The 103,680-nt window shown below is 37.6% G+C and overlaps 1 protein-coding gene across 5 annotated transcripts; it reads right to left on the reverse strand.

Annotated features, from left to right (window-relative positions):
* Positions 1-22,220: 22,220 nt before the first annotated feature.
* DICER1 (dicer 1, ribonuclease III) lies at positions 22,221-91,396 on the reverse strand. Of its 5 annotated transcripts, none has more exons than XM_084287530.1 (29): positions 91,261-91,396; positions 73,659-73,724; positions 72,659-72,759; positions 65,128-65,320; positions 64,096-64,258; positions 63,531-63,661; positions 61,725-61,859; positions 60,695-60,855; positions 59,259-59,427; positions 56,747-57,219; positions 52,568-52,700; positions 50,775-51,017; positions 50,523-50,677; positions 49,038-49,170; positions 48,438-48,513; positions 47,283-47,422; positions 44,740-44,919; positions 42,169-42,382; positions 41,623-41,776; positions 40,059-40,241; positions 39,643-39,748; positions 39,376-39,551; positions 38,322-39,105; positions 36,794-36,949; positions 32,083-32,965; positions 29,872-30,140; positions 27,487-27,649; positions 27,321-27,396; positions 22,221-27,035 (listed from the first exon to the last, which is right to left on the reverse strand). In XM_084287530.1, exons 4-29 carry the CDS (start codon positions 65,269-65,271, stop codon positions 26,870-26,872), a joined length of 5,766 nt encoding a protein of 1,921 aa, XP_084143656.1. In that variant the 5' UTR covers positions 65,272-65,320; positions 72,659-72,759; positions 73,659-73,724; positions 91,261-91,396; the 3' UTR covers positions 22,221-26,869. The 5 variants fall into 5 exon arrangements, with proteins under 5 accessions (XP_084143656.1, XP_084143657.1, XP_084143658.1 ...); XM_084287531.1 differs by lacking the exon at positions 91,261-91,396 and adding an exon at positions 77,483-77,688; XM_084287532.1 differs by lacking the exons at positions 72,659-72,759; positions 73,659-73,724 and having other exon boundaries at positions 91,261-91,376.
* Positions 91,397-103,680: the final 12,284 nt, after the last annotated feature.

Here is a 103,680-nt window from a genome sequence, read left to right on the forward strand (position 1 = left end):
TTTTCCTGGACACTCCAAGTATGAAACTTATCCAGCAGGCAAATAGCTCTTTAGGAGAGCAGTAGATCATTTCTCACACATGATGTTTACCACTCCAGTATGCTACACAGGATGGTGCTGACCCCTCTGCAGGTGAGAACCCACCCAGACCGCATGGCACTGGCCATTGGCCACCCAGGGGGCATCTTTTGGCTGCAGACTCAAGCTGCCTTCCTCCCTTTCTCACAGTTGTTATGTTGCATTAAAAGAAATAAACAAAAAGCAAAACATCACTTTTCTCACATCAAAGTGTTTGATGGAAAACCACAGGGAGGCAATGTGATTCCAGAAAGAGGGCAACAGTCAGTGGGATTCATCCTCTCTGCACAAGATCAGCAGTGCAGCCCTTCTAAATCAGGAGAATGACTTAAAAATTACCTGTAAGATTGATTTACTTAAAAGTGCAGGGCAACTGCTGCCTGTTCTCCTGCTCTTCAATCCTGAATAGTGAGCTTGCTTCCAGTTTTTAAGCTTTCTTTGTCACCATGACAGCTAAAAATGTATGTTTCTTGATTCGGAGAAGAAGGAATATTGTTTGTTTAGCTTTACTTTTTTTTTTTTCCTGCCCACAAAGTGGGGTATTATGCAATGTAGTGAATATCACGATACTGGGTAATTTTTGGCACAGTGTCTCCACTAATGTGCAGCCACAGTTAGAAAAAAAAATTGAGAAATCGTAGGTACACCTCATAATCTGACAGACCTATCCCATTTATCATTTCTATGGGCCAAATCTTGAAGATATTTATTAGCTATGGATACAATCCTTGTTTATTTTTCAGCGCAGATAAAAGACCTTGTCACAGAGCAGGACATTCTGCTGGATGCTGTACAAACCTCCCTTTTAATTCAGGGGAAAGAACATTTACACAGTGTTCTCCAGGCAAACTCCAGCTCACTCTGCACATGCTTAGAGCAGGCTAAAGCCAATGGGGTTGTATTAGCACAGTATTGTATCTGTGCTAATCTACTTCTCCAATAATTTTTAGAGTTGCGCTAACCATAACTTCAGGTCAAGACAGGCCAAAGCAGAGAAAGCTTGCATTTGTTCACAGCAAAGTTAAATACTTCAGAGAACAAATAGACCAGGCTGAAGTTAGGAAAGTCTCTGGTGAAATCCATAGAAGTCTGTAGAAGTTTTGGCTAAGCTTTCTGTAATTGTTCTTTGACAACGAAGGGAATACCACAATACTGTCTAGTGTGGATTTTAACATGAGTCCTTACAACTCCTGGGAGTTCCTCCCACCCCCCAAACTCCATGGTTTCTACAAAAAAAAAAAAAAAAATAATAATAATAATAATTAAAAAAAACCTATCTCATATTCCCCTTCCCACTTTTCTCTTGAGCTGATTTACCTCTGAAAAGGAACTTGCTTGGAGAGCTGGTAGTTGGAGACTGACGCTATGACCATGCTTTAGGCCCAGCCAGAAGTCTTAGTTTTTGATTTTCTGCACTGTGTGACACAGAAAGTAGATTAAACTCCCATGCTTGCATTTTTGAGGCCAAGAGGATCCATGGTGAGTGTAGCGTGCAGGGCCAGGGGCTTTCCTCTAATTCTCATTATTTGTGACAAGCTCTGGTTGCATGTAAATAACTCCTGCACACCATAACGCTATTATCCAGTAGTGTCTTTTTCTTGCCTTTCTATATCGTTGTCAAGTTCAGTTACACGCTCCCTTGCTCCTCAGTTAACACCCTTCCAGACATACTATTTTCCTGCTCTATAATTATCAAGCCATTGTAAAGCTAAATTGGCAGACACTATATTGTAATTCTGGCACTTTTAGCCTAATTGGGGATAACCACATCAAGAGAAGATGGTCAGTGACAAATGAACATTTTTTTTTCTCTGAAAGATAATAGGTAGCTGCTTCAATCACTTTTTTGGCAGCTCAACATTTCTCTATCTTTCTGAATATACATTTCTACAAGGAGAAAGCTATTATGAACACACCACACAAGCATCCCCTATCCATAAATCTGTCTTTATTATGAGCAAGCTTTACAACTCAAGACAGTGCAGGCATCTTTGATATCAGTAGCACATCGGGCAGGGCCTGAAGCCTTTGCACCCCATGAAGCAGGACTAAGCCCTCCTAGACAGCCTGTGGGATGCTAATGGGCTCACCAAAGAGCGTAATGGACAAACCAGAGAAACCAAAGATGACTCCTGGGATCAGGAGGAACATTTGATAGAAGCAGTGGAAAAATCCAGAGCTGCTGTGCCTACCTTTAAATGGCTTTTTCACACTTTGAAAGATATTTCCTCTCACTCATAACTTGCTAGTCCTGAAAGTCATACAAGGCTAGTGAGGTACTAAATGTGTGTGAATGCCCCACACCAGGACTGCCCTGACACTGTGTGATCTGGGTGGCATCCCAGGAAGGGCTGTCCCCATACAGCCTGCCCTCATCATACTTCCCCACCAACAGTGGGGCTTCCTGGGAGTGCTGGGAGATGCTGATGCACATCTAATGTGACCTATACAGCAGACAAGCCACCAGAGATCCCCCCAGGCCTGTCAGGAGAGAATTCAGATCTTCCAGAAACTGCCCCTGACACCACAATGGCCAACAGCAACTATGGGATCATCTGCTCCTCCCAGGCTTCCCTTTTTCCTCAGGCCAGCTTAGAAACCTTTCTTCACTGTGAGAAGTTTCTCCAGGAGCCCAAAGTGCTCTTGATGAGCTCGTTATTTTTATTTCACTGTTGTGTTGGTATCGAGGGCAGGACAGCAATGAAAGGGCTCAAATCTTTCGTAAACTTTTAAACCAAGGACTTCAATCTACAAATTTGTACCTCTCTTAAATATATTGCTTACTCCACCTCCAAATTTCTGCATAATCCATCTGTCCATTACACCCAATACCAAATGTTTTGCCTTGTCATCTCCTTGTAAATAGAGGGTGTCAAATACATGGCTAGCTCATTGGATACAGCTAGGGAAATAGTTTAATCTTCCCAGTGGAGTAATTAAAGAAATCATCCCAACTAGCCAGTTGACTCTAGCCACACACCTAATCAGCACAGCTGGAAGCAGGACCCTCATGATACACATGCACTGGGAAGGGGAAGGACATGCAGGACACGTGGTCTTACATGGAGAATTCATGTCTGTAGCAGCTGTGTTCCCAAGGATCCAACTGTGGACTTGGTCTGAGAAAAGTGGTCCTAAATACTGGAAAGATGTAAAAAAGCTTGTGATGGGCTCTCCTGGTAAGTGCCTCAGGAAAAGAAAATCCTTGAGTTCAGCTGGAGTTGTGTTCCTTTTGTCCTCAGCTGACAGAACTGCAAGTGTTTTTGGGGCAGTAATCCTACAGCTACCATCAAAAGCAAGGAGCCTTGCCTACCTAAATGAAACAAAACAAAACAAAACATGAAAGCATGAACTACATTTTTATATATTTGTTTTTCTAGTATTGTTCAAGAAATACAATACTTCACTATATCCTACCATGTGCCTGTTACAAACACTAAACAAAAGGGATCCAACAACCCAGAGACAGGAGATTCTTCTTTTCCCAACTTTCTTGGAGAAGTCTCATTTTGGTCTAATTAGTTTTGTGGTGTATATTATCACTTTAATCATTCCTAAAGTAAAGTATCTCCAAAGCAAAATTGTCTGTTGTGACAATACACTAACTAGATAACAAGTCTGGAATTTAATTAAAAACTCTGTTCTAGTCCTTCAGTGCAATACTTGAACTTTTCATGAACTAAAAGCTTTTTTTGAGAAGCCTGGTAATTTGGTAGTGGAAAGAATGGAGATCAGTAAAGCTGAGAAGTGCACTGGTATTGCAATTCTTGTTGCTGTCTTCAGTCCTTTAAGGGGAGACAGAAAAATGAATTTTACCAAAGTTAGAGACAATATAATTTTTTCCTGTGTCCCTGATGACAAAGCAGGAATTGTTTATTTTCTGGTCTTTTTTTTTTTTTTAGTCCTAGGATTTTAATGGCCTTCCCTATTTTTCTTGTTCATCTCTATAGGGAGGAGTATTTCTTTTCCTTACTGTTTTATTGCCACTTGCCTCACAAAAGCAACCCTTCTTAGAAATGGAAACTACAAACAAAACTGTTCTTCGAGCATGTTTCCAGATATACAGATGAGACTTTACAGTGTTTCTGTTCCGTGCTTTATTTGAGCCAAAACGCAAAGCCCCACCATATCCAATAGACAACTTTGGCTTGGAAGCATGACAGAAGCCATCAAGGAAAACAAGGAATTCAGCACAACTGGGCACTTATTTCACTAATTAGTGTCCAACAGCTCAAGGAACAGCATCAGGGGTTCAAAAGGTTAATGAGCATGCAGCTGAAATTACATGAGATGTGTCTTCCCTCATCAGACACGTGTACCTGTGTTCACAGCAGTACTTGAGAGGCTGAGGTCAATTGGACGAGGGAGTTGATCTGGCTGACAACTAATCCTAAGGGAAGGCCAGAAAAATCCAACACAAGGAGCAGGTCTCTGCGATGATGATGAGTAGCTGGCTGGTTGTAAAACTACACCTAGGTATATGGAAAATAACATTTAATACATTTGATCTATGATTATTTAATGCCATGCATCAGCAGAATATCCTGTTAGCAGAGAATAAATTAACTCCAGAGTTCTTCTGTCTCAGTCCACCAGAAATTTTGTATTTTTAAGTTCCCGAAGACCTAACATAAATGTGTTTCTTCGAAGGGTGAAGTCTGCCTGGAATTCATAATACATGTTCTTGTATTCTGTGTTCTGATATTTATTTTAACTTTCTGGAGCACCGGAAGAAGAAGGTTCATTTATCAAATGATTTGGTGCATTTCAGCAGGAGAAAGCTGCTTCCATAGGCGTGTCTGTCTGCTGCTGTTAGGAGGAGAAGGGCAACAGGTCTCAAAACCCAGGGAGTTTTGTCTGTTTATATTAGAGGTCTCAATTAGGTCAGTGTACCTCATTTGCCGAAACAGGCTGCAATGAGATTTCCAAGCTGACATTACTAAAATGCTGTAACAGAAAGAAAAATTATCTGACTTGTGAACTGAAATGAGGCTTTTGATAGCTGCAGAACTAGAATACATCCTATTCATCAGTGACGTTCAGATAGGCCACGTGATGGGCCACTGTGTAAAACACATGTCAACATCACTGATTAGACATCTGCCAGAGAAAGGCCAGCAAACCTCATAGGAGAAGACATTCTTCAATCAGCAGGGCTCATAACACTCCCCATGGAAGCTGCTCCATTACAAACAGCACTGTTTCCTATACCAAAGGTGTGGTAGAAACATCTCATTTCTATTTAGCTAATCAGACAATCATTTCTTTGCGAACTGGAGTGTCGTATAAAATATTCAGAATAAGGTCTCTAAGAAGTTATAAGTTTTCTTGGACAGTTTTTAATTTTAGACCTCTGAGTCTTGTTACTGTCCAGCCAGAGCTTACTAGCACTTTGGGAGTGCCAGTTTTCTTAGTGTTTGAAGTGACAGCTACATGAACTGTGACATTTTAAAAGCATGATGTCTGCTAGACATGTCTCAAAAGTTGTGTGTGTTTGTTAAGCCCATAAATCCTGCATGTTCACTTGTTGCATTACAGTTTTAAATTCAGATTCCAACTTTTGCTTCTTTTCGCCAAAAAAATTGTATACGCCAGTGTTTAATATTTCACTGTAAATTTATCATAACTGGAAGAACTCATGTGGCGTAACACCCTCAGACACAGGGGGTGTCTATACTGCAGCCTAAAAGTGTGACTGCAACTTGAGCAGACAGCTGAACTAGCTTTCATCTGGCTTGCTGGGTACTGATAACAGTGCAGCCATGGCAGCAGAAGGCTGAATAACCCCAACAAGAGCCGTGCACCTTGCCATGGTCTCCAGGTGCTCTGAGGCAGCTAGCTTCAAACCAGGTTGGAGGGCTTTCAAAAGCTGCAGTACTCTTGGGGTTCTGACATGGACAGACAAATGGAGAAGGAGAGCATATAAGAAAAAGATATTTTTCAGTGAAATCATGCCAATAGCTATCTTGACTATCATATGAATGAGTCAGAATTTTCCATAGAGGATCAGAAACCAGGAGCTCCAGACCTAGGCTCTTCCAGGATAACAGTACGTTCCTCTCATAGGTTAATAAATGGCTGAAATAAAAGACTTTCAAAATTTCATGAGAAAATGAGGAGAGGAAAGGTCCCTCAAGGACCGAAAATAGAGATGCAGCTTCCTGGACAAGAAATTTCCAAGCCACAGGTTGGCATAATGTTGAAAGTATATACAGAAAATATCACAGTGTATAACCTGGTTCCTTCCATTAGCATCCAAGACAAGCCGCTCTCAGAGAGACTTGAATTTGGGCAAGATACAATTCTGGTCTGATTCAATGTGGCCTTAGTTTCATTCTTGTGAAAACAATAGAACCATTTTTCATTTCTCAATTGGAAAGAAAGTGCCCACAATGAGTTGTCCTGGAGCTGTTTCCTTTTCCTAAACAAAAACTATTTAGGAAAGAGATTCTGGTCTCATTGCAGTTTGTTCTCTGAAAGTATCAGTTCTGGGATTCACAGTGGTCCAAGAGACATGGTTTTAGAGTTACAAGAACACCACCACAGCACTTGATGCACTACTGTGTAAATGCATGGTGACCACTCCTTGTGAATCCCTGTGCTGTTCTTGCTGCCCAGTTTCTAACATGATGTGGCAGAACTACAGAAAGGAAAGACAATGAGGGTATTGGAGGAAAGTCCACAGAGAGCAATAAAAAACAAGGATGTATTGAACTCTCGTATGTGGAAGCAGTTAGTGGGAAAGGTGCCTTGACTGAAAAGAAATGACAAGGTGTACTAGGTATGAAGACAGCAAGGAAATGTGGTAGAAGTGTTTAAAATTACAAATGCTGCAGAGAAAGTAAAGAGTAAAAGCTCAGATCTTTAGCAAGGCCAAGGAGAAAAGGGAGTCAAACCTACTGCTTTGGAGGACAGGGTGCAAAGCAGAGAGAAATATTCCCCAGCACAAATGTCTCTAGCTGAGCCCATGGGGGACGAGGTGCCTCTTCTTTGGAAAGGAGCACCCTAAGGCTCTGAGATGTCTCAGGATCTGCTGGCTATTAAGCTGGGAGGAGGCAGAAGATATACGTGAGAAGCCCCTGTCCATAGCAGCTTGTAGGAATGGCCATTCACTCTTGCCCATCCCATGGCAGCTGAGGGAGCAGACAGACTATGCTCAGGAAACCAAAAGGAGACACCTTCCCACTCAGGGAGCAAATACAACGCTGGAAGTCACTGCCACAGCACACGGTGGAGGCCAAAATGTAAAGAGGGATCAAAAAGGAATTAAACTCTTCAGTGACTATTAAGTCCTGTGTTTGGGATGCAGCCTAAAGCTCCAGGAGACCACAGACCAGCAAGTGCCAGAATCAGATGGTTTACAAAGAAGGATAACTCCATGCTTACTCCATTGCTTATACTCCTACCTCAGACTTCATCAGACCATGTAAATATGCAGTTTGGCTTTCAGTCTGACCTGTTCTGACAGTTTAATGTCACACCCGTACAAAGTTCACTCCTAGCAGACTAGCTACCTTCGTACAAACTTCATTTCTAACAAACAACTTCCCACTGAGACGAAGCGACAGTGAATCAGTCAAACAATGACAATCTACAAGAGTGACAGATCTGGAATCAAATAACATCTTTTGTTTAATCAGTTGAACAAGCAATTATTTCCTGGAACACAGTAGGAACCAGGGTGAGCACAGCTCTATTAGCTTTAGAGCACATCTGCAAGACTGAATATTTAATAGGAAACACGTTTGCCAGAGCGGATCAGACCAGTGCTCTATCCCTGCCTAGTATCCTGTCTTCATCAGTAGCTATTCCCAGAGGCTTCAGCGGAAGGCGCAAGATATCCCGTAATAGACCACTAGGAAATAATTTATCCATAAGAAAACCATCTCCTTAACTCATTTTGGTTAATGATGTCCACCCTGCTTTGAAGGCTGATACCTTTTCCACTTTGGACCTCTTATTATTCATATAAATTCCTAACCCTGCAGAGCGGTTGGCCTCAGTAATACTTCCTGGCAGAAAGTTCCACAGGTTAATTATGTGTTAATTATTTCCCAAGTTCCCCTTAAAAAAACCTGCATCCAAGTAAAAGAAAATCCTTGCCTCCCTTTGGTTTCAGTAGACTCAGGGGCTCTCCGACCTTGGCAGTTGGGGGTGGCATTGACAAGGTGGTAAAGAATCCAGCTACGCATGTAGTTTGTGTTAAATGGACCATACTCCAGCTGCCCCTGTGTTCGATAGAGATCTGAGAGCTGCAGAGATTTAAAGTTCCCCGCAGTGATCCATCACGATTCGAGACGCAAACAGAGCTGCTTTCTGGGATGTGCAGCTCCCCGTGGAGCATTTTTCCACGGCAACAAAGAAGTCATTGTGCCTGTGGGTGGGTGGGTGTAATGGATGGGGAATGAGGTGAGCAGGAGCGAACCGCAGCACAGGGTTATATTCTCCAGAAATATTAAGTAAACTTCTATCTCACCACCAAAGTAAATCGCTAAATGCTTTCTGTATCTGACGTGAACGCTCTGAGACAGTGCTTTGATCCGTGCCTCTGCACGGGCTAGGTTTCACACCACACTTAGGCTGATCCAGCCACCAACTGCTCCTGAGATCTGCCGCTGGCTCTCTGTCTCCGGCCCATCACCATCCCTTTCTGCCATTTTGATTGTGCTGGGACCACGTGGCTGCACACGGGCACATCAGCTCATTGAGCAATCAGAGCATCAGGACAGGAGCTGACCCTGTCTCACACAGCTGACACGACAGGAGACATGGGGTGTGAGCACAGGGGTGATGCTCTTGCAGCAGCTCACTGCCAGGGGAAGCAGAGACCAGGGTCAGCCTGTGCTTGCCCTGTCTCCAGCAGCCCTGCCTTCCCCCACGGGCTGATGCTGGTGCTCCTGAAGCTATGCAGCAGGTCAGAGCAACCTGATCCAGCAGAAATCTAACATGACCACAAAACAGAAAACAAAACAAAAAAAAACTATACACTCTGATGGGAATGGTTCTCTCACTGGTCTCAGTATGCAGTCTGCAAACACCACTGCTGGTGCCAGGGAACATGCAGGAACACAGTGCTGGAGAAGCAAAGGGGAGAGCAGGAAAGCAAAGTATGGTGTCAGATTTTATCCTATAGGGATTGAAAAATCAACATTTTTTTTCAACTTTTGGTCCTTACGTTTGGAAAACTGTAAACATTCCTCCAGCATAGCCAGCAGCCTTGGGTTTGCACAGCACACTGCTCACAGATGCCAGTCCATAGGAAAAGCTCAGCGCTCCCTGAGTTGCTCCCGTAGGCGCTCTCTGGCTGGATGTTAGGGGGAAAGTGAGTTCCAGCAGCAGTCCAGATAAAGGGAGCCTTACAAAGAAAATGAAAACAGCACAAGGGGTTTCAGAGACATGAAATCATAAGAGCGCAAGACAAAGTAGAAGCAGGTCTGCCTTCCAGGGTACACAGGCTTTATCTCAAGAGCTCTGAAACATCACAGGTTTGCTGGGTACCTCTCTCAGGGGGCAGTAGTTTCAAGTACATGGGGGGAGGTGGCACTTTAAGGACTAGAGTCTCTCACATGGGTCTGAGAGACCAGACAGACATATTGTCCCTGCTAGACAGGATGGACATTGTTTTGCAACCCAGAACGCCAAAGCTATTAGCAGTGCTTAATGTTGCCAGCATTTCAGTCTTATCTTAATGGATAGAAGGGCTCTATTTTTAGAAGGAATCAAGAATCTCGGAAGATCAGCTCATACAACAGTCTCTTGTAACATTCAGATTACGTTGTTCTGGTTTTGAGGAAAGAGAATAAATCCGGTGAACATCCGGATTTCTATTTCAAAATAGAAACAAAGAGGGATGTTTTAGGATATAATTTTCACAGGTCATGGCATGTTTGATAGATGTGGCTGAACAAGTGCTAGCATCAGAACCACTGGTTTCTGACCCAGTAGCCATTTCCTTCCATAGTTCCAGATGCAGAATCTTTTTTCCATAGTCTTAGTGCTAAAGTAAGGAGAGCAGCACAAGCACAAGGACAGCTGGCTGTGCACCTACCAGAGATATCTAAAGGAGAGAAGCAAAGACCAATTCACCCATTCCAGCTCCAAAGACAATGGGACAAAGTCTGAAAACCTGTCTTTTGTTCTTGCTCTCTGTACATGTGGAAATGTGGGAGAGAATAGTCATGAAATATATTGTAATCACTTCTCTTACACCTTGGTATTAGTGGTGACCGCATTTCTATCTTCAGAAACTTCTGAGTGACAGAAAAATTGATATAAAAATGAAGAAATAGCCAGAAATTGTATTCAAGCAGACTGTAATAAAATTAAATACCATTTTAAAGCCCCTAAACTACTTTAAAACAACAAAAAAGGGACTGATTTACAACCTGCTTCACAGTTGAAGGGTGGAGTCCAGTAGGAGTATTTGCCTTTGGATATGCTAGTAAAATAACAAACCTATATTAATCCAGCCTTTAACATAACTGCCAACATCTTGAGTGTATCTGTCTGTTAACAGTATAGCAAAGCAGTCAAAACAGACTTTGTTTTAAAAAGGAATAAAAAGATGAAGGCACCACTGTGACAGAAGTCAGTTACTCATTGTAATGCTTTTTGCAGCAGTACATTGCATCAGAAGCTGAGGAGCTGGTTGTTTTCTGTGCTTGTCATCAGATGGCTCGACGTGTAAATCATAGATGGACAGCCACACTTAAGATTAAATCGGTAAACCCTTTTACTTTGAGAGAGGAGAATGAGGTATAGATGCATATTCCAATCCACAGAAAAATATATTTTGGTCTCAATTCATGGGCACATTGGTAGAAAAAGGTAAATTCAAAACTGTATTTGAACAGCTTGCACCCACATCATTAGCTAATGTGTATTAAGCAGGGAAGCAACTATCTTCGAAGTCATTAAAATTAGTAAGCCTGTTTGAATTGAAATACCACATGCTGGAGCACAATTGTCACTGGGCAGCAAGATGAAAAGGGTGAAGAGTTACCTCATGTCAGCAGCTCCCGAGTTTTGCTGCCCCGCAGGAAGACGTGAAGTGCAAGAGCAATGCAGCTGTGAGTGACAGAGCAGCTCAGTGAAGTCTCTCTGCAAAACTCAGATGATCAGACCATGGTGCTAACAGGCTTGCTCAAAATTGCTAACAGCTTGGCAGACTATTCACACCCAACAGACTATTATAGGGGCTGAGCTGAGCTATCTCTTATGGAAACCATTATAGAGCAAACTGTTGGGTTCAACAGACAGCAGAGGTTCCCCTTTTTACAAGAGTGAAGAATATGCCCCCTCTGCTTTGAACCCTTAAACTGTGCCAAAACTGTCACCTTTGAGGGCTGAATATTCAAGGCTTAGTCTTTGCATCCAGAATGACTCTTTCTGCAAGTCCTTGAGCACAGGTAAGGTAAAATATAATAATGGAAACATTCCAATCCATACTTAAAGGAAAAATAAATAAGAATAATAAAACAAAAAGACAGACTTAAGGCAAGAAAAAGGATTGGACTTGATTCTTGGTGCCAAAATCTTCCTCAATGAGAAGTTCAACTTTTTCTGGTTTGACACATTAGCTGCAGACAGTGTGGTTGAGACTCAGGTCTGCCCCAGCACCAACCCATTCCAGCTCACACAAAACATGAGATAGGAGGGAAACAGCCCTCCACCACAGCACCATTCTTCCACTCAGATTTCAGCTGGTACATCCACATGCAAACCAGTGTGATGTGGGCACCCCCACTAACTAGCTCAGACAGCAGTGACAAAAGTCTCAGCGTGGAGGCTTCAAGGAAGTCTGTGAGCTGCATGCTTGACTTTTCTGTCCTTGCCTCCATGGGTTTTTAGAGACCCAGACCAGGTTTAGACTCAGCATCACTGCTCCCTCCTTGGGAGGGAGGGTATTTTTACAGAGCGCAATAGGTCCCACAGAACTCAGACGGATTATAAGATAGCTCCTGTATCCAAAGCTCAGATATATGCCCCTAGACATGTTAGTTTCCTCCCTATTTGCCATGTTTTTTAATGAGCTCTTTGGTTTCCTGAAATGTGACAAGAGTTTCTATTGCAAAGCCTCCCCCAGTTCTGAATGTCCCAGAATGGGACCCACATGCAGGTGAGCAAGGACATCACACTCCAGCCAAATCCTACATCAGCAGAGCCAGTCCACAAAGTGTGCTAAAGCTCTGAACTTTTTTGAGAAAAAGTGTGCTTCGGTAGATGCTTACACCATTTTCTGAATGAGGGCCTGGATAAGCTCCAACTTCTCTCATCTTAATGAGGAAATCTTACAATTATGTGGTAACTCATCTGTGACTTGGCTGCTGAGTGCTATTCTCACGTAAACCAAAAAACATGCCAGTGAGCTCCCAACAAGTTTGAAGTCCACGGAAATCTCACCATCAGCATGAAAGAATCATGATTTCAGTCATGCTCATAGAAGTCTATATCCCTGTCTAGGCAAAACATTTGATGAACATTTGACACGGCATCAATTAACAACTTACTGTTCTTGGTAGAGGTTCTTATCTCTCTCTGCCTTTGTTTTCTCCTTTGACAGGGGTAACAATCAGAGCTTGATAGCATAATTAGCAAGTTTCAAAGTTATTTGAGATCCTGAGATAACAGCACACAGCAGGTGCACAGGGTATTATTTATTTTTAATACTTCGGGTCAGTGGTCCCTGACCTAGGCACTGTGAAACCAAACCTTACAGAGATGGGTTGTGAGTCGAGAGGAAATAAATGGCAAATTAGTGCCCACAAGTAGAAACCATGACAGGAGCCCAGCAGCGTTACTGGAAGTGAGGTCATGAACCTGGTAGTGAAACCAGAAGACAGGTCCATCAGCATTTCTAGTTCCAGAATGGTTTGAAAAGCATATTTTATACTGATAAATATGTTTCCACTCAAGGCTAAAATGCAGTCTTCCAGACCTGCTTTTCTTTTGAGGTCTCCCTCAAGAACAACAACAGAAAGTTCCGCCTACGCCAGCAATCTACTCAATTAGGTTTTACTTCAAGATGTGTTAAGAGATTGGAACATGATTTTAAACAAATGTTTACCCGCCAAAAAAAGCCTTAACAGACACAAACCTATATTCAAGATAGGTATACATAATCTGAATAATAATAATAATAAACCTCTGGGACATACTGCGAACATCAGATTGGCTACAAACTTTGCTGAGTGGAAAATTTCCCAGCAGGTGGTTGTAATCTTTCTAGAAAGGATCAGAGCTGGATCAGAAGTGCCTTGGGAAGTTGGGTGCCCATCACTTATTGGATTTACACTGTGATAATCTAAACACAAAACTGTTGCTTTTTGGGTCACTTCATTAAAAAGACAGACTTTTGGTTTGGGACACTTTGTCTACCTAAGTACTTTTCCTGCAGTCCGTTTGTTTTCTGGTTTTATCAATAGTAAAAACTATTGCCTTCAACGTTTGTAAAACTTACTATTTCTTCCTGGGCACAGGACCCTTTCTTTGCCTGAAGAACTGTATTTAATTTTTCAGGAACATTATGTGTTCTGGAAAATGTTTTTCATAGTACTGTATCAAAAAAAAAAAAAAGAAAAAAAAGAAAAAAAGAAAAAAAAGAAATCCACCCCCAGAAGGGTTTTTTATTTGTCAAATATAATTTATGCCCACATAAGATTCATTCCTTAAAATAAATACTGAAACTTCAGAGAAAGCCCCTGTGTAGGATTCGTGAGGGGAAAAAGTGCCCTGTGAATGGGAGCGGTGGTTTGCTTCAGCCCCGGCCCCGCCGGTATCCTCAGCGAGTAGAGGAACAGACCAGGGTTTTTACTGGCCTCTATTGTGTCTGTTGAACTGTTGCTCTGTCTTTAGCAAAATCTCAAGCAACAGAAATCTTCTATTAAAACCACCTGTGCGGCTTTGTCAGCTGAGCACCGTGCTGTCAAGCGGCTGAGCTTCTTAAGCCAATACAAGTCATTAAGGAGAAGGTGAATTAGAGATTTAGACGTTGCCGATAGTAACTATCCATGATCAATTGATATCTTCCTCTGGTAAAGCGGCGCTCGGCGGCCGCCCCCTCCTCTGCCTCGTCCGCCCAGACCGCGACCACTGGATCTAATTACGGGTGAGGAACACCAGGCCCTCGTCAGCGCTGAAAGGCCATCAGTAGGCCTATCCATTAATAACTCTCCTGTGCGCTGTACATTGTAATTGTCAGACTGCAATTTACAGTAATCCTCCAATGCAAAAACTTAAATAGCTGCAGCTGATTTGAAATTCATACAACCAGTTGAAAGAGAGAAAAACAAGATGCACGGGTTAAAAGGCCAAATTGTGCAAGTGTGTGCGCTGAGTGACAGACATTTTAGTACTAGCCTGGGACCATATTTTAAAAGGTCACTGAAAACTTTTGGCTTGGGCCCTCTGACAAACAATGAACTTTCCATATATTTATTTGCCATCTCTTTGTTTTTACAGCAAGCAGAATAAATGAGTTAAATGACGTTGTGCGGGTCTGCACATTGTCAGCACAGGTTATAAGTCATTATTAAACTCCATCAAATCAGACCAAACCCGGTCTAGGCAATGAGACTAAAAGTTATTTGCATTCCTTCTGTCATAAAAAATCATATCCCCTTACCCAAGACTTTCGTTTCTTTATTAAATGCAGCCACAAGAGTATTTCAGGTCTGGCAATGTGAGCTCAGGAAAACCTACTCTGTATAACTCAGTGTAACAGCTTAGAACCGATTCCACTAAAATGTCCCAGTTGAGTGTATCTGGGCACTCAATCAAGACACACATATTACTTTTAAATAAGATTAGCCTTTATATTTTGCTGCTTAAGTTAAAACTTTTCATGTCATTCTCTCATTTTATGTAAACTCCAACATAATTCTGTTTTAGAGAATACTTCAAACAAATTAAAACCCTCGACTCGAACGTGTCTAGCAAAACTTGCCTAATGGCATAGCAAGCTGTTTGGTGACACTAAAACACTTTTAAATAAGATGAATTTTCCCTGCGTTGCCCTGGCTTTGTAATTACTGCTGCCGAATAGCATACGCCTTTGGTTACAATGGCAAAAGCAGCGGCTTGCGCTCTGAAACTTATTTGACAAATAACTTACAAGTGACCTGCAACATCTGTTTAAAAAATCGTCCTTCGGTATCTGCCTCGAGTCGAGTTCAGCATTAATTATGAAATGTAAACATATCATCTGGGGCCAAGGGCGGCTTTTGCACATATGCAAGTCACGGTGCTGGGACTGTGAGTGTGCCACTTGCACGAGCCAGCAGGGAACAGAACGCGCCAGTGAGCCCCCAGCCCAGCTACCAGCTCGGCAGAGAGGGGCGGTGATGCCCAGTGCCTCCAGACACCCCAAGGACATCTGCAGCAGCGGTGGGACTGCAGCACCTCCAAAACCCAGCCCTGAACCTCATTCATCTGGAAGGTGCCAGCAGCAGGCAGGGAAGTGTGTAAGTGACCCCAGGAGCTGTGAGCACCTACGCTAGTGTGAGAAGGTCTCCCCCCCCGCCCAAGAAAACCCAGCGATGAGCATTAATAAATCTAGCTGTGACCGAACTCACGCCCACAAAATCCTATAATGATTGAGAAGACATGTTCTTCACCCACTAGGCTTTAAAACCTCCACCCGGCCGTACCTCTAGTTAGTTTAGTGCAGTGAAGTCTGCTTGGTGTAAAGTCAGCTCAGGATGAGATTCAGGTTGTAGCACAAAAGCAGATGGAACGGTGAATTGGAGCGCTTCTCTCTTCCGCAGAAAAGGGGAACATTTTTTCAAGGTCTTGTAAGTCTTTTTTATGTGCAAGTCAGTAAAAAATAAAAATAAGAAATTCCAACCCTATGTAATCCTGAATTACATTATTTTGGATCTGATTTAAAAGCTATCCAGGAAGGTTTGATTCAAATAACATGTGCAGTACAGATATCCCTTCACATCGATAAATATTAATAGTATAACTATCGAACATAAACTTTTAGAGAACTATTCCATTATTGCAACTGCTTTTAACCAATATGGAAGGACATGTAAAATGCAGTTGGATGAAACTGAAACTATTGATTTCTTCAGCTCTAAAAGATATTTGCTCATAAGAGATCAAAGTCAGATCTAAAAGTTTACTTCTGCAGATCTCCATTCTCTGCACTGCTTTTTCATTTACCTTGTTATATATGGACTTAATCAACAACCAAGCTAGGGCATTCAGTGATAACATTTCTGCAGCTAATTGTAGCATATTGGAATCCAGCAAGGAATATTATTAAACTGTCCTATAATTCACATTTTGTGTGAAAACCTGGGACTTGAAAAACACCTGCCCAAACAATTCATAAACACACTGCACAGCAAATGCCTATGGTAATTCACTGGATTTACAACCGTCATATTATATTAAACATACAGTATCAAAATTTATCACCCATTATACAGATTCCTGTTTTAATAATATCTTGTACTCGTACAATAGCACCTTCTCTCCCCCAGGATCCTGAAGCACTTTAAAACCCTGCGTACAGGAATTGCTTCATGCGCTGTGGAAATACAGCTGGCTCTGGGGTGGAGCAGGGCTTAGCAGAGGACAGACCTTGTACACAGCAGTTATAAACACTGACAGCCTAGAGGGATGGTTGGGGACGGGGAGTGGAGAAAATTATACCTAGGTCTCAGGAGTCTAATATAAAAAGCCAAAGCAGGTGAGCGAGGTGCGTAGGCAGCTGTGCAGGGATGTATGCTGAAGCAGGGCATCCTTGCCATGGCCATGCAAGGCCCATGCTCCAGCCTTTGTCTCAAAGACAGCTTCAGCTCTCACACTGCCTTTGCCCCCAGGTCTCTCGTACCCATCCTAGCTCATGGGCTACTCACCTCCAGTATCACCACGCTGAATCCCCTTATTCCCAAAAGATAACCCCAGACTCACTTCCAGGAAAGGAAGGAGTCCTCTGTGGTGGGCAGCTGAGTGAAACTGTCCAAAAGTAATGCAACCTTAGGGAAAAATCAGGCAGATGCATGTATGTATGGCTAGGCCATTGGCACAGTTAGAATACAGCCATCAAAGACTGCTGTTATCTGTACTGCTGAAAAATGTTTATGTTCTTCAGTTGATTATATTTGCAGCTTCATCTGCTTCTTCACACTTGCTATCATTGCCAAAGTAATCTCTCGTGGCTTCAAGTCAGCCCCAGATCCCTCTGGCCTGATCTCACTCAGGATCTCCTCAGAATCTCTTTGATCACAGTGAGGAATCAACTTCTGAGCATTAGCTTAGGTTTAGCTTTACAAGACAATCGGTCACCGATTAAAATGCTTAAAGCTGTCCCCTGAAAGTCACCATCGAAGGACATAGTCATAGCTGCAGGACTTTAGCCAGACAACTAAAACCCTAAGCTCCAATCGCTTCTCTCTAGTTTGAGACATATTATCTTGGGGAAGGCTCAGGGCAGAGGTTCTCCTTCAAAAAATGCAGATTGTGCCAAAGCAGGGGATCAGGAAATGAAGCTCCCCATGTGAGCAGTCACAAGGTGAAGAACAGCAGGGGATTTTATGCTGAGTGGTGCCAGAAGGCTGCAACCAGACTACCTCTAACAGCAAAAATAGTTTCCCGCCCTTCAAACACATACCTGCTGACCATGCTGGGGCTGGCACTTCTCAGAGGTAGAAACAGCCAGTCAAACTGTCCCTCTGCTCCTAACACAGCAGATTGACCACAGTTCTTCTCACCCCAAGGCTGTTTTGGCTGCAGGGTATTTTCACTCCTGTAGTTAAGACATGGGGTCTGCACAGGGGTGAGGTGCAAACCCGCACAAACTCTGAATTGCTTCAGGAAGAGGCAACATTCATGGCAAGATGGCCCCTGGCCACAGAACTTCTCTTGTACCCCAGAGGACTAAGTTCAGGGATACTTGAGACTTAAAAATGTTAGAAGTGGCCAAAACTAAGTGACTTCTGGAGTTCCTGGTGGCTGAGCCACTGTGTTTTGCAAGGCTCTACTTCACTCAGCCTACTTTATTTGGCCTACTTCTACTTCACTCCTTTTCCAGTCCCTCTTGTATATCCTGCTCTCACCTGAAAATTCCATCCTGGAATAAGCAAACTCTGCCCATTTCCACCACTCTCCAGTCCCCTTCTGCTATGCTTACCCCTTTCTGGGGAGCTGATTTATGAGCCAAGTTACCCAGGCCTGTTCCCTTTCCTCTGTGTATTTAAGCTCTCTGAATTGTGGCATTTCTTCCATATCATCTCTAGCCCACAGCTTTCTCCACTTGTTAACACACCTCAGGCTTTTCTGCAGGTCCCCACCACTCCTTGTCTCAGTTATTGCAGTTTCTGGGATTCCCTGATGTGCATCAATGTGCCATATCCTACACAAAATGCAGCTGTTATATATATAGCACAGATTACACACTAACATTTAGTTCCCGCAGCCATGTGCCATGTATTTAGCTGCTGCTTTAAATAAGGCCTTTGGCCCAGGAAAGAAGGGTTACTGCATCTTCCAAGTGTCACAGATTCCTCTCCATCTCCAGTACTAGCAACTTCCACACTGCTGTTGAGGCAGAGTCCTGAGAACTTCTGCCCTTGTTTTCAGGGAGTTTTTTTGGAGGCCCTGCCTTGCAGCAGCCAGTTGGACAGACAGCGAACGCAGCTGCCTGTGCCACACTCATCTGTCTAATGAGGTCCCGCTTGCCTGGAGCACATGCACTATGGAAAGCTGGGAGGAAGGTGACGAGTGTTGCTGGCAGGAACGTAATTCCCTGCTATTCCAGTTAGAATCACCCTGAAAACAATAACTGCAAAACAGAATTTGTTCTGCAAAATATTATCAATTACCGTAAGCGTGTGAAAGCATGGCAGATCTCAGCTATCAAGATCCTGAGGCTCTACCGAATTCAGGGAGAGTTTTGTTCTGAAATCAGGGTCTTGGCTGAATTTAGATGACTGGACAATGCACAGCATGGAAGCAAAAATGACTGGTGTAGGTGGCTGTGGTATGAGAATGTTAAAGTAGATGTCTGTACTTATTGATGTTTTCACTGATGCCTGTGCTAATGCTGGTAGTTGTGAAACAGGTAACTCATACAGGTAGAGATGCTCCTTTGCCTATGTTTAGACCTTCATGTGTAAACCAAAGTTGAAAATGTTAAAGTTGATGTCAAAGTGTCACTGAAACACTTCTCTGAAAACTGCTTTCTGAGAAGAATAGTTGAGGACTGGACTGACGATCCCACAGTCCCCTCATGTAGCTCAGTGCTTCAGTTCAGTAAGCGAAGCATGTGGACATTGCATCCCGCAATTACAAATGCTGAAACAGCCACAACAGCTCATGCTCACCCCAAGTAAATAAGGGGATCATCCTCACCTTGGCAAGAGATGAGGGTGAACCTGGAGTTACTAGTGACTCACAGGACTACACTAGAAGAAATCTCTTCTTCCCCTTGCCTGTCATTTTCCCCTAAGGGAACACTTCCAGCTACTAGCTACAGCACAGGATCCATCTACCTCACAGCTGAGTGCCAACCCTGGGTGGGGAGGAAGGGGCCTTTCTCTCATTCAAGTCACCTCGTTTTGACAGGGCCACCTCAGGACAGAACTGAACGTTGCCCCGTGGTTGTGGGCATGCTGTTGCTGACACGGGAAGCTGGTCACAGGCAGCCCAAATGTCACTGTCTACAGAGAAAGTGCCTGAAGTAAGCTGATGAGTCCTAGCAAAAGAATAATGGAACAAATGGTTGGATATTCATAAGAGGTGGGTTATCTCACAGGTAGCTGACTGTCCTGCCACCCTTTTTACTTCAGAGCCTGAAAAAAATAAAAAAAGCAAACCAGAAGAGGTTGACTTCTTATATTGCTGCATTTCTCAACTCTTTATTTTATCTGAAAGACGTCTGTGTTAAGTTCAAATGCACACCAATTACAGAGCCCAGGTGGATGTCTTCCCTATGACTTCAGTTGGATCTGGACAGGAACCCCAAACTACAGGAAATTTTCAAGTTAACAGAAGAAAATTACTTCAATTTAAGAGTTAGCATGGGGCTTCCAATAAAATATATAAAAAAAGTAAAGTAATATTAAAAGAAGAGTATAAGCCAGGTAAGTGGAAGATGATTAAGCTGCAAATTAAATGATACTGTTTTCGTAACATATGGAAGGCCCTTGGTTATTTTACTCAGCAAAATGAAAGCATTGTTCACATTCTACAATAAGGAAGGACATAATGATAGTTATGAGAAAAATAAAACACACTTACATGTCAGTACTGGCTCCATCCGCTGACATGGAGATTTCCTCTAAGGAGCAGATTCTGCACCTGGACTCCAGTAGAAGTGTTAGGGGAAGCCTAGCCAAGCACCAGATCTGCTCCTCCATGTTTCTGGACTCAAAGCCATGATTAGCTTTGTTACTACTTCTTTTCAGGGCAAGCATATTCAAAAACTTATTCCCCTCAGTTTTCACTCAAATTCCTTTCCTGTATGGTTTTATTTAGGAAGAACAGCAGCTAACCAAATACATCTTAGCCTCATTGATGTTATTATGAAACATTTATTCCTGTAATACACAGTATGAGAAACCAGTACTTGTAAATACTTCTTTGGGTAGATGCAGAGACATTCTTTTTTCAGTTCCTCTAGACTGGTCACTGAGTTTTGTCAGGATGGCAAAGGATAAATATCCCAAAAATCATAGAATGGCTTGGGTTGGAAGGGACCTTAAAGATGACCCAGTTCCAGCCCCCTGCCATGGGCAGGGACACCTCCCACCAGACCAGGCTGCCTAAAGCCCCATCCAGCCTGGCCTTGAACACCTCCGGGGATGGGGCATCCACAGCTTCTCTGGGCAACCTGTGCCAGTGTCTCATCACCCTCTGAGTGAAGAATTTTTTCCTTGCATCTAACCTAAACCTCCCCACTTTAAGTTTAAAACAATTCTCCCTTGTCCTATGATTATATGACCAAGTAAAATAAAACGTGAAGCTTGATGTTAGCTTTACTGAAATTATTATTTTTTTTCATTACTTTTATTGTTGCTTTGCAGATCAAGAAAACACGCTTATCACTAAGTCAGGTGTGGGTATGTGGGAAGAACCCAGTCACTGCTGCTTTCTGCGTAGCTTAAATTTAATTTCATCAGCCATCAGCAGCAGGAATACTTTATTGATTTCAGCCTTTGACTTTCTGGACAACTCCAGATGCTTCACATTACTAACCGGCATGGGATGGATCACTTCCTCTCAGACAAGTTTAGATGGCCACCCCACATCTTATTCCTCCACAATGAACAAGGTGACAACTTTTTTCTTTTTCTTTTTATTTTCTTTCTTTCAATTTCTTTATTTATTTTCAGGCCCATTTTCCTGTTGAAAAAAATTGGGGAAAGAAAGTGTTCTGATCTGAGTTGCTTGCTAGAACTTGGGGACAAGGGCTGTGCTTATGTAGCCAACATATTTGAGCTTAAAGGACTTTAACTATCAGTGCCAGGTGAGGACGAGAAGCTGGAAAGCCATAAAAGAAAGGTGCACGTTACCTACTGCAGGTGCCAAGAAACTAATTGCACTGGGAAACTTTCAAAAAGGAAAAGCCCTGGTCTTATATTGGTAGGTCTACCTCATCTCTGTGACACACTGACATTCAACACTGGTGCACCCACCACATTACTACAAAAATGTTTTCAATATTCAGGGTATGTGAAATATTTAACGGAAAACAAATGGGAAAAAGTAATTAAAACCAATTTGATTAATTTGGGGACTATTAGCACAGATTAACATGGTACTCTTAAAACATGCTGAACTGTGCAAAGCTGTGTTTCTGAACCCTTGTACTCTGGGGCCTCCCAGCTCCAGCAGGAATTTTGGAGGTATAATGGTCAACACAGATCAAATTGTAGCATGTACCCCATCATTTTTAACCTGAGCGTCCCTTAAGAGTCGTCACATAACTATGAAGACAGTTCATTCATCAGAGGAAGAAGACATGCAGACTTGTATTTAAACTAGGTCAAGAAATAATGTTTTCACTTTTTTAGTTGTTTTTTTTTTTTTTTTTTTTTTCAGATTGAGAGTGAGTTTTTGTAAACTCTAGAAGATTTATAAGATTTATAAAAATATTAATAGGAACTAAAGACAAAAGCAAAAAGACAATACAAGGTGAACAGACCATAACTTTATTGGAGATATACTCAGCTACAATTATTACAAAAAACTATTAAAGGTAATTGTGATCCATAAGGTGCAGATTGCAAACTTCTGCAGCATGATTACAGTATGAATGAATTACATTTTATGTCCCTTAAAGACAGCTGCAGCATGTGATGGTAAATATTTTATTGTCCATCAAATTATATTTGTTATTCACTCTACTTGATTTCAACCATCTTTTCAGTCAAACTATTTACAATAAAAATGCCTGCAATTTCCAATTCTTGTTTTCAAACATTTTTCTCTCTAACTTGCTGCTGCAGTAAATTCTGAGTGCATCTACAAAGCAATTAAAGTAGTCTGTGGTTGCCATTCAAATAAATGAGGGAAATAAAAACAAGGAGTTTATTGGATAAAATTTATTTTTAAGAAATGTAGTTAGCTTTGACAGAAGTTAATTTTAACTGCTAGTGGAGTATACTACAATGACCTCTAGATATTTGCTAACATAATTCAGATTGAGTTACAATTGATATTTAGATTACATTTCATGGTCATGAACTGTAGTGTTTTAAGTTTTAAACCTAATATGAAAGTAAAGAAATTAACTTCTTGAAAATTAGAGCAGTTGGGAAAAGATCAATGTCAGTAATTAAGTACCAAAAAATCAAAATCCTTCTTGTTTTACTCATATAAAAAATACAGATTTCCAGGAGAATGTTTTTATAGGTAACCCCACCAAAGGCATACAAACCCAGAATACTGTCAGACAGAAGCAAGTGTAGCATCACAGGAGATCTCAACACTATTTGTCATTGTCAGATTATGTGTAATGCTGTGACTGGGATACAACAATTTCATTTTCTATACAAATAAATGCATGTAGCATAGTTATCTCATACGCAGCAACATAAAACCCCCATTTTCCAGTTTATAGTTCTGTATTTACTTACAAGGAGAAGAATCCAAACTATATATATAAAAGCACAGGATCTTCAGGTTGTAAAAGAACGCAGTTCCATTAATTAAAATACTACTACCTCAATTTGCACTAGCTGAGGATCTGGCATCTCATCCCTGGGCCAACACTGTGTTTCTCCCCAGCACTGAAACTAGTCTGAATTCTTCCCTAAATTCTGCACTCTGCAGTCACAACATACTATTGTGTAACAAGGCTAAAAAATAATAGGCTTTTTCTGTATGGACTTTAGCAGCATCAAGCTGAACAAACACTTCAGAAGTCACTACTGGACACTCGATATTCAGACAGAGCAGAGATCTAGTTGTGGCTGACCAAATTCTAGGGACTGTCATCTTGCAGAAACTACATTATACATATATGTCGGTTTGTTCAGAGATAATTACTGGAGTGTCAGAGGTCATTCTAATTTTAATTACTTCACATAACAGTAAAATGATGTAGTAAAAAAAAACAATAGCTTTAAAATACAACCAAGAGTTGTTACACACGTTCGTTGTATTTTTCCACATACAGTAAAAATGCCACAGACATTGCAAATGACCTATTTAAGTTGTGCAAGTAAATGACACATTGCAGGCATTATAATTATCTTTTTCAAATTCAGTAAATCAGAACAGCAGCAAGGCCAAACCACATTTTTCCTCTCTGTTAAGCATTTTTTTCCTTGAAATGAGGTAAAGCATGGTACCAAGTGCAATGCTTATTTGTGCTACATGAACAGAACAGCGCAAAAAAAAAAAGCCATAAAAATAAAAACGCAGCATAGTTAGGAGGACTGTTTAAAGTACAGTATAACAGGACTTAGATAAAAAAAAAAACAAGGTTCATGCCAACTAACCCCCACACTATTTATGATGAGCCTGTGTGGTTGCTTTTGAAGATGGGTTGCAACAGTCTGCTTACACTTGTGCTCACAGCATGGCAAGTGATCTCTATCCCAACCTTCAAATGATCAGATTTAGGTCTTTAATAGCATACACTGTCCAATATCAAAACCATATCAACTGAAGGGTAAAACACACAGATGTACAACATGGAAACTAATATGATTTTTCTATCTCAAAGGATACAAAATATTTCAATGAGGTCACACTGGAAAAAATTACGGCATTTAAAATGCATTTAAAAACGCATCAGCAGCAGAAACTACTTTAATAGTCAGCCACTACACCTTTCAGATTTCCAATTCATAGGCTTTATCTAGTAACAAAGTGATCATTAAACTGTTCTGAAATACAGAGCAAATTCAGTTAATTTTCTTTGCATCAAAAGCACTCTGTACCACTTTACTGCTAACAATCACCTGAAACCCCTGAGAATCTATAACCTTATAACAATCAGTAAGAAATTGTAGGCGTTCAAAGACTAACTTAAATTTTAGTTGTCTGTAATGCAGTTAAAACTACTTAAGACTTTCTGGATGGTCTGATTTTATCTGCTGATCGATGTCTGGTGAGAAACACATAATTGCTAAATTTACTGACCATGTATTTTCTCTAAGAAACTTCACTCCGACCCTCTAGGAGTGAGCTATAGGAGGAAGAAAGAGCTATAACTTAAAGAAAAAGCTAACTCATAGCAATTTACTTTTGAAAATTTAGACTGCATGTTTTCACTGTTCCATCTCATTCACATTTTTATGCACATCAAGACTTGCAGGTCTTATACTTTGCTGTTACAATTTCATGACTGAAGTACCAAAGAAATGCTAGAATTTGTTTACAAGCTAGTAACAATGCTTTTTTCAAATACAGGAATGGTCCTTTTTGCAGAATGAAAAATGACTGAGATAGAAAATACACAAACATTTGAAAACTGTATTTCAGAAAAGCTTAATGCCTATCCCTTGCCACTAAGGCTTTTTTTTTGTCTTTTTTTTTTTTTTTTTTTTTTAACTTAAGAAAGCAAGAGCTGACAGTTTTTGTTTTGTTTTAGTGTGCATTTTGTGAGGAAAGGAATAGGGTTTAAAAGCAGGAAGTACAGTATTTATCTGTAATTTAATACATAAGACACAGCATCAAGTTCATACTATTGTGCTGGAAAACGTTAAAACACCTTGCTCTGCTTTCTCAAACTTCAAGCATAATTAAACAGGGCAAAATTGCAGCAAACCTCTACTGATATTGGTGGGAGTACAAGACCCACAGCTTTTTAAAAAGGTAAATTAAGAGGTATTACAGTTACAGTGCAAAAATTAAAATTTCAAGCATAATATATAAACATAGCACCAAAACAGAAAAAAAAAACAATGCATGCAAAAAAAAAATAGAAGAAAAAGAAAAGAAAAAAGAACTGAGGTATTTAAGTGAAGAGTGCCTACATAAATCTAATTAAAGAAGTATAGGCAAAGCCTAAAAAATAAAAGTATGATTTCCCCCCACCCCCAGTAGACCAAAACATCAATGAGCTAGTTTTTCTAAATTAAGGACCTAAATCACAGATGTATCAAAAGTACGGCAGTTATCTCAAACATCAACTTTCATGTTATTTAACAGCACAGCTTTGGTAGGTGAAATATGCATGCAACTCTGAAAAGTACAGTAAGAAATTTACGTGGAAATATCTCTAAGTGTAAAGGTGCTCCGTTCATTAAATACGTAACCAATTGACTAAAAAATCTGCAGCATATTTTAGGTGTGATATGTCTAAGGTTATTTAGTTAGAGTGACAACTTGCACTGTGCAATTATTCATTACTGTTTCCAGTATTGGAACTATCTAGCTTGCAGGTTTGTGTAAAATTGGAATTTTAGCCAAAGACCATATTTTGTTTATGGTATAAAAAAATCTGTAGACTAACCACCTCCTCTGAATTGTTAAAAATAACCTAATTACATATATATGAATACAATTTCTATTATAATCCTGTAATAACTCACAGCTATAGTCATGAGTTGTACTGTAAATATAGAGCTGTATCATTGTAAAATGCATAACAAAATGACGGGAATGTAAAACAGCTTGTTCCAAAAAAGATCAAAAATTAAAGATTATTAATGAGGGTTTATTTATTTTTAAGGCAAGAACCTTTTTTATGCAAGACTATGTGGCATAAGGAAATTGAAGTCTCGATCTACCAGTATGCCAGCCATTTCAGTTAAAATCTGTCCCTAACAAATAAGTGCAATAATGATTGGGAATGTCATCTTAATGTAAAAAGATGACATGGAGGAAAAAAAAAAAAAAAAAAAAGGAGAATACTGGCACACTTATTCTTTCTTATACCCAATCATCCAGTACAGTTTATCAACTGCTTTATGACTGGCACTAGTGCACAGATTGAAGAGTTTCAAGATTACTATATATAAATCTAGCAACTGCATTAGGCATAAGCTCCCTGGCCTTCTAACACTAAGCAAAGCTGTACTGACAATAAAAGTAAACCAAAAAGACCTGACAACAATTATTCTGAACACTTGCTAAATGTCATCATTAAAGCACTCTTGTGATTAAACAAAGCAGAAGTGAGGAAAGAAGACAAGATTGTGTTTGCGCAAAAAACTAACTACAATTAGTTCCAAAATTTTATACATGTTAAATGTTTTGTTAACTATTCTGTTATCAAACAAACTTTAGATTCTGTCTTCCAATTTGTTCCTCTCAACATTTTTAAAAATTTGCTTTTTTTTTAAATGTGTTTTTTCCCCATTTTATTTATTTTTTAAGAGGAGTCTCAGCTGTTTGGGACCTGAGGTTGATTTGCTTTGAGGCTTCGTAGTGCTCTTCTTGCAGCTGCAGATTTGGCAATCCTGTAGCTTCTGCCAACACCTTTAAACTTTCCCTTTCCTACAACTTCCACTGTTACTCTGACCTTTCCATCGTAAGTTCTTTCTGCAGGACTGCAAAAATATACACAAGAATTACTTACTGTCTAGGCAAGTTAATGTGAAACACAAGACCTACTTTCTCTTTTCTACATAAGTAAAAGGAGCATAGTTAAACAGAAATCATTACTTTTCTCAGAAAGTTATACATGGGGAAAAAATGAACACAAAGACCATCTTAGCTGCTTAGTGCAAATAAGATTAAAAGTCACTCATGACATTTAAAACTATTCAGTAGTTTATGAAGCACAGCTTAAAAACATTTTAGGGCAGTTTATACCAAAGAAAGTGTATTCTTACCTAAATTTGGCCGTCTCTGGCTCCATTTCCAGCAGCTCTCGCACTGGGGAACGAGGCACATTAGCAGAAAATTTTTCTGTTAAAAAATAAATAATAAAAATGATGCTTGTTCTTTTCATGACAGATGGCACTTAATAATTTTTTATTTTCTGAAAGCTGACATTACCTATTAATGGCCTCATCATTGGATAGTACACTTGCCAAACCATTTCCAAAGACATTCCACTATCCATATAAATGGCACCAGCAAGAGACTCAAATATATCCCCCATGGCCTTTGGTACTTCAATGTCTTCCTCTTTTTCTTCATCTTCTTCAGATCTTCTGAGCTGTTTGCAATTACAAAAAGGGAGAGGGGGGAGGGAAAGGGGGAGAAAAGAGAAAGACATTTGCTTCTTTTAAAATAAAACAAAGATCTTCAGAAATGTAACCTCTCTTACATCCTATCCTGAGCTGCTTCCTTTAAGTTTTTCATTGACAACTTTCCACAGTGAAATTGTTCTTTTATTCCCCAATGAAACCATGAAACCAAGTTGCTGGATATATCATTTTTCAAACGTGGAAAAAAAAATCCCAAACACCATTGTGTACAGAGGACTTATATGCTTTGTGAATTCCTGCTTTAATAATTCTGTAGGATTTCACCATGGGTCTGGTTTTTTCCCCCAATAAGAAACAGACTTGGCTCTATCAGTGAATACTAGCAAGATACTCATAACAAAAGACGACTTCATACATTAAAGACCTCCTAGAAGGAGTCTTTAAAATCTCTAAGTCAAATCCATGGATGAAAGTTGGATGCACCTTACCTTACCTCAGAAGACCTGCATAAAATAAACATTACCAAAACAAGCCATGGATAACTGATAACCCACCCAGCATTTCTACCTAAAATCAATTAGCAAGTCAAACCTGATGTGTATACCTTCCAAATAGGGGTTTCAGATTGAAATGAAATGGTTTGTGTTTTGAATACTGTATTTCATACCAAGTGCAAACTGAAGCACTTTAGAATTACACAGAACTTAAAAAATAGAAGAGAGAAATTAAGAGCTATAAGGCAAGAAGCAACAGATGTTTCAGGAGTGAGATCTGAAAAAAGAAAAGCAGATGACGTGGAGACACACATGGAAACCAGTCTAGCTGGCATGAACTGCAGAAACAAAGACTCTTGCATTAACTGTGATGAAATAAGAGTTTCAGTAATTCAGTGCCAGACCAAGATAGGGAGCAGGCATAGGGAGAGCGAAACAAGAATTTTATTTGAAACAGCTATCTCACAATTTGGTTGCAACTTCAGTGGAAGTTTCTAGGCAATCTTTTTGCATACCAGCAAAAACCGAACAAAGCTAAGAATCACTGTTATGAGCTTGTAAGATGAGTTTCTAACCTTTTTACTTACATTGCGATGAACACAGGTAACAGTTTGATCTCTGATGTGAAATAATCTGTATTATCTAAGTTTCAATGAAAATTTTTCTTAGTCAATACTTTTTCAACCTTCCCATAAAACATATGGATTTCGCTTTCTAACAGATGCAAGGGCAGTAAAAACATAAGGAACTGAAGCCTTGTGATTCCCAAGCTTTAAATTGTGTATCAGAAAGTAGAAGTTACTAAACTCAGGGAAAACGTGTTTATCTAGTGCTAGTGTATTCTCAGAATATTTTCTAAAGATTAGTCATAGTTTTTCAGAAGACAAACTATTAGGAATATCTATTTGATAACATTTTTAAAAAAAGGATGATATCCTTCTCTTCCAAAACCCTGGTTAGAATTTGACCCTGAAGGCCCTTGCTCTCATACATTTTCTGAGTAGCTTATCTAAAGGAGTTGGTTTTAGTCCATTCTTTATTAAATTTTCATTATCATTATTTTCCCACTTGGATACAGATATGATCTGTGCTTGCGAGTCTTCAGTTAAACTCTTTATCAAGTGGTTTATTTGAATGATGCTTATGCTTCCCTGTCTAGCAGATACAAGGCTTTTCGTTTTACATTTCAAACATACTGGAGTGCAATGCGATGACACCTGCTCCAGCAAAAATCATCCACAATAAAGAGTGAGAATTTCTTATACAGTGTGCTAAATTAAATAATGCCAACCATTGTGCCAAGATGGTATTGTTCATAGCGTTACATAAATATCCTACCCTGAGTTAGCACTATGTGACTTAGTGCTTCTTCATTACAATTTTATGGTATAGTAGGCTTCCAGTCAATCAGAGAAGAAAGCAAGCTAAGAACAACACGGGGAAAACACTCTAATAACAATGACACAAAGGTGAAAATTAAATTGAAATTGATTGTCACAGAAAAATATATAGGCAAAACTGGTCTCAAATTGTTTTCTGAATGTTTTTATGTATGTTATACCTTCTGAAGCTTGTATTTTACTCTGCATATTGAATGCTTTATTACTGGGAGCCACCTGCTTTTTTGGCTGCTTTGTGCTTAGAAGTGAAACATTACAAAAATGCACATCATGCTAAAATATCCAATAGCATGCTACAAATCATATATTCAAAACATTTTTTCTACTACCACTAACCTCAGAATCCATTCCTTGCATTTCATTCTTTTCCATCTGAAACTGCACAAAGTCATCAATAACATGAAACAGTTCAGGAGAGACAGCTTTGAAGTACTTGTGGTAGTCGTACTTTACAGCTAGTGATGCAAAAATGGTATTATTGACTAGAGCAGATCGCAGGTCAGTAAGAACTCCTGGAGAATGTTGCCGTGGGTCTTCATAAAGGTGCTTGGTTATGAGGTAGTCCAAAATTGCATCTCCCAGGAATTCTAAGCGCTGGTAACAATCTTGAAAGCATTGGAAATAGAAGAATATATAACAACAGAATTAAGTTTAGCACACACATTCTTTCCAGGCCTTTCTGGAAAGGAGGTTTGGTACGCTGCCCTGTGAATTCCACAAACTATCCAATGCTCACGGAAGACAATGTGTATTTTAAAACAGGTATCATCATTATCTTTAAAAAGGTTGTTAGTGAATTATAAAAATAAGGAAAAAAACACAAGTTTTATTTAAAAATAAAGCTACTTTTAAACCAAATGTTAATTTGTCAGGCTAGCAAAATACTTTTGTTTATAAACAATTCATGCTTATGCCCTATTGTGCTGAGAAACATGCACAAATAAAAAATCAAGAGACTCTACTAGGAAATTAATTTGAAAAGGATGACAATCTTCTGAAAATGAATAAAAAAAATCACTACATTAAAAGCAGGGGGACATACAATGAGATTTTTTGATGCAATTGGCCACACATTTAGAATTCTTTGAATGCACTGAACCAAGATTCCCATTCAGAAGGGGCTCTTTTAAGCTGACAAATAAAATTGGCAAGCTTTCGCTGTTTGGAAAATTGACAAGGGAGAGGGGAACGGAGAGCTACGGAGGTCTATTTTTAGAAAATAAATAAAACCACCACCAACAACTAAACCTCTTGAAAGCAAACAGGGATAGGTGGGAAGAGAAGGAAGGAATACAAAACTACTACTTGAGAATGAAATGGCAGTAGGAAGCTGCTTTTACAGCAACTGAATCTAAGATGCTGTCACATCACAACTAATGCTTCTTAAGAAAAGAAGCTTTGCCTGTTGCAGCAACTCCAAATTATCTTATTTGGTAAATAGAAAAGGGAGTGGGATCAAAAGTTTTGGCTACGAGCAATGTAATTTCATCTAGACACTATGCCCCAATGTTTCTGTTTGCATGTATAAAAAGGAATTATCTACCTTCTATACGTTTTGTGAAGCTTCTGTAAAAAGTAAATGTACTTGTAAGCAATACTACTTCAAATGAAAAACCAAAGGAGCATTTCAGTGTTTTGTTAGGACCATTTCTCAACGTATTATGTTTTCAAAATGACTTATTTCTTTAATTAAAGCAGAGACTTCTCACTCCTTGGAATAAGAAACCAATTCACTAAAGGGAAAAATTCAGACTGGTGACTGCACAGGCATTTGCCATTCAAATAGGGTTACATGTTATTATAGCAAAATATTTACAATTTTAGAAAGAACAAATAATTAATTAATTAGTATATGCGAAAGTAATTGAAGAAGATTACAGACATACAAATTTGGATTGCTGTTAAATCTTTTACGAGATCATGTACAGAAACATTAAGCAGTCTACCTGAAATAAATATTTAGTCTGATTTAGTAAACTGCTTCAGTATTTACTCAATAAAATACCTAGACTTAATTAAGCCTTCCAATCCACAACCTCAGATTAAAATCTCTGTATTTCACTATTTTAGAGACTATTAAGCTAATAAACGTTGTATAGTCTACACTTAGTCTTTAGAAGTACAGTCAAAGTATAATATTTGGGGAATTAAATTATGGGACAAAACTGGTAAATGTAGTTGCAAAACATGATCTCTGCTTCTAGAAGAATTGTGATTTTCTGGATTTATATAGGAAATTATCACAGCTAAATAAAAATCTAACGTAAATTCTATGCAACTGATACAGTGATACAGTGTCAGAGATGAAATTCGTTTCTGTATCAAGTCAAAATATGAATAATCCTTGAGATACAGCTTCAACAAGTACCCCCCTTCTAAATCAAGGCAAGATACTGTTTTCTAAGATTTTCTGTTAAGAGACTGTTGACTTCCTAAAGTAGCATGTCAGATATTAAAAAAAGACTACATAGAGGAACAAACACAACATAAACTACTTCTCTTACATTCATCATATAAGAAAAAACAGTTTTCTTTAAGATAACTTACCAGTAATGGTATTATAATGGTATGAGGCATGAGTAAATGCCTGAAGAAGATAAGCCTTGTTCTTAAAACTGTAGTTTATTTTCTTCTCAAAGTTTTCAAAACCAGAAATAAGGTGATTCAGGGTTTTCTCAGCATCTGGGTGATCAAACATACACCTTGGTGGAATCTTCAAACAGCCATACTCCAGGTCTTTATAAAGAGAAGGCTCTGAATTAGCTACAGAAGCAGAAACAGAGTTTGGTGAAAGATTCTTCTGCTCACTGTTACAGTTCTCTCTGGTGGCACACAAAGTGCTTTCCCAATCAGTCTTTTTAATTACAGGGAGCACCTTCAGCCCCAATGAACACAGGAAAAGCTGAGCAGCTCTTTCACCACAGCTGGTCAGATAGCAGCCCAACAGGGCTTCCACACAGTCTGCAATGCTTTTGTCAGCAATACACTGCTCTGTATGCAAGTCATATGAGATAGATTGTTTTCCTGCATCAACACCACAGTTTTCTTCTGATGGATTCCAGAAGCCCACTACAAAATCATCTTCTTCAACAGCCTTGCTAGGATCCAGATAGCACATAGCATCCCAAGAGCTATAGTCAAAATCATCAAAATCTGATGAAAACTGAACGTTACCCAGGGATGACTTTTTGGGTGCTTTCCATTCATAGTTCGAATCAGTGGTTGAAAAGTGAGAGAGAGAAATTTTCTTCACAAAAGCCCCTGATCCCATTAACATATTATCGATGAATTTGATATGCTCCTGATCGTACTCCAAAAAATCATCTTCGAAGTCTGGTTCTTCCTTGGGTAACCTCCACATTAGGTCTTCATCCTCTTCATCATCATCATAATCCTCAAGTTTACCATTGGCCAACAAATTCTCCTTTGTCTGTGAAAGAACACCAAAAATATGGTACTGAGGAGGAAAATGAGAAGCTCTTATTCCAGAAGTGTCATAAGAATATGACTTGAGTAATATCTGCTAATAATAAGCCTGACTTTTTTTTTTTGGTTAATATTCTTAATGACATTGTCTGATCAGATACACAATACAATACAATCTCAATTAATACTAGCATTCTAAGACTGGAGCAATTGTCTTGGAACACACCATTACAGGTTAAGTTATAAAGGTTTTGTATGTTTTATGTACAACACATGTACTATGTTTCATAGGAACTTATGCTTATACCTATATCCAATGCACACACAACTACTCAAAAACTACTAAACCATGCCTACATGCATGCCAAAGAAAACTAAAGAAAAAATTTTAGTAAATTAACAAGTTTAGAGACTTAAAAAAGGAACAGATTTGGGCATATCCTTCTTTCTGGCTACTAAGAAAGGCTACTGCAAATGTTTCAGCAACGTAATTTTGAAGATTCTTTCTACATCCTTCTATGCCAAGTAGAAAGGGGCTCATAGGGTTCACTACAGTCATAATCACCATAATCTCAGTTTGGGGACAAATAAACTGAAAATACATTCAATGAAACACTGTAAGAACCAACTTGACCCTTGTGCTTCAATAATCATCACCTGAAGTAGCAAAATATATTTATCTATCTCACATACAGTTAGTTGCAAATGATCTTCAGTGTACTCAGCAAGCTAATAGAAAGTAAGATTAGTGAATCAGTGTAGGTGATTTATATATTACAGATCAAAAATAGGAGCCTAATACCAGTTGGCAAGAATTAAATGCTTGTGTGGGAGACTGTCTTGATTGCATGCATCAGGGATTGAGTAAGTGATCTTACTGCTTGCAGAACCAAAATACAAGTTAATAATTTATGATTTTAACAAATATGAAATCTCTCCAGTTTGTCATATGTTTCATATTACCAGGATTTCAGCAGAGAACCTCTGGAAAAGCAGATAAATGGCACACGTATACAATATAAGTTTTTGTTTTGTACTGAAATCAACATAAACATTAAATCATGAAGTAAGATTACAATGCAATGTAAAGGCAACAAGGCAACTAGTATTAATCCTAACCTTTAAACAACTACTTTTTTTTTTTTTTTCAAGGCTATGCTTTCAGCCTTACCTACTTAAAAGAAAAGTTACATTTGTCACCAATTTTTTAATACATAAATTCATATCCACAACAGTAGAAGTACGATGTCTCATATCTCTTCCCTCCTCATATGGAGCGAATTGGTATGGACTGAAATAAATGATAAATTGAACACAGATATGCCCAAGCTATACAATGCTGTACAATTTGCTATGGCCCCAATCCAGGAAAGCACTTAAACATATCAGCTAAATGCACAAGTAGTCTTCCTTACATCAAAAGGACTATTCACAGGCTCAACCCAGCATCATTGATGTCAACGGGAATTCTGCCACTGAATTTGATAGGAGCAAGATCAGATTCAAAGTGCTTTTCTGGATTGGGTCCTGAAAGCCAACACCATTTTGAATCAAGTGTAACAGCCTCTATCTGCCCTCAATCTATGTATGCTATACCAAAATCTCAGCTATCTAATCTTGTGAATCTGTGAACCAGATGGGGACACCTCCCTTTGGGCCAAACACACCATTCCTTAGAGGGGTGGATGGGTAGCAGCCGTAAGGTGCACTAGCAGCACTCAAACCCACACGTTGATCAAATGGATGGTGACCTTTGTCGCTATGGAGCAGGCTGTCAGGTTTAGTAAAGACTGAGAGGAAAAATGTTTCCTGTAGAAATTGATAGTTCAGATACATTTGCCAAAAAATTCTGCTGCTGTAACTACCCGTTTCACACACACAAAGCAGGGATTTCAGTAACTTTAATTGTTCAGTACCAAACTACAAAGTTTGATTCAAGTAGTTATTTTGGACACCAGTAGCAGCAAAACATTCAAGACAAGTTTATTTAACCAGTCCCAACTTGAGCTAGTGCTGAGTTTTTTTCTTTTCTTATTATCCACCACCTGTCCCATCTGTCACTAAAATAAAAATACATTCCCTGAATGAGACGTGCTAATTTGGAAGAATCTACTGACTGTTTTTGCAAAGATTTAAAAATTGATAAATTACTACATTTTCATTCACAAGTTAATTACAATTAATTTTTAAGAAAAGGGACATCTAAGTAACCCACTCTAACATTGTCTGCACATCGTTTCTAGTATTAAAAAGATATGAAAATGAAATGGTGAGAATGCTCAGCAGCTAAACGAGCCTGGAAACAATTCTGAGAGTTGAGTTTTTTCATAATTAAACAGCATTTCAAGTAATAATCCAAAATTAACTCCAGAGGAGATGAGTTTTTCTTAAAGATCATGTTTAATTTTGAAGAAGTTATGTCCACTTGCAAGCTGAAGATAATTACATCATGTGTTTTTTCATGCTTTTTGGAAATGAGGTATTTGATAAAATGAATAGGCCAATCTAGGACAGGGAAGATCTTAATGCTTGATAACACAAAAATACTAACATTTGACTAGGACGTTTTAGTAATAATCTGTTATAATGATAGGATATTTCTAGCTCCAGTCATAGACCACGACTCCATGGATAAAGAATGAAATTTAAATCTGAGGTTGCAAAATATCTAGTTGCCACTTGGCACAGAAAAAAAAAACAACAAGCTATTGCTTAGTTACATCACCAAATTTTGGTCTGAAATTTGCATATTTTATTTACAAATAAACAGTGACTAGCAAAGAGGAAAATGCCACTAAAAGTTACGGAGAAGTGAAAGGTTTTAAAAGTAATGATTAGCGCCTGTCCCACATGTACTATTTTATTTTGAGAAAGGTAGAACAGTAAGTCTCTTTGAAATGAAATCTTGGCACAATACTGAACCCCAATAATCAGGTTGTTTTATTCTGCAATAAACATTTATTTGCACAGCACAACTACCTATCAGCCCTCTCATGTGCCCTCTGGTGGTTCTATAATCTGAGCATGGTTTTCGAATGGGAGAAAGGAGCAAATCTCCCCACTTCCCCTAACCTATAAACTATTCTCAAACATTTAAACTTACTCACTGCTGTAATCAGTAATATTTCTTAAACACCCACTTTCAATCTCAGCATACAGAGATTGTAGTAAGAAAATAATTGTCATAGTTCCTGATTAAGATTTGCTATTCCAAAGCTTTTGGTGATGGACAGTAAGGGTGTCTACCTCAGCGTTTTATTTTGGAGAAGTAGCTCTTGATCATCCCTGCTTTGTAGCTAACAGCAACCAATATTTTTTCAAGCCAGCTGCAAACTTTATTCTGCCAAAGCACTACGAAAAACGCCAACTCCTTTCTCCTTTTCATACATTCTGTAAAGGTAAACTCATCATTTATCAAAAAGCAGACAGACATAAAAGGTCTTCTATATAAATAATACAGCAAAAACAATAATGATAATTCAATTTAAAATTTCCAAGAGAAATTACAGACCTGGCAAACTCATGACAGCATGTTACATGGAAAAAAGTTTGTCTTTCCCGCTTTTCTGTTAATATACACATTCGTTATTGGATGACGTTCAACCAATTTCCTGAATTTGGGTTCTAATTGGGATCAGTCCGTTCCTCGTTTTCCTTAAGTTATGAAGTTTTTGACAGAAATGAAACAAAGGTACTGATTTTATTTATTTGAAAATGTAGCAAAATATCTGACGGACTGGAAGATGTAGGAGTGAAAGAATATATACCAGTCATTACATTATTCTGATGCATAAAGATGGTTATTTTTCAACATAGTTAAAGAAAGTCTTACCACATCATCTTTCTCCCATTTATCAGTGTTGCTCTTGTCCTGATTCACTATGTAACCAGGAGGAAGCCAATTGACAGGGGGATCAAATATCGACACCACCATACGACTAGGCAGTCCTTTCTTTTTTCCAAGGCGATACAAGTTACAGTTGCTGACCTTCAGGAAAAATATTCTGATAAATCTCTGGACATGCATTTATAAGAGAAAATGATAAAATATAAAAGAAAAGCAATTTTACGTGGTCAAGCCAGATTTTATATCATTAGGCACTTCCTCTAGTTCTCTAAAGGGTGTTCAGCTTTCTTAACCAATTTACAGCACAGCAAATATTATTCATTTAAGGACAAATATATTAGGTGCAACTATTTCAGTTAAAGAAATCTGACAGTTTAAATTCTCTTTACTGCTAATTTTAAAATAATAGTAAATATGACACAGACAACTATCATTAATTACCAGTATTAAAAATCAGCATTTAACCTAGATTTGGAATGAAAAATGATTACTATTGTGAATAGATTGACTTAAACCTTGGCAATAGAAAGTGTTAACATGGTTCTGTAAAACAAATCTTATTAAGTCATACTCCAGATGTTATTTTTGAAAGATTCAGATTCTTTTAAATAATATAAATAGAAGGGAAAAAGCCCACTCACATACACAAATATCTTTTCCTTTTGAACTACCAACTTCTGGTCTTCATTTCTCATTTTAAACACACTTTCCATATTTCTTTTTAAAGTCTTGAAATTTGAACATGAATATTCAATCACTTTTATTTGAACTGTGCAAATTATTTAGCCTTCTATACTTTCCAAGACTAAACTACATTTAAACATTTAATCCTCTGTGAAGCCTTTTATTAGTAGACAATCAAATACTTAGCATTTAATTCAAATTATCATGTTACGAGGGAAAAAAAAGCATTTTTACAATCTATTATTCCAAAATTCTAAAACAGCAATAGTAGAAGTGAAGACTGCTCACTACTGTTTACATTTACATCAGAATACTGCTATAAGTTTTGATTTAACAGTTCTGTAAGATTTGTTTTTGTTTAATTTTACGTATTCTTGTAAGATTATACAGAAAGCTTTCTTGGAAAGTAACTTAATGAAGAAACAAAGAGAAAAAGGTCAATAAAGCTACAACCAGATGCTCTGTGCTCTTGATCCTTCTTAATTCAAGTACTCCCATTAAGAGTTTCTACTCAAAGCAACTCTAATGTTTGGTCCACCAAATGTGTTCTAACTAACCCAGAACTTTTGGTTTGATTCAGTCCTTTCTTAGGCTGGTAACCAGCTGGTTTAGATTTAGAAATGAACCATAAAAAACAGTTTCAATCAATTACAGCTATGGTAACATTAATTCCTTCATCCTGCATTCATACACACAAATATAGATACACATGCACAGAAACACACACACATATACTTTTTATATATATATAAATTTAATATTATATATACTATATATAATATAAATATACATGCCTTCTATGTAATATCATTGGATTGTTACTACTTACTTTTTTGCTTCTCATGTATGACAGCCGTCCCTCATGTGCATCAGGATAAGTGCAAAACAAGTATGTAGTGATGGCATGCTTTAAAAATGAATCACCAAGCATTTCTAGCCGCTCCAGATTAAATCCATCACTAGCATTTGAAAGAGTCAAAGCTTGAAGAATGAGACCAGGATTAGGACCAAGAGTTTTTGAGGAGTACCCATTAGAAGGGTTCTTTTCAGAATCCACTCTGTCTTTTGAAAGATGAAGAGCTGTTGAAGTACTGGTGGTCACTGCCATTTTGGGGCATCCATCTGAGGTAGATCTGTTAGCATTTCCATCAAGGTATTTATTACTCAGTAGAGTACATTCATTGCTGGGCTTGGGCTGGTTCTCACTGCTGTATAAATTCTGAATGGGATATGAGGTAGTTGGTTGTACAGGAATTGCCTGCCTGCAGTAATTCAGCTGATTTCCTTGGCAAAAGTCTCTGTTAACTAAATCACAATTGCCATTGGCAAGGTTTTTATTATAAGAAACACCATTAATTGCTGCAAGTTCTGCCGAGACATCAATTTGGAGTTTACTGGGTGACTCATCGAGCAGTGTTCTGTAATTCACAGACATTTGGTCATGTTTTTCTGCAGAAGAGGTTCTATTAGCACCTTGATGTGCAGCATTTTCAGGGACTACAATTGTGCTGTGCTTACAGTAATTTTCATTCTCTACCAAAGAGGAGCTAGGTATAGAGATGAAGGATTTGCTGTCAATAGACTTTTTCCATCCGAAGTCCAAGTTAGGGTATCTGTAAAAATAACATGCTAGCTTTATTAAGAAAAAAATATTATGACAAGATGACTCTATGCACATTTTTAAGAAAGCAATGTTTTTCTGCAAAAAAGTGCCTGCAGCATTTAACTTCACCATTTGCAACCAAGTCGTTTTTTAACTATCATTTTGACTGAAAAGTGACATGAATAAAACAAAGGGTATCAGTTCTAAATTCTCATAATAACCAAGTTTTCACCTTGTTTTCTGTGAGGTCAAGTATTAAACGTATTGAAAAAATACATACCTGAAATCTGCAGGAAGTGATTTAACCCCTACACCAGCATCAGTGGCTGTTTGAGCTCTTAGTTCCTCTGCTGTCAAAAGGCAGTGCAGGCGATAAAGTATGCTGGGGAGGCAAACTGCTTTTCTCCACAGTGATGCTGGAATAGGATGTATAGCACAGAGCTCTGGAACCAGTATCTGGGGAAGCAAGAAGAAAATAATTTTACTTGTAAAATTAGGTATCAAACTACTGTTGAGAGGCAACTTTAATTAAATATTTGTATTTTACCTGCTTATTCTGCAGACTTTCCCATTTTGCTTTCCTCTTCTCAGCACTGCTCAGTGGAAGTGCTTTTCCCTTCTGATTCAAATGGCGAGGAGTCAAAAGATTAAGTCTAAAATACATGTGAAAACAGTTTAATACAAGCATATAATTAATGAATAGAACTTACTAGCCTAAACTTTCCAAAGTGATAACTTATTCAGTATGCACCATTATTGCACTGTGAAGTGACAGCACAGCCACTTCTGGAAAAAAGAGATGGATTCAAGTTACAGTTGGTATAACATAAGCTAGGTACCCCTCAGGAAAAAAAAAAAATACTTTGGAAAACACAAGCCCTTAGCAATATCACATGGAGAGGAAAAAAAACGGTACTTTGTTCTCCAACTACAAACATCAAACTGAAATATGGCTGTTGTTACCTTGAAGATGTGTGGTCCACATCCAGCAGCGGCTGGTTGAGATTGGTCAGGTCAAGATTATATTTTGTTTTATAATATTCAGCAAAAGTTTCATATTCAGGGGAAGGGAATTTACTGAGTGGAGTAAGATCAGTGTATACATCAGCTACATAGAATCGATGAGGCTGATCAAAATTTCGATACCTGAAAGAAAAATTCAATACATATTATAGATAAACTATTAAATAACTTACTTGAAAGCCTCCCCACCCCTAAAAAAAAAAACAAAACACCACCACTAGTTTAGCTCAATCGAATACTAAATAAGAAGAATAAATAAAGATATTATAGATTTGCTTTATTCTTAATTTCCTCTGCATAAATGTTTAAATTAAATGAGGGATTTACATCTTCAAAACCCAATATATAGATAACAATCTCAAAAGTAATACTACAAATTGTAATTTCTTAATTCCAAATACCTACTAATTGAACTTGATAATTTGGCTTTTTAAATCTGATCTCCCATTTGTGCTAAATCAGTAGAAATGGATTTCTACCTCATACAAATATTGTACTACCTCACACCTATACCGGTATTTTAACTAAGTCATCCTCCAACTAAAATTAAAATGCAAAAATTCAAATACTTAATATGGTAAATTCACAAGCCTTCCAAGTACAGTGTGGCTCTTTTAACAGAAGTAAGATATTAGAAAACTAAAGCCAGAATTCTGCAACACATTTGTTAGATTTAGTGATGCTATGGATACTATGTGATAAACACATACAAGAAAATAGTAATTAAAGGTTTAAAAAACAGCAAATCTAATTAAATCCTGACATCAGAAATTCAGAGTTTTTAAAGGAGCCTTTACATATCGGGTTTCCTAGGTATCCTCAGAAGGACCTGACTGCAGTTTACTTACTATGCTTACCTACAAATCTATACTGCCTTAAGTCTATGGATAAAGGCTTCTCTTAACCCTGAGGCTCTGAAGAAATATCACTTTTCTATCCTTTGAAACATGGCTGGGTCAGTTTAAGCTGTTGCTTAAACTAGTAACCCATAACTGTTCTTTTAAAGTACTGGAACAGTCCTAAGTAGAGACTATACAGGGCAGTGCCTAGTTAGTATGTGTAATGATAACAAAATGTCTCTTTAACTTTGTAATTTGTTGACTGGTACAGCACTTGATCTGCGTTCAAGAAGAAATTTTCTCCAAATGAAAATCAGGAAGGGACCAAATAACATAGAACACTTTGAAATAACCGTACAAGATACATTGGATGTTTAGGTTTGCTTATTAGCTTTTTTTGTGCTTTGATGTACTTCATCTATCACTAAGCTTCTATTCATATACCTAGATTGTCATCTCTAATTAAAATTAATATACTGTCAATGAGTCTTATTTAGCTTTCTTCCAAACAGAAATTCAATAAAACCTTATCCCCAGGCTTTCCGAAATTCTTCAGTGAAGAAAATGCCGGTTAAGGAAGCCTTTAGGAAATCTTTTTTCCTTATCCTATTTACAATCATGCCTATTTTAAGAATGTCCAAATAAGAGAAATACTTAATACTCACCGTGGAATGATAACTGCATCCTGGTAATCTTCTAACTTGAAAATGAAAGGCATTTCTTTTGTATATTGTGTACTGGGAATGCCTGTACGCGCTTCAGACTTTTCAATGTCTTCCATAAACTTAAAGTCAATGTCCAAAGTGCTGGAGTCATCAACTTCAAAAAGAAAAATGCATAATTCAGTTATTCAGGGGAGAGTTTTCCAGGAGGAATTTGTCTGGCAAGTTGTGAATTACACCTTTTTTTCTTACTCTGTACACATATTTGATTATTTTTCATTTTATTTATCTATCCCCAAGAGATTTCAAAGGAGACATATATATGATTTTAGACCCTTACAGAGTCAGCTGAAATCTTCTATAAATTAAGTCACATCATTAAGTTAAAACTAATTTGAATTGTGAAATAATAAAAATTACAACTTAATAAAATTCCATACTACCACGTGTGGTATTATTTCTACAGCTAACCGCTGAAATTTAACAAACATTAACAAGTGTGTTAAAGAATTAAAAGTGAATATTAAAAAACACCCACTCAATTCTTACCAACATTAAGAGGTAGAACACAATAGGCTGAATCAGCTTCTGTGGGTTTGAACTCTAGTGCAGGTTTCTCAAGACGAAGAATATGTGAAAAAATGTACTGGTGGAGTCGTGTTATCAGCTCAAGCATTTGCAGAGACAGAGTAAAACCAGATTTCTTAAGCTCAATAGATATTGTAACCTCTCCAGAGCGAGTATACACAGGAAAGTGAGGAATCTAAATATGAAACAAGAAAAAAAAACAAAAGACAGAAAAATTCAGAATAGGATTCCTCTACAAAGTACCAGTTCTTTAGTTTAGATAATGGTAATTATGCAAAGAATGGTACTAACATCTTGCTAATAAAAATAATACTGAAATCCATTTAAGTGTTTAAAAAAATAAAGCCTCTCAGCTGTTTGAAACAAGTCATGTTTCAAACACTTGTGCTAACTCATGCCCCTTTCAAGGCTGGGGGCAGACTACACACTAAATCAGCTAATGTCCTAGGCTTCTCAAAGAGTAGGAATTTACTCCAGAGGTTCTCTATAAGCTGGCATTCTCCTGCCAGTTTCCTACCTTAACATTTGTGTAAGAAGTAGTACTTGCAACAAACTCACCCTGCTGTAGGAAAAGAAAACACAGAAACCACCAATCAGCAGATTCTACAATGAACCACGCTTCTTTCATAGCTGAAACTGATCGCCATTCTCCATATCTGACAAAAACCATGCAGGATCGCTGTATTAGGTAATTTAGACTTGGATGTTGACTAGCCAAGGAAGCCCTCACAGATCTGCTAATCCAGCAGAACTGTGCAAGACTGGGAGAGTGAAACAAAGTACTTCAGCTATCACATGAACCACCCTGACAGTCTAAATACTTTAAAATACCTCGCAGTTTGGAACCACGTATAACATTATTCTTCAGTCACAACTCAACTGCCAAACAGAAGCAGCAGGGCAAACCTTCAAAGGAACACCATTGCTGAATCTTATTATGAAGTAGCTAGTATAGATCAAACAGCAGGACATCTGACATGACTACATTCCATGACTACTACATGTTTCTGAGGACTGTATGTTTTTCTTTAACATATGCCTCAAAGCAGTTGAAGTAAAGTGAAAGTAGGTGTAAAAGGAAATACTGGAAATCTGTGGTATTTCAAAATAAGCACCCAATGTGAAAAACAATTCTTTTGATATGCTGTTGTTTGTTTGTTTGTTTTAATTTATTTTGTGTGTGATATCCAGGCAAATGTGCAAAAATCACCTAATTATGCACTGAAGTATGTTGTTTCCATCTCCTTAGGAAGTTTCACACAATGATATCACAGGTCTGTATGAGTCTTTAAGTGAATACTACTTATTTTTGATCAACAGATTAATGATTCTCTGGCTTAAAAAAAAAAAAAAAACACGCACTTTTTACTTCCAAAAAGCCAATTGATATAAAATGTTTTCATTATCTGCCAGAATATGAAAGCTACCAATTCCTTCATCTCAATTTTGATTAAAATATAAATTACAAAGTTACTGTGTGTGTGTGTGTTAAGTATTATCATATTTCTTAGAATTCAGGTGAAGATGTGATCAGAAGGCACTTTTGATGTGGATTTGTATGATCATGTAGTCCCTCCATGCTGAACATTTTTAGAACTACACTCTTTTTAGGCCTCTTTTCAAAACTTTGCTCCTAGGCTTTCCAATCCATAAGACCAATAGTACTTTTCCTGCAGAACTTTGATGGTAGGAACCGCTAATGGAGCATGCTGGTTTTAGCAGTGATAGTTAAGTAAACTTCAGTGCTCACTTCTATTATGTTTCCTTTAAAAGATTCTCGTATTTAATCACAGGAATACCATTCACATGCTTGGATTAAAACCTCTGTAGAAAGGTCTACAACATGGTTTTCCTGTGACTAATCTGCTAGGAGTTTGTTACCCTTGTCACAAAAGATATTTTTAAGCTAAGATGGAAAGTGAGAGTATTCATTTTAGGCAAGGGCACAGTCACTGAATTATTTCATTTGCATTTTCACCACACAATTCCTCCCAGATGTAACTATCATTTAGGGCTTTGTGCCAATTTCTATTAACACAGCCTACTTTTTCTGCTGTAGCAGACTGTGAATGCTGAAAGGACTTGTTATCATAGCTTTCCTCTAGATAAGTTAGTGCTGCAGGCCATCTCTCTAGCTGAAACTCCATTCCTATCATACTTCATACAAAAAAGGAGGAACATTTTGAATTTGCTACTGGAAAATAATAAAAAATAAAATTGTAAAATGAAAGTGGCTGCAATAGAACAGCTTGTTCTATTAATAAAGTGGTGACTGGAGTAGATATATTACTGCTTATTTTCCAGAGGTTGCTTGATACAAGCAGCAGTTATAAAACAGAACAGTTGGAAGGGACCCACACAGATCATCAAGTCTGAGTGCCTAACCACTTTAGGGCTAACCAAAAGTTAAAGCATATTATTAATGGCATTATCCAGATGCCTCTTGCCTCTCATGGTCATTTCCAACTCTTCAGTCTGGAAAATTAGGGGTTGTGAAGCATGTAGTTGAAGGAAAGGAGCTAGATTCATTACCTGAGGTATAGGTTTGGCTGTCAATATGCCAAAACATCTTGTCGTATCCTCAGGAGGATATAGCTTTCGTCTCCTGAAGTTGAGCTCATCAGGCAATGGAGTAGTTAACACCATTCCTATCACATAAAGGTAACAGGGCTGATCGGGTTTGGGATAACTATCTCTCAAACATTCTGGAATCTAAAAATCAAAAAAGAAAACAATATTAACATGATTAAGTTAGGAAAATTCACCTAAACATTACTCTTTGAACAACCTTTGCGCACGTAATTGGAAAAAGTATTGCTAAAAACGAGTAATAAGAAAATTAATTAAGACTTTTGCTTTGTTAAGCAATGACATTTGGTCACCAGATTGACCTGGGAGTCACGAACTCCTGCAGTGTTCCACCAGTTCTTCCTGTTTGGTAAGGCAAATTCTATTACATACCTAACTTTTCACTGTAACCACCCTGTGTTAGAAACACAAGTCTAATTTTAGAACACAGTCTTAACTTCACAATTAATAAAATTGATGTTTTGATGCCAATTACCATGTTTAGACAGTATCTCCTTATGTTTAGGACACCCTTTATGTCCTAGATCTTTGGACAAATAAAACAAATGAAAAACCCTACACTCCAGTAGTTCAGTTTTTATACAAGCTTGGCTGACTTTACAGTTTTATAACACAGATTATTTTCCCCAGAAAAACAGTTTCAAAATGTCATTTTTCCCCTACTAGGGATAAACACAAACAAAATTATATACATTGCCCCTGTTGCCCAGGCAGGCATTACATTATAAAAGTTTTCCAGTACCAATTCTAGCTTGTAGATTTGAATACTTTCTACAGCCAGAAGCATTTTTAACTCTGCTGTTCATATTTCTCATAGACCCTAAGAAACCATGCTTTATGTTTGGTAGGAGTTCACTACTTTATAGGTCTCAGAAAGTGATCCTTCTGTTTATCTAAAAATAAACTGCAATACATGTAGTCGTGAATTTTAAAGTTATACTGCAGCAAAACTACAGCTTTGGCTTAATGGAAAATTACTCATAAGTTTAATAACTATATTAAGCCCAAGAGGACCTTGTAGACCTTAAACATTTGCCAAAGCTTCTTTTCCAGATGTGAAAAGCTGGGACAAAAGCAAGGGAAAATATTCTTGGATTTTGTATTAAAAAATAACTGAGAAAGAATGATGCATCACTTGACAAATCAGCTCCTCCAAATGAATGACAGTATCATGCATTTTACAAGTAGCTCCAATTCAAAAAATGAAGGTAAGAGGACTTGAAAGTGGCACAAGAAGCACCACAAAACATACCACAAAGATCCAAGCTGGTAAGTTTGACGAGTCTTACAAGAAAAAGTTTTTCTCATCTGACTTTCCCTCCATGATACTCTTTATGATGCTGCAGTATCCTTTCCTTGGCCTTCCTAATAACTAATTATTTAAGCTACTAATAAAATTGGAGCATGTGGAGGATGCCAAGAATGGAATTCCTTAAGGGGTATCACCGTAACTGAGGCTGTACATGAACACAGCACTGTACCCTACCACTCTGAGTATACATACAGATATCCCCAGATGTGACCAAAAGCTACAGGCTTCTTCATGAAATGCAAAGATTATCAACAATCTATTCTCAATGTTTTTTTTCTGAACAAGTTACAAGTTAATTCAAAGGACCTTAGAAAGAACCCATAACAATTGCAGGGGAAGAAGGAAAGTTCCTGAGCAGTCACAAAACTTCTTTCTTGTATTTCCTCTTATTATTACAAAAATAAATAAATAAATCTCCACAAATAACATCTAATAAGTCCAATTTTACAACCTTATATGGCTGAAACTTGTTGTAAAAGATCTAAGGATAAACTACTTAATGAAACAATTTTCAGTTATCTTAGGTAACCCTTTCATTATAATAAGTTTAATATGTAAAGCTTCTGTTTTTTAAATTAAAATATTAGAAGTATATTATTTGACACTCTAAGTTAAACAAAAAATTATCGAATTTCTTGCTCAACCACAAAAGTCACCAAACCAAGCATCTAAAAAAAACACAGTGTGTAAAGGAGCAATTTCTGCATTTAATTAGTGCCTTGCAGATAACTTCGAATGCCTAGCAAATATATTTTGGCCTCCTGGACAACTCCATCCATCTTAAATTATCTTTTCCAGAAAGGCAATAATTATTCCATTGCTCTAACACAGTTACCAAAGAATTTAAATTTTTACAATTTATCAATGCAAGGTAATTCTATAATTTTATCTCCCGGTTATCACTATGCTAGGAAAATACAGTCAACTAACTTTACAGAAAATGTACATTCTTTCAGTTACAGGCATGCTTCCATAGCATACTCTCCCATAAGTTCTTTTGTAATAATAAGGTATTAGTGCAAGTTTCCATACAGTTAAAGCTCCAAAATGTTTCAAGATTAAATTGAATTGTAAAAGATTCCTATCAGGTAAGCATTGTGAGTTAGCAATTTTGTCTTCTTATCAGTACATAACATATTAGATTGGAGATGTGGACAGCACTGAGCGTACTAACAGCTTTAGGGTAGCACTGTCTTCTTTTTGTAGAGCCTGGCCTTCCTGGAACACTGGTTTCTTCTTCATCATGTAAATCAAGCTCTTCCTCATATTTAACCGTTTCTTTCCCAACTGGCATCAAATGATCATCCAGTTCACCTAAGTATTGTGAAAGATTACAAAGAAATAGCATTAAGAACAATCAAGCCTTGGTCTCTTCAAGTACTATGCAAATGTGGTTGCTCAGGAAAACACCTCAACTAGATTTTTTAAATACACTAATGCAAGGCTCCAAAAGTCTGTCTCTGGGGAAGGAGTGAAAAATGTTAAATTATTAAGTACTTATTTATAGTAACATTTTATGAATTTAAAATACAGTTATCAGAAATTTTAATTCACATGGAGTTATGCTAAGAAAGAGAGAACATTTATGTTCCTGTATCATTCTAAAAAGGGAAATACTACTGTTGACGGCATGCCCTCAATACTGAGTTTAGCCATCAAAATGTCATTCTTGGACAAATTTATTGCTTTGAATTCAGTGATCAAAAGGTGTAACTCATCAGATGGACAACATCCAAAAGCCAAACTTGTTTAAATGAAATATAAATATTTCTGTATTGCATTCAAAGCACTAATAACATGGAATTCTCTTTGAAACATTCTATAAGAATATGCTTCATTGCCAGAGACAAGACAACTAAAATAATCCTGCAATGTCTTATTTCTGGACAATGACTTACAATGCAGTAAATACAATAAATTTTGGGCTCTGTATTTTAAATATTTCTTTGTTAAGATTCACTTTGAAAAACATTAAATTATTTTTTGGCCGTGGTATGTAGTTCCTGATCTATAACCAACACCTTCTAGGGAATAAGATTATTTTCCCCTTTACGTTAAGTATATTCAATGTAAAAATTTGTTTGTCTCTTATTAATATTGCATTTGCAATAGAATATGTTAAATAAGAAAATTTCCCTGGAAAATGACTTAGGCTTAAAAGGTGTATGCTAAATTATTAACTACATGATGACATCACAAAGCAAGGCAAGAGAAAGGAAGTTACAGTAGATACATCAGAAATCCACATATATGCATAAGTCACACCTTCTTCAATCTTTAATTATGAAAAAACTCTTTACCAATGAGACATTGCTTTTCAAATTCTTACCAATTTTGTGCAGTTTTTCACAGCAAATAAGAGCTACAACTCTCTCAGCCAATCTTGCACAACTCATTGGAGGACCCTAGTAACATATAAATATTTCTTAAATACTTCAGTTGATTAGCATGTTATTTATTATATGTTATTTATTATATGTTAGAAACAATTAGTTTAATTTAACATAAAAATATTAGGCAAGCAATACTTAATAAAATATTGCAGCAATGAAAGTTTCATGAAGATACTTACACTCATTTTCCATGGAAACCAAAATTACAAGCTTTCAAACTGAAAACTATTATTGATCAAAAACAATAAAGCACATGTTCCTTTGACCAATATCTAAACATGAAAAAAAAAAAAAAACAAAAAAAACACAACATTGGGAAGGATATCTAAGTATTTTTGCCCATGGAAAAAACAGCAACTGCTCGAAAACAGGTAACAGAAATAGACACATTTAAATGCAGTTACAGAGCACAATACAGGAAGAGGGAAATCATGTGATTTTCATTTACAACATTGAATATAATCTCAAAGCGGTGCGCACACACCTACACCAACATATTCGCTTATTTCCATGCTTTTCCTTCCCCAGATACCTACAACAATTGAAGCTCGAAGAGGTGAGTTGATTGGCAGGTAGAGAGTAGAGTAAAATGTATGATCAGGTAGTTCTCGGGTTTTACACTTGGGAGCTAGGTGTGTAAATGGATCGCTTGGTAATCTAGCGCAGTACCTAAATTGACAAGAGATTTTTCAAATAATCAGAACTTGCAAATTAAAACCTAAAGACATTTCAATGGACTCTTGCCTTACTGGCGTAAACACTACATAAGATCATTTCACGATATACTGAGCACTGCAAGGGGACATGCACAATTAATGTTCAACTAACTGCCAAATAGGAGACCACCTAGGGTTGGTCTCTAGGGTTTACTGGCGTCCTATTTCTCCAATTTGTCAAGTTTCCCCTCCAAATGGTAGCCCTTCCTCTACAGGTGTCGAAGGCAAACGTGTTGCGGACACACTCTATACTACTAGGTCAATGAATTAAACTGCATCGGATCTGCTAATGGCCCATGAATAATGACACACACAACCAGACACAAGCTAGCCTTTGAGTCATCTACCACTAACTACACTCTGTGAACCTGACTGCTTTGGCACATTTTATTTGCCAGGCCGTCCCACCCAAATGGTCTACATTTCACAAATATAGCTACTGGTGTGCTACGGCAATTGCACCAAAAGCTTTACTTAAGTGAAGTAAATTACATGTGCTGCTTTTCCCTTGTTCACAGAGTGAAACATTTCAACACACAGAAGACAACAGGGTCGGTTCAAGGGCAAAAACTGCCCTTGATGCCACTGTGGGCCAACCACAAAGGCAAACCACCTTTTCTTTACACATCTAGGAACACATTCTATAAGGACTTGATCCATATGACTATGGGAAAGTTGAGCAGTCTGTACCTCTCTGGCTCGTCGTCTTTGCCTTTTTGGAAGAGGGTCACAACATTCACCTTTTCCTGTCTCTGAGGACCTTCTCTAACTGCCATGACTTTACAAAGATGGAATCAGCTCGTTCCCTTGGAAGCATATTATCCTGTCTTGTGGAATGGTATTATGTTCAGCTTACTATGTTTTTGTTTTTGAATACAACAACAAAAACAACAGCAACACATTGATCTGGCAAATGTGAATATCAGAACTGGAAGATTTTACTACAGTTTTAATGTGCTACTTACCTATTTTTAAATCTAGCTTGGTAAGAGGGGGAAAAAAGGACCTTACTATCTAGTTTGAAATTAAGTTTTCAGGACAGCCTTAAATTACAGAATGGTTTTAATTACAAAGGAATCTATTATTACATTTATTATATCAGAGCTAGAACCTCTGTATGATAAAGAGACAGAAAGCGAACTATACCTTCAAACCAGCGCAACCACTTTCTCTCGATGAGAAGACCCTGTTCAAGACTCCCAAGATGAAATATGCACCATGCCCCAGCGTATGCTCCCATGTTCCAAGACAAACTTACAAGCTTTTTATTCACAGAGAAAAAGTAGAAGGGAACATGCCTCCTACCTATTTATGTGTCCAATTGCAGTGTTAATAGTAACTCTTGGACTGTTCTCATCTGGCCTCAACACATAGGGTGGAAATACATCATCATCATCAACAATGGGTTCAGTTTCGGTTTCACCAGCATCAACAGATTTTGAGCATTTGTTTCTCAGGATCTTAACATTTCAAGAACAGAATATGATGAGAGATGTTTCATTTAAAACATACTATGATAAATTTAACAAAAACAGGCACATTCCTCTGACCACATACCTTCTCAATTGCTTTGTATGTCTTAAGATCTTCTTCAAAACTTTTAATTTTGTCTGTATCTGCTAACATTATGTAATTGGAAATTGGTGCTCTAGCTCTTCCTTTTGACTGAACATAAGAACGGTATTCTGTGGGCAAATCAAAACGCACCACCAAGTTGCATTTTGGTATGTCAACACCCTCTTCTACAATACTAGTAGCAATAAGTAGGTTGGTCTCATGTGCTCGAAATTTTCTAAGAACCTGCAGAAGGAATGAAGATGAATTTGAGAGATTAATCTGACACTTGACTGTGTCACCCACTTCCTCAAAAGCTAGTACAATCAAAGAGAATTGATCAGACATTCAAAAAATTTGTCTAAGTATGCAGATACAAAGCCACTATAAGAAGTATTTTCAGAACCACAGCAAGACCATTTTGTCACAATAGTCAGATTTCTAGGAATCATATCTAATATATATCTGAAATTACGCAAGTCTAATGAGATACTGCAGACACTAGCAACAGAGAAGAAACCACCTTTTTTTTTGGTGTTGTTTTTTTAATTAGAGCATAACAAAATGCTGCTTTCAGGAGAGCATTTTTTTTCAATCAATTATTTCTGAGGTTGAAACATCCACTTTGGAGGCAAAAAAAACACATTCTAGAGTTGTTACTTCTCATATTTACATTGTTTAGTAAACATTAACGATTTTTGTTTTGAGGTGGAAAAAAGAAGGGTCAGAAAAAGCATAAAAAATATTTTCCAGAACACTACCAGTTGTGTTGTTACATTAGAAATTCTAGAAAGGAAACAAATATTTTAAGAAAACTAAAGAGCAAAATATGATTGTACCATGTTAATAAAGATCCCCAAAAATGAAAAGTTTATGTTCTAAATTTGTTATTGAATAGGTGCCAACAATATTCACTGATTTTAAAGTTTTGTACATGTGGCATATGATCAGCTAACCTTCATTAGTGGATTAAACCCATACATTATGACATTTTTAAAGGCTTTATGTTCTGGGTGACAGATGTGTCTTTTTGCACCCCTTTCATGCATGTAAGTTTACTTATATATATATGTATGTGTATGCATGTTTGTTTTTAATCAGATCTATTAGGCATGATTAGCTTCATTACTTATATGACACATTTTTTTCTTTTAAATACATTCACTATTCAACTCCTGATCTACTACACTTCAGGAGTTTTACTACATTAAGTTTGTTTTTTTGTTTTTTTTTTTTTTTTTGTTTTTCTTTTTTTAAACTGTGCATTTCAGAAGGCTACTAGATGACAGTATCATCACAAAAGCTAGAAAGATGACAAGCCAGCTGGGGTATGAGGGAAGAACGTATTTGTCTTTGAAATATTTTACATGCATGTCAGGACATGTCAGGAGTTCTACATGTATGTAATTTAGAGATTTACAAAACTCACTTTTAGCAAAAATAAACATAAAAGCAACTTAATAATTGTTAAAAATGCCAGGAACCTTGACTTTCTGTACAGTATTACTGTACCACTATTAACCCAACGGAGAACAATTAGATGACTGATGATCTCACAAGACGGGAGCGTAATTTTACATGAAGTTTTAATTTGTTTGTACGATGTGACACAGCAATTTATCTAAACATCTGTTATTTTTATGAAAAACATCTGTATTTCAAATTAGTATGCATATTTGTTACACCATGGGTATTCCCTGAACTTCCAGTGACTGTGCCCAGACTCTGTCTGTTAAAAAAAAAAAAAAAAAAGTTCTGAAGGTACTGCTAGTTTCAATTATTTTTCTTGAAGTTACCTCTTCCTGTTTTCTGAATTCTACTTCCATCTGCTTGTTACGAGGCTGATTCTTGCCAATGCCATGTCCAGTTATAAAATTGCTACTGATGTAAGCCAGTTCTGGATCTTGTTTACCAGCTTCTTTTATCAACCTAAAAATATTACATGTGTTTTTAGAAGTCACAAACCAAAAAATGGAAGACAATCTTTTGTTTACAATAACTATGTTAAAAAATAGAAGTGGAAACATGAAAAGTATGCATCTTGCTAGCACATAAACTAGCCTTAGATTTCTTTAAAAAGACTGATTTCTAGTGAAAACCTCTACAATAATAGTAAGACAGACCACGTACAAAGCATGCGACTGCATGCATCACATACATTTTAGACTTATCATGGTAAAACCTGTTGTTAAAAACTGGTATTTTTAAACCAAGCTACTACGCTAAAGCTTCCTGTTGTTACTAAACCCTATTCATTACATTTTAGTGAATTTCATTCTCTGTAAATGACTAACTGTAGCAGAAAGACCTTTAACTGCTCCCTCAAAAAGTGTGTTTCCTCAACATAAGGTGTTCATTCAGCTTATTCCCCTACATCTTTCTTTAGCTTATAAAAGCAGAAAAAGCTGACCAAGGCAATGCTTTGATTTCACAGACAAGCTAGAAGATTGCTTGTATAAATAAAGTACTGAATCTAGAATGAGGCATTTGTGGATTTAAGAGCATAATTACCTTGTGCAATCAAAGTAATTGCTTATGCTGTAGCATCCTTAGTTGATCTGTTTTCAGCATGGACAGAATCTGGGATTTCTCAACCATAGCAGACTTATGAGCAGCAGAGCCAATAGAATCAAGGGGTCATATACAAAAAATTACACCTCTCGCATGTTTCACTAGAGCCATCCCAGTACCAGTTTTCTCATATCACATCCATCTGTCCATCACCTGGTCCTCCTCACGTGTAAGGACAACCTGCCTTCATACACCTCCAACAGCAATCCAACTTCCTCACACTTACACCTTGAGCAGCTCTCACAGAAGAGGCTGGGTGTTGTGCTAGGCCCCTGCTACATACCTAGCACGTGCCCAGCTAGCTGCCCTCAAACCAGACAGAAAATAGCAAAGTTCTCCTGTTTTCTCTCTCCCACTGGAATACTGCTCAAGTCACCAATTTTAATGAAGTTTATATGAACATAAAGCATTTTGGAGGCTTCCTTCCTTTGTACTCTGTTCAAACTGGAACGGTCAGGGAGAATAAGCAAGAAAATGGAAAAGCAGCAAATAGTTTGCTATCCTTATAGAAACAGACAGCACAAGGACATGGGTGTATTAGACTGAGTCCAGAGGAAGGCCACAAAGATGATCAACGGGTTGGAGCATCTCTCCAACAGGCTGAGGGAGCTGGGGTTATTCAGCCTGGAGAAGAGAAGGCTCTGGGGCGACCTTACAGCGTTCTCCTAGTAATGTAGAGCCCCCTTTAGGGGGCTGCAGGAGAGCTGAGGAAGTACTCATCGTCAGGTAGTGCAGTAATAGGACAGGGTGGAATGGCTTTAAACTAAAAGAGGGAAGGTTTAGATTAGCTATTAGGAAGAAATTCTTTACTGAGAAGGTGGTGAGGCAATAGCACAGGTTGCCTAGAGAAGCTGTGGATGCCCCGTCCCTGCAGGTGTTCGAGGCCAGGCTGGATGGGGCATGGGGTACAGCAGGGGATTGGAATGAGATGATCTTTAAGGTCCCTTCCAACCCAAACTATTCTGTGATTCTCTTGTACTAGACTAAATGCTCTTTTAGCTGAACAGATTCCCATTTCTATATGCAGCCTAGGCTCTAGAGAGAGGCATTCTAAGAAATGAAGAGTTATAATGGGAACAAAGCCTTATTTTTATTTCTCTATGTGGCATTTCTGCCAATCTGTATAGCTTCAATTTGAGCATCTATCTAGTAAGCATTCCAAACATTCCTACTGTGTCTCACTCATTACAGAAATGGACAAAAATTAAAAGCAACTGAATAAACATGTCACTGTGCACAGCTTTGGAAAGTTCTTGAGAAACATTTAACACTTTAACATTGTGGTCAAAAAGAAAATTAAGTAGTGATAGCTAGTAGGTATTGTTTTCCAAACAGACCCAAATTTCTGCTTTCAGACCCTTCTCTAGGGAAGTTGTGAGCCACTGCAATGAAAACAGACGGACATGGGGCCTCAAAAAATGATTTCAGCTTCCTCTAAGCTCCATTTCAGATCAGGAATGAACTGTATAGACCAAACAAAACAGTAAATGAGCCACTTCATCAGTTGTGTATAGTAATAACCAAAAAAAAAAAGTTGTTTGGGGGCAGGACATGGGTTGGTTTTGTTTGCTTTTGTTTTTCCCCTGTCTCTAGTCTGTAGCATTTACAACATGAGCAGTGGCTGCTGCTAAAGATCTCTAAAGAAAGATTAGCCCTAATTACTGTGTCAGAGGAAAATCCTACCCCTTTCTTCCACAAAGTCTACAAGTGTTGCCTTTCCCCATTCATCATGAACTATGGACTTCATAAACCAGGATTATAGTCTTGAAGTTTTACTGTAGAGATTTAAAAAAAATAATGATACTACTACTTTAAGTTATTTCTGATCCCCAGTGGATTATTGGAAGCTTGAGTGACTTTAATATACTAATTCAAAAGTTTGTGACTTCCTTATTCAGGAAACAGTATTTCTACCTCTATGTACAGTATCAACATAGCTGCAATAAGCTCAAGGGTGCTGATCTTCCAGGAATTTTTGAGATCAGGTGTACATGAGGTACAGGAGCATTTTGAAGTTATGTTAGCTAACTTTCTGGATAAAACTAACTGGATAAAAAGATGCATACAGTTTGATTTTTTGCTGCCCATAGCCTATATTAAAAGAGGCTTAAAGATGGCAGAAATTGGTTACCTATTGAGTCTAGATATTCTCTGTTGGTTTCAATAGTAGTTAGCATATAGTATAGTACGTAAGTCACAGTCTACAAGAACAGACAGCACAAAAAAAGTATTTTGACCTCATTCATAATTTAAAAGAAAAATAAAATTTCACATTTCCATTCACTCCCTGTAGGGTAGTGAAATACTCATTCCAACTCAACAAAAAAAGTGATCAGGATCTATTAAAGTTATTTGTTCAAGAGTTAATAACAGAACACTGTCATTTCTCTGAATGGCTTAATTTGCATTATATAGCATATTTATGTAAACGTATTTAAGAGTGCAGAAAAGCAAACAAAAGAGATGAAGTTCACAAAAAACGCATAGGCAAGTCTGCAGATCAAAGACTATATTATATAATACAAACTATTCAGTCAGGCAAAAGGTAACAACAGAAGGGTCAGATTCAGAGGTATCCAGAACTTAATAAACAGATTGCACAGGACATTTAGCACACTATTACTGCCCCCCTCCCCACCAAAATCAAGATGCAAATAAATCAGATGTCACTCAGTTTGTGGCAAATGGCATTTAAGAATTTTAAATGTTATGTGTAACTATCATGGATCACATTCAGGAATAAGAACTGATAAGGAACGAGAGTACTGCAAAGTGTATCTTGGCAAATATTCCACGGTTCATATTTTTCTTACTGCATACTGTAAGAAAGTACTTAGTGTTTTACTGAATAGGCGTTTTTATAAACACCAACTGTTAAAGTAGTACTGGTAAATCTTAAGATATATTTGTGTAAGGGCAAATTTGATTTCTGCAGACTGGATCATATAATAATGTGATTTAGTAAGGTAATGGTAAAATTTCCAGAACTATTGCACTCAGTAGGCTAAAGGAATTTCCAGCATCCATTGCAAATATAAATTAGAAGACCTATTAGCGCAAGTCAGTATATGTCTATTTTGCAGTTAAGGTACAGTGTTTCACCTTCTAAACAAATCAAATTACAAACCCAGATCCAAAATGAGCCCTTGGGTATAATTTTCAAAAACATGTGGGCCCTTCCCATCCACCCCATATACACAACCTGGTTTTTTTTTGTTGTTGTTGTTGTTTTGTTATTCTTTCTTTACATAGATCCAGTATTGTCTCCTAAACCAACTTTAAATGAAGTTCTAAAAATACAAGATATACAATATCCTACATATTCACAATACTAACATCCATGTGCTGGCAGCTGAGTGTGTTTTTTTAATTAATTTATTTTTTTTTAAATAAAGAAGATTTACCTATTTAGAACAACTGCTGTGTATCTTCTTTCCACAAAAATAATTCCACATAAAATATTAGTAAAAGGAGATGGGAAATTAGTCTCTGGCTTCTCTTTCTCCTCAATTTCTTCATCCTCATCATCATCTTCAGAATCACTCCAAGACACATAATTATCCTGATTCCTATTGTTATACCATTCAACGCTTTCAAACTGCTGCCGTTCATATGGTTTGTATTTGCGCAAGATTTCAAGCAGCTTTATTACTTTTGGGGTTACAAATTTCAGGTCAAGTGAGGCAGGTGAGAAGTGCTCTTCACAGAGTGCATGTATTTTCCTTAGGAAAGTGTCTGTAAACAATAAAAATTTCCTGTGCAGCTCCTCTTGTTCATGTTTGATATACTTCTGTAGCTCTCTCACCATCATCCCAGCTACCTTATCTGCACACCAGGGTCCCAGAACAACCAACACAGCTCGACAGTCTGACAATATCTACAACAAATGAATTCAAATATCAGTTTAAAGAATACATTCATGAATTATTGATGTAAGACTGGGATCTTGTTTCTCATATAGCACAATCTTTGTAAGGATTATTATACCTATTCTATCACAAAAATATTTAAAATTGGTTTCTGTCATTTAGACAACCTTGGGAACTTTGGTTCTAAGTCACAACTAAACTTTCAAATTCTGACATTTCTGAATCCCAAAAATAGTTTAAACAATTTCACCAAATTGCAAAATATTATTATTTGAAATTTACCTTAAGATAATTATGTTAAAAAGGAGAATACTTCTTGAGGCACCTCAATAAACAAAGCAGAAAGAATTATCCCTTATGTTAAACATTGAACTAATAACAAAGTAAATGTTTTAGTAGGCTTTTTTTTTTATTTAATTAGTGATACTTCCTAAGCTTTCAAAAGTATCTGAGCAGGAAGTTGCATTAGGTTAATCTTACTAAGTCTCACCTCTCAAAGGAAAAAATTAGGGGTATGTACATGGGGGCCCAATAGGAAAAATGGAGGGAACTCTACACTACTCAGAGAAAAAAGCATAGACTCTTAAGTACCATCAACATCTTATGTGATGGCAAGGTTATTCCTCCCACAGAGTCAAGTGATCAAACACTAAACAAGGAAATACAGAAATGAGTTACAAACAATACTAATGATATACACGTCCTGTTACAACAGAAACATCTCAAAATAGTCACGATAGTAGTTTTCAGTTGTTCTTTCTTAATCCCTCTTCCTTAATTCTGTGGAGAAATATAGAGCAAGATTTCTTTACACTATCTTCCCTAACATTTGTTAGCTGTGGGACTTGAAGGCATTTTTTTTTCTAAACAAATTGCAACTGCATACAGAGAGACTTGATTCTCCCCAAAACCAAGACAAAAGGACATCACAGGTGAAAAACATTTCTTTTTCTTAATATGGGTGCCTCCATCTTCTTGTAAAGATGCTGGATCAGCAAACAAACACAGAGGGCTACATGCACCAGAAGCATAGCAGTTAATCCACTCCTCTGGACTACGTAAATCCTTGGGATCACATCCAGCTGCCAGTATTCCTTATGCATTTTACCCCACTGCATTTTAAGTTTAGCACAAAAGTAACCAGGACTTCCTCACACAATTGTGACAGACTGAAAAGTAGAAATATAGACTGTCTTACTTATCATCCTTCTCTCTGGCGCAAATAACCTTTTTTATCTGGACACTGACAGAGTGCTGGTTCTCTAGAAATGTTTAAGGAAACTCTCTTCATCCCAAAGTATTTCAGAAATACAATTGTCAACTTCCTCATAGATTGATATAGAAATACAACTCACTTCTAACTTCTTGTCATATAAAGAGACTTAAGTACCTCAGGAGGCAATTTCAAAGGCAAAGGAAAAAAAGGGTGCTTCAACCTCAGACCTAAAGTGTGACAAGTCCCTGCTCAACATATGCTCACCATGCCTTCTGTATTCTACTCTGCCATCCTGCATGACCACACATGGGCAAACACGTAGAAAGGTAGGGGCAAGTTTCAGGTTGAAATTCCATTCCACTAATACAACACTGTTCTAAAATAAATTGTGGAAATTGTAGGGCTATGGTTGGAATTTTTGCCTCTACTCTTACTTTATTATCTTGTAATACACACAGCTTTTCCTAATATTCCCTGAGGCATTACTTCCTCTTCTGTACTGAATTATTCAAAGGTTATTGGAGATCATAAAGATGTCAAATTCTTGACTTCAGAAATAGGGGTGCAGAATATTTTTCTGCCTTAAGCTAATTCGCATACAAGGTTCTCAAACTAGATGAAGTTCTGATCTAGGAATTGATGATTGACATTTAAGCCCCAATCATTACCTGCACTGGAATACAAAAATAACAAGTCTTTTTGCTTAGATATGCTAGGCTGACTTAGGAAGTTTCAGTTAGCTTAGAAAGTTTCAGTAACATAACATATACTGCAAAGAAAAACAGTAGTATGATTTCAGTTCCCAGTTTACCACACAAGTTATGTCCTTACCTGTTTTGAAATTAATGTAGAATCTCTTTCCTTTGAATGCACAGATATGTTGCAGTCATTTAGAAAATGAAGCGCTTCATCCAATTCCTTCAATAATCTTCCATACAACCCACTTTTGTCAGTATATGGTCCACAGTCTACAACAATCTCACATGGCTGAGAAGTATATCTTAATTGAGGGCAAAGATCAAGTTATTTCAGCCTGTTAAGGTTACATGGCAAATAGCAAGGGCAATATATAGTATAGTCAAGAGTATACTACAATGACTAGAGTCAATGACTCAATGACTAGAGTTGCACAGTTAAATATATACAAAAGTATAATTATAAAAAGTAAAAAAAACACCACCACAAATACTAAACTACTTTGTTCTGAAATAGTATTCTTTCTCATATACTACTTAAAAAAAAAAAAAAGGATAATATCACTATCTACACTTCAAATATCTGAAAATTTATGGCAAAGCAAATTGAATCTACTTGTCACCATCTTCACTTCTAGTATTCCAAAGCGTACTCTTTTGATATACCAAACAAATAAAATACACGTAGCATAGATTTAGGTCTGTATGCAGTTACACAAGTAAAGTATTTACTCTTCGTGAATGTCACAAAAACAAGTGAGAAATTCATAAAAGCAAATGGTTCACACCAATTCAGAAAAATACATTCAAGAAAAACAAAGAAGAACACAAAGCAACTGTTCCAGAACATCTTTTTGATATTATCTGAAACTCAGTTCATACGAAACAGTACAGCTGCTGCAAGAAAATGTGTAATTTATTAATTGTTTCACATTAACTTTCCTCCACAGCAAACAATCACATTATCACTACCTTATTTAAAAAAAAGAAAATTCACAGCATTTTATAGTCTGTAAAAAACACAGTGGAAAACACTCACTTGCTTTACTATTCCAGTAGTGTTTTTACTGTTTTCCTCTTATCTCCCTCTGGCTTTCATTACCATCTAAACCCAGAGTAGTCATTTAAAACAACCAAAAAAATCCATGCAACTTCTCTGGCATCTTGTATTGTGGATGTTGCAACGTTTTTCTCAATGAAATAGCAACATTACAGCATATGCTGAACATAAACCAGCAACTCCAAACACAAGACAGCGAGTTTTACAACAAGAAGTGTTATGGAATGATTTTTTGTCTTTTTTTTTTTTTTTTCCCCCCAACATAATATGTCGGAACATTAAAGCAAAGCACTCTTCGTACTTAACCTTAAAGAAAGATGTACTTCAAGACTGGTTACTCAAAAAGCCATTTTACATGTTTATCTTCTTGTCCATATCCCATATGGACGTAATGGCACCAGATACACACACCTTTCTTAAGGTTTCAACTAGAAAATAACTCTACTGATTTATTCCTTATTAAATGAAAATGCAGTTGTGAATTAAACAGCTATAATTGTACAGCAACATACCTGTCTAAGACCACCAAATCAGTTGCAGTTTCAGCATTGCTCTTTAGTATTTTCTCCAGTTTCTGGATCTTCTCCTCTAACTCAGCAGGATCACATTTCCCATTTAAAATGGAAGCTGTTAATCCCAGGATTCGAGGACATGATGGGTAATTCTCACAGATCTGTAAATTAAACCAGAATGAAATACCTTTGGACAGTTGTTTCCACCATCCTGCAAGCCTGCTATCAAACTACCAGTCAAGAAGCTTAATAGGAAATTAGTATTTGAATAACGAGTATTGGACAGGGAAACAAACACCCAACAGATATTTTCTACTCTATTGCCCGGAATTTAACCTATAGAACTAAAGAATATTTAACAGCTATCACATTTAAAGATAAATATTTACTTGGTGGAAATATATAGAGAAATAGACTATTAGCATTGCACAGGATATCCCTGCCGCATTTACAACAGACATGCACATCATAATACTTACACACCATGAAAAAACTTAAGTATTATCTAAGAAATAAAGTACACATGGTTTGTGGTCAAACTTGAAGAAAGATCTGGAAAGACATCTGTTATAAAGGTTAACCATATTATATAAACCAAATACCACACAGAGACAGCAATATTCCAAAAAAGCTCTACAAACCTATTCAGAAATCAGTATTTTAAAAATAAACTTATTAGTACAGCCCATTTCCAAACACTCCCCCTCAAATATTTTAACCAATTAATTTAGAAAATGTATTTAATTCCATACTTTTTTTTATGTTAATGCCAGGTTTTTCTTTAATCACCGCTATAAGATATCATAAACACACTATTTTTGTCTTATAACATCAGTGAAGTGTTAATTCATTACAGTAAATTTACAATTCCACAACATGCTAAAATATGGTTCCATTGATAAAATGGAACCATAAAATATGTTTCCTTCAATAGCAAAAGCTGGCTTAAATGTTTCCCACTTCTCCAACTCTTCCACCACACTCATTCTCCTCAACAAAACATTAGAATGTTCATGCAGGGGAAACCGACCTTCATAATTTCACGGTATGGGTGGTCCTGGATTGCAAGATGGCACTCATCAAACACCAGAAGATTAATATTTGACAGGGATAAATATTCATTTCTCAGAACAGTCAAAGCAACATGACATGTCATAACCAGAACCTACATAAAAGGGGGAAAAAGTTTTAGTAAAAAAAAATAAATAAATAAAGTAGTAAAAAAAAAAAAAAAAGACTCTGAGGTCAAAGTGAAATGGAAAAGCTCTTCTGCAGGTCTTGCTATACAGTATTACCAAATGTGAATGCCATTTATTCATCTACCTATATCCTCTTAGTGCATGGGAGAAGAAAACATTATGTACTTGAGAAAGTAATCTATCTAAAGGTTTTATACACATCTCCAGTCACATGCCTAGAAAAAAACAATTACATTAAATAAATAATATTAACACCAGCAAGACTACACAGAACAAATGTCACTGAATTTAGTGTCCCTAATCTGCCCCATCCTCATGTCGACTTTTCCCTAAACTGATAACCACATGCTCATGCAGCAAAAATTAACAAAATTTCACGGAAAACGTCACGGAAGTGGTAAAGACTGCAGTGGGATTAATGACAGCAACAGAAGATCTTTAGAAGGCCAACCTTAAATTCAAAATTATCATTCAAAAGTAAATCTAAATACTTTAAAAATTGCATCCTGCCCTCTAGCACGGAAACTACTGTAGAAAGTTAGAAAGATTATTTACAATTTAAAGAGGGCATCAGTTAGGCATCACAGTTAAGTAAGTTTTAACAGCACAGAGGGTTCTGTTAGGTCAAAAAACAGAGGCAGGGCTTATATATATGTTGCATACAAATTAAGACTAATTAATCTTTTTTCTCATACTCTGGAGTTCTGAACTCATTATTTGACAATGTCTCTGCCAATACAAGTACTACAATTAGGCCCTAATAACAAATCCTATTATTGAGTACTGGAGTAATTGGTAAGAAAATTTATCAAATGAGCTAACAGAATAATTTTAGCTCTTCTGAAGAACTTCAAGTTTATTTTAGATTTCTTAAAAAAAACTCATTTAACTAAAACTGTTGTAGTTAGAAAATAGTAAGAGTTCTTCCAAGTAGTGTAGAAGACTACTGGATAATTCATTGCTGCTACATTTTCATGCTATAATCAGCAAGAACTGTCCAGTAGAGTATCTCAAATTTCTCAGTTTAGGCTTCATGGATTTTATTAGCAGTAAACACATATTAAGACCATCTCTTAGTTTCAAGACTTAGGTTACAGAAATCAGCATACAATTATAGCAAATAATATTTGAGTTTCTTGGTAAAATTATGTACTATTCTTATGCTAACATTGAACCACCTACAAAAATATTACTATATTACTACTAAACGTAATGATTTTCCATCTAAAAAGAGAACTATACAGAAACCCAAAAAGAAAGAAGTAAAAAGCATGACAAAAAGATAAATGCTCCAATCCCTGATGACCATTCAATTTTAATATCTTTATTACTTAATATTTATACATATTTTAATGGCATTTAAAGTACAACCTGCACATTAAAAATTTCTTCTGCAATCATCATCGTGAACCACCAGGTAGGGAGACTGGAAACAAAGGATTAAGAGGACAGGTTTTTAAAACAACCTGACTACCTTCTTTATATATTTTGCCTTAAAATTGATATACAAATCTCACCAACATGTTAAATTTCTTTTAAAACCATTAACGTATAATTGGAAAGAGACCATCAATTCTCATCAAGCCTAACTTATTGTAGACTCTGCTTATATTTGTAGTTTATACTTAATACATTACCTGATGCTTAGAGAATTCCTGACTCCATTTCTCTTTTGTCCATGATTCAGTTACCTCTAAACTTGAATACTCTCCCACTTTAAGATCTGAATGTGTCCTGACAGCTGACACTTGTTGAGCAACTTGATTTGCTTAAAAGAAAGAGACAAAAAACCCTCAGTCACACACAAATTAATGTATGAAAAAACCTTTAAGATGTTTGCTCTATTACTAGCACCATATTTCTTAATGTGATCTTTGTTAGGCCAAACCAGGCTAGCTGCATGGCAACTACCTCCATGTAAAACTACAGTAAGGAAACAAATTGCTAATTAAACTGCACTTCAGATTTTATGCCTTGATTTTAAACCAGAAAACAGGAGATGTAAAAGATAAAGAGTTGGTATCAAGAGTACGATAGGCAACAAGTGAAAGGTATCAATCACATTCTTTAGTCAGCATCCTTACTGCTAAGGACTTCATGAAAAAGTTTCTCCCAACACTGCTTTCACACAGCTTCCCTTAAGGAGTATCCCCTGACAGTAACATTAGCACATTTGGGAACTTTGTATACTTCTCTTCTTACCTGAGTTGACCAAGAACACAGTTCTTCTTCCATTTTTGTTGAAATCTCCCCTGATCTGATAGGACAGCTCTTTAGTGAGTAGTACTGCAATAAAAGTCTTCCCTGAGCCAGTGTTTAAACAGACTATTGTATTATGATCCAAAGCTGCTTCAAGCAGTTCAACCTAGATTAAAAAATATTATTATTTGCAGCAACGCAGTGAAAAGGCTGACAAAAAACAACACAGGTGGTAAATAAACTACAGACAGGCCAATGTTACCTCTTAGAGCCCTTTCTCTCAGTGCCACAGAATAAAGAGTGTCCTCATTAGTGACAAAGCCCTGCTTCTAAAACTAAATTCCTCTAGTATCATTATATATTCATGTTCTAAATATCTTTCTAACTATAGCTTTTTAAGAGATGACTATGTTACTAGATATACTGTCTGAAACAACAAGCTAGTGCTTTTAAATCTAATTATATACATCAATTAAGTCAAATATGCAAGTACGTTAGCTCACTGTGATATAACCTTTTCAGTAATACTAGCTAAATGCTAGCTTTCAGGCACCTCTGCAGGGCACAAAGAGAACTGAAATTCCAGAAACCAGAAATAGCTTTCTGTAGCAAACTGAAAATCAGAGTGCCCTGACAGCATTTCTGATGTTACTGAAGTGTTTTGATACATATGTGAATCAAAATCTGTATTTACTACGGAGAAGACAGAAGGAGACATGACTTTATGCATATAATCACAGTGTACAATCTTGTGCATCTTGCAGAGAGCAGAGCAGGAGAATATTCAGCTTAAAAGTCTGGTTTATTAGAGCAAACTGGTAAGAGGGAACAGGATTATTACAAAAGCAGAATGCAGCCAAGGTAAGGAAACAGAGACACAATTAGCTCCCAATAGGTGGAGCTGTAAGAGATGTATGCCTAGGCTGTGTCCAACACTACTTTCTCCAGCTGCTCTAGTTCCTTCTCTATTGAATTGATGGATTTAATTTTACTAATATATTAACGTCAGAAAAAACAAAGTATTATCACTAGTACCTGATATTTTCTTGGCGTGTAAATGTTATCATGAATTGCTTCTTGTTGCCATGGTAGTCCAAAAAAAGGACCCATTGGGGAGGAAGCAGGGGTCATGAGCTGCAGTCCCGCCATGCTGAGGGATTGCAAAGCAGGGCTTTTCATTCATTCATCCAGTGTTTCTTTCATTGCATTTTTGTTCCAGCACAGCCTACTATGAGAAGAAAGAGAAACAATATTAGATAATCACAATATAAAGCAAAACCAAAACAAAATCTAAAAAATAATATAAAACTTTATTCTTATTTCACTTCCAGTAAGCAGTAAGTCTCGTTATTTTCAGCAGAACATTTCAATTTCAAACTTGGAGACTTTCTTCATTTAAAGATGTGTATTTATCAAAGAAATTCAAAAGGAGCTGCACTTCATGGGTCGAAGTTCATTCTAGTCACTTGGATTTGTACCTTTCTGAATGAAGTTCTATTTGTGTTCTGACAACCCCCCCCTTTTAAAATTTATTGATTAACAAAGAAATAAAGCTGTTCTAGCTTTGCTTCATGAAAGAAAATAAATAGATTTTTGATACCGTCGGTACTAAGTCAGTCTACCACATTTTCCATTTTTCTTTCTGTGCAAGAAGTCCTATGACCAGTCAAAACTTTACATACACATACATGCACGCAACATGGACTTTATTTTAATCAAAGGAAAATGAACAGAAGCTTCAAAAGAACCTCTGTTTTCAGTTAACCTAACCAGAATCTGTTGAAGAGCTGATGGCAATTTAACAAATGATTGCTGATGATGCTGATAAGAACTTGATAAGAACTAATGGATAATGGGTCCCTTGTCAGGTTAACCATAAGTTTCCAGAAAGATACTCTAATTAATAGACAATCCATTCACAACTACACACCAGAAAATACTACCCCTAGTAAAGGGAAACCCTTCATCACTGAAGGCTTTTAGGAATGTTTGATAACTGTCAGGAAAATCAAAGTATAAATCAATTCTACCTTTCCCAGGGAGACTGAATAGACAAGGCATGAAGGTGTACTATAGAGCTATTTGCTATAATACAAACATACTGCATCAACTCTGATGAACTTTTTGAACTCCTCCCCCCACCTTCAAAGCAGATAAATATCCTACTCAACTAAACAATGTTTTCAATAGCTGGTTTCCCTTGACATTTCCAGATGTTCTGAATTCATTTAATGCCCTTTTTTTTTTTTTTTTTTGGGGGGGGGGGGGGGGGGGGGGAGGGGACAGGACTGATGCTAAAACTACCCCGGCTTCAGATTTAAGACTTAAAAACATATGAGAAAAAGCTAATTACCACCCTATCGTATAGAAATGTCCTTGCTATTCTGTACAACAGGAAAAATAATTTTTGCAACTGTTGCACTAGGAAAGAATATTTGTAATTCTGAGACAAGTGTGATATGGTATGTAACAGAAAACACTGACCTCTGAAGGTTATGAGAAATAATTACTTTGAAAGACTATAAATAAAGCAGTCCAAGTAAGAAGAAAAGTATTCATTTCTCTTTGTATTAAGACAAAGTTTTCTTTTATTTACAACAGAGTGTAAGCTCTTCATTGTATATTCATATTTCCAAGTTAAATATTACAGTTTAGACCATGTCTAGACAGTGACTTGTACATGTATTCTAATGTAACTAACATTAAGTAACTATGAGAAGCTCTGATGAGATCAGACTGATTCAGTCTAGGTTCCATCTCCTGTGTATCCTGTAAGACAAAAAGAAGGCATTACATTGAATTATATGATTATTCCTCTTGGACATTTATGCAGAAGTAATGCCCCTTTACAAAAAATAGTCAGAGACAAAGCTTTGTTTCAATTTATTTTTTTTCCAAAGGGGCAGGAGAAGCCTGAAGGGCAGTGTGGTTAAGTTGAAGTAACACTGCTGCACTCCATTATAAAGAACTATTTCTGTTTTAAAGGCAGCCAGAAAGAAATGCTTAGTGAAAAAGAGGGTGAACTCAACTTTAGTCTTTGGCTCGGGAATCAATGCACTTCCCTCTCTATCAGAAAAGTATTTCTTTACTAAAAGGAGAGTGCTACTATTCCAGGAATCTAGTCTGATATTTTAATTTGAGCTTCACAGAAACTGTCAGGGTTAGAAGATACCAGAAATAAAAGATGAAAAAAATAAAATCAAAGAAAAAAGAAAAAAGAAATCAAGGGCTTAAGGGGAAAAAAAAGTAATGTATTATTTTAAAAGATGTACTAGAATGTCAAGAGCATTCTCTAACTGATTTTTCCAGTTGCTTTTGAATGAATCTCCGAACTCAATCAAATCTTGTGATTACTTCTCATTTACTTTTTCAGTCCCATAACCTAAGTTATGTTTTCAGCCTGGGTCTTTCACATTCTCTAAATGGAAAAGAACAGATCAATACAATATTGCTTTATTTGGTTGCAAATAAAAAACCAACATAGGTTACACACATCATAAATTCAGAAATACATTATTATTCGTTTCAGTTGTAATACAAGAAGAGTCCTGGAGATTTTAAAGTTGTTTTTATAGATTTCAGGCTGTATACGAGAACGTGCAGGTTCAGTTCTAATAACTGGAATAGTCACTTCATACAGTCTGCAAATCCATTAAGACCAAAAGAGTGTTTGGTTCACTCCCTTTGGAGCCAGTGGCTTCATGGATGGCTGCTCCTTCACTGAAGTTTCCACAGTTCTGTGCCATATAAGACAAGTAGCAGGAGATGTGTGTAGGTGCTACAATTGCACGTAGTAAGAGATGATCATCCTTGACATTCTGATCTCCGAAGCATTTACACATCAAATGTACTGATGTTAATCAATATGGAATTAATCAGATTACATCAGTCAGGTGACAAGGACTCTTGTGCGATACACAGGCTTCCCCAGCTACTGGTAGAAAGCACCTGGAAACTCCGGGCACTGCTAACATAGAAGCAGCTTCTGTATGAAGTAACAGCTAATGCGCATGAGTTGGGGGGGACTAGTGGAAAGTTCTCCCCCTCTCAAGGTAATAAATGAGCTTATCCTTTAATGTATCTGGCTTTTCTTTTTTATATTCAAATGAATAACATGTTATTTGGTAACAGAAAAAAAATCCTTTGAAGAATGCAGAGGTCTTTCTGATGACAACATTTCATTGAAATGGCCTCAGGCACTTTTCTCTACTTCCACAAAGAAACTCATGTAGAAGCATAATTTCTATTTGCTTTTCAGTTTTAAAACAAGACCTGGTAACAGTCATAATTGTTCAAGGCTGGAATGGACCAGGATTTTTTTATTTTTTTTTTTTAAATTTTTTTGCTAAGGTGACTTGCCCATCATTTCCATACCTAAGCTCAGCCACTTTGGTCTTATACAGCATTTAGGATCAGCTATGTCTCCTTTTTGTTTGCTATTCCACCTATTTTGTATTTCTTTTCCAAACCATAAATACAACCTCAGGAAAAACAAATTAAATATTAAAAGATTAAAAATTAAATATGTTTGAGAAATCTTTTAGTAAAACAAACTTAGGATCTTTAGGATCTAATATTCAAAGAAGCTTATCTCCTTTTCAACATACTGCTCCATGACAATGATACCAGGATAGCTATCCCACTGCAAGGAGCAGAGATTCATACTTAAATGCAGCTCCAGATTGATACTACAAATCACTGCCTCGCTCCTGGGAAATATTGTACACTGTAAACTAGTTTTGTTTCCTACATAGCTTCATGAAAGACCTGCCCTAAAATACAATCATCTCATCCAGATAAAAAAGCATTCTCATTAAAAATCATGCAATTTTGTGAAGTGCAAAAGAAGAAGTATGTATGCATTAGTAACTTAAAACTGAGTGAGGCAGTGCACACTTGAAACAGCTTTGATTCCCACCCACTGTATGGTTACTCAGGTAAGAAGAAAGAAGTCCACCTCCGTAAACCACCAATGCTACTTCCTGGTGTGTTGAACAGTTTCCTAGTTCTGGCCTTCATTTTTATTATTTGTATTGGAAGTATATAAGATCTGACAAGACCAATGTCAATGTTATTATGGGAATAGGCCATAATAATGAAGTAATTATATCATTATAAGTCTCTATTTCAACAGCAAGGAAAAATATCAAGTTCTTCAATAAAAGAAAAGCAGTGCAAGCCCATCTAGAAATAAGAAGGGGAAAAACACATCTACTTGAAGAACAGGTTTTAAATTGGAAACAGTTGAGATGTAAGTACATATGTTCAGAATTTGTGGACAGAAGTTAACCGAGCCCTGAAACTAGCTAAAAGGGAAGCAGGAAAATAAAACAGTCCTGCTCTGCCAGTATAAGTAACAAAGATATCTACAAAGATGTTCTATCTTTACCAACTGTGTTATTTGGATATTGATACAGCAAGAAACTAAGAACTTGCTGAAGTCAAATTTAAAGGGAAAAATACAGGAAACAGAAGTTCTGCTTCATGAGGCTCTAGACTAGGCTATAAAAGCTGGACAAAAGCAGCATAGTGTCCAGCCTTATCTGTTCTTAGGAAATAAATACTGAAAAGGTCCAATTTTTTTGGCCACAAGTCTTGGTAGTTTAACAGCAAAACCCACAACTTGATATCCTCACTTTAATGTGTGTTTATGCGAACACACAATGAACTGTAAACTTCAAATAAGATTAGCCCAGTGTTCTACCTTTTAAAGAAATGTATTTCAAAAAGGCACAAGGTTGGGAATGAACATTTAGTAGCAGCTTCTTCCAGGCTAGGATGATTCTGGAACACAGGTATAGGTTTTTCAGTCACAGGACCATACCTAAGTTGAAGCAGTCCTTTGGTGCACAAGAAAACTTCCAGTTTTACTGCACTAAGGAATACAAGCCAAACCAAGTAGGACGCTCACCTGAAATAGGACATCCTGGATCTAGCCCTGCTCCAAGGACTGTTTAAAACATTTATAGAATGACACCGAAGTAAACAGGGAAGAGACTGGAGCCACTGGGATTTATCTTTCAAGTTTTTAACCACCAGTTGCATGCCTACTACATGTTAGATTTATAACAACTTAATACAAAACTACACCTCCCTCCTATTCACAAAAAATTATTACTGCCAAATACAACATATTTCCTCTGCCTTCAAGACCTCTAGCCTTGATGTCTGAATTTCTACCTGACACAGTCTTAACGATAAAAAAAATATTTCTGATGCCGTAGGTTTTCATCTTTGCCTACAAGTTTTTGATTTATTATTTAAAAACACTGTCAGCATTGGAAGAAAAAACAGATTAACCTCTGATAGGAAGAGATGAAATAACACTTACTTGAGAGTAAATAAACCATAATCCATACAAGAAATAGGAACAGAAACTTGTTGCTTGTATATTCTCTCCCATGAGCACCTAAAGAGTCTCAACATCGCACCCTTTCCAACAAATTACACATCTGAGTGCTACATGAAACATTAATGTGTTAAAAGATCTACAGAAAATTCTTTCCTGATAATGGATGAATAAAAAGAAATTTGTAAAATATTAAGAATACAAAATACAGAGTCAAAGATCAATGTAAATGTTAATTTAAAAATATGGAAAATATTCGGTTAACACTAAAAAGTTTGTTATAGTGACTTCTTTTTATACTGTAAGCTCTCTCCAGCAAGAATTATTTTGCTCAAGTGAAGGTGTACATACGAGATTCTTCTGTTATCTCGTTTCTAAATCAGGATCAGAAACTTTCCTAAGTTTCTGAAGGACATCACTTGGCCCAGATGATTAAAGTACGGAAACACTGTCAAACAGTATAATTAAAGAGCATTAATCAGAAATCCCTGTTATTGCTTGCTATCTTTAACATATTTCAACACATACAGGGAAGCTGCACAAAACATTCCATATCAATTATCCTTCAGAGACCTTCACCAGATGCACTAACAGTTTTCGTGGTCCTACAATATTTTTTAAAATAAAAATTTAGATCTACTCACTTTCAAGACACACAAACAGAATGCATAAATGCTTACAAAGCTTAAGTATACCTCCAAAAGCCAACTTCCCTGTTTTCCCTAGTACAATCAGTATTCACTGTGAATGTTCATCTTGAACTAGATTTTATTTGTTATATTTTTATGATATAAAATCAGCCTTACACTGCAACCAGAACATTGGTCGTTAACAGCAAGGCAAGGGAGCCCAAGGCTGCTTTTTGTTGTTCAGAAAACTTTAATTGGAGAACCTAGGAAAATTAAAATTACACTGAGGCTCCACATTTGAATGAGCTGCTTCTGAAGCACTTCTACATGCAACACGATATAGTTAGCAGCTGGAATGCCTGCCAGACTCCTCCTAAACTTCTGACAATAGGAGAGAAATGGAGTATAACATGACACTTAGCAGATTCAGATAAATGCACAACCCCTGAAGTCCTTCAAGTGTTCAGTCACTGGTACGTGCAAACCTGGATTTGAGGCAAATGTGTAATAAACGCTTTCCGTTGCAATTAGCCCAGCTCTATCAATAAAGCCAACAGGACACAGTTCACACCAACAAACTTACGCTGCTGTACACTGTAACAGACCCTAAAGCAATAGGATTATACCTTGATATATCAGCATAGCATACATGGGCTGCAAGGTATTTGCCAGTACAGAAATAAAATGAGAAAATGAAAACGTATCTGTTTTCTAGCATATTGCTACTGACACAAGTATACAGTTTAAAAAGGAGACAGTTCTCCTGTAACACATACAGACATGCAGCCAGATACTAGGACAAACTATTTCATCTTTTAAAAAGATGCATACAAATCCCAGTGCAACTGGCCTGCCTATGCAGTTCATTAATCAGGGGTGCAGAACTGCTGAGATGCAGATTTCTCCTTTCACCCCCTTAACACAGAGGGCAAGAGATAAAACTTGAAGCACACAGCATTTAAATACAAGGCAAAGAGAGGTGAAGACAGGTGAAATTAGGTACATGTATGCCCTCTCTATGACATCAAACCACGTATCATTTTATTTTTTTATACACAACTTTAATCACAGAGTCTCTCTCCTGTTTTTGCTCAACTATAACCCAAACTGAAGCATACTGTTGAGAGTAAGACCAAAACTAGTTACCTGCCATCTACTTTCCTCAGTAAGTTTTTATCTCCTAAAACATACAAACTTAGTTCTAATTCTAACACTTTGCCTCTTCCCTCTTCCCCTTTATTTCCTCTCTATTTCACCTACACAACCATACTTCAGTGTAAAACCCACAACTGAATGTTAAACAATAACCACTCCAAAAATACATTTCCAATCATATCTGGTTTTACAGAAAATATCAAGGCACGTGTTGCGTAGCAAACACCTTTCTTTATGCCATTGCTTCACCTAACCATCCACAGATAACATCATGTAGGTATTTTCATCATTCTTTCCAAAGTAAGTCAACCTAAGTTTCTATATCCACACGCACAGCAGTCACTTAATAGTCCTGAAGGAGCTTTAAATATAAACCAGGGGAATATACTGAAGCGGTGCACAAAAATCTGTTTCTCCCATACCACAAACTTACCGTTTTAATTTCTGCAGCCTCTGTGCTTATGCTTTCCAAACTGCATTTTGACATCATGATATCAGCTTGTAGGTTAATCACATAATTTGCAAGCTTCGGCTCTTAAAAAGAAGAACAAAAAATCCCTCTGAAGTATAAAAATGATTTGAAAAGGGAACTACAATACCAGGGTTAATTGTGGAAATTCATTTGCTTAGAAATATTATAAATGTGTCAGAAATGAACTAAAATAGTTCATTTCTCTTGGCCAATTAAAGTCCATCTTGTGCATGATTTTATTTTAGTAGTAGAAACACAAAATTATTATTATTATTATAAAATAATTATGATTTAAATGCTAATTTCTGATAGTTTAAATATGCAAGGAAAGCATAATTCCCTAATCCTACTTAACAGGTTACTATGATTAATACTAATAATTGTTTCATATGAAAATATAGTAGAAGTATGTTTTCAACTATTTTTTTTTCAAATGTAATGTTTTTTCCATACACAAATACTTTCATTTCACTTAAATTAAACATAAAAAATGGAATTCAGATTTTTAGTTTCAATTTGAAGCCACAATAAATTAATAAAAAAGCAGCAACAATTTCTAAGCAATTAGAACATGTATATTTAAATAAAAGTAATATTTTGCAATTAATAAATTTCAAATTGTATAAAAACACATTTAGCTATACACGTAAAATCAGCAGTAATTCATGACAACTTCATAGATACATTAGCAACTTTATAAAACTAACTTAAAACACAAAACATAGTATATCTAAGCAGATTTACAATATTCTCAAAGCTCTAAAGCACAAAATTTACATGAGATATTCACCTAAAGTATTAGTTTTCCCAGACCTAGAGAGACTCTGAAGTCAAATTTTTTTTAATCAATACTGAAAACTTAAATGCAAAATGAATCTTGATAAAAATTTCTACTCCAATCAGTTCCATAAAGTTAACGAGAAGGACACTCCCAAGATTACTTCAGTATGTTCATTTTTACCTCAAATGCTGACGCTGAGCTTTTCCAGAGTTTCCAAGCCTGTAATTTTGTTTCACCCTAGGTAACCTAAAAGGCAATATAAAAAGAGAGCATTTTAACATGAACTGCCATAAAAATCAATTGTGCCATGTGGTAGTCTGCTTTCTTGCATTTTAATATTTAGCTCTGTAGCAACAGCACATGGTCCTTCAAAATCTAATTATCATATGCCCTTTTTTGGCTAGGGATACAGACAGTCAGCATCTGAAAGCCATAAGTGCTCAGGAGATATTTGCATATATTCTGTTTTATCTGCTAAAGTAATTGCTAGCTGAGTACAACTAGATTTACAATTTTCTTCCCCTGTGCTCCCTCCACAGGAGTTTCACCTAATACTGTGATGAGGTCTTAAAGCAATTTATCAGCTGACAGTTTTGAAAAAGCTTAAAGAATATGCACTCCTTTCGAGAAAGCCAAATAAACAATTTTTGCTTTATTTTATAACAAGAATGTGTAGGGAGTGCGAAGCAGAAAATCTGATGAGTACTGTGTTAATGTATAAAATAGACCGATACAAATCTCACTGCCAGGGATACTTTTCAAGTTCACGTTTGCATCACACACACATCTTTTTCTGCACAAAATACAGAAAATTATTGGTAGGAAGTCGTGAGTAGAATTTAAATTGATTGTAATACGTTCCTGTTATGTCTAGATTATTCATCTATTCACCGCCGCCAAAACATGAACCAGAATACATATTGCACTGAACCAGAAAATAGCCTAACAACATAAAACTGTCACTTCTGCAAGAAAAATACAGAAATAAACCACAGTTTATATCGTTTCTTCCTGCTTCTCTTGCAACTACAGCATTTAGTTACCCTTCCACATAACAAACACGAAGTCTCAATTATTTGTCAGCAGAGCTAATGCCATGTATTGCTTCACACAGCAAACACACTTTATTCTGTAATCACAGATGGCAAGCAAAAAGCAAACAAATTGGTAGGTAAGATTTGGGAGAACCAAAGAAGTGTGTAATTCTCCACCAAGCCCAACAATTTCCTTTGGCACATCCGAGCTGTAAACCAGAAGACTGCAGCCTTAATCGACTGGCAGGCAGGAATTACAGTAGGCCCTTTTAATGCTGAAGCTAACATACAACCAGACAGGCCACATTCCTGAGATGCAGTCAAGTTCTCCTACAAAACAGCAAACTTCTATGCCATTAGCATCTAAATGGTGCTGGTGCACCCGCCCAGACAAAAGCCTGGTGCAGCAGCCAGCCGGGCCTGCAGGCCCAAGGCCTGTGCAGCTTGCCAGTGATCCCAGCCCAACAAGGGATGCAGACAGGGCTTACCCCAGTAAATAACAAAACAGCCAGCTTTGATTGCCTACAAAAAAATCAGAGCCCAATCTGATATAACTTTTTCAACCACAGAATACATGTATACAATATAATTTATATAATTTTACTCTACACTGGCTGTAAGTCTTGTTAAAAAAAACAGAGGAGAAAAAGGCAAAGTGACTTTTTAAATAACGCTGATACCACTAAAAACAGAAGACATTCTAGAAAACTCGAACAGTAACAATTTTTGAGAGCTCAATATTCACATATTTCATCTAAAGGTAGAAGGTAAGCATTCCAAAACAGCTGGTTATTTTGTCTAATTAGGCACACTGCAAACACACCAAATAATCAAAGTATAAAGCAGCAACATGGAAAAAAATCAGGTCCTATAAAGACGTCAAAAAAAGCATCCAAGAAGTGACACAAGTTACTCCTGCAGATCTCCGATGCCCTGGCAATCTGCAAGCGACAAGTCTCTGCCAAACTCAGCCAAGACCTTCAAGTATGTAGGCTATTTGCTACTCCAGAAAAGACAAGTAAACAAATGTATCATGTAGTACATAGAGGAATATATCAACAGGTTTGGTTTTTGTTTTTTTCATACTGTGGTTTTATAATTCAGTATTTGTAAATTATCTTGATGTGATACCTAACTGTTGCTATTTAAAAAAAATTAGAGGATGGAAGAATGAAATATTATAAACAAAAAAACAGGTGACATACAACAGGCAATGGACTGAATTTGAAACACAGATTATCAGTATTCTCTCTCCATCACCATCTACAGTTTGAAGTTAAACTATTACTTCTGTCCAAATTATGATGTTAATGCTTAATTAAACTATTATTCATGAACTGTTAACAGCTTGAAAATTAGTTTCTTTTCTTGCAGGATCTATGCAATCAGACTGAAGCTCACAAGAGAGCTATGGGGTGAACCACCTTCATGAAAACACAAACGCATTGTAGCACGATTCAAAACCCTGCAGCATAAGAGGGTAAAAACCACTATTATGGTTAAGAGAAAGCCCTCTGGGCTGGCATCCTCCGTGTGTACATGTTATGAAGTGGAGTCAGTACCAAGTGGGAGTCAGCCTTCTCTGCAATGCATTATCCCAGCAACCTTGTATTTCAAATATTTTTCTTTTCTTTTTCTTACTGCAAACACAGCTAGTCAGGAACCCCAGTACAAACTGCATACTACCTCAGATTGACTCCAAAACAAAATACTTTTAGCATCTGTGGAACTAAGCCTTCTCCATGGAAGTCTGGGGAAAAAAAAAAAAATACTCAGAACACCTCTAAATGCGAAGCCAACTGTAAGAACACTGAAACATTTAATAGATTTCACAATTAAAGTCAAATTACTCCATGCAATACTTGCCTTTTTTTTTCATGCTACTATTTGAAAACTTGCCCATTTAAAAATCAGGTAACTACATGAAGTAGGATCTATGAACTTAAGTATATTATTACATCAATATCACAAGAAAATATAGTCAAACATATCAATGAATTTATCTATCATGTGGTCCTTTACTTGGGTAGCAAATTATTTACTGGCAATTATTTAATTTAGCTAAAGGTTACATTTAAGCCTCTCAGGCAAGTGTATGTTTTGACAGGAAGGCAATTAAGCAGACCTTAGGGCAGGGATTTCTCTTTTCCCCAGCCCAGGGGCAAGCTGTGAGGCAAGTACAGTTCCAAAGCACCAATTATTCTTGCTTATGGTAAGTAAAAGCAGCAGCTGCCCCCTGAATATAACCCCACGTGGGGATTTCAAGCCTGTTATTTGCGTAAACAAAAACATAAATCCTTCCTCCCCATGTGGCAAAAAGTCAAGCTCCCCAAAACACAGGTGTTTGACAGTTTTCTGTTCTTTCTCTGCCAGAAAATCCAAAGTTACTAACAGAGTTCTACAATACAAGAGGTCTCTGAAATTACTAGCGTCACAATGCAAAAAATCTATGGATATCTGGGTTTTTAAGCCATCTTCTACAATTTTCACTGACAGTCTAAATGAAAGTTCAGATCTCATAGCACTGATTATAATATTAATTCATCTACCACCTGAAATTCAGTATGGAAATAGTAGGCTTAATAATATGCAAATTAATTTGGGGAAATTAATAGTGCAAATTAACTCATCCTAACGAAACACACAAAATATTGAAGTATTACATACTGATTAGTACACTATTTAATTACATTTTGGGCTTTGTGTTTTTTAATCTGTTTTCCTGATAAAGAAAAGCTGCTCACTGATCACACTACAGGTCTGTATACACTCTTTCCTGGCCAACTACCTGTGGGCACAGTGCTGGAATTTTCTTTTATGTGAAGCTGGGATAGAATCAACATTAAGTTCATAAAAATATAGTATAAAGACAGCCAACTAACACTCCCCAAATTAAGAAACCTTTGATGTCTTTTTGCATTAACGTCTTAATGTTTTCTTGCCTCAAAAACAAAAAACACCCCACCATACCTTCTCAGATGCCAGGGAATCCAATCTCCAGACAGGTATCTTCAGATAGGAGGAAGAAAAGGGGGGACAGGGAGGGTAGGGGAAAGACTTCATTCATTTTAATTCATTTTACTGAAGAAAAAACAGCATAATCTGTAAGACACTTCTATATGCCTACCAATTTTTACGTATTTATTTTAAACAAACTATATAATAACGTCTAAAGGTGTAGATGAAAACACTCTGGAATCTTAAGTGTTTCAAGTGCACTCACATAAAATATGAGGAACAGAATCCCCCACTGCCGAACAAGAATACACGTGCAAAGCTGAATAATATTTTTTTATCTGAATTACTTTATCTGAACAAATTACCAAATGGAAAAGATCATTAGAAAAGGAAGTAATTTACACATTTGGCTAACCAACTTACTGTGCAAAGCACAAGAAAAATAAAAATTTTTATAAAGCCATTTCGTGCATTAAGAGCTGAGAATCAACAAGGCTAACAATTACCTGGATGATAATCTCAAATCACCAAGTGCAGTGCAAAATCAACACCAAAAAACTTCGCACACCATGAAGCACTTCACATGGATTCCAGATATTTTTAATTTTCTAAGAATTGAAATAACCTTTCATTTAACAGTAGTTATTACTGCTTTCTATTTGAGTCGCACTGAAAACATTGCAATCCTTGGGAAAGCAGTGGCTTTTATATCCTACAGAAAAACTGGGTCTCAGCCCTTAAGCAGCTACATACCTGGAATACAATGAACATTGCACTAAAAGCTACTGCATTTTATAGATAATGCTATTCCCTCCGTATAAATATATGCATATAAATCAGAACTTAATAACTTTTACATTATTTACAGTTAAAAAAGTTAAGAATAAGACTTCAGCAAGTTATAATGAATTAGTGATTTTTAGTTATTTTAATGCATTGATCACTTTTCAACGTTGTCCAAAAAGGCACATATATTTGCTTACTGCCTGGCATTCAAAGAAGCCTTTAAAATTACATTTTAACATTATGAAGCTAGAAGTTTCATACAGTATTTTTGCATCACAGGTTGTTTGTAGTACTGTTGGTTCTCAAAAATAACCAGCAACGAGAAACCAATTTAGATAATTTATAAAAAAATTACTTGATGAAAAGATGGCAATAGGACAGCTGAAGTCCTTAGCAAAGGTAAAGTGGCAAAAAATAGCAGCGCAGGACAAGACATGTTTGTTTTGTTTTAGTCCTGAATCTGAGGTAAGAAAAACTGCAATGGTTTGTAAATATTATCTTGTGCTCTATAACTTCAGTTTTTCAATGAAAAAGAAAAAAGAAAGACGTCTTTATTCATCACTTGTCTCAAATAGAAATCTTAGAGTAAATATTGTCTTACCAGTGACTTTGAAAAATAAAAATATTTAAGATGCACAAAATACAACTGGAACACTTTCTTGTGCACTATGCATGGGATCACAGATGCCTAACAGTAACAAGCTTAAAATTTAAAGCCCCCCTCCTCCTCTAAATACCTTTCACTCTCTCATTAACTACGGAAGACAGAAGAAGGTCAAACAGATATAAAGCCAAACACATCAGTGAAATTTGGAAGTGCCCTGTTCATCGTGAGGGTGCCCTAACTGCAGTGCTGATGTTGCGAAGCAGCAGTAGCACTCGGAGCCCACGCACACAAATCAGAGAACAGACCTGGTCTGGAGTCAGCCATCTGTGAATCTTCCACAGGAAGAGAATGAATACAAGGTGACAAAAAAATTATGCAGATAAAATAGGTATCTGTGAGAGATTTCTTTGTTCGTGTGCAGGTTAGCAAGTATTTTTGCCTAATGCCAAGTCTACATTATAGGGAAGAATCTTTCTAATCCAATGCAGCATTAGTCCAATTTTTCATGTTAGCTTTGTACATTACAAATATAGTAATGTGTACTTACACTATGCAGCTTCCAAAAAAAGTAACTAAGCTGCTCCTCCTTGCTGAATAATAAAAGAGCTTCAAAAACTGAAATAAGCTGTTTTGCTACTACCTACACGAGCCATTAAAAAAATAGGGAAGATAAGCATATATTTACCTTTTACTTCTCAAAACTGGAGTGGAAGCAATCCCTACCGATAAACAAAAGCATTACCCAACTATAAACATAACATAGAGGTTCCAGATATCAAAGCTATTACTGAATAATGCATCAACTCATTTAGTGATTGAGGCATGTTAGAAAGCAAAATTAAAGGAATTTTGCTAAACGATTCCACTTTTTCTATATTCTTACATAAAGCCATTCAGGGCTGAGAAATAGTGTTTTAAAGCAGCTAAATCCCAGTAAATGGTGCAATTGAGTTTCCAATGTTAGTTTGGGTTCTGGAAGCAATATAACACTGTAGTACTCCAGCTGGCAATTAACCCTTCTGCCCAGGGGAGCTGAGAATTAATATATTCATCAAGTTCTTTCAGTTCCAGATCTAGCCTGAATAACAGATACAATATTGCACTGGAAAGACAGACATACCTACAGGATCTTGGTCCACATTCATCAGTTAAATGTAATTTCTCTCCTCTGTAGCACTAAAGCATAGTCCTACAATTCAGTCAGCTGAGAATTGTATTTTCAGGGCAGAACATAAAGATACAAATTCAGAAGAGTTTTTATAAATATAGATAGCTAGATATAAAATTGTAGATTTTGCTCTATTCTCGGTTCTACATGCACTGAAGTTGTCAAACCACCTACAATTATGCTTAGTATCATCTGATTGCTAGGGGATAAGCAAGCATTTTACAGGTTGCTTGATTCCAGCACAATTAAGCAGCTAACAGCAGGTAGTCATTAATAAAAAACTTCAGATTTTTTGTGATTTTGTCAGTTCAGAGGTCTTAGAAAAAGAAAGATCCAAATTCTGTGATGTCCACCTGGCAGCTGCATGAACAGAGCTTGGACTATCTCCCCTTTCCACTGGTGTCCTAAGCTTCTACTCTGTATATATTAGGACCTACCGGAAAAAAAAAAAAAAAAAAAAAAAGGCAGCTTAGCAGGTATATTCACTACAGAAATCTTGGAAGCATGGGAGGAAAGACAAGAGAAAAGGTAAGGAGTGGAACACATCTCCACCATGTTGACTGGAGAAAAAAACAGATTCACACGTGAATCTCTAATTTGCACTTATCACCATATCATTCTTCCTACTTGGGTTGAAAAAAATCAGTGTTTGACATTTATGACTCATTTTAGGGCAGCACATTGTGGAAACATTCCTCGACACCTTTTGTTATCTGACCCTTGGGCAGCTCTACAAATGCTTCAACACTTTCACTTAACAATGAGTACTGGATGAGGAATATTTTCTTGCCCTCGTTTATCCTCCCCATGCCCTGCAGATGACCAATTCTGTAGGTCAGACTGAGCACACAACTCTCCAGAGGACAATCCAATCCAGACTAAAGAGATCCATGAAGCAGCATGCAAGGGGGTGGAAGGAGCAGCAGCTGGAACAAACACAACCTTTTAGGCAGTATCAGAAGAAATGCTGCCAGCTGACAAAGAACAATGAAAGCTCAATCTAGGTATGAAGGAATTAAAGGAAAGAAACAAGTTTCCAGAATAAAAGGAGAAAAACATGAATGCAAGCAAAACTTTCAAGAAGATATATTCCTTCTCAAATTAAAAAAAATACTGAAAGCCAGAAGACACCAAATAAAAGACATTTAAAAGCAAGGGAATAATACACATTAAGGCAGAATAATTATTCCACCACATCATCCCAATACAGCAGGTCTGATTAAATCCACAGCATTAACACCCCTTAATTCAATATTGACTTTTACTAGGAAACTTTAAATAATCAGTTAAAAACTCATTTAGATTTTGAAGTTTCCTTTGAAAGGATTACTTCTTTATTTGATATTAATTACCTGGGTCTACAACTGATGAATATGAACCTCCAATAAGTTAGGAGGGTACTGTTAGCACTATTATTAACATTTACTTCATTTACCTTGTTAATTGGTCTATTCCATTATGCAGAACAGCTTGTTTGTCTGCCTATTACATGTATTGTGGTGTATTTAGAAAGAACTTAGAACTCACTTATACACAAATTATTTTAAAGCATTATTAAACACAACTTTATGTAAATATTTACGTATAACTGGCTTTTAATTTCACTGAATAATAATTTGATTTTATCACCTACAGCTAATGAGCTGACTTATTTGAGTGGGCATGAAGAGATGCACCAACATGCTGCAAGAAGAAGAAAACTGAGTGGTATGACTTTCAGAATGATTTACACAAATGTAGTGCCTAACTTTCAGTGGAGATTTTAAATGTTTTCCACTTCTTCCTCTGAATTGCTTTCTTAACTCTAAAGGAGACAAAGCTGAGGAAATGTGACTTCTCTTTAGCAAACAGATTAATTACAATACCTTTCTTGCATAAGAAAAATCAAAAGTACTGTTATTTAGAACAAATGCAGAGATTAGTTTTACTACTTTAAATACTTAGACCAACATCTGCTGAACGTGGAATACAATTCTGACACTCAAGCTCTTTTTTCTCTAACTACATATAATGTATACAAAAGATGGCCATTTTCAAAATTTACAATTTGAGCTATTTCAGCATCTTCCAAACATACACTAAAACTGAGGAAAAAAACAACCTGTAGATTTCAGCCTTGACTATCTGTAATAAGGAGTTTTGAAATGAAATTGCAAAGTTACAGTTACTAGAACTGTGACACTGCTGGGCAGATAAGACCTTAGAGAAAGTGAGTCTAATCAATCAAGGCAATGAAGTTAATTTGGAAAGTATAAGTGAATTAAACCCTTACAGGCAAGCTGTCACTGAGGAGAGTGACCCTACTACTTTTCTTCAATTAGGATTAAACACAGAACATATGCAGGTTTAATACATCTTACTTTCACCAGTGGTATTTCATTTTAGCTCTCAAATACTCTCATGCAAGTCCGTGTCTGGTTGTACAGTCAAAGTTTTCTAGAATACATACAAAGGAAACGTGATATCCCTGGTATGGAAATATGAAGTGTCTCCCGTATTTTTGTCATCACTTCTCTTCCATTTTCACTCAGCAGTGAGACAAAACACTATCCTCTTGTCAGCTTAACACACATTGAATAGGGACTGCCATACATATAAGAACATCCCTCTTGTATTCACTCTTCAACCCACATGCTGCCTCCAACTCTGTCTAATGCCAGCATAACAATTTCCAGGTAATTTGTGACCAGATCTATCAGTAATAAAGTCACACAGAAGAACGCTGTTTCTTCGATGAAGCAGTTTCCCTAATACACCACACAGCTTCAGAAACGCTTGCACTCAAAGCCTCGTAGCAAGTATCATTAAGACACACACATTTTCTTCCTAGGCAGAAATGGCAAATCAAATGCATATCAAACTACATACAGCCTGGCATACATGAGGAGCCAGTGCACCTCAGATGCTTAACTGGAAAAAGAATTTACTGTTTTGAGTATTACCTCCATGGTCATGCAACACCTAGTTAGAATAAAAAGTATAAAATATTTATTTTCTTTAAAAGTTAAGCTTTTGTCTTTTTAGTTAACCCTCTAGACAGTATCATAACACCAACTGCAAATACTCCCGTATTAATTATTGTCTACAATTTCAAATGAAAATTATACATAGTGAAATGATATTCTGAGTAGCATGTCTGTTAATTGAAACTGATAGGTACTCTTTACCCCATAAATCTAGTAGGATAGAAAAGTTTAGCACCTACTTTAAGTGTGGAAAACCAAAGAGTGAAAGTCACTCTGTTTTTCTGGACATTCTTGCTCAGAGTTTTGATGCATCTTAATTGTACTATCGCCAGTAAATTTAATGCTTTTTTTTTTTTTTTTTTTTAAACTGCAGTCAACGTTCACCCCTAAACCAAGAGTAACTCAGAAAAACACAGAAAAACACAGCCTGGATAACTTGTATAGCCTAATCTCTACCTTCCATCTAGTTTTACAGATCATTACTCAAATTGAGGGGAAAAAAGAAAAATCAGAAAGTTTTCCTGGCTTACAAAAGTGACTTGCCTTTTCCAACTACTTCAACCTGTTAATTATGTGAGAAGTTCAGAAGTATTTAAAGATTTATGTTGTAAATAGTGTGGGGTCCTAAAGCTTTGATTTCAGACTAAGGATTACAAATCTCTATCATGCTGGCAGTAAACAGGCTAGATTTTTATATCAATATATATAGATAGAGTCAAGACAATGTTTTGCCCTTCCCTTGCTGAAACCTAACCACTCTGTTTCTAAAAGCTCCTAAGGCTAACCAAAGATTAAAAAAATATATATCAAAGTTTCAGAAGAATGTGAAACAGCGTAAAGGAAAACACTAATCTTCAAGTTATTAGACTTTGATTTGTATTTAATTTTACTACTATCCTGGAATACACAATCACTGTTTGATGAAAACAGGAAGAGATGTTCTAAAACTTAAACCACTTTCTTGAATAGCTCCTGAATTACAGAATCATCACTCTATACTACCACTAGAGAGAGGTGACAGGTTTTATACAAGCCATAAGTTTGGACCTGAGTTTTCCAAAGCTAATAAGCTACAGCACGGGTGTTCCATCTTGCTACCATTTTCTGGTGGTATTATCTTTGTTTAAAAGCTGCTGAAACCTCAGAATATTATTCAGTAAAGAAATGTCATTAAGTGGAGGTTTGAATCCATTAGACTTTCCACACCATAAGCTTTCACACCCCACACTCCCCCCCCACACACTTTGGCTCATATCCTATATTCACCCCAGCTGATTTTCTACACAAAACCCATACAATAGCTGTAATAACGCATCCAATTATAACAGTTAAGAAAAGTGAGAAAGTGGAATGTTGAAAAAAATACGAAACAACTTGTTAATTAACATGTGAGAAATCAATATTCACATAGAATGGAAGTATTCACTGATTCAGTAGGGAAGACAATGAAGTGGAGGGTAGTATTTTGGGATGAGACCTCATGAGACCACCAATCTAATCCCGTGGCAACCTAGTGCTAGATGGAAGAACCCTGCTCTTCTCACTGCTCCTTCCCTTCTCTAAACAGCTGTGGCATTTGTCTAACATGGAAAAAATAGTTCAGCTCCCTAACCATGTCATTTTTCTCCTTTACCTAGGCAAGCTTGTGCTTGCTGAACCAGCAGAAATCAAGTGTGTGGGGGTGTCAGATGAGTATTAGAGCTGGCATGAGGAGACAGTTGTCATCCGTTTTGACAGCCATGATATGGTCTATGTGACAGAAAACAAGCAAATTGGGTTCAAGAGGTTTTTGACTGTCACTCAAAAAGAGAGACCAACTTCTTTATTGCCAACTGTTGCTGACCTGTGTTATACTAACTGACAAGAAACCTAAAATTCCAGCAACAAAACTTCTTGCTCTGCAGTCCAAAAACACTTAATTGAATGCAACAAAAGAAAACATCAAGTGGCAGCAGACAGCAGTAACAGAATGACCAGATATAAGAATTCTAACAACTGTTAATAGCTGGCAGTCAATGTACACATTAGTAGCATTATTGGCACATTACTCCAAATGCTTGCCAGAAATCAGCACCTGCTTCATCATTATGCCAGTCACTACATGCCCTGAAATCATCCAGCAGTTTGTTGCACGCCCTCACCCACTGAGATAAAACACTGTTCGTGGACAATTTCACGGATTTTGTTACTGAAAACTCATCTTCTATTCTATGTAAGTAACACAGGCTTAAGAAGACCACTTTCCAGAAAGTTCAGTATTAATCAAGGCAGGTTTCACATCTCAATCTCTACACAGCAGAGCATTAACTAGGCAAAGATTACCATAGGGAAAATTACTCATCTCCTAGAAGTTGATTGTATGTCTTTCAAAGACCCAGGGAGCTCATAAATGTTTTTGGCATTCTCCCAGGCTTTTTTCAATGAATGACTTCAAGGTAAAAATGCAGGCCTAGGTTGTACATTACCTTCATAAAACCTACACCTCCTCCTCCGGAGCTCTGTCTGTGTCAGCTCAAGCTCTTTCCTCTCAAATCCCAGGACAGGAATTCTGTAGCGCACATTCTAGTCACACTTCTTCAGAGAAAGATTTCACTAAATTGTAGTCTTTCTGATTACACAGTAAACAAATCAACTGATGTATTCAGCATATAATCATATGGACTTGAATAGCTGAGTATACATTTCTTAATTATTTATAATCCTTGAAAGCATACAAATATGCAACTTTCTCTTGCAGTGCCAATTACAGCTTTCTACGTTTCTTCAGTGTCAAAATAAGTCAATTCAGGAGGCTCACGTTGACAGAGTTCGTTATTATTTAGAGCAATGAAGAAAGGAAAAAATTCATTACAAGTAGTAAAAAATTAAGATGAGGTCCCTGGGATCCTGCTGAATTTTCCCAAGCGAATAGAAAACACAGGCCTTGCTTAGAATAACTGTAGAAATAATGAGAAAGGGAAAAATAACCCCCAGGCTCTTAGTAACATGCTCGTGTCACTGTCGTCTTACAGTCTCTGCCATTCAAGTTGACTCCAGGTTGAAACTATTCATTTCCTCAGGTCAATTCTCTCCTTGTTTAGCACCACAGAAACAGGAAAGCATTAGTAGTAAGAACAATAAATAAGTACAAAATACACACAGATCCTCCCAGGGACTCATAGAGCACATGGCAGGAACAAGGGTTCTAATCAAGTTTTGTTTTCCAAGTGGCGTACTTTATCATGCCCATTATCCACCTTCACTATTCAGCTTCTAAGGCCTTGGAGATCATTTTGACAGTACTAAGTCAGACAGCAATAGTAACTAAAAGTGATCTTCAGTAATGGGAGGGGCATGTGCTGTCCACCCCAAGTCTTTCCAAGAGATCATATCACTTCCTGATTAATAACTTCACAGAGCAGATCAGCAATACAGGCATTTAACTTCAGTGCCATGGTGGCAAAAGGTTGTAGGTAACCAGAGGGAAAAAAAAAAACAAAAAACAAAAAACACTGAGGCTAAAACTCAGTTGTATTGAATACATTTGCTTTGCTTTCCCTTATGTCCTCTTCCACAAAGAAAAACCTACTAGCTAGTCACCATGAAGATGGCAAGGCAGACAAATTTGGCCACTCAGAAATACAAAACTTAAGCAAGGAACTAAGAGTCTCACTTGAGAATAATTATACTTGGTCATCTTTAACAATAAGGACGTTAGCGCAGAGATGATTAAACTTCTATAAAGCCAGAACAAGTCAGCTTAAATGTATCTAATTCTCCTAATGTAAAAAGAAGGAATACAAACACCTAGTAACTGTCCTTGATTTTGTCCTTGATTTAAGCACTTGAAAGTTAAACTCTGAGGATGGGCCAAAAAGAGAGAGATACCTGAATTAACTCTAGACCACTGCAGATCACCTCTAGAAGTTTCTAAGCATCAACTATGAAGCAGACTTATTGTTCACTTCTTCTTGAAGAAAGAACACAGCCAAAAGAGCCATCAACAGTTACAAGAAAGCTGTAAGAAACTTGATCTAGATTAGAGGTGAGGGAGGGAGGCTGTTGCAAATGAAAAAGAAACATGAATTGCAAAGTTAGCCAGCCCACACACGTTTGCATAGTCAAATCAGCTCAATGGAGTCAAACAAGTTAACTTCAGAAAACAACCTGTATTTGCCTCTCTTCCTATTGGGAATAGACATTTATGTTATCAGCAAGTAGGTCTAAAACTCCAGCCAGCTTTCATAAAGATTATTTTTTTAATCGTTAATTCTTGAATTTTCAAGGAGACAATGTTTACTGCTACCCAGTCAGATTTTAGTATCTCTGCTGAGGAAACTCTACATGGGTTGATATTTTATCAGGAATAAGAGACTCCAAAAGAGAGACAGGCACTGGAAACCAGGTCTTAATTTTTTAACAGTAAGGGTTGGGGATTTTCTTGTGTACACAAATGGTAAAGAAAAAATAGAAAAGAAACAAGGACACTCAGTGATTCACAAAAATACTCTAAAAACCCACAAGGTCAACTGAAATAGTCCCAACCTGTCCACCTCTATTCCCAGCAGCGATCCCACTGCATCTCAGACACAAACACATACTTATTTGGTGAACTCAGTTAAGGAACTGATCCTTTATGAATGACAAAAAAAATGCAAAACACGGGCAGGAACTGATTATTACACCTTACATGGCAGCGTTTGCAGTGAGTGCTAAGTGATGGACATAAACAGAAAAAAGCAGAGCAAAGTTTTTCTACAAGACTCTTGAATTTGCAAGGATGAAGAGAATGATTTTGGTTCTATTGCCTTGGTTAGAAGGGACTGACCTGTCCCACTGGCTCAGTCAAAAAAAAAAAACAAAAACAAACTGCAGATTCGTGTATATGCAGCTACATAAAAGCCGCAACAACAGGTACAAAAGACCCCAGGCTTCAGTAGTTGCAAGGAAAAAATGCAAGGAAAAGTTGGAGAATATTGCTCTTCCTTCTTTTCCCACCAGAGAAGGACATTTCAACATCTCCAACATTCCTGCACAAAAGCTGTGTAACTGTGCAAGTAAAATCACTAATGTTAGCTTCAGTTCTCCACTTCACAAGTCCAGACACTGCAGCAATTTGAAGGTAAGAAATATCAGGGAAAAGTTCTTTAACTAACCCAGTCTGCAGTAAGGAGCAGAAATAACAAGAGAGTTTGAGATATACTGTTTAAGTTCAAAGTTGAATATCTGTGACATCAGAAGGTAAGGCATAGAAGAACTACCAAAACCAAGAGTTCACCTCACCTAACAGGGTATCAAAGCATACTTTATTAAAGTTGCATGCTGCTGTGTCCCATAGATTCCATCTGTTAGGTTATTTAATGGCATTCCTACACCTGCCCTTCTCTTCAGATGTTCAGCACAGCTTGAACACCAAAGCTTTGAATTCAAACCAAAGATTGCAGTAACTTCAGCTAAAAAGTGAAGTTTTAGTTTTTACTCTGTATCAGGTTTCTCTTCTGGCTTATCACAATCCACACAGAAGGCATGAAAGGCTGAAGGATGAAGAAAGAAGTCTGGATGGAGTGAAGAAAGCATCATTTTCCTTTACTTATTATTTGCCTTCAAGATAGCATGTTCAAAAAGCACATCGCACACAATTATACAGAAGTCACTGCTCTGTACAGTACTACAATTACCCTTTTACTTAACTTAAAAAAGAGCCACTTCTGAGAGAGGGAAGCTGGGAGTCAGAGGGTGTAAAATAATTTCTGTGCTATCAGTATGAAGAAATTACTACTGAAATACAAAGGTGACGGGACACAGATGGTCAGTAGCTACACAGCAAGCCATTACGACAGGAGGGAAGTGGAGCACAGCAGCCACCTCACTGCTCTGCCAGCAACCTATCAAGCTCCATATCCGCAGTTTGTACCACACCAACTGCACGAAAAAAAAGAAAACCAGATTTTCTCTCCAGTAATTATGAAATAATGGTATAACCCATGTCCAAGTATGTTTTGATGCTTGATAGATTAGATTAGGCCATAAATAAAAGTAGTCTGTAGTCTTAGCGCTGCAATGCTCATCCCTTTATAATGCTCGTCCTTAAGTGTACGATCCTTTCTAAAAATCTTCTTGAACACTTGCTCTCACTCACGTTCCACAGCTTACCCAAAGAGAAAATAAGTCAACTCCACATTCACCATATCCATTTTACTAGGTTGCTCCTTGCTTTACTAAAAAGGATAAAAATGCTTTTTTTTTCCCAGTAATTTGCATTCAGTTACAGATCAATGCACATACAGAAAGTGTATGTGGGCAAAGCACCAGTACTCAAACTCTGTAATAAGGTGCACCTGAAGCAACTCTGTGTCAAGGAAAAAGGACCTCACAATTTTTTGAAACAGGAAGCGTACAGAATACACAAAAGTGATGTTTTTTGTTTGGTTGTTTTTTTTTTTTTAAACTGTAGATTCTGCTTTTTTTTTCTTCCCCTAATCTACAGGGCGTTAAGATAGATCTCAGAAGCAAAGTATAAGTCCTATAAAAAGGTTCGTATGGTATGTCAGATAAAGTATCTTTCCAGCTTGTTGGCCTCCCTCTGCCAGTATCCAATGGAGGACATATACAAAGGTGTATAATACTAAGGGAAGCCTTGAATTTACGTAATTTACCTTCACTGACCAGTCACCTTGATGTTTGCTGAGTCTGAGAAGATATTTCTGTGTTTGATGGTTTCTTCCTCTCCCCTACAACTTAACTGTTTCATTTTTCAGGTACACTTTTGGCATTCCTAATATGATGCACCAGGTATTTTAGTTACCCATGAGATAAAGCAGTGATCCCTTCCATTTGTTTTAAATCTGTAAACTACAGTAACCTTTCAAAAACTTTTTTTTTTTTTCAAAAGGTTACTGCACAATGCCCCTTACCCCTCCTCTGGGGACTCTTTCCCCAGGTGAAAAGTCCTAGTCAACTTTACCACTACCCTTTTTTTTTTTTTTTTTTGGCCTAACATAGCCTTTTTGATGTAGAAGAGAGAGACAGGAAAGATACCCAAACTGCATTTAGCATTAAATATATGGCCAAACAAGGAATTAAACTGTCATAATGATGCCAGCTTATTTTCTTTTAATTCTTAATTCCAACTTTTTTTTTAATAAACTTCTTGATTGGTGAGTACTGGGCTGCCACTTGCACAGAACTGAAGCATCACCAAGACACTTTCATAAAGAGCAGTAGCTAATTCACAGCTTGGCACTTCTGAATACACAGGTATATTCTGAATACACAGCTTTTTAACCCAATACATTAATAAATAATGACTTAGCAGTCCAATGATTATATACACATAATCACCTTCCAGTTGCAAACTTCCAGGAATATCTCCAAACCTTTTGTAGTTTGGAAGACTACAATGTATCCTGGAGACACAGACAAGGGGAAGGCTGCTCTTCATTGTAAGATTTAGAACAATTGTGGCATATTAGAAATCATTCCAGTTTGTGTCTATGTCAACTGGTTACAAAAAAAAAAACCCACACACTCAACTTACCAAAGATATACATGCAGCTTGCACTTCAACACAGCACCCAGAATGGTTTGTACAGCAAAACAAAAAGCATAAGGTAAGATAAAGAAAAGAGTGTCTAGAAAGTTATTTCTGGTTTGATTTTCCTTTTTCCCTTGTTCCTTTAAAAGTGGTCATCACCATCAAACCTACAACGTGCAGCGCTTTAGCTCACAGCATAACTTGACGTCCAGTATCTTAAAGTAAAGATTGCTGATATCTGATGACCTAAAGTGCCAAACAAGACTGCTGGTATCTCATAACGTAGAGTGCCAAACAACCTCCAGACTCTCAGTATTTGAAGTTAGCTGAACTGGTGATTTAGTTTTTGGAAGTAACGATTTATGAGGGACGATAACACACTAAGAAACCCCCCAGATGTCAGTACCACCGCGCATTTTCTACTCCTTCACCCCTTTTTCCAGTTTTACCCCCGGCACCAGCCAACCCCGGCGCAGAACTACGCCTTTTTCCCCTCCTGGCCTTTCTCAGCCCCGCACCACGCGGCACCAGGCACGCCTTCGCCGCCCTGCCGCTACATTTCCCTTCTACAAGCGGTCGGGGAGGAGAAGAGCGGCGCGGGGCCGTGCTGCGGGCACAGCGCCTCACGCAGCGCCCCGGAGCGGCGCCTCCTGCCCCCCGGCCTCCTCACGCAGACAAAGCCGCGAGGGGCCGGAGCGCGGCCCCCGCCTCACGCACCCGCGGGGCCGGGCCGCGGCCGCCATCTCCTACCTGCCGTGACGGGAGGCGGCCCGGCGCGTCCCCCCGCTACAGGCCGCGTCTCATTGTGCCGCCGCCGCCGCCATTTGCCTGCCGCCGCCGCGCTGCCCCCGGCTGTCAGGTTCCTCCATTCACCTGGGCCCCCGCGCGGCCGCCTCCCCCTGCCTGCCCCCCCCCCTTCCTTACGCCGCCGGCCCTACGCAAACGGAGCACCTCCCCCAGCCCTCCCGCCCATACCAACGAGGGCCATCGCCGCGCTTTGAAAGGAGCCGCGCGATTGGCGGCGGGAGGCGGGTAAAAGGTGAAAGGTTCACCGACCGGCCAATCCGCTCGCGGGACACGGCAGCTGTCGGGGAGCCGCCGGGTGGTCCCGGCGCTCACGTGTGTGTGCCCTCCCCTCCCCCCGCCGGAGCGCCGCGAGGCTCTCGGCCCCTGCTGCTCCGCCCCCCCTCCCCGCTCCTGCCTTGCGCATGCGCGCGGGCGGGGCTCGCGCGCGCGGGAGGCGGTGGCGCAGCGCTGAGGCGAAGGGCGGCAGCCGCCATTTTGGCGGGGTTGGAGGCCGGCGGGGTCGGGCTGTGGTGTTGGGGTTGTAGGGTGGGGAGGTAGTGAGGCCGCCTGCAGGGCACCGCTCTTTCCTTTGGGGCAGGAGTGGTCTTGAAGAGTTGAATGTCACTCAACAGGAGGCAAAAAGCAGTCCTTGATGACTTCGATTAGTCTCAGGGCACAGTAGTGCTTCACCTCCAGTGCTTCTGTGTAGTGAAATTCCACTTACCCATACACACAGGTGGTCAGAGTGTCCTTACTGCTCATCAGGGAGCTGGCACCCACAGCCCTTGCTGGTGCTAGGCCAGAATGGAGAAGAAGAAAGGGCCACTGGAGGGTCCATCTGTGCTCCCTCAGCATCATCTCCTTTTGCCATTGCTTGGGACAGCGTTGACTAGCTAGACCATTGGTCTCCAATCTCTTGTCAGTACTCACTTGAGTGACGTTACAAGCTACAACTACATATTTAAAAAAAAAAAAATTTTGGACTAAACAGCTGATCTAGATCTAGGGTAACTATTACCCGCCATCAAAACCCTTCAACCAGAGGTGAAGAAACTGAAAAATGCTTGGTGCACAGACAGGAATGCAATTTCTCATGCATCTCATATGCTGCTGTTTTCCAGCTTTTATTTCTTTGTCACAATTCACATCAATAGCTTCAAGTCCTTGGAAAACTGAGAGGGAAATTGCAAGATAATATAAAGCCTTGAATCTACCTAACTTACCTAAACAGGGCTGCAGTGCAACAAGACTGTCAAATATTACCTGATGTAGGGAAATGTTTGGTTATAAGTGTGAGGAACTGGTCAGTAAGGTAGGGCACAGGATTGAAATGTATCGCTTGAGCGGAACTAGCTCATTTGGAGTTTCCTTTCTGTTCATTTTAATTTCAAATTCCATGATTATTTTAATTTCCTAGTGCCCACCTCCCATGGCATCATCTGCAAATGTCGTTCTCTTGGTGACTGGTGAGAAGACTGAACCTTCCTCACAGAGATGAAGCTAATAATCAAGCCTCCAAGCTTGATTACGGCATGACTTAGATCCATAGCTGCAGCCCAGGCCAGAGAGATACATAGGACAAATAATCATAGAATCATTAAGGGTGGAAAAGACCTTGAAGATCACCTGGTCCAACCATCATCCTACCACCAATGTCACCCACTAACCCATGTCCCTAAGCACCACGTCCAACCTTTCTTTGAACACCCCCAGGGATGGTGATTCCACCACCCCCCTGAGCAACCTGTTCCAATGCCTGACAACTCTTTCTGAGGAGAAATGTCTCCTCGTTTCCAACCTGAACCTCCCCTGGCGCAACTGGAAGCCATTCCTTCTAGTCCTATCACCAGTTACCTGTGAGAAGAAGCTGACCCCCAGCTCCCCACACCTTCCTTTCAGGTAGCCGTAGAGAGGATAACTCTTGTACATTCAAATGTGGAGTTTGAAAGTCCCTCGGCCTAATGTAAATTGAAGTAGATCAACAGAGAGCTGAAATGCAGTAATCACATCCCATTTTTGTCTGATCTTATCCCCACATAAATGGCAATCATCAGTTACGGTAGGGTTGGAGCACAAAATTGCAGCTTCACTCTTGAACAGCTGTGTCTGAAAGTGACCTTGAAAAAGCTGTATCTGGCTCACTGACAAGCCCCTACCTGCTCAACACGTTGTGCTCACCCTTTGCAGTTCCAGTCAATGTTTTCAGTGTCAACACCAGCTGTTAAGACTGTCCTGGTGCTGTCCATGGATTTAACAGCTCAACTTTTTTACCTTGGTGCTCTCTTCTCGGGGTTCATTTACATTATCAACAAATGAATAGTTGACCAACAAGAGAGGTTTTGGTGGTTGCTGTTTTATCTTCTGAGCATGGTAAAAAGAACTGTGCCAAAGATGGAAGTAAGCAGTGCAAATCTTTACTGACAACAGCAACAGTTTGATTTGGTCTCATTTTGTCTGCTAAATGCAAAATTCAGCTTTCCTGTTTAACTTTTCTTCCCTGTCCTTCACTCACAAGTGTCCAAAAACCCTTAATTTTCCACAGTTTTCCCACTCTTTGTGCAATAAAAAGATATATATTTACAATACTTTATCACAGTGATGGGATACACACATTTAAAGCTCTGAACAGGCCTACCTACAGCGCTGATGGTGAGTGGTCAGATCTATAGACTGCCCATACAAATCACCATACCAGTGATGTAAAGATACAGCCGCATCTGGACAATGTGGTCATTTTTGTGGCAGGAAACCTTTAAATAACGTAAATATACACAGCTGGCCCCATTCTGCCTATTCCTGGCACCTCCCTTCCACAGTGGATGGATTTAGTTTCGTGCTGTGTTTCATTGATCCTGTCTGCCCTACAAGACACTGCAATGCAGTTACACTTGTGTTAGTCCAGGCAGGAAAGTCAGGACTATGCTAAGATCACACTTCCTGACAGAGGGACTGGAGATAACCCTTGTTGCCTAACGAAGATGGTAAATGGAGTACAAAGCCTCTTCCCCCTTTTTAGTTGGGCTGAATGCAATGGGTATACAACAAAGGGTCTGTCACCAGAGATCCAGCTTTCCTCATCCATCTGCACTCTGCCAGGGACTTACCGCTTCCTTAGTATGACTGTTTGTGCCCACTAAATCAGTATGAGGAGATAAAGGTAACCGGAACATGCTGAGGTTCATTTAAACCTCTGTGAAATGATTTCAGATGAAAACTGACAGAAAGGCCTATGGTTTTACCACATTGTTTCCTTTACCTAGCTCAAACCTCGGTTGTTCTTTAGAGCATGTCTTTTGTAATGCCCGTATTATTAAATGTCACAATATTAAGCATTTTTATACCATTGAAGGGGCACCCTTCTGTTTTTTATGGATGGAAGAATAATTATATCCCATGACAAAACCTTAGGAAGAGGAGCAGCTGTTCAGCCTTATCCAGTGGGAGCTGTCAGAACATATGGGTCTATTTTTCCAATTTTAACTGAAGTACTGAAGGAAATTGGCATTCTTGATTATTTCTAACATAAAATAAAGCAGAAAGAAACCCTCCTTAATCCTCTGCAGGCCATGATTAAATAATGAATTTTATCCAATTCAAGGAGGTTCAAAGAGAAGGCAAGCAGAATACTTAAAACACAGAAAACAAAACACAAATGCCAGGAGAATTCTGGAAGTTATTTTCTTATAAAGAAAAGGGTGTCTTTCTCCATAGCTACTTCCTCCCTGAGCATGCCAGCTGACAGGAGTTTTTGATTTAAAAGCACAGTTAGGATAAAACCTATGCTATCCTTTATTGTTCTATCACTCTATCACTGCTATCCCCTCCTTTGAAGGGATGAATTTTTTTTTGCTATATGCATGTGTTATGACAGCTATTCTTCAGAGTTTAAGGCCAAATCAAAAATTAACTTTTACCTTCACAAATTTCTTACAAAAAAAAAAAAAAAAAAAAAAAAGTCATCCATGTGTTAAAAACCTCTAAGTTATTGGCATTCAAATTTTGAATTAAAAAAAAAAAAAAAGAAAAAGAAAAAGAAAAAACACATACACATGCAACTATAAAAACAAAGCGGCCATTGGATGAAAGGAATAGAATAGCCCAACTAATTAAAATCCCGAACAGAAAAAGTGATAATGCTCTAAATTACAGCTTTCAAAATATCTTTAGTGCTGGAATTATAGATGGGATAACTCTAAGATATGATAACTCTATGAGATAACTGCCGGAAGACAAAACCAACAACAAGAAGAGACATTTATTTCTCCCTTTTTAAAAGTCATATCACGAAATGATGCTGGTTTTGTTTCTTTTTTTTTTTTTTTTTTCCCTTTTTTTTATTTTTCTGTTGTGTAAGTGTGACAAAATGTGTACAGGTTAGAATGGAGGTAAATTCAATTAAAAGAAAACCCTCACTGTGTGACAAGTAATTGTCTTTTTTTCATGCTACAGAACTTTGAAATTATGCCAGTGGAAACCACGCTTTGTGCTTTTTGGCTCTACACATCTCATCACGTTCCAAAATGGATTCTGAAGAGATTCCTTCCCGCGAGTCAATGGTGACCTCTGTTGTTCCCTGCTGTTGATACCAGCCACGATGCTGTTTTGTCATTGCATCACACACTATTTCAATAATACGCTTCGAAACAAGCTGGCACATATCAAGAAAATATGGGCCAGAGTGTTGCAAGCAAGTTTCTGGCCAGGAAAGGATGTGTCTATTCTGCACCCCACTTGAAAAAAAATAAATTGAGACTTTCCTCTCAAATGGCCCCTAGCCTGGCTACCAGGTTTTTTAGTTCAGAATTGTGAATCACTGCAGAAAAGAGCAGTTACAAACACTTTAAACCACAGCGTTAATAATAACATCTGCAATGTATTATGAGAAAAAGCTGCAGGTATGATTATGGAGGAGGAAGCTGGAAGAAAGAAAGAACCTCTATTCAAGCAGAGTCCATTCTTAAAACTTTAAAGAAGGTGTTAGGTTGCACAAGCTTTTGGTTCCCTCCCTAGGATGCTATTTAAAAAAAAAATGTCTCAGCGTGCTTTCACACTTCAGTGCCTCAGAGTTTGTAACTCTAAATAAGGATGTTTCCCCCAGAGCAAGCAAACATTTAATATTTTCAACTGCTTTTGTGTCTTTTCTGGCCTTTTTAAACAGCTGGTTTACTTTTCAAATCCATATTAAATATGGGATATCAACTCATTCACTCTCCCTACGCAAAGTCAGCATTGATGACTATTTCCTAAAAAAAAATATAAATAATAAGTAATAATAATAATAATAATAAATGTTCCTATTCCTAAATGTGGAAAGCTATTGCTTAGCAGGAGCATGACTGGGAATTTCCTCTCATCCGTCACTGACTTAAAGTTAGTTTAAGCAAACCAGGTAATTTCTGGATTTCACAAGGAGCTTCAGTACAAAAGATCAATCATACCTAACAAGCAAAGGTTCCTAATATGCTTGAAATATACACTTTTTGTGCTCCTTTTTATCTGAGAATCAAGAACTAACACTTTGCAATTTAAAACATGCTTAGCTACTATTTTTATGATGCTTCTCGCGAACATGCAGAAAATATGTATCAGCAAAGTGATCGATCAGTTCCCCAGGGTGCAGATCAGCCATAAAAGTAATGCAAAAATAATCAATTCAAAGTATTTACAGCAGATGGAGCTATACATTTTGCTTTGATCATACGTTACCTTACATTCCAAGGTAAAGTGTGCAGTTTGGCAAGGACAGAGATCTACCAACAGTACAGTCTAACCAAGGAACAGACCTAGTCACCAGAAGGCATTTCATGAATCATTGTAATGAACTCTCCTGGAAATAATCCTTGTAACATCAATACAAATAGCAACTCAAGAAAAGATTATTGCTGTATACTACCTGGCTATTGGTGTTTTAAGAGAAGGGCTCTCAGATTTTGTTGTATTTGCCCAGCAAGTGGAAGAAATTCATGCTCTTGCTAGGTTTTGTTTCTCTGTCAGGTAAAATAAGCACTGAAGAGAGATCAGAAATTTCAATATACAGTACCAACCAGAATATATGCCTAATGACCACAGGTTATTCTTAGGAGGTTTGGGTTTTCTTACAACCACAATATGCATACTGGTTCCTTACATGAAATGAACCCTGTGGTAGTTTTATCACTGTCATGATCCAGACAGATTGTTATATTTCCTATGCTGCATTTCCACCTTCTTTAAGCTACAAAAGCTGTGTTTACACAGCAAGGATAAGGGAGACTGGCTTTGTAGTTGCTACCACAATGACTTTTCTCCAGTTCACTGAAAAAAATCAAATCCAACGATTCCTGTTCTCACTGTGCTAGAGTTTGAACAAAAGCTTGGATCCCATACTCTTGTAAAAACTTATTCTTCTCCCACTGGACCCAAATATCCCAATAGCATTATGAATATTCTCTTACCATCCTCAAGCATTAGGTGTGGGGGAGGATGGTCCACAAAATAGGTACCAGCAACCGCAAGGGTGGTGCAAAAAACACTGAAAGTATGTGAGGTGATTTCATTTTGTAGTAAGGAATGGGTGAACATTTCCAAAAAGCCCACCAGCCCTTAAGTTTAGTTAGAGAAGAACTCCTGCGCCATTCCCCATATATTGTTTATCCATTATAGTTCTGTCTGTCAGGAGGAAGATCATAGGTCTGATTCTGAATTGTGTTGCATCTCTATTGTACTTTATTTCCCTTTGCTCATATACTGCCAAGGGAATTAAGGTGTAGAGGAGAAGAGCATAGTAAATATGAATCAGTTTTGCACCTAGTAATTTACTAAACCATTGGTCTAAACATTTAGACTCTTGCATAGAAACAGGCCAGATAAGCTGAATTGTAAGAAGACTATATAATTCAGCACAGCTGTTTTTGTAAGCTTGCCTTTTTAATACCAATTTCTATGCATTAACAAATTTAGTAATATATAATCACCTTCATAAAAACTTGGAGTTCATTCTGTTTGTTGACTGGGATTATACTTTTGCTTTTTCCTCCAAAATTAAGAGTCACTTGTTGGGTAGATGGGGAAACAATACAGTTTATGAATTTACCCTGTTTACTGAGATCTTCTCTGCTAAAAAGTGAATAGCTTCTGGGCACTAAAATGCATAATAAGAACAAAATGGTGATTTTTACTGAAATCAAGAGGAAAAGGACAAACCCACAGATGACAGATTATATACAGGAAGCCTGTCCATTTATTTCAAAATCAGAGATTTTATAAAATAAAGTATAACTATTCACTAGTAAATACTAATCTTATTACAGAGTAGCAGTTTCTAAAAACGTTCCCTTTGCTATTTTACCAACTATACACAAGAATACATTTCTTCCTCACAAAAATTAGCTTTGAGCAACAAGTGCAAATGTTCAATACATACCACTGATTGAAAGCATTTAGAAGAAATGTATTTGAAATTACACAAAAATTCATCTCCTTCAGTATGTCTTTTGAAGCCACTCAAATCCACCTCGCAGGTTCTCATTTAAATAATCATCATTCCTTACCACTTGCCAAAGAGAAACATGTATTGTACATATTACATCCCTTACTTCTAAATGTTTTCTTGAGCAAAAATGTCCCTTATTAACTCTTTAGCAAACTAGCATTTTACAAATTAAATTTTAAACTAGAGAACTTTAACAATGGTAAAACAGTTTGTTTGTTTGTTTGTTTGTTTTTTCTTCAGCTTTTTCACAGAAGAATAAAATAGCATGAAATGGTATGCCAAACTGAAACTTGATTTGTTGAGGAAAAAAGCAGAGATCGATTTTTTTTTTTATTGTAACAAAAAGGCATATTTGACTTGTGTTATTTGGCATTAAAAAAAAAAAAAAAAAAAAAAGCATTATTTCTCTACCCCCCGCAAAAAAAATCACCAGCACATAATTTGAAAGTTAATTTATTTAAATTGGGCCGTCATTTCTAACTAAACACCAGTGATTATCTGTGTTAGCCTTGTGACAGCTGTGGATCAGGTCAGTGCTCCACAAATGGTTCCTTGGACACAGAGCAAACATACTCCATGAATCAAAGAGATTCCAGGAAGGCCCACTGAAAGCAATGAAGCTACTCTGGGAATAAAATATAACCTGACTTGAACACAACAGCGAAGGCCACGATCTAGCCTTTCTTGGAATGTTATGTTTTACTATTTCTCACTGAGGTAAAATTAATTATTTTTATTGCCCCTTCTAACCTTTTCATGAGGAAAGAATTGTAGTAGTCACCCAGGGGCCAATTTTATGTTCCAGAGACGTAGACTTAGACATTCCCCTCACGGTGAGAAAATAACACGCTTCTCATTTTCCATTATCAGCAGTAGCAGCTGCCTGGAAAGGAGTCATTGAAAGTGCCACTGAGATGGAAGGAAGCTTCCCATGTTTCATATTCAGGGGAAGAAAGAAACGCTCTGATATTCCACAATTTCTATTAAGATAACCTTGAAATAGACATGGCACTTGAGAATAAAAGGTTAATTTTTCACCCTTTATGAGCTCTAGAGTTGTGTGTAAAGAGGTGGACAGAGTAAGCGAGTGATCCCATTCAGAATATGTCTTCTCCAGTGTTCTTTACATGGGCATACAAATCCCAGCCTCTGGCAAGAATAACTTCACCTGCATGGGGTAGGAGCTAGCCCTAGCACAAGTCCTGGAATGTGAAATTGTAAGTAAGGCAGCTGTAAATTAGTATCATCAGTAGTATGCAGAGGGGAAGAATTCAATGTTATCTACCTAACAATAAGTCTGCACAACATGAAAATACAGAAATTTAGTATTTTTTCCCTCCTTTCAGATTCACCATCTGTTAGCCCAGTGGAAAATGGGGTGACCAATTGTTGGGGTAGGTACAGGTTTCGTCTGTAGAGGTTTGGGAATTTTCACAGGCACATTCCAACCAGCAATCGTACCATTGTGTTCCAGCCATTCATCCCCCACTACTGTTCCCTTAATAAAAAATGGCAGTGCATGGTAACTTCCTAGAAAGAATAGGGTATCGATCCTACAGAATTTATGCGAACAACTGTTACGCGTGCAAAGGGGTCAACTGAAGTCTGTGGCATTGTTTGTGTGCATCAGATTTGAAGGGTTCCAGCCCTAAGGTAATGCATAGGGTTTGTGGCTACTTCCCATCCTATGTGATTAAAGCTGACTTTAGTCCCCTCAGGGCCAGATCCTGTAGTGTGTGCTTAGCACACAGGTGTGTCACACTGACTTCCACAGAAGTCGAGAAACTGAACACATCACTGGATGCATTCACGTTTGTGCTTGGTAAGAAGGGACTCCAAGTACTTAAAGCTAGCATAAGTGATAATGCACTATTATACCTATTGTCCCAGTAGATTCCTGAATATGAGAACACATACAGTGGCCAAATTCGTCTTCTGAAAGATCTGATTATGTAAGGGTCAGTATAAAAAACCCTTAAAAAGAAATGAAAACCAAAATCACACAACCTGGGTACCCCAGGAAACTCAATGGCACACTACTTGGATAAAGAAGTTAGAGTCTGGAGCAAAATGACCATCACCAGAAGATGTAGAGGATTTAAGTGCGTTTAGACACCAAATATCAAGATGTTGAAATTTCAGCCTCAGGAAGTGTTTTAATGGAAGAAAGTAGCTTAATCATTCAGTATATTTTGCAACTTTAGCTGAAAGTTAACATCACAAAATAATATATTGCTATGCGGCTTGAAGAATCACACAATTGTACTCAAACCATTTCCCATGTTTTTCGAGTCTGCTGTTCATTAAGAGCTCTTCCTCTCTTTGCAGTTTCCAGTTTTCAAATGGATGATGCAACCTATGCATAGCTCAATGTTCATTCTCATGAGTCATAATCAATAAATAATCATATCACATACACAGAATTTTACAGGTATTCTTAAAATGGTTTTACAGTTCTATTAAATATATAGATAAAATAATCACTGCTATATAAAAAAATCTTTTTAAAACAGCTGAACTCTGAAGCTTTGCATAAAATTCTGTAGACACATTCATTACAATCTAGAAACTCAATAAAAATACATTTTAGAGCTCAATCTATCAAAAATATTCATGGCATTGAAAAGTGATTGTCATTTTTTTACTGCAATCTGTACTTGCCCCGTCTTTGCACTGATAATGTCCTACAATTTGGCAAAGGCTCTGTTCATTTCATTTTGTGACTGTTTAACCCATTTCTTCAGCTCTAAGACGCTTGCCCCATAAATGTCTAGCAATGTTCTGTCTTTAATCCTATACCTCTTCTTGCACTTTCTATAAAATTCACTGCAATGAAACACTTTGCAGTGAAGTTACCCAACTACAATAACATTGAACCATCCCCTTATAGCTGTCTCACAGTCCGTAATGGTGCTTTTGTGAACACCACACACCCTTATCCGGTAATCCTCAAACACTTCCCAACACTTGCACTTTCCAATACTCTGCTATCCATACGTTTGCTCAACAAGAACTGGTCTTATCATAGAATCACAGAATCCTTTAGGTTGGCAAAGACCTCCATCATCAAGTCAACTGTTAATCTAGCACTGCCAAGTCCACCACTAAACCCTGACCCCAAGCACCTCATCTACACGTCTTCTGAATACCTCCAAGGATGGTGACTCAGCCTGGGCAGCCTGTTCCAATGCCTCACAACCGTCTCAGTGAAGAAATGTCTCCTAATATCCAACCTAAACCTCCCCTGGTGCAACTTGAGGCCATTTCCTCTTGTCCTATCACTTGTTACTTGGGAGAGAAGACTGACCCTCACCCCACTACAACCTGCTTTGAGGCAGTTGTAGAGCACGATAAGGTCTCCCCTGAGCCTCCTGTTCTCCAGGCTAAACAATCCTGGTTTCCTCAGCTGCTCCTCATAAGACTTGTTCTCTAGACCCTTCACCAACCCTTCTCTGGATACGCTGCAGCCCCTTGATGTCCTTCTTGCAGTGAGGGGCCCAAAGCTGAGCACAGTACTCAAGGTGCGGTCTCACCAGAGCAAAGTACAGAGGGACAATCACTTCCCCCATCCTGCTGGCCACACTATTCCTGATACAAGCCAGGATGCTGTTGGCCTTCTTGGCCACCTGAGCACACTGACATGGACTTAACAGATCAGTACCCATATATGTCTGAATTCTGCTACCAAGCCAACGTATCACATTAGGTCAGTTCAACTTTAGTAGTCTTCAAAACCCCAGGCCTTTCAGGAAAAACTTCCTTATTCAGACAGTGCACAGATCTGTCAGAAAAAATGGATAGATAAAAGATCGTCCACCAGCCTTTAAAAACTCAGATGCCTCAAGACGGTCTTCTAGCCAGCTTATTAAAATGGGTTTTGCTGCAGTGAGTGCTTCACGGTCAGACTTTTAGACTGTAAGCTAGACACCGAGTCCAAAAAGGAGCAACAGTTTCAGAACAGGGTACTTGCAGTGAGAGATGGATCTTGCACTGTGGAAGAATGATGCAGGCTCATAACTCTGTTCTGGATCTTCTTACACATGCAATGGCTGACTAAGGTAGACTGCTTCTGTTATATCTATATTATATCATATACAAAGCAGCCAAATACCAAGTATCATGTACTTATTATTTTCATTGATTTTACATGGAGGACACAATCTCCATCTTTTCATGGGCTAGGCTGGCTGGCAAGCACACCTCAGTTTAAACATTGGGTGAAATTATCAAGACAATCGCTGCATGCTATTTCAGCCGTTAATCATCAGTAGGAGGGAAGAAAGAAAACCCTTGTTTTTGTCTTTCTTAAAAGAAAATATTGTGTAATGAAATTGCCAGCATCAGTGCATGCCATTCACTTCTCTATTCGTTACGGATATGAGTGGTTTATATGAGACATCCAAAGATCTTCTCATTAATTTTCTTGGGAGGAGGGAGAGAAGACAGAAGGAAACTTATTTTCCTTGACTGAACTTTGACAGCTGCAAAGTTCAATGAAGAGGCTGTAACCCAACTCCAGACGACCTCTGTTGAAGAATAAGAAGCATGGAAGAAACAAAGGAAGAGATGCAAAAATACAAAGAAAGAGTTGTCATAAACTCAGGGAGCCTCTGAAGACTGGCACATAGTGAAGAGCTCTCTACACAGTTGCTCCAATATACTGTACGTTGCTAGTTCCTGCTATTAAATAGGTGCCATGGTATTCAGGATAAGAATTTTGTATTAAGATTATTTATTTTTTTTTCAGAGAAAAAGCACTATTCCTAACATTTCAATGTTATATTTTAGAAAACATCTTTAAAAATTCTAAAATAGATTTTATTTTGGAAGAAAGTATTACTGTCTTCATCAACAAAATTAGATGACTCAAAATGTTGAAAATTTTCACTGGAAAGATAGAAGACTTTTTTTTT

Source organism: Netta rufina, assembly GCF_964035555.1.
Source record: "Netta rufina genome assembly, chromosome: 5".
Lineage (NCBI taxonomy): Eukaryota > Metazoa > Chordata > Aves > Anseriformes > Anatidae > Netta > Netta rufina.

What these genes read in the sequence shown, in the direction of transcription:
- DICER1 (XM_084287530.1), bottom strand. Translation starts at nt 65,271, where the DNA reads ATGAAAAGCCCTGCTTTGCAATCCCTCAGCATGGCGGGACTGCAGCTC. An exon ending in CAGCCAAACCTATACCTCAG is followed by an intron (nt 42,383 to 44,739) that starts GTAATGAATCTA and finishes TTTCATATTTAG; the next exon opens with ATTCCTCACTTTCCTGTGTA. An exon ending in TGTTCTACCTCTTAATGTTG is followed by an intron (nt 41,777 to 42,168) that starts GTAAGAATTGAG and finishes TTCTTTTTGAAG; the next exon opens with TTGATGACTCCAGCACTTTG.